The sequence below is a fragment of the Ambystoma mexicanum genome, chromosome 13, assembly GCF_040938575.1.
Source record: "Ambystoma mexicanum isolate Mex_15411 chromosome 13, UKY_AmexF1_1, whole genome shotgun sequence".
NCBI lineage: Eukaryota > Metazoa > Chordata > Amphibia > Caudata > Ambystomatidae > Ambystoma > Ambystoma mexicanum.
The window spans coordinates 671,228,505-671,372,683 of NC_090938.1; the positions used below are offsets into that span (position 1 = coordinate 671,228,505).

General features: G+C 46.9%; 1 protein-coding gene across 1 annotated transcript; it reads left to right on the plus strand.

Moving 5' to 3' along the window:
• Nucleotides 1-7,819: 7,819 nt before the first annotated feature.
• On the plus strand, nucleotides 7,820-119,725 carry CISD3 (CDGSH iron sulfur domain 3). The gene is made up of 3 exons (XM_069634693.1): nucleotides 7,820-7,951; nucleotides 35,118-35,240; nucleotides 119,166-119,725. The coding sequence occupies exons 1-3, from the start codon at nucleotides 7,892-7,894 to the stop codon at nucleotides 119,325-119,327; spliced, it is 345 nt and encodes a 114-aa protein (XP_069490794.1). The 5' UTR covers nucleotides 7,820-7,891; the 3' UTR covers nucleotides 119,328-119,725.
• Nucleotides 119,726-144,179: the final 24,454 nt, after the last annotated feature.

Consider the following 144,179-nt stretch of genomic DNA (forward strand, 5'->3'; position numbering starts at 1 on the left):
GAGTTTAGTAGCATGGAAGGTGAGAGATGAACGGATTTTGCGGTTATTGAAGAGGTGGTAGCGACAGGTGCGGGAAGTGAGGGAAATATGTTGCGAGAAGGAGAGAGAGGAGTCAAATAGAACCCCTAAATTACGAGCTTGAAGAGAGATAGGAAGATTGGAGGGAGGAAAGTGAATGAATGGGGGAGGGGAGGGAGGTGGAAGAGAGTTGGAGGGAAAGAATAAAACTTCGGTTTTGTCAGGGTTAAGAGAGAGAAATCGGGAAGACATCCAGTTTTTAATAGCAGTAAGGCAGGAGGAGAGTTTTTGGTGAAGGTCAGGTGAGAAGGAGGAGAAAGAGAAAGAGTTGAGTGTCGTCAGCATAAAAGTGGTGGGAGAAGCCAAACGAGGAGATAACAGGGGCGATGACGGAGGTGTAGAGAGAGAAGAGGAAAGGACCAAGTACCGACCCTTGGGGTACACTGTATTCAAGAGGATAGGTAGGAGAGGAGCAGCCTCCCCAGGAGACAGTAAAGGAGCTTGAAGAGAAGTAAGAGGATAGCCAGTTGAGGACAGAGTCTTTGAAGCCAAAGGAAGAAAGAGTGTGAATAAGGAGGGGATGATCGACAGTGTCAAAGGCTGCAGAGAGGTCTAGGAGAATAAGTATGGAGGATTGTTTGGCATGGCGAGCAGAGAGAAGGGAATTGAGAATAGAGGTGAGAGCAGTTTCTGTGGAATGTTTGGGACGGAAGCCAGATTGGTAGGGTGGAAAGAGAGAGGAGTTAGTGACAAAGGATGAGAGTTGGGAGTAGGCAAGGCGCTCGAGAAGCTTGGAGAGGAATGGAAGAAGAGAGATGGGTCTAAAGTTAGAGGTTAGAAGAGGGTCAGCAGAAGGTTTCTTCAGAATAGGGATGATTGTAGCATGCTTGAAGGCAGAGGGGAAAGTACCTGAGGAGAGGCAGATGTTGAAGAAGGAGGTGAGGTAGGGGCTATGAAGAGGGTAAATCTTAGGTATGAGAAGGGAAGGGAGAGGGTCAGAGGGGGCAGCAGTGGGGTGGGCTTTGGATAGTAGGGTGGAGACTTCAGAAGGGGAGACAGGAGAGAAGATGGGCATGCAGGATGAGGGAGGGGAGGGCGGAGGAGTAGAAATGAAGTCAGAGGGGGTTTGGATTTTTTGACGAAGGGTAAGAATCTTAGAGGAAAAGAAGTTGGCGAAGTCAGAGGGGCAGAGTGTAGAATTGGAGGAGGGATCAGGAGTGGGGGGAGAGAGAAGTCGAGAAAGAGTTTGGAAGATACGGCGAGGGTGAGTGGCTTGAGATTGGAGTAGGTTAGAGAAGTAAGAGGATTTAGCCGAGGCAAGACAAGAGTCGTAGAGTGCATGGTAAGAGAAGTAAGAGGTTTGGTTAGAAAGCAAGGGAATTTTGAGCGAGAGTCTCTCGAGACGACGGAGAAAGCGTCACATGTAGAGGAGATGAGGAGTAAGCCAAGGTTGAGAGGGTTTCAGGGTAGGGCGGAACAGAGAAAGGGGGTGGAGTCTGTCAAGGGAGGAGGAAATAGAGGAGAGAGAGGCTAGAGCATCATCCGCAGATAATAAGGAGAAGTCTTGGAGAGTTGGAAGGAAAGAAGAGCAGGTGTCAGTAAAGAGGGATGGGTCAAATTTGCGGAAATCGCGCCGAGAGTAGGTTGGAGGGGAGGGGTTAAGAGGGGAGGAGTGTGGAAGAGGAGAAAGGGAGAAAGAGAGTAAGGCATGGTCTGAAAGATAGATAGGAAAAGAGACAGGGGAAGAGGGGTAGGAAGAATTGAAGATGAGGTCCAGGGTGGACCCAGAGGAGTGGGTGTAGGAAGAAGGAAGAGGGGAAAGGAGGTGGGAGTCAAGGATAGAGAAGAGGGGAGAGGATTGAGGGGGAGAAGGGAGATGGAGATTGAAGTCGCCAAGCACGGATAGAGGAGAGGGGGAGGGAGAGATGAGCGAGAGGAGGTGATCCAGGTCTTCATAGAAGGAAGAGAGAGGGCCAGGGGGACGGTATATCATCAGAAAAGAAATAGGGTGGAGTGAGGAGAAAGATTTGTAGAGGAATTCAAAGGTAGGGAAAGAAGGGAGAGATGGTGAGGAGGAGGAGGAGATGTATTTGGGGTGGTAGAGGAGGCCAACGCCTCCACCACGGCCAGTAGTACGTGAGGTGTGAGTAAAGGAAGATGAGGAGGTGGTTAAGGAAGCGGGGACAGAAGTGTTATGGGGGGAATCCAGGTTTCAGTAAGACATATAAAATGGAGGTTAAGGCAGAAGAATAGGTCGAGAACAGCTGCGGTTTTGTTGCAGATGGATCTGGCATTCCAGAGTGCCATGTTCAAGTGGGAAGAGTGATGGACGGTAGGGGGGTAAAGAAGGTTAGGGCGGTCAGAGAGGGAAGGAGAGTAACAGGAGTCTGGGAGAGGGTAGGGGGAAGGGCTGGGCATTAGGAGGGAAAAGGAGAGTAGAAGGGAGAGAAGAAGATGGGAGTAGGGGAAAGGGGGAGGAGGAGGGAAGGAAGGGTGGGGAGAAGAAGATTTGCAGAATTGCATAACAGAGGACTTGATGAATGGGCGAGTGCGTAAGGCTCGATCCTGTCGAGACCTGTGGTGAAGAGAACAGAGATTAGAGTGGCTGTTTCAGGTAAGGGCTGTGGTCAGGGAAATGAGTTAGGAGAGTGATGAGGAGAGGATGGGGGGGCTGCAGGCAGTACCAGGTTCGGGAGAAAGGAGCTAGAGGAGGAACACAGGTGGTGGATGGTTCGAAGCAGGGGTCCACCGTAGCTGCGCTCGCACTTAAATTGGAAGGGCCGATGGCAATGGGATCAGGAGTGGTGTGGGCACAAGAGGAGAATAGAGTCAGGCAAGGAGGGTGGGCAGAAGCAGTGAAGTTCTGTGAGTGGACCCGTGCTAGAGTGGAAAGGGATTGCTGGCGGCAAAGAGAGGTTGGAGACCTGGGCAGCTGCTGGGGGAGAACTTCAGGCTTCAGAGGCAGAAAGGCTGGACAGAATCCCAAGTAGTCAGCCAAGAGGAGCCAGGCTAAAGAGGGCAAACCTAAGTAGCCGGATCGGTGTTGGGCGGGGTAGGCCGGTGGCAGCGGGTCAGGGTTGGCAGGAGGTAACACAGGCAATCATGGTCCTGCCAGGACCCTGAGAGATAGTTTGGCAGGTGTATGGGTCAGGTGCAGAGCAGAGTCGATCCAGGCACAGGCACAGGAGAACACTGTGGCACCGGGCACCACTAGATGTTATGGGTGACTTCAGGCTCCAACGCCTTCCATGCACTAGAAGGGCTGCCGGCAGCAGGGGGGAGTGAATGAAGAGGAACTCTGGGCAGCTTCACCCCCCGGGATCCCAGTAGCCAGAATGGAAGAGTGATGGCACGGGGGGTGCACCGGTAGGACAGGTACCAGGAGGGCACAGTGGTACAGCTGGATCCCAGTAGTCAGAATGGAGACGGATGACAAGGGGATAGCAGCAGCAAGGCAGGCACCTGGAGAGAACAGCTGCAAGGAAGGCTCCAGTGGCAGCGCACCGGTGGCTGCGGCTCAGAGATGGTAGGAGGTAGCCCAGGCAGTCACGGAGTCAAGATGATGGGCTCAAGACGGCCTCACCCAGCCGGGATCCCCGCTGCCGGAAAAGAGGCGGGCTGGCACAGAGAGCACAGGAGGACTCCAAGTCAGGTCTCCGAGAGGGCGAGTGAGGAGAGAAGAGGGGAGCACTTGGTAGGCCCGTCCGTTTCCAGCTGGAGGGATCGCCGCAGGAGCCGGGCTGGAGGCCTTGCCAGGGACGTTCCGGCAGAGAAGACTGATGACTGCTGCAGGCGCTGGACGAGTGCAGGAGGCAGAGTACACCGCAGGCCACGCCGTCCGTCGTGCAGGAGACTCACAGTAGGGACCGAGCTGGAGGAGGAGATGGAGGAGGCCACGCCAGGGAGGAACCAGCAGAGATGATGGAAGATTGGTGACTGCTGCAGGCGCTGGATGAGTGGGGGGGCAGAGCTCACCGTAGGCCAGGCTGTCCGCTGAGCGGGAAGTTTGCCACTGGAGCCGGGCTAAGGGAGGAGCTGGAGGAGGCCCCTCCAGGAACGATCCAGCAGAGAGGATGGAAGGAGGCCTCTCCAGGGACGATCCAGCAAAGAGGATGGTTGACTAAGGACTGCTGTAGGTGTTGGATGAATGCGGGGGCCAGAGCTCCCCGAAGGCCAGGCCGTCCGCCGAGTGGGAAAATCGCCAATGGAGCCGGGCTGGAGGAGGCCCCTCTGGGAACGATCCAGCAGAGAGGATGGAAGGAGGCCTCTCCAGGGACGATCCAGCAGAGAGGATGGAAGACTGGTGACTGCTGCAGGCGTTGTGCGAATAAGGGAGGCAGAGTACACCGCAGGCCAAGCGGTCCGCTGAGTGGGAAATCACCACGGGAGCCGAGCTGGAGGAGGAGCTGAACTAGGGACGATCCCGAAGCAGATGAAAACGGGTCCGATTTTCGTCCGGATTGCAGGTGGAGGGGCCCCAGGAGTAGGGTAGTCGGAACGGAGAGAGGTAAGAGTCCGAAATTGCTTTCTTGATTGTTTATTTACGAGAGATTCAGCCTGTTGAGAGGAGGCGTCGGTTCAGGCTACCGGCTTCTGCCCCCCCTGGTTAAGTCTATATAATACCACATCATTAGGCCTTCAACGTCTGCTTGAATTTACAGTCATTTGGCAATATGGGCCTATACGTGCTGATAATGATACATATGGTGATCCATTCATGTATGAAATATATATCACTTTACAGTGATATCTTAACCATATTTTTCATATTGTACTTAGAAACAATGCTATGTGATGCCACTTCCTGTTTTGTGAAGGGGTGAAAGGTTGTGTTACATAGCTTGCTGTGATGTCACTTCGGGGTGGGGTCAAATGACATCACTTCTTGTGATGTCATCAGAGGTGAAGGGTCATGTGATGTCACTTCTGCCACCCCTAGCATTTTGGTGAAATGACATCCATGACAGAGTGAGAAAGAATGGAGAACTAGAGACTTCAAGAGCAAATGGATAGTGCAAAAGGTAAATTGGGAGCCCGGTTGGGAGTGTATCAGGGATTGGGGAGTGTGGGTTTTGACTGGCAGCATGACAGGAATATGGAGTATACGCGTGACTGGGAGAGCGAGAGGTAAGATAAAGTAAGTTGTGATGGAGAATTGGTGAAACGTGATGGGTGTTCGTGACTGGGGGTGGGAGAACACAGAAGGGAATATTTTCTCCAGTATCGGTGATACTGATCACTAATGCTAACATTATAAAACGAGTATGAACTTCAAGCAAAAGATTGGAAAAAAACAAATATTTTTCTTCCAAGCCTGGGGCATCTGGGACTCTTTGCACCTGTCAAACCATGCCATAGTGTCACGTTTACTATCAATATTTATTAATAGAATGCTTGCCTGACAGAGTACTAGTATTTCAACTACAACAAATATTTTGTAAACTCATAGAACTAAATATCAGTGGCTGTTTTGTAAAGACACAGATATTTCAGAAGGATTTTTAAGTAAAAAAAAGGCATGCACACTAGAAAAATCTTTCAATGTGCACACCTGGCATGTGGAACAATCTATAGTTTGTACACGGTCCCAGTTTACTTTTAAAATTTTTATCAGAACTAAATGTAAAATCTTTCACTGCAAATGCGGCTGGCTGCATAGGAAAGCAAGGGATTTCTTGGTTGTTTTTTCCGAAAGCATGGCTTCCAGGGCTGACACATTTTGTGAAAGAACATTGGCCCCAGAGCAGAGGCACTGCTAGGGAGGGGCTGACGGGGCTATAGCCCCAGGTCTTTTGGCTGTACCCCCGGATAGAAGCTCAGTGGCTACTACCAAAAGGCTAGCTAGCCCCCAGTCCCAACATTAGCATAGCCCTGGATCATTTCCAGACCTAGCAACAGCCCTGCCCCAGAGTGATCCTGAATTTGTCAAAGGACTGGAGCTTTCAATCCACACTGGTGATGGGGAGGTTTAAAATGTTTGACGTGTCATTTTTAATATAAAACACTGATTTACCTTGGCCGAAGAGGAATACATCACAGAAATTGCAGGCAACATTAATTGTCCTATTTGGCAACGCAGCCAGATTGGACAGGTAAGCATTTCTGTGAAGAGTGCTGCAGTACGGCACACACCATTTTTGAAGTTTATATCAAACTTTATTGTCTCACCTTTTTACTTTATGTCAAACTTATTCACTGGAGCTTTCAATACTCAGAAGTGATGGAAAGATTGCCAGTGGTCAATCTGTTTGAAATCGTACATTCTTATGTAACAAAATGATCTTGGCAGAAGAAGTACTCTCAAACAAGTGGGAGTAAACATTGGCCACCCCATGTCAGCACTGCCTCCACAGCATGATTATTTCTGAATGCACTGCAGTACACATGGAGACAGCTATCAGGCAGGCAGTGGCTGTGTGGTGTCTGCTTTAATGCACCAGTGACGACCTGGTCAGTCAGAGTTATTCACAGGACATCAATCAAGATAAATTACTTCACACCCACGCACCCACCAGCGACAGCTCTCGTTCTGAAGTTCTGAGCACTGCAGCCCATGTGTCTTGCAGTTGGGCTCTAAGGCAGCAGCCTGTGGAGCTATAAATAAACTTGGTACTGTAAAAAAAAGCAGTAGGATCAAACACCCAAATCTGTAGGCGGTAGGACTGCCTAAAAACATACCTGCCTAACCTCCGGAATTTTTCCGGAGACTCCGGAATTTTAAGCATTTCTCCGGGTCTCCGGAAAAATCCCTTGAATCTCAGGAATTTTGAGATTCTTTCCGGGTCGCGTCATATTCTCCACCTGATTGGCTGCCGCCGGTAGCTAATCAGGTGGAGAATATGACGGGACCCGGAAACGGCGCGAAATGTTCGTGCCCACTGCCTGCAACACTATAATAATAGTGCTTCCAATCTATGTCATTGGATTGTAAGCAGTATTATTACGGTGGCGGTGCCACGTTCATTTTACTTACCATAGCACTGAAAATCATTCATTCAGTGCTATATTCAGCAAAATGAAGGCGGCGCCGCAGCCGAAATAATGCTGCTTTCAATCCATGTCATTCGATAGAAAGCAGCATTATTTCTGCTACGGCGCCGCATTCATTTTGCTGAATATAGCACTGAATGAATGATTTTCAGTGCTATGGTAAGTAAAATGAACGTGGCACCGCCACCGTAATAATACTGCTTACAATCCAATGACATGGATTGAAAGCACTATTATTGTAGCCTTCATTTTGCTTACTATAGCATTGAAAATAATTCATTCAATGCCATAGTAAGCAAACTGAAGGCGCCGCTGCCGCAATAATAGCGCTTTCAATCCAATGACATGGATTGAAAGCACCATTATTTCGGCGGCTTTGCTTACTATAACATTGAATGAATTATTTTCAATGCTATAGTAAGCAAAATGAAGGCTACAACAATCGGGTTTACCTTTTTGAAAGGTGGGCGGGGCGTGTGGGCGGAGTCTTGTGTGGATGTGGGCGGGGCTTAAATCTCAGGAATTTTGATTTTCAAATGTAGGCAGGTATGCCTAAAAAGCAGTAGCCTACTGCCTAAATCAGCAGGGTTGGCAAGTATGCATTTAAAGCCCTGGTAATTTCTTCTACGAAATGGCAAACACCCGTAAATGTTACCACAACTCCGCCCACTGTGGCTCTGGGCTCTAACCGTTTCGAAATTGTCTACATGCTATAACCTGTAATGCATTTTCGACTAGAGTTAAGTACCGGTTTACAGAAATGGAAGAGGACGTTCCCAGTCCTTCTTTTCTCTCCCTAGCGGACATCATGGTGCTTCTTCTATGTCTATATCGCTCCCATCAGCAGTCCATCTTCTATGTTTGTGCGAGGCTATTTCGCAAGATGTTGCGGGCTCTACACGGATTTTGGCGACCTAAGAATGTCAGACAACAGGGTTGCCCGGTCAGTGCTTCCGTTACAGTGTGCAAAGCAATCGATGTGTGTGTGTCTAAAGTAGAACCTTCGCTCTGGAGCCGTTCACTCAGTGATGTCACGCATTCCTCTGCGTGAATATAGCTCACTTCTCTCTGGCTACGCTGCTTCTCCAGGGTTAATCCAAGTTCCCGATAACAAAGTTAAATCGTCGTCGTAAATTAAATCTGTACCGGTATTTCATCCCTGCAATTTGTTAGTCGGTTAATGTGTGACATTAAAATGCGCTCCGTCAAAGAAGGACTGCGTTTTAGAGTCACAAATTAAATCATGATTCTTATTTGTCCTCTTCTCATCTAAGATTTTGCTGACTCTTACAATAAATTACTCTCGGCCCATTTTTCCAAACTGACGTTAGGAATTACTATCCAATGTCCCAGCTTCCTGCTGATTTTTAGATATCATTGGGAGCTGCGACTCTTTATATAACGAATGTGTATTACAAATATTATTTTTACATATCGTGTGTGATCATGGTATGTTAAATGAATATGCTATTATACTGCGCCAAATCGCCACTAGTACTTTCAGAGTACCTAATTGTGCCCTTGTTTTCTGCTGGAGGAACGAAAATAAGCAAGATGGGTTGGGTAAGCGAGAAGTACATGCTACAGGTAGGAGGGGGGAGGGCGAGGACGTTTTGAGAAAGCATGGGTGCATGCCAGTCCTGTTAGGGGGACCATAGTTATGCATAAGGGAGGCAGTGAATATATGAACTAAAGTGTTGTGATAATTGGTTTGTGTTAGCGAGGCAGATTTGAAGAATTGTAAATTAGTACACAACGTAATGTTGAAATGCCCCATCTGGCCTCCAGAGTGTGTTTGCACAGTCCTGGAAGTTTGGAGGCTTTTTTGCAAAGGTATCTCTATACATTGCATCCAAGGTCTAACTCCAGAATGCTACTACTAAGCGAAGAGTGGCCTAGTCAAAAACAGACTGTATGAAGGCAAAGGTTGTTGGTAATATGAGGTAAGGGAATGTAGTTGTCAACCAGTACAGGAGAATTTAAATAGCATAGCACCTTGATGTCAAAAAGGTTCAGTGTTTGTTCTGTGCCATAATGGAAAAAAGTTAAACCTATATTTGAAAATTGTACACATCGCATCTAGCTTTCTTTTCAAAGACGTTTCCACATTCCATGATTTTTGTTTTAATGAACGTCCATTTTCTGACATCACTTAAAGTAAAAGAGGCGCGTTGCTTAAAAAGATCACTGGTATCCATTTATACCAGTGGTCTTCAAACTTTTTTGGCCGGGGCCCCCCTGAGCAAAATTTGGACAAGTCGCGACCCCCCCAGAAATGCCAAATGGACAGTAAGTATTGCGCGCCGTCACCTGCTCCCATCACATTTGCTGGGCTCCCTCATCCCACTCCTACCCAGTCCCTGGTCTCTCCCCACCCCATCACACATCCTGGGCTCTCCCCACTCTGCTGCCACCACTATCCCATGGTTCCCAGCCATTGTACTCCCACCATAGTCCCTGGATTCCCCCCATCCCGTTCCCAACACAGTCTGAGGGCCAGTGGCGGCTGGTGATTTTTTTTAAGTGGAGGGGCATAACTATTTCCCCTAAAAATGCCATAGCGACCCAGCATAGTGAGGGAGCCTGAACCAATAAAGGAGGTTTCGGGGGGGGGGGGGTTCGCCCTGTGAATTTTTGTTAAATAATGGGTTTAAATGTTGCTTTGTAGAGCATACTTTTAACAAAAAAATGGGTAAATAACCAATCAGTTTGCAAATGGTGCTGGGGGCCCAAGGGGCAGGCATGATATTTTTTACTGGACATCTATGATAGATGTCCAGTAAAAAGATACCATCCCTGTCTCCTGGGCCCCACTGGGCCTAACACAATCAACATGATTATGTGTGTATGCAATCACTCTATCATTCACAGGAGCATCCATCACCATACACTCACTCATAAAATAAGCATGCACGCATCCATACACATGTCTAAATAAAAACAATGAACATAAACATACCTTCTGCATTGGCCTGCGTGTGGGTGCTGAAACGCCCTGCTCCAGGCTGCTCTGTCCGTATGTGCGAGGAGGCGCAGGAGCTCCCCCTCGGACATACAGACATGCAGTGCCCCAGCCAGCATTTCCAATGAGCTATGCAATGCTGGCGAAGCAAAACACCCCAGCACTTGCATGGCTCAGTGAGCATGTCCGGCTGGGGAACTAAACTGAAATGTCAAAGGGAAACAGTGTTTCTCTTTGACAGTTCAGCCAGCCCAGGAGCACTCCATCAGCTGGAAAAAGCAGCGAGGGAGTGCTCACTGTTTCACTGGGCTGGCTCCTTAGCTCCTCCATAATGGGTGAGGGGCCACTGGGAGGGCATCCTCTCGCCATTATGGATGAGCCGCCAGGCTCGGACTGGCCTATAGGGCAATGCCTGTACCAAAAATGTAATATGCTAGTGTGGGCCAGTCAAAATGGGCCACATTTTGGCCAATGTGGACCAGGTTTATGAGTTACTTAGCTATGCAGTTAGTAATTTTGACCATTGTTGCTGAATATATCACAATTTACTTATATTTTAACACAAAGCACCCCATTGGGTACTATTGAAACAGTGGGCCTCATTACAACCCTGGCGGTAGCTGTGCCGGTAAAACCGGCACGGCTGCCGCCGGAGTTGTATCCGGGTCTGCCACCCGCGAATGGGCAATTACCGGGTCTTGCCGAGTTAGGCAGACCTAATAATTGCCATTTCGCGGGTGCCGGTACCGGTAGATCCCCATTCCCATCTGAGCCCCATAGGGCTCAATGGGGATGGGGAGCTCGGATGCACCGGCACCGTTAATAATGGTGCCGGTGCATCCGACGAGCTGTGCTCATGGGTACCGCACGGCCTGCCAGGTCAGACCTGGCGGGCTGTCATGCACCCTCGAGCACAACTCGTACTATGGCGGTACGGTAGCAACGGTGCCGGTAGCTTACCAGCACCGTTGTTACCGTACCGCCATAGTTGTAATGAGGCCCAGTCTGTGACTAAAGGAATGAATATCCATTTACAACTGCGGGCCACTTTTTCAATGTTGCCTGAGACAGTTTCATGCTTCGACCAGGTGAGCCACTGTTGCCCATTTCTTCCAATCTAAAAAAAAAAATAATATTTCTTGCTGAGCTCTCAGGACCCCCCAGGGATGCACCTGCTGACCCCTGGGGGGTCGCGACCCACAGTTTGAATACCGCTGATTTATACAAATAGTAGTGCAACGTTGGAAACTTGACAATCAGGATTCAAGCCTTTCACTTAAAATAAACATCGTTAATACAGCTATGACTGAAAGCATACCATTCTCTACTCTGGATGAGTGCCATCTACCCCCAAACGCTTTGACACACTTGCCCTCAGTCACCGCTCTACTCCCCTCCCACGCCTTCTTTCCACACACTTGACCTCTGTCACTGCTTCTCTAGCAGCCCCATCACCTTTGCATCCGCTTTCGTCTACGAACTCTCCCTCTTCCCTTCCCAAAACGATAAGCAATGGGATAGACACAAAAAGACAACCTCTGATTCTAGATAAAAGGTGCTGTCAAGCTAAAGGCAGAGTGAGTACGAGTTGCAATTGTCTGATCATTTTCTGGATTTGTATGGCACAAAGCCAGCCAGCAAGCCTCCAGTTATGCAGTAGAGGAGCTCGCCAGTCACAATTAAAGAGGTTCATGTTGTGCGGGTGCTGACCCACAGCCAAGTGAACATCCTTATTAACCTTGATGGTGTCTTTGGGCTGAAGAATGACAAACAAGGTGCTTGCGTGGGGCAGGAGCTTCAGAAGTGGAAATTGCAGCCTTTGGGCAAACTGCACCACTTGCTGAGGCCCAGTTCCTGAAGCGCTCATAAATCTACACTGCCTAATGCTGGTGCATTGTAGGATTGCCAGGACCCCAACCACCAATTAAACAATTTAAGTGACTACACATGCTATTCCAGTTAAGGCCTCACATTCTGTGAAGATTGTGTCTCCAAATCAAAGGAAGGGAGCATAGGGTAATTGGCCATCGGATTGTAGAGTTGAGGAGCAGTGCTCCTCACATTAGTCCTCCTTCCAGCTGCTTCGGGACAGTTACTAGCATTTGTTGTTTGTTGAGAGTATTTCATTTAATTTGTTGAATTTGTGGATAGCGCCCAGGTCCTGGAGGTATCGCAGCGCTAGAGGTTACAGAGTAAACGGTACATTGATAGTAAATAAGTTACAGCCAAAGTGTCATGGGTGCATAGGCAAGCATGGAGTCAATCACACTGGTTCAGTCATACTTGTTGACTTGATATGTTTTGATCTTTTTGCTGAAGTACATCTAGGAGGGGTCTTCTTTGATGCTGCGGGAGAGGGGCAGTGTTATGTAAGCAATGTTGGGTGATGGATACGATTTTGAACTCTATGCGAGCCTGGACTGGCAGCCAGTGGGCTTTATTGTCTCACCTTTGGTGGTGGGGTCAGAACGCTTCAACCCCCATACCGCTCTAGGGGTGTTGTTTTGCAATTGCTGTAGTTTGTTTCAGTTTTTTGACGAGGTACCTGCAAGGATGGCTTTACAATAGCTCTAGCTAGTGTGAGGCAGTTGTCGCTGGTGAGGAATTTCCTGGATAAAAAAATTAGTTTTGTTGAGTTGGCCACGGATGAGGTGACAGTCTTTACGTGTTTATGTATGTTGAGTTTGGCGTCAAGGTATACCCCATGAGTTTTGACATGGGAGAAAACGGGTGGTGTTGACATCGATGCAGAAGGAGGAGAAGGCAGGGTCAAGGTGTATCTGGCAATGGGGAGATTAAACAATGAGTAGTTCTGTATTATCGTCATTGAGGCATAGGTGGTGGTTTGCCATCCACATCTGGATGTTGCTGAAGATTTGGTTGATATAGTCAGTCAAGTTTGTAGTTGCCTGTGAGTTTGAGGAGGATCTGCGTGCCATCCGCGATGTTGGAGTAGGGGATGTTTAGCTTATCGAGTTGGTCGAACAGAGGCTTAGGGCCTCATTACACGGTAGGCGGTGAGCCATGGCGCTATTAGCGCCATGGCTCATGCCGGTAAAATACCGGCACCGCCTTGGCGGAAAGGGGATTTACCGCCCCATTCCAAGGTTCGAGGGGCGGTAAATCCCCCTTCCGCCATTGCCCTTCCCCATTCCCATTTCTGCCCCATAGGGCTCTATGGGAATGGGGAAGGCGCTAATTACGGCACCGCAATTTTGCGGTGCCGTAATTAGCTCCGAGGTCCCTTAGCAGGTTGGATTTTAACGCCTGCAAAAAGCAGGTGTTAAATCCCCCAACCCGCAAAGGGACCTCGTAGTAAGGCGGTAGGGATTTACCGGTACCGGTATTTTACCGGTAAATCCCTAACGCCATCCGTGTAATGAGGCCCTTAGTGTACATGTAATAGAGTGTGGGTAACGAGCAGGATCCTTGGGGCGTGGGGGATGCCAAAGGAGACAGGGGTGGGAGCTGCAGATTCGGACCCAGCGAGGACTCTGGAGGTGCGTTGGCTGAGGAAGGACTTTATCCAGTCCGCTGCTTTGACAGAGGTTGGACAGGTCTGTGAGGTGGTGCAGAGGATGTGATCAATGAGGTCGAAAGCAGCTGAAAGGTCGAGTAAGAGGAGGATGGCAAGGTCTCCTGTATCGCAGATGTGATCCAGTTGTATTTTAAGATCAATAATGGCGGACTTGGTGCTGTGTCTGGGCCTAAAGCTGGATTGTCTGGTGCCAAGTAGGTAGGTTGTTTCTAGGTGAGTTGGGAGTAAGCAGTGCAGTGGAGGATTTTCAGGAGATGAGGAACAGTAGTGGTGGGTTGGTAGTTTGCGGGGAAGGTGGGGTCTAGAGTGGATTTTTTCAGGAGTGGTGTAACTAACACTTCTTTGATGGATTTGGGGATTGAGCGGGTGATGAAGGAAGCGTTGATAAATTTAGCGATGGTGGGAGCGAGGGGTTCTGTGCATGATTTGATGAGGTTGGCTGGGCATATGTCACCTACGCAGTTGGAGGCTTTGAGGCGTTGGATGGTGGAGTGTGAGGGGTGAGTGAGGTGTTGGATGGGAGGGTCCTTGGTAGGGGGGAGTGTGGATTTATTGTCAAGGTTTTGTTTAGGAGATTGTGAGTTTTATTCATAAGGGCTGATTGCACCAGGGAGCACCAAGCATTGTCTTTGGGAAAGCTGGTGGAAGGGGGTGCTGGGGTTTCAAGCTCCTTGAGACTCTTGAAGAGTTCTCTGGTGTTGGAGCTGGCTTTGCTGATGCAGGTGTCATAGATGCTGGCTTTGGTGGATATAATGGCTTTTTTATATGAGAAGGCCGAGATGGAAAATGCTTCCTTATTGTGAGGCGAGGTGTTCTTTGGCACGTTTCAATTTGCGTAGAGTACTAGTTTGGTTTTGTGTTTAAGCAGAGGGGCGATGAGTGCAGGTATGTCAATATCAGGGGGAGCTGATGTTGTTAGGTTGTCGGTAGAGGAGTAGGAGGTTAATGGTTGTCTGATGGTGGGGTTCTTTTTGGCTAGGAGAAGTTCGTAGCCTGGAAGGGCAGGGAGAGGGGAAGCTCTGATGGGAAGGGGGTTTTGGTTATAATGGCAACTCCGCCACCTGCTGAGCCAACTCTGTCGGTTCTAAGGATGCCGTAGCCGGGGGGGTAAGACAATGGACAGTGTTGGGCCTGCTGCATCATGCAGCCAGGTTTTCGTGACGGCGAACAGGTCGAGATCCTGTATGAGGTTGTGTACATCGAGTGCGGGAGCACAGATGGAACGCGCATTAATCAGGGCGCAGGCAAAGTGTTTGGGTTCTGTGGTGGGGTGGGGTTGTTTGGAGGTGGTGGTCTTTGGGCGAGTAGTACAGGGGTGGGTGGCGGGGGAGTGGTGGGGTTTGGAGGGTGGGGATGCTATGGGTGTTAGTGTTCGGGTTCGAAGGTGGAGTAGTCTCGGGGGGCCTGTGAGAGTGAGGGAGTTATGCTGGGTGAGGGGAGGTGGAGTAGTGGGGAGTGTGGGGGTTATGGTAAGTCTAGATGCGAGTCTTTGAAGGCGTGTGGTGCCCAGACAGGAGTCTAATTTCTAGCAGTGAGTCGTAATGGGGTGAGATGAAGTCGAGGTGGGCTGGTGAGGGTAGTTGGTGTGAGTGAGTGTTGGTTGGGGGTTTGGGAGGGGCTGGCAGCGTAGTACATTTATTTGTGAGATTGGTGTGCTGTTTTTCCGGGGTGCCAATCCATTGAAGGTTAGGTAGGAGGTGTGAAGGGGTGGCGTGGTAGTGTGACGCAGAGCTTGGGGTAGTGGGGGGGTTTGAGGGGGAAGTAGGGAAGTCAGCGTTAGCACAGGGCAACTTGGGCAGCAAGGGTACAACATATTTTTTACCACAGAGGTCAGCGCTAGCACAGGGCAACATAGGCAGCATATGTACAACATATCTACTACCATAGAGGTCAGTATGGTGGTGATATTTTATATGGGGGCAGATGGGTGTTATCCGAGATCGGGAACGTTTTCAAGGATGTGCAGCTTGTGCTGTTTACTTGATATGGATGGGGAAGCAGCTTGCGTACTATATGATTGATGATTGTATTTGTGCATTCCCCTCAACCACATACAAAAACAGCTAAAGAATGCATGTCCAGCCTGACCTCCCAACGTACTTGTTAATTCAGATACATTTCGTGAGTATGTGTCTATCAATTTTGATTGAGAGTTCAACATGAAGAGAAAGCCCTGAATACATAAGAATACATTATTCAATACAATTGCATAGATATTGGCACACTCACACTGGCACGTGTTCCCACTCACTTCAGCACCATAACTTAACCGTTGGCCGACTGTATACATTGTTTTCCGTAGATTAATTGTTGTCCCAATCCATGGATTTTTCACCCTTGTTATCTGTTGACTGGAGCAACAATTAATCTGCTACACAATATTAATTATGTGTCTACGGTTAATTTGTTGCACTGTATTTTTGCTTCTTACAATCTTAGATTTTCTGCTTATGTTATGAATTATTTGCACCAATACACAAACTATAGGCAGACCAACTATGCTACTCACACACAACTGTTTAAAATCCTTCCCTGCAGACATCAACCAACTCGTATACCACTGCCAGGCCAATGCACCCTAGCACTAGAGGTATATGAGGCTCCCATTTTGGACACAAATGCTTTTATGTCATCGACTCAGACCAGCATAGAGGAACGGGTACTTCCGAACTGCATGAGTCAACACACTAGCAAAGCTATCTTGATTGTCCCATCTTCCTCACAAATCTAACCAACCACTATTTCTTTCAGATCAGCCAGGGCCTGGAGATCAGGCAGATGGCAGTGGTGTGTTGTATAATTCCTAGTAACATAACATAAAAGCAAGCAACTCTAAGGCCTTGTGGCATCTGTTCCTCAATGTCAATGACGTAAAGCTTCTGCCCCCACCTCCCACCAAGGTTTCTTCTAATTAGGTGCACAGACTAGGACCTTGCCCTGTGGTCTGATGCTAATAGCTTATACACCAGGCCCACAGACGATACAAGTGGTTATGCACCTTTAGCCCTCATCGCATGCTCTCTCCTCTAACTCAGGCCCATAAATCCTTCAGTCTGGCACTAATTCTGACCCCGTATATTGCCTGCATGCTCTACCTATACTGTTTAATGGCTAAAACTGACACATTTATTAAAAATAATGCATGAATTGATACATCTACAATACATTTGGGTGTATTTCACAAATGATAATGCCACCAGATTACTCAATCTGGGCATTTCTGGGTACTCTATTCTTTACTGGTGTTTCAGAACTGAGGTTTCTGTTTACCAACTGTGGTGTTTCATATCTGAATTTTGATGTGATGGTGTGTTGCATTGTACTCACTTCTAGGTGTCCTTTAGAGGGAACATTGATGATCCATTTTGTATACTGTTGTGTCTCATAACTATGTGTCCCTTTGCGAGTTCATTGCCCCATACAGTGCTCCTTCTTGCCCACACCTATTTACCCTTAACTTAAGCCTTGCTTTGTTTTACACACTGGCGGACATCTGACTTTTTCTGGGAAGGCAGCATCTTTTCTAGGTAATACTCTGTGTTCAACTATAGTCATCGTTAAAAAGTGCATTGCATTGCTGTGTATTTTTACCCGGACTTCCTTTGAGTAAAATCCTGCTGCAATCTAATTATCTTGCTCCATAAATCTAGGCACCCTCAGGTAAGCGATAGCCCACAACAGTAAAATATTATCAACATCACTATCTTTGTTTGCCAGACTAAGTGTGCAGCACTGCAGTGACAATCGGACACCCACCAGAAAGAAACGGTGTACATAAGAACCAGGACTTTGAAAACCCAACACAGCCAACCTTTCAAGCAACCCAGCTAACCTTTCAAGCAACCAACTCAAGAATACCATTTTAGAACACCAGCTTCGGAACCTTGGCCCACTCACAGATGCCAGAGACCACATGACCTAAAACTCCCCCCCACCTTACCCCCAAAACCTATATACTCCTTTCATCAGAACAGACCACTGAGTAGTTGTATTCCTGCTGGAATCTGACAACATTAAGAACCCAAACATAACCTACTGGACCTGTCTAACAACGAAACAGCAGGATCTATGCAGCTGACCACCCCCACAACCAATCTACCACCTGAAAACTCAGTCCTTGGCTCTCACACAGAACATGGAAGCAACACAGGGCATCAAATGAAACTGATAACGTGATCTGTAGGCAGGAGTCCTGATACACTGCAGTCTGATCACTGCCCACTCCATCTCTACACAGAGCAGAGATACACAGAATTCTTAGCAAAGAAGAAACAACAGTAAACAAATCCATCCCTACCAACTTCAAACTTGTCCAATACTACCTGACCGGCAAAGGAGGAGGAGATAGTGTGGTAGCACACAAAGAATACCGCGAAGTCTAGACTAGACACAACATGGATTTCCTGGAACGTGAAGGACTATTAATCCACCTCGAACTACCAAACCAACCTCTCCTTCATACTTATTACAGACCACCATCATACAACCCAACCCTAGAAAAAAACATTTTAGACATACTTGCTAACCTAGCGAATCAACCTCTAATGGTCCTCTGAGACTTCATTTGATTTGAGGAACAAACGGTCACCACCCAAAAGCTTGAGCTCCTACATGGCCACCTTTCACCTCAAACAAAATGTCAAATTGGACGCACAAGCCGCAGGCCATACTCTTGATGCAGTCGTTTGAGAAGGCCTAATACCCACCCTTTTTAGGTAGTAAGGAGCAATCATCTAAAAATTCCTCTTACTAGCAATTCGCCCCTGCATCAATTCCCCGCTCACAAAGGGGGAGCTGGAAAACTCTAAACCTGGAGGAACTAGGAAATCTTATGGCAACTCAATCAGGCCAGCGGTTTTATTTCCTGAAAAAATTTAAAGACGCTAGAAAACTGGATAACCAATGCACTAGACAGCCTCAACCCACTAAAGCACATCGCCCTCTTGGACACAAGACTTCTGCAAGATGTGTCGCCCCTCCCCCCACGTACACTGAAAAAAGGAATTGAGCACTCGAAAAAACATGGAAGAAACAATATAACCCACAAAACAAGGTCGCCTACCAAAGAGATCCACGACTACAAAGCAGATATCCCTAAAGCAAAGAAACGCTACTATTCTGAACTAATCAATAATGCACCTAAACTAGGGAAATAACTATACAAAACCATTAATGTGATGAGAAACCCTCCTTCCCGCACCAAAGTACCTTTTAATTACTAAACAAACTGTCCACTGCCCCCGAAAATTTACGAAGAGATCTTTAACATGGAAACATCTACTTTAGTAAATTAACTACTTTCTCAAAACAGGAAATGTACTAAAAGCTTTTAAGACTGCCTACGTCAAACCACTTTCAAAGAACACTGCTGAAGACCCAAAAGATTCCCTTCAGATTTTGCATGTCTCACATCTACCATAAACACAAACTGGGGGGGAGGGGTCCCCTGAATGAACCACTTCAATCTTTTGATCCTTTAAGGCTGCACCTATAATTGCGCACAGCAGTTATTCTTTAGTAATAAGCAAATCACTATTAAGGCACACAATTGAATATAAAACATTAAGCTTATTTTATTTATTGTGTAGGACAACCGGTCCTACAATCAAACATCTAAGAGCAACAATACTTATATTCTCCATTTGGTTGAAATTTGTACAACTCAAACAAGAATTATGAAACATGTAATAAATACAAACACCTTTCAATCATCACATCACCCCAAGCCTAACATTAAAGGATGGGCTTGACCTATATGTAAATAGAAAATACAATTATTATTTTTCTTACGTACTTATTATCTAATTACCATGTTATTAGAGAGACAAATCCCATTCTGGTTGTTAGTACATAGGAACATGAGTGGAAAATTATACACACAGGTGCATTCACAGGTTTAAACCGATCGACTTTGTAAGAATAACGGTCCCTATCCTGTATCACTGACCCTATCTAGCTAAGATAAACAGATTCAACATATGCCCATAACCCGTGGTTTAAATGAATAAAAGTAGGCACATCCCACTGTTTAGCTTAGCTAGATGGGGTCAGTGATACAGGATAGGTACGAAGTCGATCGGTTTAAACCTGTGAATGCACCCGTGTTTTTAATTATCCACTCCTATTCCTATGGATTAACAACCAGAAGAACAAGTTACTTACCAACTGTAAAGTTCTTTCGATTGGATGTTCCTCCCATGTATTCCTCATCTTATGATAATCGCATCCCAGCTCTGCTGCTTTGGAATTTTTTTTACACCAGAGGGCGCTGTGTTCGAGGCCACAGAGGAGTAGTCCCTCTAGTGCCGCCGTCGAGCGTCGACGTCATCCGCTGTATAAAGGGCTCGAGCAGCGCCCGTTACCTCAGTTCTGTTTTTACGGTGTTCATGGTCGCATCAGCTGATCAGGCTAAGTCCTCAGGCTCTTAAGGAAGTTCAAGTGCAACTCGCGTAAACTGTACGGAGGGGTAGGTTGGGAGGGTCGATGAGGAATACGTACGAGGAACATCCAATCAAAAGAACGTTACAGTTGGTAAGTAACTTGTTCTTCGAATGGATTGTGTCCTCCCACGTATTCCTCATCTTATGATAGACTCCCATAGCAATGGTCATTTTGGAGGTGGGAGTACTAGACATTTTAATTATGGACTGAATGAAGGACAGCTTTTGCAAATAGTCCTTCTTGATATGAAGTGGAGTCCAAGCAGTAATGCTTTACAAAGGTGTGCATTGACGACTAGGTGGCCGCAGCACAAATATCCTGCACCGGGACACCCCTCTAAAGAGCCGTGGAAGTTGCCATGCCTCTGGTTGAATGAGCCCTTAATCCATCTGGAGGCCCTTTCCCAGCTAATTTATAGCATTCAGAGATTGCTAGAATTATCCATCTCGATAGTTTGTTTAGACACTGCAACACCCAATTTGTGTCCAGTATACCCAACAAATAGTTTGTCACATTGTCGAAGATTTGCCAATCTGGAAATCTAGAAACTGAGAGCCCTTTTTGGGTCCAGACTTTGCAACCTTTCCTCTTCCTTACTAGCGTAAGGCAGAGGATAAAAAGAAGGTAAGGTAATTTTTTGTGACAGATGAAAATCAGAAACTATTTTAGGCAAGAAAGATGGTTTGACTTTTAGAATAACACTGTCCCTATGGAATATGGTGTGAGGAAGCTTACAAGACAGTGCCTGCAACTCGCCCTGCAGGCTGATGTTATAGCCACCAATAGAATTGTTTTAAGAGTGAGAAGTCTTAACGGGCAAGAATGTAAAGGTTCGAAAGGAGCAAACATGAGAAATTTTAAGACTAAATTTAAATCCCAAATAGGCACCTGAAAAGATGTCAGGGTGTGGGGGGTGGCGGGGAGTATACATTTGTTAGCCCTTTCAAGAATTAAATTACTTGGAGCAGGAAGGCTTAAAGATAGATAGCGCTGCCAAATATCCTTTTATAGTCCCAACTTGGAGCTCCACATTGGCCAAGTGTAAGAGAAAAGAAAGTACTGTTGGAGTATTCCAAAGGAATGTATCCACATTCTTATCCCTGCACCAGTTACTGAACTTGTTCCAACGGCACCGGTGCAGGGATTTTGTTGCTGGCCTTCTGGCTGAAAGCAAAGCAAAATCTCCATTACGTCATCCGGGAGGTCCCAATCCTTATATCTCGGCCTCTCAGAAACCATGCGTGAAGTCTGAGTGTCTTGACCTCTGGATGGAGAACCCAACCTTCCCCTTGCGAGAGAAGATCCTCTCTTTGTGAAAGATGTATTGGAGGGCAGATGGACATGTCCAGAAGGTGACCACGTCCTCCTGGCCCAATCCGGGGCAATTAGGATTATTGTTTTTCCTTAACTTTCTCAACCCCCTGATTACTTGAGGAATCGCGGGGACAGGAGGGAACGCATAAAGTAGTGGAAATACCCAGTCCACTATGAACGCGTACCCTAGAGCTTCTCTTGGGGGAAATTCCCTTGAGCAGTACAGCTCGCACTTCCGGTTGGCACCGGTCACAAACAGACCCTGAGCTAGCTCCCATTTGTGGGAGACTGCTCTGCCTGCTCAGAGCGTCCGCAGCTGTGTTCAACTCTCCAGCTAGATGAGCTGCCGATAGATATTGCCCAGAACTAGAGCTGCTTTGCCTCTCTGCACAGTGGGAGTGATCCTACGCCTCCTCTTTTGTTGAGGTAGTACATAGCCACTGCGTTGTCCGTCATTATTGGGACATTCTTTCCCTGTACAGAGGGCAGAAAGGCCTTCAGCGCTAGTCTGATTGCCCTCCGCTCGAAAAGGTTGATGTGTAGTTTGGACGCTGATGGAGACCAACGACCGCTAGTTGTCAGATCGTTGGTGTGGGCTCCCCACCCCGTGAGTGAGGCGTCCGTCTATGGTTGCCAAAAAGATTCCCCCTTGAGGATATTCTCCTTGCAAGCCCACCATACGATATCTTGAGCCACCTTGGTTGAGACTTGCAGAAGGTCTGACATCTCCCCCGAAAATTGGGACCATTGAGCCCCGAGGGCCCATTGAAGGGATCTCATCCTCAATCTGGCCTCTGGCACCAGAAAAAGGCAGGATGCCATGAGGCCTAGCAACCTTAGAAAGTCGAATGCCGGTAGATGTGGGGCATTTTGAAACTTTGTTACCATCTGCAGAATGTGGTGAGCTCTCTCCTCGGGAGGCAAGGCTTTCCCTGAGGAAGTGTCCAGGACTGCTTCGATGAATTGGAGTCTTTGGCTTGGAATCATTTCTGACTTCTTGTAATTGAGGGACAAGCTCAGTCTTTGTAAGAAGTGGCAAGTCGAGGCCAGATGTTCCTGGGCTCGTTCGGATGAACTCGCCCTGATTAGCTAATCGTCTAGATAAGGGTAGACGTGAATCCCCCTTCTTCTGATACTCGCTGCCACCACCGCCATCAGTTCGGTGAAAACCCTTGTGGCGGAGGTCAGCCCAAATGGTAGAACCCGAAACTGATAATGAGAACCACCAATTGCGAACCTCGGATACTTTCTGTGCTTGAGATGGATTGGCACATGAAAGGATGCATTCTGAAGGTCCAATGAAACCAGCCAGTCCTGAAGCTGAAGAGCCTGAAGGATCTGAGAAAGAGTCACCATCTTGAACTTATCCTTCCTGAGGAACTTGTTAAAGTTTCTTAAGTCTATGATGGGTCTCAAACCTCTGTCCTTTTTGTGGATGAGAAAATAAGGGGATTACCAACCCTTGTTCCTCTCCGCTACAGGTACATGTTCTATTGCACCTTTTCTCTAGCAGGGTTAAAATCTCCTGCACAAGGAGTGGGTCTGGAATTTTTACAGAGTTGGATCCCGGTGGATGATCTTGTGGTCTTTTATGAAAAGGAAGGCAGTAACCATGGGTCACTATCTCTAGTGCCCAGGCATCTGACTTAATGCCCCGCCATTTGTCCAGATACTGAGTGATTCTGCATCCCACTGGGGTTTTGTGGGTGAAGACCTCAAAGTGGCTTTGCAGCGGCTGCAGCAGTGGCTGAGGAGGTAGTAGCCGCTGCTGTGGCTGATCTAGCACCTTTCCCTTTTCCACCACGAAAAGGTTTTCTCTGTTGGTCTCTCTGACTGGCCTGCCCCCTCCCATTTCCAAAATAGGAGTAGAAGCGAAAGGAGCGACTCTTCCAGGAAGATGAGCCTGCGTAAGAGTGTTGTTGAGGCTGTTTTATAGCGGCACAAAGTGATTTTGCTGCCACTTTTGAGGTCTGCAGCTTCTCCAAGCTCTCATCCGACTTGCTGCCAAACAACCTCAAGCCATCAAAGGGCATATTAAGTAATCTAGACTGCACATCAGGAGCAAAGTCAGATTTCCTGAGCCATGCAAACCTGCGTAGGACCGTGCTAGTGCCATGGACCTGCTTACACTATCCACAATATCCAGTCCCGACTGAAGACATTCCTCCATAGACTCCTTACCATCTTTTACTATAGCCAAGAAACCATACTGTTCCTCACCTTCCGGGAAGCGTTCAGCCGTTGATATCATGCAGTCCCACAGGGTATATGTAAATCTTGCTAAAGTGCAAGTGACATTAGTCGATTTAAGGGCCATGCTGCCCGAAGTAAAAACTTACCGGGCCCAAGCAGCAACTTTTTTATCATCCCTGTCTGGTGATATTGATGGGTAAACTGATAATGGAGGTTGCAGCTTGAACCACTAGACTTTCAGGGGAGGGATGTTTAGATAGATATTCCGGATCTGATAACGATGGCCTGTATTTTGGTACACATTTCTTGTTTACTGCTGAAATAGAATCAGGAGTATTCCAATTTACCATCACCCTCTTCTGAAGTGCTTTATGGAATGGAAGAACAGGATCTTTTAGAGGACCTTCACTCAAGATGTCTGTTATGTCATCCTGGTCAAAATCTGGGGAAGCTGCCTTCCAACCCATAAAATCAATGACCCTTCCCATAAGATTCCTACAACTAGGATCAGCATGATCTGTGGGGTCTGGTCTTTAAAAATCCACTTCAGGTGAAGTGTCTAGGCCACTGGCATTTTTAAGACAGTCATAAAGATCTGTTATTTTGGAATTCGGGTACACTGGCTCCTCAGGGACCTCCCTGGTTCCAAACTTAACTCCAGCTGAAGTGACATCCTCTTCAGAGGAGTGTTCTTCAAAAATGGATGACATGGATCTGAAAAATTCCTGTCTGGGTTGAGGATGGAAAGCTTTTTCAGGTAAAGAGGGTGGTATCGACTTAGCCATGGGTAATGGCGTCGACTTGAGCATCTGGATTAATGAATGCCTCAATAAAGGTGTCGAAGGCGTCGATAAAGATGATGCTGGCTTCAACGTTTTCGAAGGCGGCTTCGATACTGTCAAAGAAGACTTTGATACAGTTAAAGGCGCCAACCCCATTTTCATCAGCGGTTTCGACACAGTAGTCGACTGTGTCAAGTCGAGCTTCAACTTCACCGCCTATGTCGATTCCGCTACCACCGATTTATGCATCAGAGGTTTTGACTTAGTACGAGGCGTCAGGGGAACTTTCCCTTGATGACACCCTCGACTCTTTTTCGGCTCTCGTGTGTTTAGATTTTGATTTCCCTCTGTCACTTTTAGAGTGGGTAGAGGCATGATCACCATGCAGCAACTTCGAGGGTGTCTGGGCGCTTTCTCGAATATTTTAAGCATTGAAGCCCTAAAGGCCTCCCATTTTTCTGGGGAATCGTGCTTTGATGGATAAGTTACTCCTCTCTCAGAAGAGGATGAGGATGAGGAGGAAGAAGACCTGTAAGGTCGCTGTCTTGACTTATTAGTCGAAGACGAGGAGGATTTCCCCGAGCAACTCTTCCATCTCGACCTCCGCGACTCATGTCGAGATTTTGGACTAGATTCATCCAAATCTTTTGTCGTTTTGAAGACTTATAGGTTTCCTCCCCCGCCGCCAGCTTACCTCTACGTTTCCTAAGAGCCTTATTGGACATGGCCCGGCAGGAACCGCACTCATCAACCCCATGGTCTGGGCTGAGGCACCAGAGGCAATTCCGATGGGGGGCGGTTATTGACATTTTCCTATTACACTTCTGACATTTTTTTAACCCTGTCTTGGGTGTGGTGGGAGTAGATGACGAGGACATCGTTGAGGAAAAATCTGATGCGCCGCTTGTAACACGAAGCACTTGCGTCAGAAAAATAGAACTGAGATAACGGGCGCTGCTCGGGCCCTTTATACAGCGGATGATGTCGACGCTTGGCGGCGGCTCTCGAGGGACTACGACTCTGCGGCCTCGAACACAGCTCCCTCTGGTGAAAATGTTTTTTCCGAAGCAGCAGAGCTGGTATACGATTATCATAAGATGAGGAATACGTGGGAGGACAGAATCCATTCAAATGGTTTTTGTCTCAAATGGAGAATATAAGTATTTTTGCTCTTATGTTTGATTGTAGGACCGGTTGGCCTATGCAATAAATAAAACAACCTTAAAGTTTTATATTCAGTTGTGTGCCTTAATAGTGATTTGTTCATTACTAAAGAATAACTGCTGTGCCCAATTATAGGTGCAGTCTTGAAGGATCAAACATACCATAGCCAGCCAAGATTCTAGAGAGCTATGTATAGAGCGAAAGCTTGGAGCATGTAAAGTCTAATAACTTACTATGGACCACCCTCTCAGACGAAGAAGACATCATCAATGTCATTAAACATCTGAAATCCTCGAGAGACCCGGGTCCCGATGGCCTGAGTAACATCGATCTGAAGCAACACCCGGAAGCCTGGGCCAGATTTATAAGTATCATATTCCTGGCATTGTGAATCAGTCAGAGCCATTCCTTCGTCTTGGACCCATTCAATAATTGTTCCGCTATTCAAACGCGTCAACAGGGAAGATCCTCAGAATTACAGGCCAATAGCCTTGCTAGACATTATCGGCAAAATATTTGCAACGCTTCTGCTACAAAAGTTCCAAACCTGGGCAAAGGCATCTGCAGCACATGACCCCTTTCTGTCATGAACCATCATACTTGCCCCTTCTGGTCCTCCTGGTCCCTGACACGTCGGGCCTTACACTCCATAATACTACCAACATGGCGACAAGCTCAGAACGCTGCTCACCAGTCTTCACGTTCCACGCAGCGTCCTCTATAAAGAAACCACACCCCCGTGGCCCCGCGCGTCTCAACGCTGCTACTAGCTGTGATCGGATGTGTGCTCTGTACCTTCTCTTATGCTACTTGCTATCCCCTGGCCCCTGGATTCCCTTCTCCCGACTTCTTCCTTCTTATCCAATCTTTCCGGAATCCCTGCGTCGCTTCCGCGTGCCCCCCTACTCCTTCTTGAATATTCCCGGAGTTTTCCTTTGATCCTGGACATCGAAGCTGAACGTAATCTGGAAGCCGAGGACGGCCGAGCGGGCTTATTTAAGTCCCGAACCATACGAAAGAAGACTCTGCCTAAAGAGGACATCAGGCAACACAGACAGGTGAGAAGGGGGGAAACCTGTAACAGATTGAGATGCCACCTGACTGAAGTCGATATAGACATGGAGGCGGCCATCCAGGATCTTATGCGTGGCATGCAAGAACTAACGACCGAAGTACGGAACTTGAAAGCGGAAAACGCTGCGCTAAAACAATTGGTACTTTCACGGGACTCTGCCACAAAGGACAGTGTGCTATTGGGCGGCATTGTTGACAAATATGATGGCTGTGCAAAAACCCTCCGGGGATTCCTGGATTCTTGTTTAGTCCACTTTACCTCTAAACCTTATTATTTTTCCACCCCAGGGCTAAAGTTGGCTTTATTATTTCTCACCTTTCCGGGAATGCCTTAGCCTGGGCCACACCATTAGTTAACACCGGAGATCCCCTTTTGGATGATTATGATGGATTCATTCAAGCACTAAAAACCATGTTTGACTGCCCAGAACAGGTCTTTAGTGCTCAAGAACGTTTACTCGATTTCCAGCAAGGCTCTCAGGACATGCTCACCTACGTAACTTGATTCAAGCACTTGGCTAAAGAAGCAGGTTGGCCTTCTGAAGCTTGCTTCACCCTCTTTCGAAGAGGGCTAAATGAAGATATTAAGGATGAACTAGCCAGGGTAGCACGTCCTAGTTCTTACCAGGCACTTGTGGATCTTGCTCTACAGATTGATTTTCGCATCCAGGAAAGAAGGGCAGAGAAAAGGAAGACCAAGTCACCCATCCAAAAAAATCCTCTTGTGGGCCCTTCAAAATCTGAAGAGTCTCCTGTTCCTACAAATGAACCCGAACCCATGCAGCTAGGGGCCTTCCGTGGACCCATATCCCCCCAAGAAAGGTTAAGAAGGATCCATACTGGCTTATGCATGTACTGTGCCTCGGACAAGCATTTAGTCGGAGAATGGCCCTTAGCCCCTCCACGGCGTTCGGAAAACGCCAGCTCCCGATCCTAGATGGAGTTCAGTTTCGGGAGAGAGATGCAGGCTCCACATCTATACCATCCTTGAACTCTCCTGGACAAAACTCCCTGGTAATCATACAGGCCTTCCTATCGTCATCCAAGAAGGAATCCTACCCCATTCTGGCACTAGTGGACTGTGGGGCCATGGGAATATTCATAGATCAGGAATGGGTCCTTAAACATCATATTCCCTACGAATCCCGGAACGTCTTGCAACCTGTAGAAGCAATTGATGGAAGACCTCTTTCTTCTGGACCCATAACCCTTCAGACTAAGGAAATGTAGCTTGCTATAAACCATCACTGAGAAAAGATAAAGTTTGACATCATAAAATCTGCCCATTACCCAATGGTATTGAGAATGCCCTGGCTACAAAAACACAACCCATACATCAATTGGACAGCAGGTTCCCTGTTCCTAGGTTCCGAATTTTGCATGTCCCATTGTCTGCTCCTGGATCCTTCACAGACAACATCAGAAGAACGTTCAACAACTCAGCAAGGCCCTCTTATGGTCTCCAACATCATCCAGGTTCCTAAAGCCTACCAGGAATACGCCGATGTGTTCTCGTCTGCTATTGTCCAAGCCTTACCACCCCATAGGCCTGAGGACTGTGCTATTGAAACCGAACCTTCAGCTGTGATTCCCTTTGGAAGGATGTTCATTCTGTCTGAACCCGGGAAAAAGGCCCTTCGTGAATACCTAGATACTAACCTAGAAAACGGCACCATACGCCCATCCAAGTCTCCGGCTGGAGCCTCATTATTTTTTGTTCCTAAAAAAGACACGAAGGAGCTCAGATCTTTTCTTGATTATCAAGGTCTTAATCAGTGCACCCTTAAGGATCGTTATCCATTACCCTTGATCTCAGATATCCTGGAAGCCGTAAGAGGAGCCGTAATATTTACCAAATTGGATCTCAGGGGTGCTTATCATTTGATTTGTATTAGAGAAGGAGACAAATGGAAGACAGCCTTCAGAACACCCTTTGGTCATTACGAATACTTGGTCATGCCCTTTGGACTCTCTAATGCTCTGGCAATCTTCCAACGCTTTATGGACCGGGTGTTTTCGGATATGCTATTTCTTTTCGTCATTGTCTACTTGGACAATATTTTGATATTCTCTAAGGATCCTCTCAAGCATGAAGAACATGTTAAAGCAGTGTTACAACGGCTACGTGAACACAAGCTTCTAGCAAAACCCGAGAAATGCCTTTTTCATGTTTCCACGGGTCACTATCTAGGTTTTGTCCTTAGCCCAAATGGCATAGGAATGGATCAATCCAAGGTTAAGGCCATACTATCCTGGCCAACTCCGACCACCGTAAAACAGATCCAATCTTTCCTGGGCTTGGCCAATTGGGCTTGGCCAATTTCTATCGGAAGTTTATACCATCCTTCTCCGAGATTGTTCAACCGATCATCTCCTTGTTGAAGAAAGCTACTCCCTATCATTGGACCCCAGCCCAGGAGAAGGCCTTCCAACGCCTGAAAACAGAATTTACACAAGCCCCCATACTGGCTCAACCTGATATAAATCGACCATTCCTAGTGGAAACAGACGCCTCTAACTATGCCATAGGAGCAGTTCTGAAACAGGAAATCAATGACGGGCTGGAACATCCTATTGCCTATCTTTCACGGACATTGACCTCCAGTGAAACTCATTACTCAGTCTTAGAAAAGGAACTTCTAGCCATCCATCAAGCCTTCACCGAGTGGCGTCATTTACTTCTAGGAGCTAACCATCCTGTCCAGGTTCGAACAGACCATTGAAATCTCTAAGTGTTACAGGCCCTGAAATGCAGGAACAGCCGTCAGGCACGTTGGGCATTCTTCTTTGCTCAATACCAGTTCCAGATTCACCATGTTCCGGGAACACAAAACGTAAACGCTGACGCCTTGTCTCGGCGCCCTGACTATGAACCTCCTGAAGACCGAACATTTCCCAAGATGTTTCCCCACACAATATTTGTAGCCCAGGCGACCAGCCTCCTAGGTGAAGTCCGCATTCAGACTCAATCCTCGGAGCTCTGGAAAGATATCTCGGACAAGAACCAGTGGAAATTGAAGACCAAACATGGATACTTGTTCAAAGACAATGCCTTGGTCATCCCAACACAAAAACTACAGCAAAGGATAATAAATCTCTGTCACGATACTCTTTACTCCGGGCATCATGGTATTACCAATACCGTCTGATTAATACAAAGGCAATTTTGGTGGCCTGGAATGAAAGCTGACATACAACTGTATATTCAGGCATGCTCTGTCTGTAATCAAAACAAACATGACAACAAAAGACCGGCGAGTCTATTGCAGCAACCTCCACTTCCAACAAGGCCTTGCGAATTCATAGCGACAGACTTCATTGTGGAATTACCACCTTCCAGGGGATACACAACCATCATGGTCACCGTTGATTTGTTCACTCATGTGGCCCATTTTACACCTCTGTATAAACTGCCATCCTCGTCAGAACTTGCTGGAATTTTCCTGGAACACATATTCCGACTGCATGGATTTCCTTCCAAGATCATATCGGACAGAGGGCCCCAATACGTTTCTCAGTTCTGGAAACATCTTTGCCAAATACTAGGAATCCAACACGCTCTTTCCTCAGGATATCATCCCCAAACCAACAGAGCCACAGAGCGCATAAATCAAACCTTGGAACAATACCTCCGTTGCTTCACTACCAAGGTCCAGGACGATTGGTCCCTTTTAATACCAGTGGCTGAATTCGCCTATAATAATTCGGACCACTCTGCGGTTAAGACCAGTCCTTTTTTCTGTAGCCGAAGATTCCACCCTTCTGTTCTACCCTCCATCCTTCCTCATCCTACACCAGTTCCAACAGTCGACTCCTGGATTGAAACACTCATTAATGTTGAAAGAGAAGCCAAAGACCAATTAGAAAATTAGACCAAGCCCCTCCTACACAATAGGGGACAGGGTTTGGCTATCCTCGAAACTGCTGCCACGGCATCTGCGACCAAATAAATTGGCTCCTCTATATTATGGGCCATTCCTTATAAAGGAGATCATCAACCCAGTAGCCTACCGACTCAAGTTACCAGACACCTGGAAGAAAATCCACCCAGTTTTTCACACGTCCTTAATGAAGCCATATGTCCAGACCTCTCAAACTAACCTTTGGGCCAAACCAGTACTCGTCAATGACCAACTGGAGTATGAGGTCTCCAGGATTTGCAATTCTATATATAGACGCGGCAAACTCCAGTAACTGGTGGAATGGAAAGGATATCCCCCCAGTGAACGCACTTGGGAACCTATCTCAAATCTAAATACCCCCAGGTTACTCAAAAGGTTCCATCTCATACACTCGGGCAAACCCAGTGGAACGAGTTTCCGGAGGAGGCATGCTGTCATGAACCATCATACTGCCCCTTATAGTCCTCCTGGTCCCTGACACGTCGGGCATTACACTCCATAATACTACCAACATGGCGGCAAGCTCAGAACGCTGCTCACCAGTCTTCACGTTCCACGCAGCGTCCTCTATAAAGAAACCACACCCCCGCGGCCCCGCGCGTCTCAACGCTGCTACTAACTGTGATCGGACGTGTGCTCCGTACCTTCTCTTGTGCTACTTGCTATCCCCTGGCCCCTGGATTCCCTTCTCCCGACTTCTTTCTTCTTATCCAATCTTCCCGGAATCCCTGCGTCGCTTCCGCGTGCCCCCCTACTCCTTCTTGAATATTCCCGGAGTTTTCCTTTGATCCTGGACATCGAAGCTGAACGTAATCTGGAAGCCAAGGACGGCCGAGCAGGCTTATTTAAGTCCCGAACCATACGAAAGAAGACTCTGCCTAAAGAGGACATCAGGCAACACAGACAGGTGAGAAAGGGGGAAACCTGTGACACTTTCAGATGGGTTTTCTCAAAAATGGCGGAACCTCGGCAAACCTCTTGATGCTTAATCTAATCAAAGCCAAGGTAAAGCAGGGCTCTCCACCGGTGTTCCTGGCCTTCATAGACCTCTTGCAGGCCTTTGATAGAGTGGACCGGAGTCTCCTTTGGTCCAAATTGCACAAATGGAAATGCCTGAATGAAATACTACAACCAATAAAAGCATTACGCACAGCCAATAAACTTCGTGTCAGACTTGACAAACAAGGAACGCTATCAGAAGAGATTCCAGCAGAGAGGAGGGTAAAACAAGGGTGTCCCCTAGCTCCAGCACTCTTCATAAGCTTCCTCGGCGACTTCAAGGACTCTGAAACCTCTGTTCGAGCTGTTCCACCAAAAATAGGCAACACCAACATATCTCGCCTTCTCTATGCAGATGACCTAATTTTATTAGACCAAACTGAAATCGGACTACAGCGCCAACTGACCAATTTGGCAAATTACATAAAAACAAACAACCTCGAAATTAACAAATCTAAAACAAAAATCTTGATTTTGGCGAAAAACAACTCCATTAAGAACCGTAACAAAGGATGGTTCCTGGAAAATACAAAGATCGAAATTGTTGACTGCTATAAATACCTGGGAATAATGATAGACCGCTCAGTTCGGGAAATATGTATGCAAACTACTATTTGGGGCAAGACTAGGAACTTAGCAGTCCAGATGAGATCCATTGACAAGAGGTATGGTAAATTCTCACTGGAGCCTGTAATCCAATTTTACAGAGGCAAAGTTGTCCCGGCGCTAGTTTACAGAATGGGCGGGACCCTGTCAATGCCAACCTCAATCTAGCCAAAAATTGAAGGCTTGCTATGGCGCTCAGTTTTGGGTCTACCAAACTCAGCGGCTATTGCAAACATCAGGCGTGATTTGGGCCTTCAGTCTTTACTGGCATCGGTGGAACAAAATGCTATGCAAATCTATAGAAAAATCATCCTTCCTGACACGCTCCCAATATTTAAATTAATAGCCGCAGAACTTTCAACCGGCCGTCTAAACAGTCTAACAAAATGGTCTAATACAGACAACAAAATTGAAGGAAATAGCCTGCAATGAAGCTGAACTGGTCGGAAACCCTCAAAAAAGAAAAAGAAAAATGGAGCTCATGGACTGGATTAGCACAGTTGACAAGGCGCAATCAAACAAATTAACCACACACCTTCCTCCAGCTTTCAACTAGCTAAAAATTCCTTTGCCGTACTGCCAAAGATTTCCGGACAAAAAACTAATGAGGACCTTTTTGAGAGCCCGTCTGAATTTAATGCCCACACGCGAAATCCTCTGCATCAGACTCCAGTCGGCCTCCAAAGAATGCAGATTATGTCAATCAGCAGATGAACCTTGCACTGCAAGGTGCTTAAAGAAGCGCCTATCTCTCACCCCTTGGGATGTCAGTTTCAGTTCTAGATGAAGATGTGTGGTGGAATAGATTGATGTCAGGGGAAAAGTCAAAATGGACTATTGCAACAACAAAACTTCTGACAATCATCTTCGACAAAATGAAAGCACATGAAACATAGAGATGTGAAAGCAGTAAATAATAGTAACAGTAACTACTTTCACTAACTCATCTCTACGAAGATTGCGTCCAGAAACTTTTAGAAATCTTCAGAATTCATAGGAAGCAAATTGTCTTTGTAAAAATCATAAGTTGATTATTTACAAAAAAAAACTAAAAAAAAGAAAATAAAAAAAATGTACTAGATCACTCACAAGGTAGTTTCAGACATATGAGAGGCAATGAATCAGCTTCAGTGTTCATTTGGGATGATTTAAAAATTGCAGAGTGTGACCACATCAATTTGGCACGATTACTGCTCGCCATCTTAGCAGTCTTTGACACTGTTAACCACAGTTCATTAATTAAAAGGCTTAAAGAAACCTGATTCCATTACGCAACTCTATAACAGATCAGATCTTTTCTAAAGGACAGAACATAAATTGGCCTGGCTCCCCCCTTTCAGTTCAAACCTGCAACCCATTACCTATGGCATTTCGCAGGGATCAAGTCTCTTGCATCTCCTTTTCAATGTCTATATGACCCCTTTGATGAAAGTTATACACTCTTGTGGGCTCACCTGTTACGACTATGCAGATGACCCACCAATCATACAGAATGACTGATAACGGAAACTCAAGCATCACACTCGGAAATTGCCTTACTCCAATGAGCGAATGGATGACTGCCAACAACTTAAAACTCAACCGGCAAAAAAGAAAAAACAAATAGTCTCACTGCACGCCGGACATGGAAACCCCTCTGCCATGGCCTTTGGAAATGGGTAACTGCACTAAACTATCTAAAATTTACAAGAACCTAAGCATATTAATGTTAATGAAAACCGACTCACGCTGGAACCCCATATGCAATAGTCAAAAAGAGTTTCTTCCACCTGTGCTCGATTTTTGCCATACCTCTCCTTCACACACAGAGTACCGGCCTTCATTGTCCTGATTCTTGCAGTAATCGACCAGGCAAACAGCACTTACCCATGTATGCCAGACTACCTCACAAAAAATGTTCAACTGTTCCAAAGCAAAGCAGCTAGACTACTACTGAGGCTCAAGAGGAGGGAACACATAACACTGCCACTCTGTATCCTCCACTGGCAATCAATCCAAAAAAGGATCCAGTTCAAAGCCCTATAGATTGTCCACAGTGCACTTCAAGGAATTCCTCTGAAGCAAAATCTCTGCCAACCGACCAGCGACTTGAGACCAAGAAACGTCAGGCTATTAGAAACCAGACATTTTGCAGAGAAAGACACAGAGGGGAACCCCATTTCCCATTATGCTGGGCAAAAACTGAAGAAACACTACCAAGGGAAATCTGCACGCTACAGGACCACTTCAATTTATTTATAAAAGTCTGAAAAATGTGACTCTTCAATGCTTAACAAAGTTTAACCTCAACCCATCAAGAGGCGTAAACACTCCTCAATAGTTTGACTGTCATGTGCAGACATAACCTAAGGGAACACTGTACCAGCTTGCAACCCCTGCCTAGAGCACAACGTAAGGACATCACATCAAGGTACCACAAAAACTAGAAGAGAATGCCTTGCCTGTCTCACAGAATACCTATACCTCAGCACAGGACATCTTGACGCATCAACAACTAAAGCCAAATGCCTTTCCCCATAACGCCACTGACAGTAAGACCAATCATTTAAAAGACTACGGAAACCAAGATTATTCCCTACATTTTTTTTTTTTACTAAACATACATTTTTGTCCGTCTTATCAAACACCAACCAGCCACTCGCATACTGTTTTATTTAACTACAATTAGGATACTAAGCCCCTGCCCAACACACCCCCACACTATAACCCAGAGGCAACCACTCTGGACACAAAGCCTTTGGCACCTCCTATGCTTCTCACATAAAAAGCTTACAGGCACGCAGTAATCTGGGTACTAATCTGCAACCTACCACAAAGCACTGCAAACTTGCCTTTCCCTTTCCTCCCAATGAATCAAACTCACCCATTGTCTGCCAGAGCACCTAGAGACCATGCAAACGGCAGTGGTTTGAAGTAAAAATACTAAGAAAAATAACATATCTGGAAAGATTAAGGTCTACAAAGCATCCAATGGAAATTTCAAGGATGAGTAATCTGTGGGAGGAATCGTGCACCCATACAGAAATGTAGGCACTGCACCGCATCCACCCAGCAGCAATGCAGTGTTAGCTTAGGTGATGGTGTGCTGCTGCTCCAAAACAATGCTTTGAAGATCCTCCTTTCATCCCTTGCAGGTTCGTAGGTATGCAGGGGATCCTTCTCCGCCACCAGTAATTGCAGCTAAGCAACCGTTCGAAGTAGAGCTGAACGCTGGGAAGCAGTATGCTTGGTGTGCGTGTGGGCACAGCAAGAAACAGGTAACTAGTAAAATTCTGAGATCTGCCTATAAAAAGACTGACACTTTTAAACTAATATTACCAACTGGCTGTACCCAGTGCATCATATGCCGATCGAATGTGCTCTCTTCCTATATGGGAGATGGTCTTGATGTCATGTATGTATTTGCTAGAGCTACCCCAGACATTGGTGACAGCTGCACAACCAGAGGATAAGAAAACGCTATCTTGTGGATGGAGGATTGGGCATCAGGGGGATAAGGACTGGTGTTTCCCTCTCGAAAAGCAGCTATGAAGAATTAATTACTTAATTGTGCTAACATCGTAAAATTTTAAAATGAGTCAAACTACAAAGATAATTTATGATCACGTTTGTTGCTTATGTTAGTCATAATAAAAACACTACATTGCCTTACCAAGCAATTGTGGTCTACAGACCTTGAAGCGTGATGCATACAAGCTTTGTCAGCAGTCTGGAGAGTGGAATCGTGGATGGGGCCGGGGAGGTAGATGGGAGAGGCAGGGTAACGTAGGGGTTGCGGGTGCTGCAGAGCAGAAGGCTGGTGCAGGTGCAAGGGGGCGGCCTGAAATTGGGAAGGGAAGAACGAAAAAGTGACCTTTTGGGCCTGGCCTTTGGATAGCAACATGCAGTCCTGGATCCAAAAGTACATCAACCAACCCAGAATAACGTTTTCATTCTTTTCTGACCAGAATCATTCCAAGACAGTCTGGTAAACTCCTATTGTACTCTTTCAAAATACCCTATGAAAGAGGTGAGTGAGACAAATAACACCAGTGAGGGTTGCAGCCTTTTTGCATAAAATAAAAGCTCTTTTTGGGAACATATGAATGACCACAGATTACCATATCAGACAAATATGTCTGTGATAAAAGGTTTGTATCCTTGACTCTGTGCCTAAAACACACTGGGCTTGATGCTCATTTAATTTTATACAACGCACCATAACATTCAAATGTTTGTAACATTGAACCACATATTCTGATTGAGATAGGATAATGGGATGTGACATCAGTGACTCCATTGGGGTAAACGGCCTTTGCTTCCCCTTCAGAATTGTAGCTGTTTCTCAGGCTAAGACTGGCATAAATGTATATGCCATGTTTTATGAGGTATCCTACCAAAATACAGAGAAAAAAAGAAGATATGTTTACTGTGCATTCCCAGTAAACGAAAATTACCAGGTTACTCACCCTAGTGACCACCTTATTCCTAGTCCATAGTCCCCTTTCCTCCATACTTGTGGGACATCTCTCCGTCCTGTGGGACGGGACCGGAGCACTTTGTAAAAAGCATCCACATTTTTTTCAAAAATGTGTCCCTCCTCTCTTTCCTGCGCGGGGCCCGGCACGCGACCGTAACCCCGGCCACCTTGGCTCCACCCCGCGCATCGCCCATCAGTCCTTTTCTATCACCGGGTCAAAGACCCATTAGCAATAAAAGAGGAACCTTATTAGAGGGGACGGCGGGCGCGCGTATGGAGGAAAGGGGACTATGGACTAGGAGTAAGGTGGTCACTATGGTGAGTAACCTGGTAATACTCCTATGCCCCGTCCCCTTTCCTCCATACTTGTGGGAGATTCCCAAGCACTCCTTACAGGAACTACGGGTGGATGGAAATACCCCTTACTGAAACAGGTTCTTCAGCACAGCCTGACCAAACTGAGTGTCAGCTCTAGAGCTCATGTCGAGACAGTAATGCTTACAGAAAGCAGATGGGGAGGCCCAAGTAGCTGCCCTAGCGATGGACTCCCAAGGAACATATTTCTGAAAAGCAACCGCGGCTGCCTTGCCCCGCATCAGGTGTGCATGGATACCTTTAGGAGGTTTCAGCCTTTGGACGGTGAAAGGCTCCGTGATGCAGGCGGCATTCCACCTGGAAATAGATGCCTTAGACGCCGGCTTGCCCTGAGTGTTACCGAAGGTCACAAAAAGTTCAGAAGAACTCCTAAGCTCGGAAGTCCTGTCCATGTAGAACTTAAGAGCTGTTCGGACATCAAGACAGTGTAGAACTCTTTCAGCCTCTGAGGCAGGGTTCGGAAAAAAGACCGGAAGGGAGATCGACTGATTCAGATGGAATTCGGTCACTACCTTCGGTAGGAAAGCCGGGTTTGTCCGAAGGACTACCTTGTCCTTGTGAAAGACCAAGAAAGGATGCTCCACCGACAATGCCTGGAGCTCACTCAATCTCCTTGCTGACGTAACGGCGACCAGAAAGGACACTTTCCAAGACAAGTACTTGAGGTCTACCGTAGCCATTGGTTCAAAGGGTTTATGGCACAGCGCCGTCAGGACTACATTTAGGTCCCATGGCGGGTGCGGATTACGAACCGGAGGGTAGAGGCGTGTCAAGCCAGCAAAATGCCTCTTCACCACTGGGTTAGTTAGAGAATAAGAAAACAGGTCTGTAGAAAGGTAAGCGGAAACCGCTGAGAGGTAAGCCCTGCATGACAGAACATGAACCCCTGACACTGCTAGGGAGGACACGAAGGACAGCACCGTGTCAATCGTGGCTACCCTCGGATCCAACTTCTTCTCCAAACACAAATGACAGAACCTGAGCCATTTACTCCTGTATTGAGATCTGGTCGAGGGTTTCCTGGCTGCCTGGATAATGCGCATGTTATCCGCAGACAAACTCAGATGCTCTAAAGACTTGAACTCAGGCACCATGCCGCCAAGCTGAGCGATTGTGGGGAGGGGTGCCACATCTGTTGTTGCCCTTGGTGAAGAAGATCGGGAGTTACTGGTAACCTGATCTGCGGATACACCGACAGGTGTTGACGTTCTGTGAACCAAAACCTGGCCGGCCACCACAGGGCTATCAGTAGAAGGGAACAGTTCACAGAGTTCTTCAACTTCCAAATTGCTTGATGAACTAGAGGCAGAGGCGGGAATGCCTAAGCTCTCATGTTGTGCCATGGAATCTCGAGAGCATCCCCCAGAGAGGAGGCTCCCTGCCCCCCTCTAGAGGCATACTGAGGAAGCTTCTTGTTTACCACTGTGGCGAAGAGGTCCACCTCCGGTGTGCCCCAACGCGAGAAAATCCATGAGAGGACCTCCGCCTTCAACTCCCACTCGTAGCTGACCACTGTCTGCCGGCTGAGGGCATCTGCTGTGACATTCAGCTGGCCCGGGATGTGCACTGCAAGCAGCCAGACACCATGAAGCACGTCCCACTCCCAAATCTGGATGGACAGGTCCACGAGGGGGGGAGACTTCATTCCCCCTTGCTTGATTATGTAATACATTGATACCACATTGTCCGTTCTTATGCGGACCACCTTGTTGACAAAAAGCGGTCTGAACGTCCTGAGCGCGAGGAAGATCGCCAGAAGCTCCAAGTGATTTATGTGCAGGAGCTCATCCTGAGGCGACCAGAGGTCCGAGACCTGAGGAAGATCTAACGTCACACCCCTCCCGAGGAGGAAGGAGTCCTGAAACCCCGCACCCCCAGAGAGATTGCTGAGAGATGACCACCAATCCAGGTCCACTCTCATGGAATCCGAAATCATTATCCGCATGGAATCCGGATCCACTGCCTGACGCCATGAATTCCGAAGGGCCATCTGGGTCCGTCTCATTTTGAGATGAGCAAGAGGAAGAGCCAGTACACACGAGGCCATGAGGCCCAGAAGCCTCTGGAACCACCAGGCCGACATGCTCTCCGACTACGCAACAAAACATTGTGCGGAAGAGGCATCCGGGCGTTCCAATCATAAACCGGCCGGTAAAGATGCGCACAAGGGACCTTAGGTTCACGCAAGAGACCGAGCCCTACACCAGAAGCCGATGGCGTAGTTGAGAGAATGCCGACTTAGAGACAAGGCCCCCTTCTCTACCAGCAGCAAAAGAGACAAAGAATTGGTCTGTTTTCATTAGTGTTTTAATACAGCACTGCCCTCCTAACATCCAGTGTAAAATTGGAAGTTCAATGCATTGGTTCACATGCAACTTAGAAATTAATGTAAGAGCAAAACATGGGTGTGGGCACAAAACCACTTGTTCTTCTGAATATAAATAAATGGCTCTTGATTCGAGAGAGCCTGCAGTTCACTAACTCTCCTAATAGAAGTAATAGCCACCAGAAAATCAGTCCTAAGGCTGAAAGCTTCACCTAAAATGGCCGCCATGGTCGTGGCGGGAACGGGCGCCTTTTTGTCCTCATCTGAGGGGAACTGCGGCACTTGAGGAAGTGAGGCAGGGGTCCCCGTCTATGGATCAGGGGTCTTAATCTTAGCCTCAACATAAAGAACCTCAACCAAGCCGGTACTATGAGGCCTGGAATGTTTTTGTGACATACCAACCGCCAACTGAGCCTTCGAAGGAAGGACCTAGGCACTGCCGGTAAAAGAAGAACTTTGGTTCTTTGCCCCCTCAACAGATCTGGTGTCACCACAAGAGCGGGAACGGTGCACTTTCACTGACAAAGCCTTGACTGGCCTCTCAGAACTGTTGGTAGCTTTAGCCTCTGTATGAGGGACCTCGGACCCAGGCCCGGTAACAGCCTTTTCTGCGCGGGCCTCGAACATCCGTTCGGTTACTACAAGTCCAGCCGAGGCCTCGGGGCGCACGCCAGTTTTGTTTTTGAGGGAAGCCGACAGAGAGGCCTCAGAGCGAAATCCGGTACCCCATGACTCAGTAGAACTGGGTCTACAAACAGCCCCCACAGGAGGGGCCTCGGAGCGTACTCTGGTGTTCACAGGCCCCTTACGGAGACCCTCGGAGAAAACTCTGGTAGAATTATTAGGCCCAACGGGCACCTCAGGGCGAACCCCGGTAACAGAGCGATCAACGCCCCTCCCGGACTGAGTGGAACCCGGGAAGGTATCCCCCGATCGGGGTGCTCTGAAAAGTAAAGAACTTACCGGGTGTTTTTTCTTCTCGTCGATGAACGCCTGAAAATGCGAAGGAGGAGTTCGTCGGAACACCGCTCCAACCCACGTTGAAGTGCCCGGACCGAAAGGGAGTCACAGTAAAAATAGGAGTCCCAACGGTGATCCGGACCCTAACACTTTAAACAAAGAGGATGGGGATCCGCCCTAGCGAAGCGACGGAGACACGATGAACAATCTGGAAAGTCTAATTTGAAAGACATAGATAGACTAGTAAACGAACGCTAGGGAGAGCTACAGAGGAAAAAAGGGATGAAAATCTTCCGAGGATGCAAGTGCGTCCGGCCCCGATCCGAGTGGAGAAAAGGACTGGTGGGCGATGCGCGGGGCAGAGCCAAGGTGGGCGGGGTTACGGCTGCATGCCGGGCCCTGCGCAGGAAAGAGAGGAGGGACACATTTTTGAAAAAAATGTGGATGCTTTTTACAAAGTGCTCCAGTCCCGTCCCACAGGACAGAGATGTCCCACAAGTGTGGAGGAAAGGGGACGGGACTAAGAGTATGATGAATCCCCATTACAACGCACAAAGGGATCAGGGGTTGCGGGTGTGTCCCTGCTCCGCTTACACCGATAAGGGGTTTGGGGGCTACAGGGGTGTCCCCCCGCAGTCGCAAGGACGGGATTGGGCCATTGTGCAATAGATGAGACATCTATGTGAACACTGCGCGCCTGCATTTTTGGAAATTTTTGCAAATTTGGAATTTCTGTATGCAGTTTTTCTGGTACATAGTGATCACATAGACGTGTGTTATGATTATAGATGTAAATCGACTATTAAGAAAAGGAAGATGTTGCTTACACAGTAATAGTCCCCCTGTATGCTTTATCTTTGTAGTCAGAAGCTTTGCATAGCCCTCCATTTAGTGGTTGGTCTGGAATAGTACAAGTTGTTTACGTCCAAAGTAAAAGGACATGGTCAAGGGCATTGTATACTATCCAAACCCATGATCCTTCCTGCATTGGCTTCATTAGTCTGTTTCCTTTTCTGACATGGAATTAACTGCATGAGTTGAGTAATCAAAGGGTGTGTAGTACTTTCATGTGGGGTGCACATGACTAGACAGATAAAAACCAGTGAAGAACAACTTACTTACCAACTGGTAACGTTCTTTCGATTGGATGTTCCTCCAACGTATTCTTCATCTTAGATGTATTCCATCCAGCTTTAGCTGCTTCGGAAACAAATTTCGGCAGAGGACGCCATGCGTCGATGTCGTCGAGTCGATGGTCCATTGAAGGCCTCCATCGAGGGTGATGTCATCGGGTGTATAAGTAGCACGCGCGACACCCGTTGGCCTCTGTTCTGTTTTTCCCCCTTCATTATTGATTTCTCACTGTGTAGACTGTGCCGACAGACAGGTATTTGCCTTGCGAGAGTTGGAGTGGCAATAGCCCGGAAAAATCTACAGAGGGGTAGGATGGGAGGGCGATGAGGAATACGTTGGAGAAACATCCAATTGAAAGAACATTACCAGTTGGTAAGTAACTTGTTCTTCGAGTGGATTGTGTCCTCCAACGTATTCCTCATCTTAGATAGACTCCCAAAGCAGTATGGACAATTCCTCTGGAGGAGGGGTTAGATTTTTCGATACCCTTAGATAGCTGAGTATAGTACTGCTTTACCAAAATGAAGCTCCTTGGACTGGGAAGCATACAGGCTATAGAATTTTGAGAATGTTTGCAGCGAGGACCAAGTTGCTGCTTCACAAATGGACCTTATAGGAACACCTCTTTGTAAGGCTGTTGAAGAGGTGATGCCTGTGGTGGAATGAGCCCTTAGACATTCTGGTGGGTCTTTTTGTGCTAATCTGTATCATTCTGAAATACAAAGCACAATCCAGCGTGATATTGTTTGCTTTGTCATTGACTGACCCGATTTCTTTCCTGTGTAGCCAATAAACAGTTGATTGCCCACTCTAAGCTTAGAAAGCCTAGAGATGTAAAAGCTTAAAGCTGTTTTCGGATCCAACCTGTGTAATCTTTCCTCCTCCTTACTAGGATGAGGTGGAGGATAGAATGCAGGTAAGACAATTCTCTGACTTGAATGAAAATCAGATACCACTTAAGGGTATCTGATTAACCCTCAACACAACTCTGTCCTTATGGAACACAGTATAGGGTGGCCTAGAAGACAGTGCCTGCAATTCGCTCACTATTCTTGCAGATGTTAAAGCAACTAGGAAAGGAGTTTTGCATGTCAGTAATCTTAATGGACAAGTGTGCAAAGGCTCAAAAGGGGCACACGATAAGAATTTTAGGACCAAATTGAGATCCTAAATAGAATTTTAGGACCAAATTGAGATCCCAAATTGGCACTTGAAATGGGTAAGCATGAAACACATTAGTGAGTCCTTTTAAGAATTGTACTATCAAAGGAATTTTGAAGTAAGAGCATTTTTCCAACGAGCGCTTGAAGATGGAAAGTGCCGCAAGATAACCTTTAATGTTTCCAACATTTAGACCTCTATGTGCTAGGGTCAGGAGGAAGAACAGTACTTCTGGAACAGAACATAGAAAAGGATCGACATTCTTTTCTCTGCACCAGTTGCAAAACTTTTTCCAGCGGCAACGGTATAGAGACTTTGTTGCTGGCGTTCTTGCTGAAAGCAACACCTCCATGACGTCATCTGGAAGGTTCCAATACTTGTATCTCAGCCTTTCAGATACCAAGCGTGAAGGTTGAGCGTTTTGACCTCTGGATGGAGAACCTGACCCTCCATTTGAGAGAGAAGGTTCTCTCTCTGAGGAAGACGTACTGGGGGACAGATGGATATGTCTAGAAGGTCCAGATACCACGTTCTCCTGGCCCAATGCGGGGCAATTAGGATCATGCGGCTCCCGAAGCGTCTCAGTCTCCTGATGACCTTAGGAATGACGGGAATCGGAAGGAACGCGTACAATAGTGGGAAATTCCACTCCACTATGAACGCGTCCCCCAGGGCTCCTCTCGGGGGAAATTCCCTTGAGCAATACCTTTCGCACTTCCGGTTGATTCCGGTCGTAAATAGGTCCACTTGAGGGGTTCCCCAAAGGGCGAAGATCTCTTGAATGACTTCCTGAGCCAGTTCCCATTCGTGGGACACCGTGCTCTGCCTGCTCAGAGCATCTGCCGTCATATTCTCTTCCCTGGCTAGGTGAACTGCCGTTAAAGAGATTCCTTCTTGAATTGCCCAATACCAGAGTTGCATTGGCTCTCTGCACAGAGGTAGTGACCCTACACCTCCTCTTTTGTTTAGATAATGCATTGGCCACTGTGTTGTCCGTCATTATCAGGACATTCTTTCCTCTGACAGATGGCAGGAAAGCTTTCAGCGCTAGTCTGATTGCTCTCAGCTCCAGAAGGTTGATGTGTAGTTTGGACTCCGATGGAGAGCGACGACCGCTGATTGTAAGATCGTTGGCATGAGCTCCCCATCCCTTGAGTGAGGCGTCTAGGACCATTGAGTCTTTGAAGCCCACTGAAGGGATCTCGTTCTCAGACGTGCCTCTGGCACCAGAAAGATGCAGGATGCCATGAGGCCGAGTAACCTTAAGAAGTCGTAGGCCTGAAGATTTTGGGCATTTTGGAATTTGGAAACCATCTGAAGAATGTCTTGAGCCCTCGACCTGGGAGGTGAGCTCTTTCCTAGGGATGTCTAATACAGCTCTTATATATTGGAGCCGTTGAGAAGGTGTCATTTGTGACTTCTTGAAATTGAGGGAGAAGCCCAGTCTGTGCAGGAAGTGGCAGGTGACTTTCAGGTGATCCAGTGCCTGTTCGGCAGAACGTGCTCTGATCAGCCAATCGTCCAGGTAGCGGTAGACGTGAATCCCCCCTCTCCTGAGTTGTGCTGCCACCACTACCATCGGTTTAGTGAAGACCCTCAGGGCGGAGGTCAATCCGAATGGCAGGACTCGAAACTGAAAGTGTGAGTCGCCAACTACGAACCTCAGGTATTTTCTGTGCTTGAGATGAATCGGCACATGAAAATAAGCATCCTGGAGGCCCAATGACACCAACCAAACCCGAAGTTGAAGGGCCTGAAGGATCTGAGAAAGGGTTACCATCCTGAGCTTGTCTTTCCTGAGGAACTTGTTCAAGTTTCTTAAGCCCAGGATGGGCCTCAGTCCTCCGTCCTTTTTGGGGATCAAAAAATACGGGGAGTACCATCCCTTGGATCCTCTCCGCTGCAGGTACCAGTTCTATAGCGCCTTTCTCCAGCAGGGTTAAAACTTCCTGCTGTAGGAGCGGCTTTGAAAACTTCAAAGGGTGTCTCCTTGGTGGATTGCTTTGAGGTTGCGTTAGAAAAGGAAGGCAGTAACCTTGGGTTACTATTTCTAGAGCCCAAGCATCTGAAGTAATGGCTCGCCATTCTTGCAGATGCTGTGACAGCCTGCCTCCTACAGGTGTCTTGTGCTGCACATCCTCAAAGTGGTTTTGAGGCGGTTGCTGCAGCCGCTGATGGCAGAGAGGATGTAGCTGGAGCTGGCTTTGCACGTTTTCCTCGTCCACCGTGAGTGGCCTTTCTCTGACCCCTTTGACTGGCCATTCCTCTCGCCTTTCCATATGAGGAGTAGTAACGATAGGATCGTCCCCTCCAATATTGACCTGGTGCACGAAAAGGCTGAGGTTGCCTGATGGCAGCTCCCAAAGACTTGGCAGCTGCCTTTGAGGTATGCAACCTCTCAAGGCTCTCGTCAGCCTTGCTGCCAAAAAGGTGAGACCCGTCAAAGGACATGTTCAGGAGACGGTTCTGTACATCTGGTGCGAAACCCGACTTCCATAACCACGCAAATCTGCACATTACCGTGCTAGTGCCCATGGACCTGCTCGCACTATCTACAGTGTCCAATCCAGATTCAAGGGATTCCTGCATGGCCTCCTTCCCGTCTGTAACGATGGCTAGGAATCCTTCCCTTTTGTCCCCTTCTGGTATGTGCTCCGCCGCCGTTGCAATGCACTCCCACATAGTGAACGAAAACTTTGCCAAGGCACATGTGGTACTGGCTGATTTTAATGCCATACTCCCAGCTGGAAATACCTTCCGTGCCCAGCCATCCACACGCTTATCGTCCCTGTCCAGAGGGGGGGTACGCCAGTTTGTAAGAAGCTGCGGCTGCCTGTATGACCAAACTCTTGGGAGTGGGATGTTTAGACAGATAGCCAGAGTCGCTACTGGCAGGGCGGTATTTTGAAGTAAGGGATTTATTCACTGGCGGAATAGAATCCGGAGTCTCCCAATTTTTGGCCACCCTATTTTGCCAGGCTACGTGAAAAGGTAGTATTGGGTCTTCAGTAGGACCATGATCCAATATGTCTGTTAGATCATCTTGGATGAATTGGGCTGAAGGTCTGGCCCATCCTAAATAATCTATTACCTTTGTCATTAGCTGACGGTATGATGGACTGGCATGTTCTCCTGGTTCTGGTCTACCAAAGTCATTTTCAGGAGATGTATCAATACCACTTGCATTGTTCAGTGATTCAAATCCCTCATCCTGCTTTCTTCTGAAATAAGGCATTCCGGGACATTTGGGGTGCCATATTCTAGCCCAAAAGGTACATTCTTTTCATCAGATTTCTCCTGTCCCTCAAAAATGGAGGTAAGAGACTTGAAGAACTCTTTCCTAGGAAGAGATTTGAAAACCTTTTCTGGGAGAGGTGGAGGAGGAGTATTAATGGGCCCTGAAGGGATTACAGGTTCTTTCCCTTTTTCTGGTTGATTTTGCCGAACTGGTGGTTTCGGCGTCGAGGGCTTTGGGGCGATGTCGACAAAGGCGTTGATGCTGTCGATAGCGCTGGCGCAATACCCGTCTCCGACGGTGAGGCGCTCTTCGAAGACTTGCCCTTCGAGGCGTGTTCGGTCTCGGACGGCGTCAGTGACCTCGAGCGGTTGACTCGACTCGAGCGGCTTTTCTCACTCGGCGTCCTAGAAGGTTCTCTATCCTTCCGATCACCCGGGCGAGGGTGCGCAAGTGTCGGAGCGATGACGCTCCCGGCCGGCTTCCGAGGAAAGCGCGGACCGAGGCTTCGCTTTATCGAACACCTCCATCATTTTGACCCTAAATGCTTCCAATTCTTCGGATGATGAATGTTTAGTGGGACATTTCATCCTTTTTGGGGATTCGTCCGGGGGCTAGGTGGAGGGGGACCTGTGGCGTTGTTTCTTCGATTTTTTTTCGTCGAAGACGACAAGCGATAGGAATCGCTTCGGGACCTGGACCGATGGTTTTCGCGTCAAGGAGATTTCCCCACACGGGACCTTGACTCGACGCTAGAGGCTTTACGGTCGGATTTGCGACCTACCTGTAGTTTTCCCCTCCTTTCTCGCAAGGCCTTCCCCGTCATGGCCTGACACTTCATACAGGCCTCCATGTCGTGGCCTTCTCCGAGGCACCACAAACACTCTCGCTCCGGGTCTGTGAACAGAATTTTTGAACTGCACGAGTTGCACTTTTTGAAACCCGATCTTGGGGTCGTGGTCGGCGTCGATGACGAGGACATATTCAATATTATTTGCTATTCTCACAGGACTCGAGGCGCTCCGAATCTCTGAAGCAATGTATACTGTGGAAAAACGGAACTGAAGCCAACGGGCGCCGCGCGTGCTACTTATACACCCGATGACGTCACCCTCGACGGAGGCCTTCGAGGGACCATCGACTCGACAACACCGACGCACGGCGCCCTCTGCGGGGGAAAAAAATTCTGAAGCAGCTAAAGCTGGATGGAATACATCTAAAATGAGGAATACGTTGGAGGACACATCCACTCGAAAGACTATTACTGGGTAAGTAACGTGTGTCTCAGAGGATTGTGAATCTGTTTAGCCTCACATGATTCGCATAGAGCAGTACCAGAACTAAGTGGTGGGTGAGCTGAAGGAATGGTAGAAAATAGTCTTAAGTAGACCGTGCCCCACATTTGAGTGTGATTGCACTTGTGTGTCTACACAGTAGTGTTGTGTAAATCTACATTCTGAACTCCAAATAACTGCTTTCCAAATTGAATCAAATGGGACACTTGTAATGAAGGTTAAAGTCACCCGAGTACTTTTAGCTGAGTGAAGTTTAGGAGTGAAAGAAAGGGCCTTAGTTCTGTTGTACAACAGAGATGAATACAGCATATAATACATCTTGCAATGGTAGATGTTATTGACCGGATACACTTCCACTTCCTGTCCTGTAGCAACAAGAAACAAAGATCTGGCTGATTTTGTGTAGTGCTTTTGTTTTGTCTAAATATAACAGGACTGCCCTGCGAATGTCAAGTGTATGAAGTGAGCTCTCCACTTGGGTCCTGGAAGAACACTGGTAACTCTATAGACTAATTACTATGAAATTTGGAATTCATTTTAGGGGGGAAAAACCTGGATGAGTTATGTACGGCCTTATTTTCCTGTTTATAGGATACCAAAAAGATGTGTCCCTTCAGAGATATTCCTTCCGGTTCTGCTCGTAGGTGATGTAAGAGAAATCTTTGATGGTGTGGTGGTGGATTGTGTTGTTGATGAAGTATCCTGCTTCGACTGTGCTTAGCTCCACTTGTCTGTTGTGATTCCCTACCATACAATGGTAAATTGCTATTGGTCCTCCTTCAGGAGGTAAACCGTTAATGACCCCAACTGTAGAGTCGCTGTTTTGTGGAGGAGGTACCATATCTTGAGGGTGTGCCTCCTCTGGGTGTTAGGGCCTGTGTGGCGAAAGCAAAGTATAGCAGCCTTTCTGAGCCATTAAAGTGCTTTGTCTCTGTCCTCAAAAGTTGAGAGTAATGAGTGGGGTTCAAAGTGTAACCTTGTCCATACAAAGTATGCTAGTCTAAAGGCGCTCCTCGTCATTGGTGTGTTTTGCCAGAAATGTGGTCTATTGCTTATTCTTAAAGGTATTGTAGTAGTCTTCTCTTTTTTCAAGCTTTTTATGGCTCTTCCTTGCTGAAAAGCACAGCATCTCCTCGAAGGGTAGCTTGTGATTCGGTCTGAAAACTAGTACACTTTAGCCACGCATGCCTCTTGACAACGGAATGCCTAGCCACCTGATGTTCTGCACTGTCCTCTGCATTGTATGTTTTTAATTATAGCATTAACATAACACTGGCTCTCCTGCACTGATTTGTATCCTTTCTTGCATGCTATTAGGTTTGTGTTTGGAGGGCAAGGAGGTCCTCGCATTGGGCCCTGTTATAACTGGCCATTAGCGATGTGCTCAGTTCAGTACTGGTTTACTTCGGTATCCAATACCATAAAAGCACAATAAACAATTTATAAGATCATCACAAAACACAGTATTTCATCATAAAATCAGAATAGTCTAAACCAAGTTTCACTCTGTACAGAAACAAAATGCATACATCCCCATGGTCCTACATTTGTCTGTGTGATCCTATAGATAAATTCTTAATTAAGCAATAAGCCCTGAGCCGCGGGGGCATCGCCGAGTCAGGCAATGCCCCGGGCCCATAAGACCGGGGTACTAAAAGTTATTTTTTTCTGTTCAGAAATGCTGTAGCATTTTTGCAATGTTAAAAAAAGGCCACCAGGGAAGGGAAAACGAAGTCCGTTTTCCCTTTCCATGGTGGCCTTTGAATAAAAATACCAAAAACCGTTTAAAAAAAAAATGGTTGCCAAGGAAACGGGAGAAGGGACTACAGGTAGTCCCTTCATTCTTTCCATGGCGCTCATTAAAAAAGTATACAAAAAATTGTCCGCCATGGAAAGGAGAGTCCCTTCTTCCTTTCCATGTCAGCCTGTCACAGATCTGGAGCGGACGGGCTGGGGACAGTGTTCCAAGTGCACCCGCTCCCGAAATGGACTTCAAACGAAGGTAAGTGGGGCAGGGAGGGATTTCTGTGGATGCGTGGAGGAGCGAGGGGAGAGGGTAAGTAGGACACCACTTACCTCATTCCTCGGCGGGGGAAGATGGCAGCCTCCAGCCGTGAGGCTTCTCGGAGCGGGGGGATTACTGCTTGTAAGGGAATAGTTTCTTACCTGTAACTCCATTTCTCCAGCATTGGTATCTTTCATGGATTCACATGCTTAGAATATTCCCCGTCGTCAGGCTGGGAATCCCCGGTACATTATATAGACCCTTTCCCGTAGGAAAACTTTTTCGACGCTTATGCGTCCTATCCACCTCGTTTTGTATCATGCGTGCCCGCGCCGTCAGGGCGTCATGATATAAATACAGGCCCCGCCCCCGCGCTCCCTCAGATTTCGGCCCCCAAAGTAGTGGGGGAACCGGTTTGCATGTTCAGGGGAGGCAGGTGGGCGCATGTGAATCCATGAAAGATACCAATGCTGGAGAAATGGAGTTACAGGTAAGAAACTATTCCCTTCTCCAGCATTGGATCTTTCATGGATTCACATGCTTAGAATAGATTACACAGCAGTACCACCCCCAAAGAGGAGGCGTGCATGCAAACCCATATACTTTGTTCGCAAAGCCCGTTCCCTATGATCATGTATACATCAGTAATAGTTAACACAGGAAAACAAACCACATACAGTCACAAATTCCATAGGATGCAACCCCTCAGCCGGGGCTTACCTTACTGGAATAGGTGTCGAAGCACCGCCTGTCCCATCCGGGTATCTTCGGCATGTTGCTGCGACAGGCACTAATGGCGGGTAAAGGTGTGTGTAGCCGCCCAGGTAGCCGCCATGCAAATGTCCCCCAGAGGGACTCCGGCCCACAGTGCCGTCGACGATGCCGCTGCTCTAGTTGAGTGAGCTCTTGGCCGTCGTAGAAGAGGCTTCCCTGCCCTAGAATGGCAGTACGAAATGGTAGATGACACCCATCTTGACAGTCCTTGCTTTGAAATGGCTTTTCCTTTAGCACCCAAACCATAGGCCACGAACAGTTGTCTCGTTTCTCTGAACGGTTGCGTACGATGGAGATAAAACTTAAGAGCCCTTTTTACATCCAATGTGTGTAGCATGCGCTCCGCTCCCGAGCATGGCTCCGGAAAAAACGTAGGCAACACAATAGAGGAGTGTTTATGGAACACCGAAGGAGCTTTTGGTATAAACTGCGGGTTAGTGGCTAGGACGACTTTGTTCTTGAAAAATCGTAAGTATGGTGGGTCTACCATTAGAGCCTGAACTTCTGAAATACGTCGTGCTGAAGTGATGGCCACTAGGAAGGCCAGTTTCCACGACAGAAACTTTAGAGAGGATGATGACATTGGCTCAAAAGGAGGCTTCATAAGAGATGTTAAGACCAGATTGAGGCTCCACTCCGGCGGAAATTTCTTCTCTGGAGGGAAACTCCGAAAGAGACCTTTAAGGAAGTGTTTAATCAGGCGGTCGCTGAACAAAGGTGCCGAGTGCCGTCGACGAGTAAACCTGGAAATGGCTGCTAGGTGTACTTTTATTGAAGATACCGACAGGCCCTTTTGAGCTAAGAGCCGCAAGTATGGAAGGAGCTGTTCTGGCTTAATCGATTGTGGGGCCAAGCCTGGTTGATCCTCACACCATTGACAGAAACTTTTCCATTTGTACGCGTATGAGGCGTTTGTGGAAGGTGCTCTTGCCGCTTGTAGGATACGCCGGCAGTCCTCCGGAATCGTTAGCCGACCAAATTCGGCGAAGTCAGGAGCCAGGCCGTCAACTGGTGGCTGTCCGGGTCGTGATGCCAAACAACACCGTCCTGTCGAGACAGAAGGTCGGGGATCTTCTTGAATCTCATCGGTTCCGCCGCCGCTAAGTGTAGCAGGTCTGAAAACCACACCTGTCTGGGCCAGTATGGGGCCACCAGAATTACACGACATGGGTACCTGAGGATCCATTGCAATGTCCTCCGGACCAGGGGAAATGGAGGGAATGCGTACATGAATTTGTTCGTCCATGGGAAGGAGAACGCATCCCCCAGAGAGCCCTTCTGAAGCCATCTGCTTGCGTACTGATGGCATTTTTTGTTGTTCTTCGTTGCAAACAGGTCTATGGACGGGTGTCCCCATTTCTTGAATACTTGTTGTAGTTGCTGGTCGTTCAGTACCCACTCGTGAACTTCATTCATTTCTCTGCTGAGGGCATCTGCTTCCACGTTTCTCACGCCTGGTAGGTGGAACGCTAAGATTTTCATGTTGTGTTGTAGGGCCCAATGCCAGATTTTCTGTGCCTCCGTCGATAGGGATCTGGAACGTGTCCCTCCTTGTTTTCTCAAGTAGAACATCGTAGTGGTGTTGTCCGTCATGACACGCACCACCGAGTCCCTCAGTTGCGGAAGAAAAGATTTTAGAGCCCATCGCACTGCTCTCAGTTCTAGCAGGTTGATATGCAGGGAGGACTCCTGTACGGACCACCGGCCTTGTACCTGTAACGTACCCAGATGAGCTCCCCATCCGCTCAGCGATGCATCCGTCACCACCGTCTTTTGAAACTCTGGTTCCAGTAGAGGCATCCCTTTCGTTAGATGAGTAGACACTCTCCACCAGCCGAGTGCTTGAACTAGTTGTTCGTCGACGACCAGTCTGTCGGACCAGCGACCTCGGCTCTGCGCCCAACGGTCCGCTAGAAATTCCTGGCAAGGCCTCATAAACAGACGGCAGTTGTTTATTAGCGGAATGCAGGACGACATGGTCCCTAGCAGGGACATGTACTTGCGCACCGAGACCTTGGTATCGCCTCTCCATTCCGACGCCTTGTTTTGAAGTTTCTGAATTCTTTCGCTGGATGGTCTCACCAGGCTTGTGTGTGTATGAAACTCCGCTCCTAGGAAGACCAAGGTCCTCGAAGGCTCTACGGAGGACTTGTTGAAGTTTATTGCGAAGCCCAGTTCCTGTAAGAGGGACATTGTGGCTCGTAGACTGTCTCGTGTTTGTTCCTTGGATGAACCTCTGACCAGCCAGTCGTCTAGATATGGATAGACATGATGACCGTCCTTCCTTAAATGGGCCGCTATAGGGGCCAAGCACTTGGTGAACGTCCTGGGGGAGGACTTGAGCCCGAAACGGAGGACCTTGAACTGAAAATGCTTTCTCCCGACGACGAATCTTAAATATCTCCTGTGTCGTGGGCGTATTGGAATGTGAAAATAAGCATCTTGAAGGTCTAGTGATGATAGATAATCCATGGGTTGCACCGACCTGATAACCTCTTGGAGCTTTAGCATTTTGAATTTTAGGCTCTTTAGCCACTTGTTGAGTACCCTCAGGTCGAGAATGGGCCTCCATTTTCCGTTTGGCTTTTTTACAACAAAGAACCTGGAATAAACTCCTTGTCCTTCCTGTGCTACAGGAACTCTCTCTACCGCCCCTTTTTGCAACATAAGCGCCGCCTCTTGTCGTAGGACTCGGAGGTGGGGCTGTGTCGAGAATAAAGGAGGAAGACGCGGAGGCTTGTCTTTGAATTGCAGCGCATGACCCATGCGAATCGTGTCTAGGACCCATCGATCTGTGGTGATGCATTTCCATCGGTCGAAGTGATGAGAGACTCGACCCCCCAGGACGTTCCTAAGGCCGTCATTGGTTGCTGGTTTGCTTGGTCTTCGTTGACGACAGACCTGAGCCTCGCCGTCTGGAGGCTTGATAATCCCTGCTTCTACGTGCCGACTGGGACGCTCTTCTGAAACCTTGTGAAGAGTAAGAGGGCCTGTTGAATCCACGGTCCCTCGAGGCTCCAAAGCGGGAGTTTCCAGAAGCACCCCTGAAGGGGCGAAAAGAACGAAAATTTCTGCCCGTTTGAAGGGCGCCGAGGGACCTAGCAGTATCCGTGTCTTCTTTCATCCCTTTCAGCGCTTCATTAACCTTTTCGCCAAACAGGTGTTCCCCTTCGCATGGCATGTCAAGGACTTTGTACTGTACTTCAGGACGGAAAGTAGAACACTTGAGCCACGTTTGCCGACGAAGAACTACTCCATGGTTGATTTGTTTGAACCCAGATTCTGCTAGGTCAACTGCGATATTGATAGCGTGGTTCGAGGCCTCTTCGCCATCCCGCACCAGTAACATAGCTGCTTTCCGGTGTTCGTCTGGCAGGTGTTCTAGGATAGGGGCTAATTTGTGCCACATTTCCCTATCATATCGTGACACGATCGCTAAGGAATTGGCTGCTCTTACCGTCGTCGCTCCGACCAAGAGCACCTTCTTTCCAAAGGCGTCCTGTCTCCTAGCCTCGCTTTCAGGTGGCGTTGAACATTTTTGCTGGACCCTGGCCTTCCTAGCCGCTGCCGCCGACACCACCGAGTCAGACAGAGGCTGTGATGTTAGACATTTTGGAGTGGACTCCGGAGCTTTAAACTTTTTCTCGATCCGTCCCTTTATGGCGGGCTCCAAGAACGGATGGCGCATCGTTTTGAGACCTTCTTGCCACACGTGGTCTAGGATCGGGATGGCAAAAACCGATTTTCTCTTTTGACCCATATGGTCAAAAAGGAAACAGTCTTTCTTCTGCTCCTCCGGAATCAAGCCGAATTCGGAACAAGCTTTCCCCATCATTGCATGGAAGGCTCCCACATCATCCGGGGGAGACGGCTGTGACTGGCTCCTCGTAGACTCTACATCCGAATTCCATGTTGGGTCCCTCGAAGGTGACAGGGAGATGTCTGACCCTGAGTCACCCAGTACAGAATCGGACTCCGACAACTCACCCTCCTCCTGTGCTCGAGGACGATCTTTTACTGCCTGGGGAGCCGATGGGTGTTTCGTCGTCGATTGAGCCGTACAAGTTTGCTCGTCGACGGAAGGTACAGACAAAAGTGACGATGACGTCCCGGGCTGAGGGAACTGCGTATCCAGCCGCTGCAGGAGCTTCCGAAGAGTATTAAGCACATCCAGAGACAAAACTGTCTGGGGGTTCAATAACGTGGATGATAGCGGTACCACACCCCCGTTTGCACTCGTCGCCGTCGTAGTCGACGTGGAAGGCCGTAAGCCTAAATCCGATGGCTGCAGAACCAGATCACCTTCTCCTTCCGCTGAGCCGGCCGTGTCTGGCTGCAGTTAAGACCTCCGGGGGGATCGGGTCATAGACCTCGGGCAGCCAAGCCATGGACTGAGTCTCCGTCGACGGGGGAATGCCCACCGCTGCCGCCTGAACGGTAATAGGCATCGTCAATGACACCGAGGTCGACGAGCAAGTCGTCGTCGTCGTCGAGCCCTTAGACTTCGTCGTCGATTTGGATGCCGACTTCCCGGCTGAGGCTTCCCGACTCATGGAAGACCTGGGACGGTCCCCTGAGGAGGATTTCGACAGCGCTAGCCTCTCCGTCTTAGATGATGAGGAGGAGGAGGACTTTTTATGTGATGAGGAGGATCCATCCTGTTTCCTCTTATGCTTGTCCTCAGAGCGCATTTCAGCTGGCCGCACCTTCTTCGATGGAGGTTCCGACTTACTCCTGGGGGCCGTGGAGCCAACTTCCGAAGCCGGGTAGGCCCCTGCTCCGTCATTAAACCAGTCGACCAGCCTTCTTTTTCGGTCCTTAAGGGTTTCTTGGGAGAAACCCTGACAAATTTCACATGTATCCGCCGAGTGGTGCGGGTGGAGACAGTAGATACAGTCCATGTGGCCATCACCTTCATAAACCTTTTTGAGGCCACAGGTTGCACACGGGCGAAATAACGCTTTTCCAGACATAATTCTCCAGAATTTGAACTTCGCCGAAGCGAAACAGACAAAAACAACCTAGTTTTCACTAGTAGTAAAACACGAGGATCCCACTACTTTGAAAGACGGTTGAAATCTGAGGGAGCGCGGGGGCGGGGCCTGTATTTATATCATGACGCCCTGACGGCGCGGGCACGCATGATACAAAACGAGGTGGATAGGACGCATAAGCGTCGAAAAAGTTTTCCTACGGGAAAGGGTCTATATAATGTACCGGGGATTCCCAGCCTGACGACGGGGAATATTCTAAGCATGTGAATCCATGAAAGATCCAATGCTGGAGAATGCCCCTGTTCCGAGCTTCCTCATTGCCTGAGAGGCTGCCCTACCCCTGCCGGGTACTAATCAAACATAAATGATTAAAACACGGATACAGGGGGGAAAGGATGCTGTGCTGGGATGTTGTTTTGTAATGTCATTGTATGCTGGCATGGACTGGTAGTTGTTAAAAGCATCTTAAAACTTAATAAAATTGTACCTTTAAAAAAATAAAGCACAGTATTTAGCCATTTATACTTCTCTAAAATGCAAGCACAGCAGCAATGGTCCAAACCAATATACTTGGATCTTAAAGACATTATTTGCACGACTTTATCAGCATCGTGGTAGGCCTCCTTTTCCATGCCCAAACTAAATAATAAGTGCAATATTGAACTGCCAGACTATCAGAGGAAAGACTATATAACGTCATTGCTTTCCCTGTTTTTACCTCTTTCAAAAGGGGCTTCAAGTACTATGGACAAATTAGGACAAAATGGGTGAAACCTTCTATCTGGGTCAAGCTAACTGGACAATTGGAACTAACGTTACAGTTTCATTTATTACATAAGACAGCCACTGGTAGTATACCCAGGCGCAACTTTATATAATGCGCTCTCATGTATTTGGGACCTACATTGTCCAGATAAGCCTCGTATCCAAGTGACTACGTGATGTACCAATATCTAATCAACTGACTGAAACTGCCTAGTTTCCCCAAGGACTTTCGCTTATGCCTTAGTGTCATAAAATGTTCTTTGTGGCCTCTTAATTACTGGCTCACATGCTATTGGGCTTGAGGAAAAATTCACTCAGCCCTATGCTGTGGAGTTCCTTCTTGAGATGCATGGGCCACGGCAAAGACCTTCTGCCTTCCTGTCCCAAAATGTCAACAATGGCCTCCCTGTATTTTCGCAAGTGTTCAGAGAACCAGACTCTTACCCAGTAGTACACCGGTCTTCCTCTGCAGATTGACTCTGTGCATTGCATATTAGTTTCTTAAAAGATTGGAAGGTTGGGCGCACTTGTGGATGGATTAGCCAAGAACGTTCTTTAGGTATTATTTTTGATAGTCGAAAGCTTTGCACAACCGGTGTGTCCCCATAGTTCGGCACCGTAAAGGTCTGCTTGCCTTGCCTGTGCCTTATATGCATTGAGGGATCCCTTAACCCCCCACCCCCCATTCCTTCCCCCTGTTGCACGTTTCCCCATAAATCTTACTAAAGCCCGCTGTATATGGCCAGTGTGACTCCTGCTCTGGATATTTGTCCCTCCCAATTGCAATCTTCTGTCACTTTCATACCTAGATAATTGTAGTTATCAACCCGCTCAATAGGCCCTTCCCTATTTCTAGCCTTATCGTCACTTTCGCCTTCTGTCTGGAATTCCTAAAAAACACAGATTTAGTCTTTGAGACATTGATGATCAGCCCATTTGCTTCACAGAAATCAGAACAAACTTTAAGTTGTGTTTTTAGTCCTACAGGTGTTAGGGAAAAGAGCACAGCACCATCTGCAAACATGAGTATGGCCACTTTGTCCTTGGCGAATACAGGGGCTTCAGCCGAGGCTTTTAGCACGTTTTCGAATACTCCATTGATGAACACCAAGAAACTTTGCTTGCTAACACTCATCCCTGGCGCCCACTCAACTCTATCACCACTGCCCCTGTGGTGCTACCATCCATACCCCACTTATCACTGCCAGTATACAGGCTCTGTATGGCTTTTAGCAGTGACATCAGCATCCCGAGCCTGGATGGAGTATCCCATAGTTTAACTTTGGGAAATGTATCAAATGATGTTCGCAAATCTATGAAAACAGCGTAAATGAGCATCTTCCTAAGGAATGCATATTTATTGCACAGATGGCACAACCTCAAGCACTGATCCACCATTGAGGTGGCGGTATGAAAGCCAGTCTGCAAGTGGCTTAAAATATCCTGCTCCTCTAATCAAATCTCCAAATGACCCAAGACAGCCTTTGCAAATATTTTTCCTTGAGGATCTAATCGAAATGAGCTGATAGTTGTTGGGTGAATTCCTACAGCCCTTTATAAAAATTGGCACTATTTCAGCTTGGATCCAAGAAGGGAGTACGGTATTGTGCCTCAGTGCTACGTTGAAAAACGTGTTTTGATAGTGGATCCATACTTTGGGCTCTGTCGAATAAAAGTCAAACTGAACCTTATCTGGGCCAGAGGGGTTGCCAAGTTTTTGACTGCAAAGAGCTAATCTTAGGTGTCAATGACAGTCGATCATATCCAGTTACAATTGCTCCCTCCTGCCACAGACCGGGGGCCGCAAGTACTACCAGATCCCTGGTTTCATTGTATAGCCATGTGAAGTGCTTCACCCATGCATCTTCTGGGATTCAACCTTGGATTGGGGTGCAATTCATTGAGCGTGAGCGGCCAGATCCCATGACCACCCAGACTTTTCGTGAGTCCCCTTGTTTGATTGCTAGCAAGTTTACAATAGTTTTCTCTAGCTTCACGTAACGCACCCACCCTGTCGACTGATACTCATGTGGCTTGCAGGATCAGGCAACTCTTGGCAATGCGGCAGTCCCCATCATAACAATACATGCCTATGCATGTTGCTTGACTTTCTTATATGGTTTTGTAAAAAGCAGCTGAGGCTTCTGGCGAGGTTCATGTGGGCATCTATTATTTCAGTCTGGTTATCAATGTCGATAGAAAAAAAGCCTTCCAATGCTGGAAGGATGTCATTGTAAACTTGTGGGATGAGATCATCAAGATCAAGTCTCAGTCACTTAATGGTGCGCCTAGCGTGGCCAACTATGGATACTGCCACGTTCAAGCTAGCTCTTGTCCCTGAATTTACTGCAAAGAAGGTGCCATATACTACTGTGCTCAAGGGGTAATGATCACTCCCTGTACGTGGTAATACTACAAAGTCCCTTATTAAGGCCCACATTTTTAGGTTGACCAATATGTAATCTGTCAGGCTTGTGTGGATTCCCTTGTTGAATGTCAGTCATTACAAGCACTCAGGTTTGAGGTCATTATTTCACTGGCCACCTCTCCCATGCTCATGTATTTCCTCTTTGGTTTTGGGGCTTTTAGATTTCCTACCCCCATACCTCATCTTCCTCCGCCATAATCCCCAACGGCTCAAATTGAATGTTAAAATCTCAATATTATGTGGGTCAATATTTCTCAACCGCCATGTATCAACCTTGTTGCAGGAGATGAAATAGTCCAGTCCCTCACTCTACTGTGTGCCTGTTATACATATTCAGAAAAAGGGGCTCTCAAAGGAGGTATTTGGATCCATTCTCAAAACCTTTAATTGAACCGAAGAGAGCAGCATTGAAGCAAATTAGAACTCTGCCACTCTGTCTTCCTCCCTTACCTTCTCTGGCAGGGTTTGCATACGTGGTATAGTCCTGGAGATGGAGAGGGTTCCTATTCATGATCTTGCCCCTCTCAACTATCTGGGTAGTATCTTCGGGTGTGAGATGCGAATTGCATCAGTCTGCTAGTCCCTGCGACTGATTTTGGAGGAGGTCGCCCCCATTTCTCGAAGACCTTCGACAATTGATCGGTGTCTATTTCCCACTCGTGAATCTGGTCCATGTTTCTGCTGAGAGAGTCCGCCTGTTCGCTCCTCACTCCTGGCAGGTGATAAGCTACGATGGATATATCGTGTTTTAGAGCCCAGTGCCACACCTTCTGAGCCTCGATGGAGAGGGTTCTGGATCGCATGCCGCCTTGCTTCCTTAAGTTAAACAGTGGTGTTGTCCGTCAAAACTCTCACTGTGGATCCCCTGATGTGAGGCAGGAACGCCCTCAGGGCCCAGCGGACCGCTCTCAATTCCAGAACGTTGATGTGCAGGAGAGATTCCTTCTGAGACCAACGGCCTTGTGTCTGCAGAGTGCCCATGTGCGCTCCCCAGCCAGTTAGGGATGCGTCTGTCACCACAGTGAACCGGAACTCCGGCTCCTGTAGGGGTACTCCTTTGGAAATATTCTGAACTCTCTTCCACCACCGAAGAGTTGATAGGAGCTCGTTGTCGTCGACGGTCAGCCTGTCTGACCAGAGGCCCTGAGCCTGCGTCCAACGATCCGCCAAAAACTGTTGCGCTGGCTTCATGAAAAGGCAGCAGTTGGGCACCAGAGGAATGCAGGACGCCATAGCTCCCAGGATTGATGTATATTTTCTCACCGACAGTCTGGAATTGATTTTCAACTGACTTGCCAATGGACTGAGCCTGGTGATCCTGTCGAGGGATGGTCTGACTAACCCCAACTGGGTCTCGAACTGTGCACCCAGAAACACCAAGCTTTTGGACGGCGTTAACGAGGATTTTTCGAAGTTTATCGCAAACCAACCGTTGCAAGAGGCTCATGGTGTCCTGTAGACTCCTGTGTCGACGCCGGGGAGGACCCCCTCACCAACCAGTCGCCGAGATACGGGTATACATGGTGGCCTAGCCTTCTCAGCCAGGCTGCCACCGGAGCCAGGCATTTCGTGAACGTTCTGGGGGAAGATTTCAGTCCAAAGGGAAGAACTGTGAACTGGTAGTGAGTCCGCCCTACCACAAACCTTAGGTATTTCTTGTGTCGCAGACACATCAATATGTGGAAGTACGCGTCCTGCAGATCCAGAGACGCCAGAAAATCCCCTTCTTGAACTGACCTGATCACCTCCTGGAGCGTGAGCATCTTGAACTTTATGTTTTTCAACGACTTGTTTAGTTCGCGCAGGTCTAGGATGGGACGCCACTTTCCATTTGGCTTTTTCACCACAAAGTAACGGGAATAAACCCCTTGACCCCTCTGTGACGACGGGACCAGTTCTATAGCCGCTTTTTGTAGCATAAGTGCTACTTCCTGCAGCAACACGCTCAGATGGGATTGAGCTACACACGCCGGTGGTATATGCAGAGGGTTGCTCTTGAATTGCAGGGAATGTCCGTATTTTACAGTGTCCAGCACCCATTGATCTCCCATTTGTTGATGTAACATGATACTTTGCCCCCCAGAACGTTCCGATGCCCGTCATTGCTGGTCCTTGCTCTGTTTATCCCTCGTCGATGACGAGTAACCTGCTCTCTTCTTGGGGGCTTGGTAGTTTCGGCGACGTTTAGCCGCTTGCGAAGCTCGCCTGTATCCCTGAGAGGAATATGCTGGCCTACCGAAGGGTCGGTCCCCTCGATGCTGAAAATCTGGAATTCCCTGATGCTCCTCTGAAGGGACGAAAAGACCGGAAACTCCGACCACTCTGGAGGGCCCCCAAGGAACGCGCTGTGTCCGAGTCCTCCTTCATGCCCTTCAGGGCTTCGTCGACCTTCTCGCCGAAGAGGAGGTCTCCTTCAAAAGGCATATCCAGTACCTTGTACTGCACCTCCGGTCGGAAGTTGGTGCATTTTAGCCATGCTTGTCGTCGGAGAACTACGCCGTTGTTCACCTGCTTAAACCCCGACTCTGCAAGGTCTACTGCGATGTTAATGGCATGATTTGAAGCCTCCTCACCTTCCGTGACCAGCAACATAGCTGCTTTTCGATGTTCATCCAGAAGGTGTTCGAGTATAGGCGTCAACCGATGCCACATCTCCCTGTCGTATCTAGCAACTATGGCGAGAGAATTGGCCGCCTTCGCTGTGGTAGCACCTACCAACAGGACTTTTTTGCCGAACGCATCCTGCCGTCTAGCATCACTTTCCGGGGGGGTCGTACACTTGTGTTGAGCCCTTGCCTTTCTCGCCGCCACCGCCGATACCACAGAGTCAGGTGTTGGTTGTGAGGAAAGGCACTTGGGAGTAGAGTTCGGGGCTTTGAATTTTTTCTCTAGGCGACCCTTCATCGCTGGCTCTGCGAAAGTGTGACGCATAGTTTGAAGACCTTCCTTCCACACATGATCCAGGATGGGCACTGAAAACACGGACCTTCTCCTTTTACCCATGTGGTCGAAAAGAAAACAGTCCTTCTTTTCTTCTTCTTGGGCCAGCCCTGAATTCCGTGCAAGCCCTGGCCATCATGTTGTGAAATGACCCGATATCGTCTGGGGGAGACGGCTGAGCCGGGCTCCTCGGTGTTTCCAATTCTGCATCAGACTCCCAGGTCGGATCCCTGGAGGGGGAAAGGGAGACCACTGACAACGCTCTGCTGCCTGATTCCGAATCCAACAGTTCCCCTTCCTCGCGGCGTGGGGCCGAGAGATTTGCTTCCGGAGACCCTGCCGCAGGGGTTGAAGGTGGTGGGCGGCAAGACGGGCCTGGGTCATCGACGGCCGACCTGGTCGGAGTTGTTCGAGGCAGTCTGTCTTCCAGTGTCCTCAGCAGCGTTTGCAGCGTGGACAAGACCTCCAATGATAAAAATTATTGCGGATTGAGCAGGGGGGCAGAACCCGGAATGCTCCCGGAGAAAGGTGTGGTAACTTGTAACCCCAGGTCTGCAGGGGCAGCTATCCTTTCACCCTCGTCTCCCGAAGACACCGACAAGGCCTCCTGCTGTAGAAGTGTGTCCGGCAAAATTGGGTCATAGACCTCTGGATGCCAGGCCTCTTGCGGGATATCCATCGACGAAGCAATAGTCGGCCCCGTCGTCGTCATCGTCGTCGCCTGCAATCCAGGAGCGGTTACTGTCAACTGTGTCAGTGGCAGAGAAGTAGTTGACCACTGCCCAACCGTCGACGACGGTGGTGGTCGCGCAGGCTTATGCGTTGCTCCCGCCTTTTCTGAACTCGACCTGCGTTTCTCTGTCTCTCGACTCAAGGTCGATCTATGACGATCGCCCGAGGAGGATTTAGATTTTTCTTTGTCTTTCCTCGCTGAAGATAAGGACGAAGAGGCCTTCTTCGAAGAAGAGTCCCTGGAATGGCCTACCGACGATTCCTTGTCCACCGGTCGCGATTTCTTTACCGGGGGTTCCGATGATGATGAACGGCGCGGGGCCCCTGAAGATTTTGACACCGAGGCCGCGCTGCGTGTGGAGCCAACTTCCGAAGGCGGGTATGCCCCTGCTCCGTCGTTCAACCATGCGACAAGTCTGCGACTCGGATCCTTAAGAGTCTTCTGGGAGAAGCCCTTACATATGTCGCACTTGTCAGCCGAGTGATGAGGGTGCAGACAGTAAATGCAGTCCATATGTCTGTCCCCCTCGTAGACCTTCCTTAGTCCACATGTAGCGCACAGGCGGAACAGTGCTTTTGCCGACATTAGGAGAAAAGAAGACACAACAGCAAAACCTAACCAAGTAGAAAATACACAAGGTGTTCCCACTTTGGAGACGGTTGAAATCTGAAGGGAGCCATGGGGGCGGGGCATTTATACCACTACGACATAGTGGGGCGTGCGTGCGCTTCCCAAAACGACATAGATAGGACACAAAAGTGTCGAACATTTTCCTACGGGAAAAGGCTTTATAAGCTTACCGAGGGTTCCCAGTCTGTCGACGGGGAATATTCTAAGCATGTGAATCCATGAAAGATCCAATGCTGGAGAATTACGTTGACCGCTCAACCCGTGATCCGGTGGTAATACCACCGGACGGGTGGGCGGTAACGCAAATACAGTTTGGCGGTATCCTGTCGGGATACCGCCCATCTCGTGATAAGGCCCTTTGTGTTGAAATGAACAGAACTTTGTTGAATCAGAACTTTATCAAGAGTATTCCTGAATTGATCAAGGGCAAGGGAGCCCAACCCAGGGAACAAGGAGTACTTTCTAAAACCTGTAAGATTGAACCTTTACACTGTTTTGTTGAATTGAAGACAGCCAAATATTCCTTATATATTTTTGTCGTATGTATTAGTGTGAGGGTCTGAGACATTTTGGACACTAGGTCATCTTTCTTTAATTTTCGTTTGCTAGGTAGGGACATCCGAGTTAGGATAGGAAAATATAGGTGTTTATCTCACCCCTTTTCATTTTAATAAATAGCAAACATTAAGAAAACTATACCTTTGTGTCCGTCTCGTATTTCAACCCCTCACACTATGCCTTGCGTCTTGCGGTGATGCAACATCACAAATTTTTAAAACTGTGCAAAACTATGCAAATGTAAAAGAAATACTGCTAAAATGTTTGACTAGTTCACATAAACAAGTAGTACAGGAGAACAATATAAATATTAATATGAAAATTAAAAAAATGGTTGGCAAAGAGAGAGCCAAGTGAGTGTTAAGCTGGACACCGGTGCAGCTACAGAAGACACTGCGTGGGCAAGCAAGCCCAGGGTGATCGGTTGCGTGACCTGTAATGGGTGGACCGTGTGGTCCGACAACTGTGCCTAGACAGGTGTACCCTATCTGTGAAAGCCAAAGAAATCTACAGAAAGTAATTACAAGTGCCTGAAAGAGATGGCTAAAGTAAGGCAGAAGAGAACAGTAAGGCAGAAGAAAGCAATCTGTATGATGTGTCAAACTAGGAGTATAAAGTTGACCTGGAACTGGTTTTGAATATTGAGAGACTGATAAAGTTGACATGAAACAGGTTTTAAATATTTAGAGACTGACTTACGTACAAGGTGGCAAGCTGGTGTCTTGGGAGAGGAGAATCCTGAGACTCATTTTGAACTGTGCTGTCTTCTTGGGGAAGGGAATCCCGAGATTCCTTTTTTGAGAGTTTGTGGAACTGTCGTGAACTTGGGGAAGGGGAGCCGTAAAATAAACCCGGAGCTGGAAGAAGCTCAGAACTTTATTTGGAACACTATTTCTTTTGTTGCTGACATCCCTCCACATTGTTTAGCTTTAGTTGTGAGGGCAAGTATAGGTTTTGGACACAGACAGACTTTTAAGTTGAACTTCCTGACTCAAGACTATCCTTAGTTTCTTTAGGTAGGGAAATCCCACCTTAGCATAGAGCAAGTTAGGCCTTCAACCATCCCAACATTTAAGTTAATAAACCATTTTTATTTTAACTTTAAATTTGTTGTCTGTGTCTTGCTTCATATTTGCCTTCACACATGTTAGAGGCAAAGTTGTAACTTAGCAAAGTTAGTTTAGGAGGCCCTAAAGGGGTCTCTCTAGGCAAGCCAGTATCGTCATCCTCCTCTCCCTCATGGAAGAAAGTCTAGCTCCTCCTGCTGCTACTCCTCAGAGAACGGAAACACAGTGGTTCGGAGGCAAGCGATTGGCCTGTTTCGACATTGGTGTTTTGTCCCACTGAGATTTCGGCATCGAAGTTCAGTGTCAAGGAAGTATGTGTGCATGATTTGGCATGGGACGAACTCGACTTAACTGTTATTGTAACTTATATATTTTGAGTTCCGTGGCAAACAGAGGTTTCTGAGGAATTATATTCTCTTTTACTATCTTTGGTCATTTGAGGCAACTTAATTGTTTGTTCCATCTAGAGTGCTCTTTGTGGTCCTTTGAAGGTTTTGAGGACGTCTCGACCCATGCTTGGACAGAGTCTTCGACCGATCGGATTATGATTCTTTTGGAGTCTCAGTGCTTGTCTTGCGAGTCGATGTCTTGGCCTTTGAGTGTTTGGTTGTGTCTCAGGTTTAGCCTGGTGAGCAGTCTTGTGAATGCCAGAAAGTTTCCTTATGCCGGATATCAGCAGTTGGGACAATCTGTGAAGGAATCCTATAGTACGCTGATGTTATGGCTGCTTGGGACATCCCCTTGTTCTCCCCAACTTTGAGGGTGGATGGTCTAGTGTTTGATGGTCTCGGACTGCATAATGTATGCCGCCCATCCTCCAACCCTACAGTCTTTGAAGCCGCCCAATGTTTTACTCTACTTTGTCTTTGTGGGTTTAGGTTTAAATCTTCTGCATGCCAAACACCCGTCCTCAGCATGGTCTCATGGAAGGCAATGGTTACAGACCATGTGCGTGCTGTGTCCTTTCAAGGAAATTTGTTGCAGCCAGGACAGAACTTCAAGAGATTTTCAATTTGGAACAATGGCACCAAGACAGACTTTAGGTATAGGTATTTGGGGGTAAGGCATTCTCTGTATTTAGGAAAGAACTGAGCCCCCACTCTAACTACTGTTACTCTGGGTGGCTGTTGTTGACCTCAGGGTTCTGGATTCATTGGTGGTGTCGGTTTCAGAAGACACTGTACAGCCAGTGAAGTTTTCAGACATGGAGTCAACGCACAGTAAGGATTTTATTGCCAAAAGCGTCCATGTACAGCTCCCCAAAATAACATAGGTCCACCACGGAAGTGTTTGAGAATGATATGCTCCCATGGGGCCAGAGCAGTGAGTTTCCCATGCACAGGAGATAACCAAGCTTGCACATGTTTGCAAAACCGGCCCACACAGTCTATGGGTCCACACAGGAGGGATATAGGAAACCTCCTGTGAATTCGAACACATCGACCCATCAGGACTGCAATATGTACAGCCCACAATCTTCCCAAGACGTTTACACCATCTGATCGCACCATCCAGCAATTAGTCAGTACAGAGCTGTGAGAAAGAACCAGAACGCAGATACTCTGCTGTAAAGAGAATTTGCTGTAGCCCATCGGGAACACATCTGCCTATGATGCATGGATCTTGAGGAATAACAATGTAAAGGGGACTGGCAAACACATTACCAACTGCTAGTTCCTGCACCTCCTTATTTATGAAGAGCAGTCTCCTAGATCTGACATATTGCCATGTTTCAGCAGGACTCCATCAGATTACAAAAACCTAGGACCATGTTCCTAACCTCGTCATTTTAGAAGGTATATAGCGAGACATTCTGAAATTCAGTTCCAAATGTCCCATCTGCAAGAAGACATCCCGGTATGATATTAAGGCCCTGCTCCAATCATTAGCCCTTATTGAAGAACAGTTTTTTCAGTGCAGGTATGGATGTGATGGGTCACTTCCAAGGCAGGGAAATGCTATCAGTTAAGTTGGGCTACACAACCCGATACACTCGGGCACAAATTAATCAATCAATCCCACCTTATTGCAGAAAGGCAACCTGTCTTCCACCTTCCTCTCCCTTTTGTAATATAAATAACTGTTGATGGGTGAGCCACTGTCTTCCTGGCTTCAGGAGACTTCTGTGGGGACAGCTTATACATTGTGCATATGATAATCTCTGACAGACCTTCCCTATCCCTGGGAGAGCAATCCTTAAAATGGGTAGTGCTGCTTATCTGCTCCTGCCCTAGTTTCCTTATTTAGCTGCTGCACAACAATTTAAAAATAGCTTGCCAAAGACCATTACCTAGTAATGGACAAGTGATGCTGTAAATTCAAGATTAGTGTCATTGGACAGATCTTCTTATCCCCACCTCCAAATGCCCTTTCATTCACTGTCGGCATGCTTCTATTCAACCTCCTGCAGCTGCCACACACCCTTTAGGACAAGGAAGGTTGCCCTTCAAGGAATTCACACTTGTCTTTCCTGCCCCTCATTTCATCACGAAGAACTGCATACAGGGTTGCAGCATCATTCTGAAACTTGTGTTATGGAGGTTCTTCAGTAACAGTGGAAGGGTTGCTAATGGGTGTGGGAATTTGGGGTAATCTCATGTTGCCCTTTTGTGAATGCACTGCGTGAGGAGTTTAAAGCTCATGGGAGACAATCTGGTAGACCTCGTGGAGAAATGGGGTTCTGGTCCTTGCAATGATCGCCTCACACCTGACAAACTCTGTTCTGTACACTGACACTGTTGCGCCGATGGGCAAAAATCCCAACCGGTCACTGTGCACAGCACCTTATCCAGTTATTGAGGTTTAAGGCGGCTTTCAGCCTGCCAACCAACATACTAAGGAAGATGAAATTGGTACCTGGGGCGGTCCTATTTGCTTTCTCTGAACAAAGGATTTGTGCCTATCATGATCCTTAGCATGTAGCCTATAGTTATGAGTGGAGTATCCAGACTACCCCCTTCCCTCATTTTCAATTAAAAGATCTTTGTTGCACATGGGGTACAATGTATCTGTTAGAGAGGGGTGGTGGGTGAGAAAGTGAAATAGGACCTGCATGCAAGAGGCCAGTAGTAGAGGTGCACAGACCTCAGATAAGTGTTATACCAAGCCCTTTTATGCATTAAAACCTTGTAAATGCAACACCTTTTAACTTTGTTTGCGTACCATTGACGCACAAGTGCAAAGGGCAAGTGACTTCACATAAACCAGTATGCATCATGTGATTCTTATCTGCCTGGAGCAATCTGACATTTTCTTTCCTGGAAACTGTCAGAGCGGGTAAGAAACTACACAGTGAGATGTGAAATTGTTACTTTCTGCTCAACTTCTGCTGTCATTTGTGTCTGTATATGCTCATAAAGAGCAGCTTTATGCATGCATTATTTATTTTCTTAGCATTTTAGGATTGTGACAGTAATAGCATGGCAAACTAGGTTACAATTGGGAAGTATAATGTTCACAAACACACAATGCGCTTTAATTGAATTCTAGCTTTAATTGCACAAAAGTAATTTTCAGAATTCCTGTGTTGTGTGCATTTATCATAAAGCTGCATCTCTGTGGTGTGTGAATACATAACAAAGGCGCAGCTGAAAGTTTTCCACACAAGTAATATCCTGCTTGAAATAAGATGTTACTAAACAACTGTTTTGGTCAGGTGTTCTATTTAATTTGAAGTTTAGTCATGTTTGGTTGCCTGTCGCATACTTTTTACTCTCTTGCTGGGGTAAATTATTTTTACTCTCCCAATTAAATGTACAATGCAATTATTAAAACTGTGTGAAATACAACCTCAAACTCTTATCTGGGGCGCAGATTAGTATGCAATGTATACTTTTAAATGTCCATTAAATCTTCATTTGGAGACAACATAGTAAATGGTTAGCGGCAGCCGAGCCCTCGCTTAAGAGTGAGTGATTATCATTACACCAACCACACTTTCAAATTTTCAAGACTAAACTCAAAACATACAAAACCTGACTCTCCAGCCAGTGCAATCACTGTTACAAAACAATTAAATGGTTGCATTTGCAAATGAAACAAAAACCCAGCAAAAGATGCCCCTGTTGTGGTAATCCTGATAGGTATTTAAAATGAGTATGTAGCGCTTCATGGCAGGATTCCTCCAACTTCTAAGCACTGTGCTTATTATTAGCTCAGTTAATAGTCAGTTTACTGACCTCTGAAGGATGCAAGGCCTAATCGGGCCAGCCAACATTTGACCATGAGATTAGATATAGATTTTAGCATTGAGCACTTGCCTTTGCGCCATTGTATCACAAAACCGGCATACTGTTAAGTAGTACTAGTTCCAGTAAATAAGGACTTTCCTCAATCATCCACAGAAAAGTCTGCTATCAAACTTAAAAACAGAATACAAGTAATGTCTGCTGTAGACATCTATGGTATCAAGAGAGACAAAGACACAAAGGATAATAGTTTGAAAACCTTTATTATTAAAAGTAGTAGGGTTGGTGGAATGCCTAACTAATGGGGTTGTTCCCTCAACTGATGTTTCTAAGGAGAGTCACGGTCCGTAAGTCCCAAAACGAAGGTCTACCTGTGCCAAACCAATGCTTGCCCTCACTCTTGAAACAAATGCGCAGGTTTTCTCTTAAAGAAATATATTGTTCCAAAAAAGTGTAAAACCGGGCTAGATTCAGGTGGCCTTATTGTCCGGTTTATTTCTGCCAGTTCAAAACAGTTAAACTCAAAAAGATGCCTTTGGAATCCTCCAGGCAAGGCTCTTGCGCAAAACAAAACAGTTCATAAAAGGTTCCCAAGGCAATAAGGCAACTCCAAAAAGGTGCCTTATGCTGTTCCAGGCACCATCCTCGGGTTTGGCAAAAACCAACTCACAAAAGTTCTTAAGTTCTCTTGGGCTTCCCGTCCCCAAGCTTTTCACAACCAACAATTCAACTCTGGCCTCTCAGGGTTCCTTTTCTCAAGCTTCTTGAATTTTACAATCTTTACAGGCCTCTCAGCATTCTCTTCCCCAAGCTTGGGCCTCTCTGGTTTCAATAGTTCTTCACAACTCATAGGGGCTTCCATGGTTCCCTTCCTCAAGCTTAGGCCCCTCTGGTTCAAAAAGATTCACAATTCCTTTCAGGCCTCTCAGGGTTCCCTTCCCCAAGCATAGGCCCCTCTGGTCTCGAAAGGTTCACACCAAGGTTCACAAAACACAAACGTTCGTAAAACACAAAAATTCAACTTGTCGGGATGCGCCTCTCAAAGTACAGTTCCTTCTTTTTGGTTAAGAACAGCTTTTCTTTCACTTTGGGGATTTCGTTCCCACTTCACCCTCAGTGTAGCTCTCCTGTGTTTACCTTGTCTCAAGGAGCGCTGTTTACCCCCTCCTTTTTAAAACTGGGGCAGTATCAGAGACTTTCGAGAACGCAGGGCTTTACTCCGCCCCATGCGCGACCATTCTGATAGATAGCCCCCTCTCCTTATATTCCTTATCTTGCTTTACATGGGATTTATCTTTCCCACATTTCTATGGCACCTTCTGCCTTGCCGTACCTCTTGCTTTCTTCCCGTGCCATTTGCACACTGTTACTTTCTTGTCTCTTACTTTCTTACTGTACTGCCTGCACACTGTCACTTTCTTTCTTTTCTCGTAGAGCTAACATGCTTTCCACTTTTACCCTTTTTCTTACTGTGCTGCTCGCACGTTTAAAACTTTCACACTGGCTTTCTTTTCTGGTGGCTTGTGTCCTCTTCTGCCTTCCTTTTCTTTACAACTTGAAACACTTTCTCCTTCTATCCTTTCTGTTTCTTTTTCTTGCTGTCGTGCTGCTTGCACGCGCTCCAGCACCACACATGCATACCGGGAAGGCTTGTTGGCTTCAGTGCCGAGGTCAGGGTCTCACCACCTGCACTTCGGCACTCCTGGGACCTGGGCACCTCCCAGTGGAACTAGCAATTGCCTGAACACGAGCAACGGATGCAACAAAGCCCAACCCGGCTCCCTCGTCACGCTGCAACCCCTCTGATACACCGGGTCAGCATCTCGGTGTACCACTCTCTTCCGGATCCTTCCGGGTCTTCCAGCTGCAGCGTACTATAGTTCAGCTCCCACGGTCCACTCAGCACCCACAGCTCGCTCTGTATCTCTGGTAAAAACTGGTTTAGGAATGAGAAGGGATCCCCTGCTCAACTCAGCCACACAGCCTCCCTTCTGCTCTCCCAACTGCTGCTCACTGCTCTGCTGAGTGCTCCACCTTTTATACACCTGAGCCCTGCCAAGGGTTTCCAGGTATGAGTCCTTAGCCCTCCCTTGCCTGACTCCAATTAGGCCAATGAATGGACATGCCTGACCCTTAGGTTTCCTTTTCTCCCTTTCAGTACTGGAGTGGTGTTGATTGATTGATTGATATTTTATTTCTATCACGCTCGTACACAAGTGTTTCAGAGTGCGAAAAGGCAAGGGAGGGGAACAGGGGAGAACAAAACAGCGATCTTACTAGACCCAGTGACATTGAGAATGCGCAAGTGCATGGGAGAGGGGGGAGGGGAAAAGTGCATGGAAGGGGGGAGAGTTGGAAAGTGCGAAGCAGAGGAGAAACAGATAAATAACAATACATAAATAATAAAGGCAACAAACAGTGGTAATGCAGCCAGCAATTTGCAAGTGCTAGGTTTAAGGCAGCAGACAGGGTAGGTCTGATAAGTGCAGGAAGAAAAAGGGGGGGCTGTATGGGTACAGATACAGACCCCAGTGCAAGGGGTGGCCCATAGGCAGTGCGGCAGGGTGGCAGGATGAGCAGGTACCTGGGCCCAAAAGACAGAGGGTGGCCAGGTGCACAGTGCCAAGAGAGAACAGATCAGCAGGGGAGAGGGGGAGCGAAGGCATAAGAAAAGAGGAAGGTCTTGAGGTGCTTCCGAAACCGGAGATGGTTCTCCTCAAGTTTTAGAGTGGCAGGGAGGATGTTCAGAGGGAGGTCCCAGCCGAAGACAGAGATCTACCCCCAGCTCGTTTCTTAGAAAAACTGACCCTGAGTGAGTTGGAGGTGGAGGAGCAAAGAGCTCGAGAGGGGAGGTATTTGCGGAGGGATAGCTGAAGGTATTTATGACGCAGGCCCCAGAAAGCCTTGTGGACAATGCAGAGGGTTTTGAATTTAATCCTTGCATCCACTGGGAGCCAATGGAGAGATTTCAGAGCTGGAGAGATACGATCCCAGGGCTTGAGGCCAAGGACAAGTCTCGCAGTCCTGTTTTGGATTAGTTGCAGAGGGCGGAGAGTGAAGGCAGGTAGATTTAGAAAGAGGCTGTTACAATAGTCCAAGCTAGAGAGAACCAGAGCTTGAGATACCATGAGCTTCTGGGGGAAGGAGAGGAAAGGCAGAGTACCTCTGAGGAGGTGCAGTCGGAAATTAGACTTTTTAGAGACCTCAGAGATGTGGGCGCAGAAGGAAAGGGTGGAGTCAAAGATGACCCCGAGGTTCTTAGCCTCGCAGGTGGGGGTAGGATGAGGGCCAAGGGAGGCCGGCCAGAGAGTGAGGGGAAAGGATGGTGAAGGTGTGCCGATGAGGAGGTTCTCCGTCTTGCTGGCATTCAGACAAAGATCATTGGCGGCACACCAATCTTGAATGGCAGTTAGGCAATCAGAGATGAGAGAGGGAGAGGAGGTGGCAGAGGGCAGCCTGAAAATGAGTTGAGTGTCAGCGTAGCACTGGAAATTTGAGCAGAAAATGGCAATGCAGTGGGCGAGAGTTGCCAGGTATTGGTTGAAAAGCCAGGGCGAGAGGTTAGACCCCTGGGGAACACCACAGGTAGAGAGGAAGATAGATGAAAGGAAGGACCCAAGTTGGACCTGGGATGGTCGATCTGAGAGGAAAGAGGTCAGCCAGGCCAGAGCCTGATCAGTGATACCCAGGTTTTCACAGAGACGGTTGAGCAGGATGGTATGGTTGACCGTGTCGAAGGCAGAAGAGAGATCGAGGAGGATGAGGACAGAGGGAATGTTAGAGTCAAGGTTGGAGAGCAGATCTTCACAGATTTTTAGGAGAGCCGTTTCCGTGCTTCTGGCAGCTCTGAAGCCAGACTGGTGGTCATGGAGACAGCCAACAGAATTGGAATGAAGGTTAAGCTGAGAGATGGCCAACTTTTCCAGGAGATTGCCAAGAAAGGGAGTAATGGAAATTGGGCGATAGGTAGCTGGACAAGAAGGATCAGCTGTGGGTTTCTTGAGAAGAGGATGCACAAAGGATTGCTTCAGAGGGGAGGGGAAGGATCTAGAGGCAAAGGAGTGGTTGCAAAAATCAGCAAGGGCCGAGTGAGGGTGTCAATGTGATCCTTGATAGTTTTACAGGAACAGGTATGGACCTGTTTTGAAGAGGCTTTCATAGATCGGACTTGTCTAGCAACCTCGTCAGGGGTGAAAAGAGGAAAGGACGAGAAAGATGGTGGGAGGGTGGTTAAAGGAGGGTCAGCAAGCACAGATGGAGAGAGAAGAAGAGGAGGAGTGTGGGTGGACAGGATGTCCTGGGTTTTTTAAATGAAGTGAGGCAAGGGCATTGCAAAGAGCCTGGGAGGCAACAGGAGGGGTAGAGACTGCAGCAGGGTTGGCCAGCTCCTTGCAGATTTTAAAGAGTTTGGCCGAGTTTTTAGATGCCGCAGAGACACGAGCTTAAATGTGGACTCTCTTCTTCGTGAGGACAGAGAGTCAGTATTGCCTTTGTAGCAGGCGACGGGTCAGTTTGTCAGAGGATGAACAGGAAGTCCTCATTTCCTCTCAGCTGCCCTACACTTACGTTTAAGTGTAGCTGGGTCAGTGTCATACCAGGAATTGCACTTGGCTTTGGACTTCAAACGGATCCTCATGACAGGGGCAAGAGCACAAAGCGTATCAGAAATTGAAGAGTAGAGACGAGACAGGGCTGTATCAGGATGAGACAGCAAAAGGTGGAGGGGGGGGGGAGAAAGTGACGGCAAAAGCCTCAACTGACACACGCTTCATGGGCCGGATGTCCGAGAAGGTAGGTGGCAGTGTTGGGGTAGGCTTGGCTTGGGGGGGAAGAGAGGGAGAGATGAGATGAGAGGAGGGAGTGATCGCTCCAGGAGAGAGGAGTGGTCAGAGGGATGGAGAGGGGGTGGTCAGCGGAGATCAAGACATCGAGTGTGTGCCCTGCAGAGTGAGTCGGGCCAGAAGGGAGGATGGACAGGGAGAGGGAGTCGCAGAGGTCACGGAAGAGTACAGAGGAGGAGCAAGGAGAGTCTAAATGTATATTTAGGTCACCGAGGAGGAGGAGGAGTTGAGTGGTAGAGGCCAGGAGGGAGGAGGAGAGGTCTGCCCACTCAGAGAGAAATTATGTGATTTGACCAGGAAGCCGGTAGATGGTAACCACAGTAAGGGAATGGGTAGGCGAGAGAGAAAGCCTACAGACAAGGCATTCAAAACAGGAGTAGGTCTGAGTGGGAATGATAGAGGCAGGAATCCACTCAGGAAAGATCAGGGCTACCCCCCCCACCGGACCGGGAGGATCTGGGTGCTGAGAGGATCTTGTAGCCATCAGGGAGGAGAGTGTCAAAGCTCGTGACAGAGCTGGCCGTGAACCATGTCTCAGTAAGAGTGCAGGTGTGTATAATTACTGTTGAGTGCCTGACTCGGCCTGACCTCATTAAAGGGACATACTTGTGGTGTGGTGTAGTTTAGTAGGCCTCTCCATTCACCTTCCTCCTCACAGTACTTTTCCCATAGGTTATCCTTCTAACTCTCTGTCGCCTCTTCTTCGTCTCAGGATGTGTTGAAAATGGGGAGGGGGAAACTGGACTGAGTGCAAATATCCCATGAAAGTTGAGGGAGAGTAGGGTGATGGATAAATGGGTAGGGGATGATACCACGTCTTACCCTCAGGCATCCTTTTGCCACTCCACCAGGACCTCTTACTCGGGGGATCCTCCCTCGCTTGTCTACTCCCAGGGCCGGGATCCACAAGCGATGGCCCTTCCCTTGCCAACTGAGCAAGGGATCCAAGAGGAGAAAATGTGAGGACGTCCTCCGGTTAGTCACACTGCCTAACTGTGCAATTGGTCAGGTAGTTTGTGTTTTACACATAAATATACAGAAGAGATCAAAAGGGCAAACCTCTAGACGAAAAATGAAAGGCAGAACCAGCTTTAGCGTGGCTGGGAAATGGTACAAAAGTCATATGTTGTTCTACTGTTGTTCTAAGTACGGTTTACTAAATTCCCACTATGTGAAGTTTCTCTGATTCCGGAAGCATTAAGCTTTCATATTTGAACTAGTCGCTATCAATGCTATATTAGTTTTATCTGTGATGAGGTTGCACTGCAGAGGCTATTAAATATTACTGGTCTATGTGGGTGATTTTCCCACTTACGCTATTCCTATTCTGATGGGAGTTTACATCGCTTAGCCCCTGCTCGGCAAGTTCTTTGCGATGGGAATTTGGACTGCTGATTCTGAGGCCCTTCTTTACCTATTCAGTGTGGGGTTGCCTGCACTGCTCCATCAAATCTGTTTATGAGTGGTACTTCTACTGCTGTGACCGACAACCTATCTGTGGTAATCTTGTACTGTTGAGACCCACAACGTTTCTGTTCCATGACAGAAAGGAATGATCCACTGTGGTAGCTTTTCTATTTTAGGAGGGGAGTGTGCATTTATGTAGCCTTTGTTGCACCCTTTTGTATGTGAGGGGAGCTTCTACTCTGGAGCCCCATTGCGTATCTGTTTTTTGTGTGTGTACCTTCTCCCCTTGATTTACCTTGCACTAATCCACTCCACCTGTTCTACATGTTGAATGCTTGGATTAATGTTGCCCTAATCTGTCCTGTGTGTGAGCGGAGCCTACTCAAGCTGACCTTTTCTCTGTGAGCAAAGCTGCTCATGTACCTATTCTTTGCATTCAAGTGAAGCTCAGTGTGTTAATGTTCATCCGTTCCATTTTTGAGATGTTGTTTGTTCTACTGCACACTGTGCTTTAACTGTTAATTGTGTGAGAAACCTATTTTTATTTGTCCTGTTGTGGGCTGTATGATATTGATTTCCGTACAGTTTTAATTCATTGCAAGCGTTGGCTGGATTTCACATACTTTTTACTCTTTTGTGAAAGAGAAAACTAATTTTTACTTTCTTGAAATTGCATTTACTCAAAATTTAAAAAAATAGGGAGTACCATATTCCCACCTCAAAATCTTAAATGTAGCACTTGGGATACAGGAAGACACCCGTTTGCCTTCTAAATCCCCTTCGACGCTGCCCCGTGACTAACTCACTCTCTTTTCAGATCACCTATCATCTTAGCTAGACGCAAGCAGGTCTCTCATAAGCCTCTTTGTCAGCACATTGACACTAGCTGAACTATGACTATATTCTCCTCTTCAGCCCCAACACTCCATTCTGTCCCCACAACAGTAACTAACCAGACTCGACCCTGTTGTCCAGCACACCTTTGCCTCCCCCAACCAAATAAGACTCCCAAGTGTTTCTGCTATGCCCGTAGATCAGAATTGGCATCCAGTATCTGGGTACTTCTGACCGGCACCCACCAACACCATAGGTTTTTGCCATATCCTTCTCCCTCTATCCCACTAATGATTCATTCACATCCTTTCTTTTCCTGATTCATGTGCAGCAAGGCCAACAAAAGTGGCAGAATGGACACCATAAAAGACCACTTGACGTTACTTTTTACATTTCAATTTCATCAAGCAATAACCCCACTGAAGGCATGATCAAGCATCAGAGCCTCTATTTTTGTCAGATAGGGTTTCCGAAGGAGATCCTTACAGATCAGTCAACACAATTTAAGTCTTCAGTTATGAACTATTTTTTTTTTAAACACGTTAATTTATCACCCTCCGACCAACAATCTAGTGGAGCTGTTAAAGCATATGTTAAAAAAAACTTTTATTTTGAAGCTAGCCTCCAAAGATGCCAGGAACTGAGACCAGCTACTCCTTGGGGCCATGTTTGGTGTCAGAAAACTGACAAGCGTATAACCTTTCAAATTAATCTCAGTTGGAGAACCTCATAATGTCCTTGAAATCCTGAAGAGTAGTGCTGGGAAGGCGGCAAGGAATCAAGACTGGAGAATTCATCTACGTCCCTCAGAATACCTAAAGACCATCAGATGCCTGAACCAACAGGAATTACAAGTCAGCCAAGACAAACCAAAGTACCTATTTGATTGAGTGGCAAAACTAGGCACTTGAACGTGGGAGACCTGGTGCTTGTTCAGAGAACAGATTGAAGTTGAAATGGCAGGGGTGTGATACAAGGTGTCATAGGGTGGGCCAAACTGACAAGTTCGAGTGTAACAAGAATTTTACCGTGGAAAACACAAAAAGATACAGTGTATTGAATAGAAGAGGAAGGTGGGAGTGGTTATAGGGTGGCGATGAAGTGAATGATTAAAGAGTGTTTCCATTCTGGATGGGTTTGGTGTTCTTGGAAGCATTCTCCAGTTCTCTCCTAAGCAGGAAAGGTGACTCAAACATGACATGGTACAGTATCTCTAAAGGATACAAAAAAGGGAGTGTTTAACTTAAGTTGTTTGGGCTCTTTTTGGCATTATAAACAGTCTGGTAAATTACCCTCCTTGTCTTCGGGCTGCAAGTTTACAGGATTCCCGAGCCCTCTTAGGGTGAATGCAGGAATATCAATCCATGACCAGGAGGTCAAAACTAGTTCTCTTGTACTATGTCACTCGAAATACAGAGGCATGTCCTTTGAGATGTAACACCTGTGAGAAACCTGAAGGTGTCTCACTCACTAGTCCCCAGGGATCTGCCATCCAGGTGGCCAGGACACGGCCATCGCTGTTGGATCCAGTTCCTGGGGGTGGACCAGTGATCCTCCCTGGATGAGGGGTGTTTGGGGAGTGTAAGTTGGTGGGACACCGAAGGGTGAGACGCAGTATTCCCTTCCTTACGACACCTTTTCCCCACCCTGCCCAGTTGGATATTTAGAAACTCTACCCCCCTATTTCCAACACAAACACGTTCTCACACCGTGAACGACAACGGACTAATACCAGAGACGTTTACCTGACATTTCCCAACACAAGGGTCAAGCAGAGTCGGGCAATTGCTGACAACTGCACACCCCCAACAGTCCTTTCCCTTCCCCCATAGTGATAAATGGCTGGAGCCCACTCTGAGCAAGGCTGAACGCACGAGGAAGCAGCTATTCCAGGACGGTTATTCAAACAGAGGCGAAAGGCGGCGAGACCTAAAACGGACGTCAAAGAGGGATTTGCCCTAGCCCTTTTCAACCCAGACCCGCAAAGACTCTGACAAAAGAAAATAACAAAGTTACTCACCGTAGTGACTACCTTACTCTTAGTCCATAGTCCTCTTTCCTCCATATTTGTGGAAAATTCTGTCCTTCGGGACCGGACCGGAGCACTTTTTGTTAAAAAGCATAAATAATTGAAAATGTTTGTCCTTCTTCTCTTTTTACGCGGGGTACCGCACGCGGTCGCAACCCTGCCCTCCAGAGCACCGTATCGCCCTTCAGTCCTTTTCTATCGCCAGGTCTGTGACCATTTAAGCAATAATAGAGGATACTTATTAGAGGGGAAGTCACTGCGATCAAAAAGGCAACCTTCCAAGAAAGGTACTTCAGAACCGTCGTAGCCATGGGTTCAAATGGTTTATGACATAAGGCGGTCAAGACCACATTTAAATTCCACTTTGGATGAGGATTGCGCACAGGTGGAAAAAGATTCAATAGATCTGCGAAATGCCTTTTTAATGACTGGGTTTGTCAAAGAAAAGGAATAGGCATCAGTGGACAGGTAGGCGGCAGTAGCCGACAAGTAAATCATATAGGACAAGACATGAATGCCCAAAACAGCCAGGTCAGAAATGAACGAAAGGACAGTGTCAATCGTAGCACGTCTGGGGTCTAATTGCTTAGCTAAATACCAATGACAAAAACTGAGCCCTTTGCTCCTATACTGAGACTTCGTAGAAGGCTTCCTGGCAGCTTTGAATAATGCGCATATTGTCTTCAGACAGGTTAAACTGCGCTAGGGATTTGAATTCAGGCGCCAGGCCTCCAAGCTGAATTATTGTGGGGTGGGGTGCCACATCTGCTGATCGCACTGGTGAAGCAGGTTGGGAATCAATGGCAGTCTGATCGGAGGACAAATCGACAGATGCTGAAGTTCCAAAAACCAGAATCTGGCTGGCTACCAAGGAGCTATGAACAGGAGAGTGCAGTTTGACGCATTCCTGAGCTTGCAGAGTGACCGATGAATCAGAGGTAGAGGCGGGAAGGCATATGCCCTTATGTTGTGCCACGGAATCTTGAGAGCATCCCCTAGAGAGGAGTCCCCGAGACCGTTCCTGGATGCATAAAGAGGAAGTTTCCTGTTTGTAGCGGTCGCAAAAAGGTCCACATCTGGAGTGCCCCACTGGCGAAAGATGTTGGAGAGGAATTCCATGTTCAGTTCCGACTCATAGCTGACCGCTGACGTCGGCTGAGGGAGTCTGCAGTCACATTGAATTGCCCCAGAATGTGAACCGCCAGCAGCCAAATGCCGTGCTGGATGGCCCAATCCCAAATCTGAATGGCAAGTTCCACAAGAGGTAGTGACTTGGTACCACCCTACTTGTTGATATAAAACATTGACACAGAGTTGTCTGTGCGGATGCAGACCACCCTGTTCAAGATGGATGGTTGGAAAGCTTTCAGCACCAGACAAACAGCCAGGAGTTCCAAATAATTTATATGAAACTGCCTGTCCTGCGGCGTCCATAGATCGGAGACCTTGAGATGATCCAGCGTTGCGCCCCACCCCAGAAGGGAGGAGTCCGTAGTAATCGTCACTTGTGGGCAGGGCTCCTGAAAGGGGGTCCACCACTGTAAGATTGTTGGTCGAGGAGCACCATAGAAGGTTTGGAATTTGATGCCCTAGAGTCGATCGTGTTCCAACGGAAACCCATGAAGATCAGGTCTTGGGAGACTGTCAAGGAAGATTTCTGCCAATTCACTGACAGCCGAAGATGGAACAGGAGCTGGAGGAGAGACTGGAGATTGGTCAAAGCCGTCAGAGGATAAGGGCTGCTTAGGAGCCAATCATCCAATTACGGATATACATGAACACCCAGTAGCCGAAGGAAAGCTGCAATGACCGACATCATCTTCGCAAAGACACGCAGCGCCGAGCTGAGACCAAACAGGAGCACGTGGAACTGGAAGTGCTTCCCTCCCAGGGAGAACCGCAGATTTTTCTATGCGGTCTCCATATCAGGATTCGCATATACGTGTCCTGAAGGTCCACTACACTGAGCCAGTCGCCCTTCCGAAGAGAGGACTTTATTTGGCAGGGTGTGATCATCTTGAATTTCTCTTGGGGAAGAGAAAGGTTGAACTGGGAAAAGTCGAGGATGGTGCGCAGACCAGCCTGGTTGGGTTTAGGCACCGTGAACAGTCGAGAGTAGAAGCCCTCCCCTTGCTCCCCAGGCCGAACAGGTTCCACCGCCCTGAGGTCTAGAAGCTTCTGAACCTCGGCTCTGAGGGAGGGTGTCCCGGTCTGTTGGAAGGGAGGACTGAAGGGTGGGGTAGGGGCAAGCGAAAAACCCACCTGAGCGATGGACAAAACCCACCGATCCTCAGTGATGGTCTGCCACGCCTCCAGATGAGACAAGATTGGTCCTCCCACCGGAGTCTCATGCGACTGACATAAAATATCATTTGGCAGACTTGTCAGCAGGGAGATGACCTGCTCCTGGAGAGGAGGCTGATGGGCGAGAGAAAAACCAGCCACGTTTCTGTTTGACAGGTGTCGCCAACCGGGGGTTCAGTCCTGCGCGCCTGGCGGTCCTGGAACTCCTGAAAGCCAGAGAAGGATCGAGACTGAGACCCCGACCTCTGCGTATAAGGGGCCTTAGCTGGGACCTTTGCTAGGACCGACAAAGATTTGGCAGTTTGGATGCTCGCCTTGGTCTTTGTAAGCTCGTCATCCGTACATGAATGGAACATTTCCTTGCCATCGAAGGGAAGGTCCAGAACTTTCTCTTGCACCTCCTTCGAAAACTTCCCTACATGGAGCCACGCTTGGCGGGAAGTGTCAATTCCCACCATCGGGCCTTGTGCTGAGGTATCCACATGATGTGCCGCGGCTTCCTGGAGATCTTCTGCCAACACCCTGGTGTCCGTCAAACCGACCCTGAAGTCGTCTAGCCTATCCCTAGGAATGCACTCCTGGAAATTAGCCAACTCCTTCCACGGTTTCATATTGGCTGCTGCTAGTATCAGCTCGGTATTTGCTGGGCGAAGTTGCAGTACTGAGTTGGTAAAGACTTTCTTGCCCAAGGAGTCTAAAATGTTGTCCTCCTTGGAGAGACTCTGAGCCGCAGCCGTTGAGGTCACAGAGGTTGGCTTGGATTGAAGCGTGGCCGCAGCTACCACTGTCAAGGAAGGGAGCGGACAAGACGATAAGGCTATCTTCTCGGAGGAGTGAACCCTGTAACGGGTGTCGATTCTCTTAATATGCAGCCCGGTGTTGGCTTTCTCCCAGACCTTACCGGCCTCAGCCAAAACGTCCTTGTGGAGGAACAGGCCAGTGCGCTCTTGTGATGACAAGGTTAACACTCCCGAAAGCATCCCTTCCTGCGCAGCGGGGGCCTCAGGTAATGGAATGTCGAGGAGGGCCATCCTAACCAGCACCTATTCATGGAATGCTCTGACAGAGCGGGGCTACTCATCGCTATCCTGATCTGCTTGAGGGTCATCCAGCGGATCGGTGCCAGACGGCTGGGCCGCCACAGGTTTTAAAGTGCTATCCCGCTCTACCGTTGTCTTCTCTATGGGAGACAACGGGGGTAGGGGAGGAAGAGCTGGAGGCGGACTGATAGGAAGAGGTGGTACAACTGCCGGAGCCGCTGGAGTGGAAGGTGGTGCCGTAGGTTCAGGGAAGATTTCCTTGAAAAGACCCGTAAAGTACTCTTTCATAGGGTCAGAATGCATGAGCCTCTGAAATTTCCCGAAAAATACCTCCTCTGATGAAGGTTTAGGCGCTGGGGAAGGCAGAGGTCTCTCATAAGGAGCGTACCCCCACAAGCCCAATGAGGATGGTTGCCAGGAAGGCCCACCACCAATCGGGTCCGCATAGATCAGCGGAGAAGTAGGCGGAAGTGAGACAGTATGTGGCAGAGGCATCCGAGCACGCCAGTCGTAAGAAGGGCGGAACAGATTTTTACCTTCCACCTGAGGTGAAAAAGGCTGCTGTGCCCCAAAACTAAGATTCCCAGCACCTGCCGTCGAGAACGTATGTGTAAGGGAAGAATCAAAAATGGCTGCTGTGGACCATGAGGGGTGGGCGGTCATTTTGTCGATGCCTGAAGAGAACTGCGTCATATGTGCAGATGAGGCAACCGTCTCCTCAGGCTGGTCGGGGGGCTTAAGTAAAACCTTAGCCTTGACACAAGGATCCTTGGCCGAGCTGGTACTCAGGGGGGGGGGGGGGGGGTCTCGGATGTTAACTTGGCATCTTCGACGTGGCCCCCAAAATGGCCTCCAGAGGAGGAACCGCATTAGAGCTGGTGACAGAGGAGTTACTGTGCATGACCACCCTCTTTTCCCCCTCGACAGAACCGGTATCACCACGACCTTGAGCGCGGGAAGGCTGAGGGGTCACCCTTACAGACAAGACCTTAGGAACAGGTCTCTCGGTTTTGTAGGTACAAACCTTAGCCTCATGAAGAGGAACCTCATGCTTCAACCTGTATGTGTGGGGTCTCAAGCCGTGGCTTGGTGCAGAAAGCTCCAGAAAAGGAGGCCTCAGGGCGTACCCCGGTGTCCTCAGGGCGTACCCCGGGGTCTGTGTGGAAAGCTCCAGAAACTGAGACCTCGGAGCATACTCCGGTGTCTAAAGCTACAGATGTACTGGGCTGACGTTAAGCACCTGACCGGTGAACCTCGGACCGTGATCCAGTATTGGCAGGCCCGTCGTGGGAACCCTCATAGAAAACTCCAGTATGCCTATTAAACCAGCGAGGCACCTCAGGAGAAACCCTGGTGGTAGAGCTGCTTGAGCCCCTCCCAGCCCGAGAAGACCCCGGGAAGGAATCCCCCGGCCGGGGTGCCCTAAAAAGTAAGGAATTTACCGGGTGTTTCTTCTTTTCGTCGATAAAAAGCCGAAGATGAGGTGGAGGAACATGCTGAAAGACATCCTCCCACTGAAGAAGACTGTGTTGGAATGCCTGGACGGAAAGGGAATCGCAGTAGAAGCACGAATCGCAGCAATGGTCCGGCCCGAGACACTCCAAGCAGAGAGAATGGGCATCCGCCCTAGGGAAACGACATTCGCATGAAGAACAGGACACAAATCCCAGACGCTCTGGCATAGACGGAGGACTACGCAACCGCAGAACAGGAGCAGGAGAGAAGGACAACGGGAACAAGAAAAAAAAAAATCCCGGTGATGTAAGTGTGTCCAGCCCTGGCCGCGCAGAGAAAAGGACTGAAGGGCGATGCATGGGTGGAGTTTAGGAGGGCGAGGGTACGGCCGCGTGCGGTACCCCGCGTAAAAAGAGGACACGCATTTTCAATTTTTTATGCTTTTTAACAAAAAGTGCTCCGGTCCCGTGCCGATGGACGGAATGCCCCACAAGTATGGAGGAAAGTGGAAGGGGCGTAGGAGTAGTAAGATCGGGAATCGCAGCTGGCGAATGGTGTGACGGATGTCAGCGGTACATGTAACCCTGCCGAAACTGATAGCCAGGGCGGGGAGACGCTGTTGCCATCGTAGTACTGACCTTGACTCCAGTGTCAAAAGAAATGCCAAAGAGTTCAGCACAGCCAGTGAGTCTGAAGAAACTGAAAGTGGGCCGTACTCTGTTAGGCTCAAGGTTGCAGTGGCAACATTAAGAAGATTAATATACAGAGGTCTTTTGTGAACTAACTTGGTACCATAGATAGAATGGTCCGGGGCCACGTGGGCGCTCATTCGTAGGTCTCTGGCTGCTATCCCTGTCCTGAACAAAGAGACTGTGTTAAACTAAGAGTATTGAAACTACAAGTACCAAGAGGCCATAGAGAAGGCAGACGCAAGGCATCAAGGTGAAACGTTGGTAACGTGTTGACGATTGGGAAAGTGTAAACCAGACTGAGGGAATTGTGAAACAGGCGTTTGCACCAGGCTGAGGGGAACACCGTGTGAAGAGTGACCCAGCAAGACGGGATCGCCCTTCGGAAGTCTCTTTAAAATTGGCAAGTGCTTTGGAAGGTCTGAGCCCGGATGAGGGGGGCTAACCACAACTAGCAGGTTGTTTATAAAGTCATTGAGACTTTTGAATATTACAAGTGAGGAGATTGTAATTGAAAGGCAGTAGTGAACCCTGAGGGACGGCGAGAGCAAAACTAAGGGAAATGAATCCCATATGGTGAAGAAGCTAAGTGAACTACATTGTGAGAGGTATGAACCCGACTGAGGGATGTCCACAGTGAGTGGTAGGTCTGAGCACGAAGGAGGTACGCTGATGACTGAGAAGGATTGGAGGCCGGCTGAGGGGCATCCAAGGGTGAAGGGTAATCACCCGCCATGAAGATTAGCAGGTGGAACTTTTATTTTGTTGTTTTTGCATATCAGGCCCTCTGAAGCAAGAGACTTTGCATGAAAAGAGACTTGGGCACAGAAGGCCTTAATATAGAGAAAAGGAAATGTAGACTCATGCCAGAGAATCCCAGGAGTGTGCTGTGTGCGAGAGTCCTGCCTTTTCTCATTGAAAAGACCCCAGCCATAACATCCTGACTTCTCATTTTGTGAACACTTCTTTCTTTTCTTATGAACATTATCCCACACCACTACTTGGTAGCATAGCGGTAAGGATTGACAATCGTTTTTTTTTTGTATAGGCCCTTTTTATTTGACTAGACTCTACTAGGACTTTATTATAATATTTGATGGTCGTAGCTTGCTCCCATCTTAGTTATGTTTAGATTATCTATATATTTCAGCCATTCTAAAGTTTAATAAACACCCTTGAACTGTGATCAATTGTGTCGGTTTTACTTTGATACCATGCCTTCCTTAAACACCATTCAAAGCCTGATCAAACATTTGATTCACTATTATTCTAGGCTTCTTCTCTTGGCCGGGCTGACTTAGTGCTTGTCCAATAAGGTTGCTTACTCTCAGGGTTAGGCTCTGCCAGGGCGGCCTATGTTCCCTTTTCCACCTCCCTTTTCTGCAGTCTTGATCCTCGGGACCCTTCCTTCGTGGCTACTCCTGAAGTAATCTCCATGACCCTTGGTAGGATTGCACTGGCTCGTCCCTCCTCCCTTCTCTCACGTCTGCCTGAACTGACCTGGGCTGCTGGAACATCCCTGGTATCCCTCTGGCATAAGGGTCACATGTTCTCCTCCAGGCTCCTTGGGAATTGCCACTATATCTCCCCTAGTAGCCAATCTCTGTTCTCTACCAGATGAATTAATCAATCGATTCAAACCTTTAAGCAAGAAACACGTCGACAAACTAATAAATACAAAACTCCTCAACCACTGACGCCAGCTTTATACTGCCGATTACTAATGAATCTATCCCTAAATCCCTAAACACAGGAATAGTACATACAATCATTCAAATTGGCATACATCCAACCCCTCCTAAAGATGAAACGGAAAATAAATAAGACCCTACCAACTACAGACCAGTAACAAATCTATTTTACCGAGTGACAATTCTAGAATACCACCTCTACAAAGAACTACTCAATCATTTAGAAAGCAACAGAATACTTGACCAATTCCAAGTCGACTTCAAACCCATGAGAACAACTGAATCAGCCCTCCCATCCATATAGGATGACCTAAAGATAAACGTGGACAATAGTAACCAATCAGCCCTCATGCTACTGGATATCTCAGCCGTCTTCGACACAACCAAACACACAGTGCTAACGAAGAGACCGGAGGAATGCGGCATAAAAAAAACCTGTACAATGGCTGAAATCGATACTCACCAATTGAACTGAAAGAACACACCTACTGCCATTTCCATCAAACACTAAAAACGTCATCTGGGGTGTACCACAAGGATCAAGCCTCTCCCTGCTTCTCTTCAACATCTACATGTCCACCCTAATGAAACTCATCCAAACCCTTGGACTCAATGCCTACAACTATGCAGACAACACCCAACTCATCTTCAACATAACTTCCAACCGAGATCCGGACAACACCCTCAACAAATGCCTCACTGACAAACACCTGGATGACGAACAACAATCTGAAGCTAAATCCGACCAAAACAGAAATAATGATCTCCTCACCGCAAGGCAATACAACACCAGCATTCCTGGTCACTGTGCATGGGAACTTAACCAGAGACATAGTCCGTGATAAGAATTAGCAGTTTCTTTAGAACCACAAGTCAACGCAATAGCAAACACATGTTTCTACCTCCTGCAATTAATAAGAGGGATCCTCCCTTACATCAATTTCCTACACAGGCCCCTTTCAAGCCTCTCCTTGGCATTATCAGGACTAGACTGTGCAAACAGTCGCTACATTGGAATGCCAGAACGCCTCATAAAAAAACGACATCGCTTTCAAAACACTGCAGCAAGACTACTCCTGAGACTAAATAGAAGAGACCACATCACACCAGCCCTGAGAAGTCTTCACTGGCTACCAGTAAAGAAGCATATTAACTCCAGAGCCTCTGCAACGCCCAGAAGTAATTACACAGACAAGGAGCCGAATTGTTCCAAGCCAACATCACCCGTTACCAAGCAGGAAGACACTTAAGATCGAGCAACAACCTCCAAATAGAAACAAGACACTAAAGAAAAGGAAATACAGAGGAACTCCCCTTTCCTATCTGATGACTATGGAGCGCGATACCGAAGGAAATAAGAATGAAAGAAGACCACCTAACATTCAGGAAACAACTAAAAATGTGGCTGTTCAATTCACTGAGACAAACCTTGGTATGACAAACCATACTACGGTACCAAAGCAAACAAGAGACAATACAGAACGAAGAACCAACAATAAAACTACTTCACTCTCAGAAGCCACCAGAAACCAACTAACCACCGCAAATTCCATTTTCACACAGTCATAACGTTAATGTACTACACACACCCAAAGGGCTAGTGAAACATCCCACCAAAACCACACAAACTACACACTCTTTGCTAATTATGCCACACAACTAAATACTCAGACAACTCAAACACTAGACACCACCCTTCTGCACACAACAAGCCCAGTGCACCAAATAAAGCACACCTAAAAAGCTCACATGCACCGATGCCAGTTTCTCCTGGTTCTGCAAGTATCAACAGAAGAGCACTACCTCTATCATATTCCTCTCTCCCTCCCAAACCAACCGCACCCACTTTTCTTAGAGCCACGGGAGCGCCTGGAGACCATTCAAATGGCAGCGGTGCACGGTATGAATCAACATAACATAACGTTTCTCTTTCCAGCCTCCACATCTCTCCGTCAGATGATATCCACTCCCAACATCCAGCTTTCCCCTCCAAATGGTAGCTATTCTAACTTCCTCAATACTCTTCCTTCATCTCTTCTCTCTCAAACACCTGTAGAGGAGGTCCCGAATACAACCTGCACTCCAGTCGCCTATTTTGAAGTTCCAGGAACGTTCACACCAAGATATGTGACGTATGATGAGCAAATAAACCAGCAGAGAGCCATAGTAGAGCTCTGCTCAGTACCTGTTAGAAGAACAGCACCTATTGACGTACCAATACCAAGAAAACCATGGACAGTAAGGTACCCATTGAAAAAAACCTTACCAACAAATGAAACGAAATGAAGATCGTCTGAGTACAGTCCCTGAAGAAACTAAAAAGGCCTTAATGAAAGACGAATGGTGACGTCACGAGGGCCCGGACTGACTTGCAGATAGAAGAAATGACAACCAGAGAATGATGCAAAAAGACGAAACGCCATGAATAAGGATATCATGAATTGCCATTGCACATAACTTAACGCCTAATCCCGCAAAAACAGTTATTTTGAAGTTTGGGGTGAAGCAGAACAGTAAAAGATATTATTGGGAAATTATGCAGACTAAAATTGGTTGTTCTTTAAGTGCAATATACTTGGGTTATGAAATATCTGCACACAATTCACTTATACATTGGTCGGATTTAATTAAAAATAAATCGCGCCCTTTGTTATCACAATTTAAAGTCATTTATCTAAAATACTGCAAATTTTCCTTGGTACCGTTGATAGATTTTCTAACTCTAAAAATTGAATCGATTATACTGTATTCTATTGACAAGTGCCTTAGCGATGTTTCCGGAATTCTAGACTCATGGCAAGGAACTATGATAAAATCAGCTATGCACTTGCCCATGTCTTTACCTAATGCAGTTCTTTGTCATGAATTAGGGTTAATTGCACTATCTACTCGATGGAAATGGCGTCAACTCTCAGGTTACGCAAAGATATGCTTTCCTTCCAATAACTCTCTATATACTGACTTGAATGGGTTATTGGATGCATCCACTCCCTTGTCGTTCAAAAAATACCAATTTAATATGCAAAATCTGATATACATCATAGACATCACAAAAGAGGACTTATGCTACCGTCCTGCATATGTTAAAAAAAAGTTATTTGAACTGGATTGGAAGAACACTATTGAAAGCATATCATTATTTAAACTGTATGTAGAATACAGAACTTTTTTTAAAAAACGTATACCGAGGTATTCACATATAACTATGTTCCCATGTAAATATGTGCGACAGGTCTATATGAGGTACCGGCTGAATCTATTTCACACCAGAGAAAGAACTGCCAACTGGGTTAAACTGGGTGAGATGAAGGTATTGAAATGCAGATTTCCTTTGTGTAATGAACCGGTTGAGTCCTTAAAACATCTTATTCTGGAATGTCCCCATTTTAAGAATATGAGGACCAACCGTCTTATAAAATTTGTGAACAGAGATTTTGAGGACTGTATGCATTCATTATGGGCACGGATGATGCAAGGGACGCACATACCGTTGATATTGGAACTTGTTACCTTGTGTAGACATATAGATAAGGAAATGGAAACATTTTAAACTTTATCACATTTTAACGTTTGTAAAGGTTCTGCGAAAATTGTATTTTTTTTTGTTAAGGAACCAAACACAAATAAAGAAAGAAAAAAAAAGATATCATGAATTTAAAGTAAAAGAACAATGTCAAAATGGAAGAAGTTTAAGCTGTAAGCAAAATGAAGATAGCCGACCAGTTTACACCTGTTAATATGCTTGGAACCGCAAGAAATCTAAGAAAACAGTGAGGATTGCTATGCTTGGTATAAGAGTAGTGCAGCAAGTGCCATTATACATAATCTACCTCAAATTAAGCAGTATTATAAGTATATTTCTACTTTGCACAAGAAGCAGAATCAACCCAGGTTACTAAAGGCCACACGAGAAAGCTTCATATTTAGCAAAAACGAGACAAGACGGCTGAAACGAAACTCAGCATAGGCAACTTGTGCCAGGAAAGCCAAGGTCATACCAATAGAAGAGGCGAAGAGTAGCTACATTTAATTGAAACTAAGAACAGAATATCCTGTCTCTGAAAGGTCAAAATAAGAAGGCGAAGGCAGGTGGCGTGTGAAACGAAAATCAAATCCACAAATTGAGAGAAAAGAATCATGTGACCAGCCGAGCAAGAAGAAGCGAGGGTTCGCACCTACCCAGGCAGAGATATCAGAACCTTTCCAGACAGAAGATGCAGTCTAGAGGCCAACCACAGTAAATGACACATGGCTACTAAAGTGATTGATTTTAAACATAATCGGAGGAAGACCGGGTAACTAAGGGGCACCCCGCACCTGGCCGACCATTCTGCGTGCTGCTAAGCAAGTGGAAAAGTATGCATGGGGTTGGTGCCAACCGAATCACAATGGACCAAATAATCTAGGGTTCTATAGTTAGTAGAACCAATGAGGCGTCGTACTTTTAGTGACGTCTACAGTAGTCATTTTTGAAGGAAGGGCTTAGATGCCCACCTGGCAGTTTTTACCCAATCCCCTCACTCCTTTTCCATATACAGATATCGCACTTATAGTAAAGTTACCTTTTCCTAACCAATTGAATTGCATGTTAACTTTTGAGTGTTACACGTCAATGATGATGAGTTTTGTGTATAAATGTTACAACTTGTATGAAGTTTGTTGGAGTTGAAGCGAGAAGGATGATCGCATCACTGCTGATATCCATAACTCCCCGTTTTTTGTACTTGTCATTAAACGGACTCCCTTTGCCAAACCATTGAGTTGTCCTTATTGATTGGCGTTGGAGTAATACATCTGCACCCCCATCCATCCCATGGTTGCAGCTATCTTGTCTTAAAGTGCTTCTGAGCAAACCTCAGTTCTATGGGCCGGCCGGTGGTCTCGGAGTACACACCACCTCTCTTCCAGATACCATCAATTCCTCCTCCTGCCTCCGATCTCTTCTCCAACATTTTTGCTCTCCCGAGTCCCCTAACTCACAAACCTCCTTCAAACACTTCACTTTACTCTAGATACTTTTTAAACGTCCCACATAGAACTGGCTCCTTTTTCTTTTTCCCATCCTTCCTTTGGGTGGTGCTTGGAGACATTTGTTTGCTCCTGGTCCATATTGGCTACACTATTCTGTGATTTGGCAATGTGCTTAGGTTCATGTGGGCTGAAAAAGGGTGGGCCTAAGCTTATGTTGTGTCCCGACACCATTTAGGACTTTAGAATAGTCTTGGATATGCAAGGTCTCCTTTCCTCTGCTTTGCAGCTCAGCCTCAGTTGTCTGCTTAATACACAGTCCCTCTGCTTTAAAAGTGTGTGATAAAGCATGAAAACACTCGGGGCAAGGGGTGTGGGGGGTTTAGAAGCATGTGAAATACTTGGGATTTCTTTCTCACAGGGAGTTTGCAATGCTATAACTCTCTGACGATCAGTGGAGCGGGAAAACAGGCTTTGTTTATTTTCTTTCTCTCAAGCACTACGCAATTTAGTTTTACAATACCACTATGTGAATTTGTATCCCAGGAACTTTCTCCAGTGGTGTAGGCATGACTCCTAAAATACAATGTTTCCCTCTGCATCTGTGTCAAAGGAACACATGTCCTTCCCCACTCGCTGGTGACTTTGTGATGTGCAAGTTTGTTTTGGTGAAGGGAAAGGCTTTCTTCCTCATGCTGGGAATTTGGGTCTTTCTAGAGAGGTGGAATTTCTTTGTGGGTATTTGCTCCCCCTTCCCCGCACCCTGTTAGCCATGGGTCTTTGTAAGGGAATGCTCCTCTGGCTACCCCCCCCCCCCCTTGGTGGTCATTGATGGCTATACATGTAGTGGAGGTGTGAATGCTCCTGTGACTATCTCTTTGCGTGTTACAGGGATCTGTAGGGGTTAGGGTATGAGTGTCCTCGGATTGCCCCCTGCCTTATTGAAAAGACCCAGTTGGAGATGGTCTAGGCATCCACTATGTACCTCATCTGGGTCCAGCATCCTCTAGGTCAGGGTGATGCCCAGTTTTTTTTTTTTTACCATCCCACTGTCTGTCACCAAGTTACTCAGGAAACTTAATACAGAGGGTGCCCAGGTATTCTGTGATAATAACTGTAGAGTGTATCAAGGGGGACAATGGTAAACCAGCCTATTGGACCACGTGAACTGGTTAAACGCCTCCCCAAAACCCCCATACCTCCCCCACTTCTACCAAAGGCCATTCCTCCCGTATCAGCAGCCATGACGGACTGGTTTCCGGAAGACCTTTCAAAAAAGCAAAAGCGCGTCCTTGGGGCCTAAATGAAGAAATTCTCAAATATTTTCTGCAACCAGCAGGGGCACGTGTATGGGTTTCTTCATTGAATTGATACCCTTCATGGGAAACTGGTCCAAGTCTGACAATGCTGCCTTCAAAAGCTGGCAAAAGAGGAGGAGGTCTAAAAGATGCTTCACTTGGAGGTCCTCGAAAGGTGATCGTCATCTATTATTATTATTATTATTATTCTTGTCTCTAAGCCTGTCTTTCTGCAATGACTCACAGGGTCAACAAAATATCCAAATTTGATACCTACCCGATGCCAACAAATGATTTAGCAGATCAGACCATCAAAATATATTTTGACACTAGACCTCACGAAAGTCTACTGGCAGATCCTGTCAGCCCCAGGAGATCAAGAGAAGACGGCTTTGCCACTCAAATGGGTCTATACCAGTTAAGTGTTACCATTCATGCTTCAAGGCGTACCAGCTACATTTTAATGGGGAAAAGGATGTGGTTCTCCAACACCATCAAGCACACATAGTAGTACCTGGGCCAGTCCTATAAAAGCCACTGCCTGGTTGCTTGGAGTCTTACAAAGGCAGGTCACACCATAAACCCAAGCAAATGTCACCTGGGATTGTCTTCTGTGAAATACATGAGGTTTCCAAGTGGGGAGATGGGGGAGCAGTAAGCCCCAAAGTTAATAGTCTCTAAAGAATTTGAGAACAAAGAATGAGTTGCACGCCTCCCTTGGCATTGTTTGCTGCCACAGGTATTATTATTATGGTATCTATTGAGTGCAGACCTGGCTTCAAGAAGCAACGCAACGCTTTACAGAGGTGTAAAACAATACAGATAAATAACAGAGCACTTTATAGAGGTATTCAACAGTACAGATGCGTAGCAGAGAAATTTTAAAAGGTAACAGAACAAGATATACAGCAGGGTTGGGATATGATATGTTATTTATAACGCACTTAATACCCAGAGGTTTCTAAGCACGGACCTGGGAATCGCACCTGTGTTGCTCCGTGTCGTCTTGCTTCCAAGGCGAGCACATTGCCGCTGAGCTATCCTCCCCAAACAAAGGGTCACAGAGGAGGGTGTGAGAAACCCGACGGTATTTTCACGCCCACTCCCTCAGGATCTTCCATTCAAGTGGCCAAAGAAAGGTCATTGCTTTTTGGATCCCAACCCTGAGGTTGGACAAGCGAGGGAGGAGCAACTGAGTGGAGGGTCACGAGGGATTGGGAGGAGGATACCTGAGGGCTAGACATGGTATTACCCCAGTCCCAAAACCACCCTACCGTACTGTCCCTCAGTCTTTATAGGGTTTATCCAGTCTCATCCCATTTCCCCCCTCCCCATTTCCACATTTCCACCTAAAAGGTGTGGTCTGACACAAAGGTATGAGCGAGTAGAAGAGCCAGCAGGAGAACGAGTTGGGAGGAGAGCCGAGCTGCCAGAATTGCCCAAGGCCAAAGACCGAGACGCTGAGGAACGGCCGTGCAAAAGGGCAGACGTGTGGCGAGGGAGCCGTGTCTGCAGGGAGCCAAGAAGAATCCATATGCGACAGCCAAGAGGCGTGCTGGTGCCCCACAAAACTTGTTTATGTGAATGCTCGTTCCCCATGGCTGGTGAGAAAGGCCAGTAATGTCCGAAGGGCAAGTGGTGAGACCCTGACCTCGGAACAAAGGGCCGCAAAGAATCGGCGGCGCAGAAGTCAGCCCAGTGAGTCGGAAAGCTTTGCAGAGCTGTGTTGTGAAGAGTGCAATACAAGGGAACACCAGAAACATGTAAAAAAGAGGACCGCATTTGAATGGGCGTTCGTTGAAGCTGATGGGAAGTCTTCAATAAAGATGCAAGTAACAGTGAGATGCGCATGTGTGTATTGAACTATAATACGATGTGAATGAAAGAGGGCCGGGAGCCTGTGGAGAAGGTGCAAGAGGCACGAAGGAAAGGACAGTATCAAAGAGGGTGCGAGCGACCCAAAGGGGGCCAGAAAGGCAGTGGAAAAGGTGTAAGAGGCACGAAAGGAAAAGGGTGAAAGGGACCAAAAAAGAAAGAAGCAAGTGCAACAGTGTGAAAAAATATGAAAGCAAAAATATGAAAGAAGCGTGCAAGAGGCACACAAAAGATAAAGAACAAAGGCCAGTGCAAGTGTGCACGGAAAAGCCAAAGGAACATAGGAAAATGGTACAGGAAGCACCTGAAGATAAAAAGTGCAAAAGGAAGTGAAAGTAACAAATCAAGATGGGCAAAGGGCCAGAGTGGTCGCGCTGAGGAAAAGTAAAACCTAGCCTTTTCGAAAGCCTCTGATTCTATCCCCCCCCAAGAGAATGTTGTGCAGGAAAAATTGGACATGAGAAAAGGCAAATCCTGACCAGCTGCTTTTGTTTTGAAAGTTGAGCTTGGGGAAGGGAACCCTGAGAGGCCTATTGAGAAAAGTAGACTGTGTTTTACACTGAAAGCTGAAAGTGAAAAAGTTTAAGCTTGAGGAAGGGACCCCCAAGGAACTCAAGGACATTGGAGGTGTTTGAATTCATTATAAGGGCCCTGTGTAGAAGGTTGTATGAACAAGCCCTGGTGAGTGAACCCCTCTTTGTGACATTGACCAAATTGCACCTTGTGAGAAGACCACCTGAAACTAGCTTTGGTTTTGATATTTTTGTTGAACCACTATTCTTCCTTTCCAAAAGACTTCCCATCACGTTTTTGTACAGCGTAAGGGCAGCAACAGTTTAGACACAGACTAGGGATGTAACGGTATAACGGTATACCGTTAAAGATACCGTGAACCACTTAATTGAACAATAATAACCGTCACATTGTTTATACCGGTATACCGTTTATACCGTTAAGTGTGGTTTTCAATCTGATTTGGAAAGGCTGCCGTAAGCAAGTGCTGCGCAGTCTTGTTCTTGGTCTTGCACTGTTGGATGTACCATCTGCCAAGCAGTATCAGTTCGAGCAGTTTCTAATGCCATTCCATAAACCACACGTGCCGGACACAAAATCAGTATGTTAGCAATAGGAAGAATAAATACAGTGCCAAGAAGGAAAAGGGTTTTCTTTGGGTTGGCGGCTTTGGGGTTTATATATTTATAATGGATAATGTTTGCTAAACATATGACAATGGGGTATTTCCGTGGCTCTATCATTGAATTTACACATAATAAGTCACACTGCGAAATTCACTCATATGTGGGTATTCCCTGCTGCCATACTAAAGGGTAAGATGTCTGTGATTACTGAACACCTTTTGGCCCTCAAGTAAACTAAAGGCTGTAACATGAAGAGAGCGTGCGTGTGCGTGTGTGCACACATGCGTATTGTACCTTCAGCCTCCATTGATCTGCGGCATGCAGGTTATAAAGATGGCAACACGTTCATCTTCACCATTAGCCAGTGGGGGAGCTAAAAGCCTAAATGACCACTTAAGAAAAGCTGTTCAGTTTGCTTTGCCAGTCGCAGCAGGGCTCCCCCGTCCCCTCCTCCTCTCCACACGTGTGTTTGTGTTTGGTGGAAGCAAGTATGCTGAAAAGCCCATTCTGGCTCTGGGTGCCTGGTTGATAAATCCAACAATTTTTAGAAAATATTTGTTAAGATTGGTTAACTCCTGCTATACCGCGATAGCTATGATATACCATCATTTTGCAAGAAGGTTATCGTACCGTCATAAAACTAATACCGTGACACCCCTAACACAGACAGACATTTGTTTTGGACTATTAGACAACGGCGGCCATTAGAACCATCAGTTAAGGGAACCCTGCTTTTAGAGGTAGGGCAAGTCGGGCATTGGTTTTAAAACTAATACCTTTGAGTCTGTGTCTCTCTTGATACCATCCTGTCTTACAAGGATTACAGCTGGACCGGGTGGCAGGGAGGAGAGCAGCAGGCGGCATCTAGCAATTCAGGTGGCACGAGGGGGATTTGATGGCTTAGGTGTTAAGGCAGAATTATTCCTTGTAGAGGTGGGTCTTGAGTTCTTATACCAAATCTTTCAACCATAGGCAAACCCCTAAGGGATCAGCAGAAGGGGAACAAATGTTAACAGAACCCAGTGGGACAAAGCAATCAAAAAGCCTTAAATTAATTATGTTATTTATTTACTGTGATATAGCTTAAAAATAAGCTTTTTTTTTTTAATTTTATTGGTTTAAATTCAACCCTTTAAAATATTACAAATAACAAACAATCCCCAGCACAGCTCCCTCCCAACATCCATCCCTTCCTTGACTCATTTTAATCAATATGTCCTGTTCATTTGGCTATTGCATCAATCTCTTATCCTGCAGTTCTTCGCCAGCCTTTAGCCGTACGTCAATCACTGCTAGGAAGGATATCAGAGGCATTATTAGTTTCATGTCACTGCCATTCCACATACGTCCCCACCATTCTTCCGCGCATAACATATGGTCCTCATTCCAACGTGCCAAGTCAATAGAGCGCTCATCTTTCAATTTTGGACAAAACAATACCAAATGTTTAAGCAATTCGGTCTTGCTCTTACAGAATCTGCACGAGAGATTAACACCAGCATTGCAGGCCCAATGGCTGGACTGCTCTTTGGTTTGTAGAGCATTTAGTCGAAACAGCATAAACAGTCTTCGTGCCTTGGGGTTTGGAAATAGCTGCAGATATTTTTGTTGCACATGGAGCATGCTCCATTGATCTCGCAGCTAATCTCTCTTTACATGTAGCTTCCCAATCTGTTCTCCACTTTTTTATTTTTACTGCTGAGGGATTTGCATGAAGAGTTTCTACGCTGATGTCATATTCCAACAGCAGATCTTCACAGCGTTTTAACCACCGGGCAACAATGTCCTTTCCATCCGATGAGGCATTGTATAGAAAACGGAACTGCAAAATTCCCTCGTTAGCTCTAGTTTTACGATACAATGCCAATAGATTCCAGCTAATCCTAGCGTGCAAAGAAATCAGAGCTAATTCATATCTTATACACGCTGTTGATATGCCTGGTGGCAGACTTAAGGCTTTAGTCCAAAATACATGTTCTAAAGAAGCCCAATGCTTAGGTGAACATCCAAAGGCATTCTCGGCTCCAAAAGTTAGTATTGATGAAACTTTCTGTTCATAGAAGTCTCGCACCGGTCGCATTGAAAATTTTCCAAACTTTCTGTGCAGAAGTAATGACTGACATGCCAGTTGGCCACATTTCCTTTTAGATTCAAGTACCCATGGCGCATTGCAAATGCTGGAATTTAGCGTCATACCCAGGTACTTCACACTTTTTACTGTGCAAAGTGACTCCTGGCCTAACTTCCATGCATAGTTACAACCCTTTGCATTTTGTCTCTTTCTCAAGTTATGCAACAGCAGGATTTCGCTCTTAGCTGCATTAATCTTCAGGTTATTTGCAGTTACATACTTCTGGACTGCCTCAAGTTTTCGTTGTAACCCAATCTGGGTTACGTCCAGAATAACTAAATCGTCAGCATACAAAATCCATCTTATTGTAGATGACTGGAGCTTAGGTGGAAAAGACCTCACCGAGTTTATGGACACACCAATGTCTGAAATAAACAAGCTGAATATTGCTGCAGCCAACGGGCAACCCTGTTTCACCCCCTTGTATGTCCTAATTTGAGATGGCAGGGTGCCTGTGAACTAGACGAATAGAAATAGGCGTTTCTGTATTCAGTTCTTTGATAGCCTCTATTAAACCAACAGGACATCCCCACACGTTCAGCTTTTGCCACAAAAGCTCTCTATCAATCGTATCAAAAGCACACGAGAAATCCACAAAGGCAAGGTAAACGGGGGTATCCGTACGGATAGCTTCCATCTTTAATAGATTCAGGATTAATAGATTCAAGGAACATCCCACATATTTCACAAATCCTGTTTGTCGTTCATCAACTCTATTTGCTGATTGGGCCCAAGCAGTTAGTTTTTTTGGGAGTAGTGCAGCATATATCTTGCCCAAAACATCTAACAAGGCCACAGGACGGTAATTTTTCAGAGACGTTGGATCACCTTTCTTAAATATTGGGACAATTATCCCCGTCTTCCATGAAGCTGGCGAATGTCGGTGCAAAATAATTTTCCCAAATAAATTAAAGCACAAGTCTGTCCAGACATCTGGTAGTTGTTTTATAGTGAAGTTTGTTAACCCGTCGGGACCAGGAGCCCTCGAGTTTTTCGCATTCATAATAACTTCAGGAATGTCCTCTCTCGGGAACTGCAAATCCCATGAGATTATCTCGTTCACCTTTGGGGGGTTAAATCTCTGCCTTTTGTTATAAAGTGTCGTAAAGTGCCTTACCCACTCTACCTCTGCCACCAGGCAACTTTGTAAGGCTTCTTGTGATGTTTCCATTTGATTAATGATGCGCTAGAATTCCCCACTGTTCTTATTTGAAAGAGTTTTCAGCATCACTTCTGCGTCTTGTTGTTGTAGGTGGTATTTATGGCTCTTTAGCCAGTTCTTATAGGCTTGCTTACTGACTCTATTTTTCGATCTTCTTTCGCTCGCTGGGCCTTGGTTGTTTCGTCTAATCTCGGCACGCATCAATCTTTTCCGTTGCATAACCATTAGATCGAAATTGTGAGTTTTCCGAAACGACAATCGTTTTAAGCCGATATTTTTAGCTTTGGGCCAGCAGGAGCCTCCACAAGCCAGAGATGGATGGGCACAGTGGCTGAATGGGGAAGATTCCAGATGCACTATACCACTGTCTGGGCCCCTTGGCATGGGACAGTCAGCAGCAGTGCCAGTAAAACCTAAGTGTTTGGCGGATACTAAAGGACCCCATCTACCTGCAGCTCCCTAATAATCCCAGACTCCAACTGGGCAGTATATCCAAGCTCAGCTCAGCACAGCCTCATTTGCACAAGAGCCACAGAGCTTGCACATATTTGTGAACCTACCTGGGACTACCTACCACAGATCGGCCCACACAGCCTGCTGGTCCATGACTGGGGGAGAGAAATGCAGAACATCACAAGAAATTGTGAGTACACAGAGGGACAAACCTGACCCCTATGGACCGCAGTTACTTGCAGCCCATACTCGAACAACCAGTTAACACCCTCTCCCTGCACCTGCTGGACACAAGGCAAAACCTAAAATGGCCACCATACCAACTGTAGCTATGGGTCGGCCCCTTCAAGCTCCTCTTGTCATGCAAGGAGGTAACAAGTTCGACTACTTACAGCCTTCCAAGTTAAGGAACCCACAGCTGCATACCCTCAATGCAAGTCTCTCCCAGGAGAAGAGATCGCCACGTTATAAAAGTATGTTAGCCCATAGCCACCTTGTGGGTTGTTGGGGCAAGTTGTGATCGGCAGTGAGACATTTTTAAGGTGAGGCAAGGACTGTGGAGAGAAGGTTTGTTCTGGAGGTTAGAGGTGAATGAGCCACAGGTGGAAAAGGTGGTAGCAAGAGGTGGCGGAATAAAGGTAGCAGAGGGGGTACATCTGGAGGAGGTGTCGGTAGCAGAAGGTGGTAGAGGCTGACAGTGGGGAAGGAGCCACAGAGCAGGAGCAGGAGGAGGCGGAAGTAGCAAAAAGTGCCACATGAAAAGTTGGAGGAGACAAATACTAGATGAGAAAGAAAGGGGGTTGTGGAAAGACAGGGAGGAAGGAGGGAAAAGTGGGGGCAATGGAGGTATAGACCAGAGCACAAAGGAGCAAAAGGCCTAGCGTGGGTAGGAAGGAACAAGGCAGGTTAAAGAGGCGGGAGGAGGCATAAGACCCAGGCAGGGAGGTCAGAGTAGTCAGTGGGGATCTGACATTGAGAGCCGAAGAGTGACCTGAGAAGTGGAAGGCAGATTAGATAACTGCAGGCTCAACATCTCCAATGGTACCTCTATAACCAAGAGTATCCTCTCTGATGGACCCATTAGCCGATTTGCCTTGGACATGGAGGAGAGACCACCTGTAGATGGCTAAAGAAACAGGCCCTTGGGAAGCCTGCATCTAGGTAGTTGACCGGAAGGACAGAGCACCCAGAGGACACTGGCGAAGACCTGGTCATTCCGGACTGGCCAGACATTGAATGGTGCTTTCATTGGTCCTTGAGGAACCAGTTGTTATTGCCTGCACATTGCATGTTCCAATAAAAGGCAAACTACAACCTCTTTGTAGAAATGTGTTGCAGAAAGGTTTGTGGGGTCTGCTACTTTTACATGAAATGGATGTAACGATAGCACACTTGAAAATTCGGCCAAATATCCTGTGGTTAACTGACGCGATACTACAAGTATGTACACCCCCTTTCTTTTTTGGATAGGTCCCTCATTTTCCCACAAACCATGGATCACTGTGATATTTCCACTTTAAGAACAAGCAAACTCAGCATTTCAAGTACATTTTTCTCAAGTGCTTTGGGAAAGAAGGCCTGAATCACTGCCGGAGGATTGTGTCGGAGGATTAGAAAGCAAGAATACTGGACAGTACTAGGAATAAAGGTCAACTAGCAAAATTGGCAATATTGACCAGTAGGCAAGTGATGAGCAACAATAACAGCAGGCAAAGAGTACAAATATTGACATTTGCTGTATTACCAATAATGACCACCAGGCTGGCTGGCTGCACATGTAGGAGAGTTGCTATAATCCGATTAGCAATAATGAGGAAAGGGAGTGGAATACCAATATTGAATGTATGCAGTATTATCACTAAAGGCGATCAGATTAGCCATAATGATCTAATCCAGGAATACCAATCAGTACACATCAGACAGCTTGAACATGGTATAACCTGGGCATTAAGAGTTCCAAATCGCTGACAGCTCAGTGCTATATTGTTCCTGGTTACAGCCTAGTAGAGAATAGTTAAATTAGCAACAACAGCTACCAGGAGCAACCTTTTAATTCCCAGGCCAACTGGTGCCATGCAAACATACCCAATGGCCACAGTGTGCTTGAGAAGGTGCATTAATGGGGATTTCCCAATCGCATAGCGCAGGAAGTTTTAATTCTATAGAGGTGAGCATTATGCTTTAAACTCCTTTATTACTGCTCCAACAGCTTTTTCAATCTTTCACTTTTTTCATTTAACCCTTTTGAAATGCAAAACTGAATAAAAATAAAGTAACAAAAAAGACATGATAAGAGGATGTGTTCAATTTACAGTGCCCAAGAAACCTAGCAGCTTAGTAGTCCAGAGCCTCAGTTCTGTTGTCCAGTCAGGGCTCCCTTATGAGTACAAATCCATGCTCTAGGTCCTTTCCTCTTCTTTCTCTGAGCTGCTTTAACTCTTGGAAACAGTCTAAGGAACAGTCTCAGATAACTTTTCTGCTTTTACTATCTTGCTCTGTCTTGCACCACTCCGCTTTACTTGAACTTCTTCTTTATATTCTCCCTGATGATCTGCGGTTAATCACTCACAAGAATTTATTTTGCTCTTCTCATATGTGGGAAGAGATTGATTTTGTTAGGGAGGGGAATTCGCTAATAGTCACATTATTACATAGCACATTGTGCAGATCTTATTCAGCGTATTCCCAGAGGGAGGGATAATGATTGCCCTCGTGTCTTTAATAGAATGAAAACTTCCTGCGCCATGCGCTGGGGCAATCCTAATTCTATTACAAGACCAGAGGCGAGCATTATGCTTGTTCAAAGCTTTGTACCACTGCTGTGGCAATATTGGAGACTGGCTTGAAATAGAAGGTTCTGAAAACTGAGTCGCTGGACCAATCCGCAGCCTTCATGATCTCCTGCAGCGGAACTCCTGCTGCAAAAGCTCAGGAAGCCATAGCTCCTCTGGTCGAGTGAGCTCCAAAAACAGAAGTATCAATACCTGCCAATTCCATCACTTCTCTTACCCATCTCGCTATGGTGGCCGGAGCTACTGCTTTATATGGCTTTATGCACACTATCAGTAACTGACTTATACCTTGCAGTCTTATCGCTGCTGTTGCTGCCTCCTAGCATTTTATGCACTGCGCTACGCAGAGTTTGTCGTTATCTGGGAAATATGGGTATGAAATAACTTTCGAGTTAGTCTTAGCATGCTGCGCGATATTAAACGTTACGCCCTCTGGATAAAGCACTCTACTTTCTATTTCTAGAGCTTTCACATCAGAAACTCTTCTGCATGATACTAAACAGAGTAATGTGGCTAGCTTTCCAGATAGTTGCCTTTTCGAAAGAAGGTCGTTCCTTGGCCACTGTTCGAACAGCTGCAAGATTTTGTTAAAATCCCAAAGGGATGAATATTTTGGCTGAGGGGGCTTGCTTACTTTTAAGCCTTTAAGGAGCCTTGTTACCGCTGGGTGCTCTCCCAGAGGGACTCCATCTACTAGCTTGTGTCCAGCTGAGATAGCTGATCCTGTACACTCCAACCGTTCTAAAAGTTCTGCCTCTATTCGGTACAGATGCAAGGACATTTATTACTTGCACTATAGGTGTTGAAATGGGAGGAATACTCCTCCTCCTGCACCATAGTTCCCAGGTTTTCCAAGCGGAATTATAGCTCCTAACTGTGGAAGGGGCCCATGAGACTTTGATAAGCTCTGTAGCCTCCTCTGAAAGTCCCGGCAAACATAATCTGCGCCTGAAATTCTGCAGGCTATCAGGGTCAGCGTTTTGGTCTTGTATTAGTGGATGTGGAGCTCCCGCTGGATCGGATAGACGATCCATTCTGTGAGAAATGCTCTGGGGGAAATCCGTAGAAAGTTCCATCAGAACTGGAAACCACGCTTGCGATTTCCATTCTGGTGTCACTATCACGAGCTCCGCTTTGTCTCTGCGCACCTTTGCTAGTGCCCTTGCCAGCATCGCAAAGGGGGGAAAGGCATAGTGAGTGTGGCCTTCCCAGTTGTGCAGGAACGCATCCGTCCCTACTGCCTCTGGATCCAGTTTCTAGCTGAAATATCTCGGCAGATGGGCGTTCAGTCTCGAGGCAACTAGGTCTGTATGTTGAGGTCCCCACCTTCGCTGTAACTTGTCGAAGACTGAATTGTGTAGTCTCCAGTCGCTCAAATCTATTAAGTAAAGGGAGTTCCAGTCTGCTAATGTATTCATTGCTCCCGGAAGATATTCCGCTTTGATCGCAATGTTCTTCTCTAGACAAAAGTGCCAGAAATCCTTTGCTAGCTCCGCTAACATCTTGTATTTCGTGCTTCCTAGCTTGTTTATATACCTTACTGCTGATATATTGTCCATGCGTAAGAGGATACAGCATTGTTGGAAAATGCTTTGACTGCAAGTGAGCTGGCGAGAAACTCCAGACAGTTGATGTGGAGCGCTAGCTCTTCTTGAGACCATTTTCCCCCTGCCTGCAAGTATCCGCACCTGGCTCCCCAGCCTGATCTGCTGGCGTCTGACTCTATAATGAGCTCTGGTACGTCTCCGAAAATGGCTCGGCCGTTCCATGCTTCCATATTGTGAAGCCACCAGCGAATCTCTGTCTTGCTGTCCTCGTCTAGTGGTACCTGGTGATGGTATTTCCATCCTTTCTATAGATACTTGATTTTGAGCCTCTGAAGAGCTTGATAATGGTAAAGGCCCTGGATAAATCGCTTGGATAGAGGCTGCTAGCAGACAGACTATCCTGGCTAGATTCCGAAGCGATATATCCGGCTTCTTGAGAGCTGTCCTCAGATCTTTCTTTATGGATCTCATCTTGGGCGCTGGGAGCTCTAGTGTGGCTTTTCTTGGATCTATTGTAAAGCCTAGAAACTCTATCCTTTTGGTGGGCGTCAGAGCTGATTTCTCTTTGCTCACTAAGAATCCAAGTCCTGAGATCAAGGCTATTGCCCACTGCACTTGCTTCTGCAATCTCTCCTTGTCTTCCGCCATAAATAGGATATCGTCCAGATAGATGATCATCCGAACTCCCTGATCTCGCAATACGGTCGCTAGGAGTCTCATGAGCTTGGTGAAGGCCCACAGCGCTGAGGCTAGACCGAATGGTAAAATCTTGAAATTACATACTTCGTCTTTCCAGAGAAATCTCAGGAAGGGGTGGTACTGTACTGCTATAGGCACTGTTAGATATGCGTTTTTCAGATCCAGACACGCTAGCCAGTCGTTCTTTCTGAGTAGGTCTTCTAGCAGATGGATTCCTTCCATCTTGAAGTGTCTGTACACTAACAGCTGTTTAGCTCTTTTAAATTGATGACTGGTCTCACCTTGTCTTTGCGGTGAACTAAAAACATGTTGCTGAGGAACCCTGCTGTGTGTTGGTGTGCTCTCCCTATGGCATCTTTGTGCGCTAGTGCTTGAATCTCTGTATCCAATAACTCGCTCTCTGCTTGCGAAATGTGCATGTGTGGTGGAGGGTTTTGCTGTACTGGGTTATCTATAAACTCTAGCTCGAAACCCTGGACAGTTTGTAACACCCACGCGTCTGATGAAAGCTTGCCCCAATTTGGTATGCAAAGTAAAGTCCTCCATCCAACTGGGGGTATATATCGCTTTGCGCACTCTCACCTGTGGTATTGTTCTGGTGTCTGTAGTACCCTCTGCCTCTGCGACCTCTGTAGCCTCTACCTATGTTGGGAAAGAAGGCATCTTGTTGGCGAGTTTCCCAGTACTGGGTTCTCGGGCCCTGGGGCCTTCTGTTTGCGTTATAGAGGCCAGTCGAGCGGCCTCTATAACGACTGGCCCCTGCAAAAACCCTTCCAGGGAATACTTTTCTTATTGAAGCTTGCGCCTTTTCTAAGGCTGTAAATGTTCCCACAAACGTGTTCATTTCCTTTACGAACGCGTCTCCAAAGACCAATCCCTGTGCTCCCTCACCTGCTTCGTAGGAGGCTAGGTCTCCAAGCTTAGTGTCAATTTTCAGGAGCATTGTCCTACGCCTCTCAGAAGAAATCGCTGTGTTTGCGTTTCCGAGCATGCACACTGCCCTTTGCGCCCATCCAGCCAAAATGAAAGGGTCTACTGGCTCTCCCGTATCTTTAGACCTCTCTGCCAGGTCCATAGTTTTTGCAATATTTTGTCCTGACATGCTCTCCAGGTGCGGTCCATACCTTTCCTGGCATCCTTCCCTGCTTTTGTGACAAAGGTAAGCATTCTGGGATCTAGCTCTGGTGTATCTGCTACTTTCCCCGTAAGTTCAGGTCTTGGGCATTCAGCTCTGAGGCGGAAACCTGGTCTCTTTCTCCAGTGGTTTCCGTATTTTCTGTGCCATGTATAAAGCTACCCTCGAAGACGGGGTCCACTCAGTGAACCTAGGGTGCCTGATGGTATCTGGCTCGAACATATCGGATATGTCCTCTTCATCATGGGGACTCTCCACACTGCTGGCTTTATTCTCGCTGGTTTGTTTTCTCTGTGACCTTGTGTTCTCTTTCCCAAGACTCTTGTCGTCTTCCTATTGTTCCTCCTTCTCATGGTCAACCTCCTCTGAGGATGAGAGAGCTTCCCCTGTGATTTTCGCCCCTAGGATAGAAGGTACGAGGCCAGGCACTGCTGACTTAGATAGAAAGGCATTCTTTAGCCTGTTAAAGGTGCCAGATTCCTCCTGGGGCTTTTCTTTCTTCCCCATAGTTGAGCCCGGGGGAGTAGAAGAGTGTTTCCTCTTGCGGGCAGCTTTTCTCCCCTTTGTGTTGTCTTCCAGGGGCTTATTAGTGGAGGTCCCCTCACCTGGCTCATCTTGTAAGCTAGCTTTGGTGCCCAATAAATTCTCATGCACCTGTAACCTGTCCTGAAGTGGCTGGACTCTGTGAGCAACTGCTCGTACAAGAGAGTCTCCCAAAACCTTCTTAAAACTTTGGGAGAAGTCTATCTCCTCCTCTCCCAGGTCTTGCTCCTGGTCACTGTACTCGCTCCAAACCTCTTCTCCCCTGTCATAGGCCATGGTAGTGGGTATATGCAGTGGGGAAGAATGCTGCTGTTACTAGCAGTATGTCAAATCTACCTGGTTACAGTTTGAATAGCTATATAGATAGCTCTCTTCAACTTTAGTTTTTAATTTTTTATATTCAGTTATATTTTTCAAAATCTGTCTCTGTATTGGAGCTGAAACGCAGTAAAAGCACTTTTATCTGCAGCGCGTATGCTCCGGAGAGTGTAAATCTTCTCCCGTTCGTTGTCGGTATGTTGGGGTAAGAAGATGTAACCGTGCATGCGTGAACTGCCTCAGAAGTGCTTCACTGGCTCTGTTGAGTGAGCGAGCCGATGTGCTGAGGAAAAACTTCAATGAGCTGGTAAATGCTGAACATATGTAATCACAGACCGGAGCCCTACGCGAGAGAGATCGCTCGCGGGCCCGGTCTGTTTTAATGGTAAAAGATTAATTGTTAATGTAGTGAAGCACTCAATGTCATAAGCAATTATGACGCACGCTACAAAGATACTGTGTTGACATAATGATTTACAACATAATCGGCATTATTGTACGCGCGCACGCCGTATCTTAGATAAATAAGGCTGAATACATTATAATGAGAATTGAAACCAAAAGGGTACTTAGCTGTCGGTAAGCAGCAAAAAAGAAGAGGAAAGGACCTAGAGCAGCAGGGATTTGTACTCCTAAGGGAGCCCTGATTGGACAACAGAACTGAGGCTCAGGACTACTAAGCTGCTAGGTTTCATGGGGACCGTAGTTTGAACACATCCTCTTATCATGTCTTTTTTGTTAGTTTGTTTTTATTCTCAGTTTTGCATTTCAAACTGTTTAACAAAAAAAAAAAGAAATGAAGTGAAATATTTAAAAAGCTGTTGGAGCAGTAATAAAGGAGTTTAAAGCATAATGCTCGCCTCCGGTCTTGTAATAGAATGAGCATTAGGGCACATCTAGAAAACATTTAAAATATAATTAATTAGATATACTAGACAAAGTGTTATAGCTTGTATCTCACAAGGGAGTTAAATTCGCAGCATGCTGTATAATAGTTTGTTTCCCAGAGGTAACTTGTTTATTGGGTGATTCCAGATTGCCAGGATCTGCTTTCAGCTCCTCCTGATCAAATCCTTATTTTGATCATTGTGTATCCAGCGCCCAGTCACCTACAAACAGCCACCTGCCTAGCCTCAAAGGTATATTTTCAAACACTCTTAATGCCCTTTAAGTATGTCTTTATACTACATCAACCTAAACACCACAGGGACCCACATACAACGCTTCATCCTCTTTATGCCCTCACAGTTGCACCGTACTTTCAAACTACAGCCCCACATGCACCATCTCATTCTAACCAAACAACCAATCCCACAGATTCCTACACTGCACTGATGTCCCTGCAGGAAGTGTTTCAATGAATCCACCCCAAAACCCCACAAAAGCATTAGCACCACTCTCTAGCCATACCCCGCTGCCACACACCCCTACTGCACACATATATGCCCAGTCCACCAATTACAGGCAGTGCCCTAAAGTCCACCTACACGCTCAGACCCAGTGCCACCGTTGAAACAATTTGTATTATGAACTTTCCACTACCCCTCCATTCTGCCTCACCAACCGCAAAGGAGTATGGATGAAAGTCTGGAAAAAGGAGGAAAGTCTGGGAAAAGAGAAAGTATAATGCAGAATTTGACAAAACACTTAACAAGAGAGGACAGATTTATTTTAGCTCTGTATGCCAATCCCGAGTTCCCCACTTGCCCAAATTGTGATCTTGGCCAATCAGTTTAGCTTCTTGCACTCTACTTTCCTTGTCTCATAAATCTGGGGGGGCACTTGGAAATAAACGGAGCAGTCATATAACATGCTACATTATAGCAAAAAGATTGGAGAGAAAATTAAGCAAATGCAGAATACCAGCCAAGTTTCTGACTTTACAAGCAGAAAATCAAGTTTCTAATGCAGGCTTTGCCGTTTGGCCAAAATAACTTGAGCTTGGGCAAACTAATGATCACAATATAACGTGCAACACTGCACCAGAGAGATTGGTGAGGCGTGGCATGGTCTAGTGGCAGAATTTTAAACTTTGGAACCAGACAGCCTTGATTATAATCGTGGGATTATTTTCAGTATACACCATACGTAATTTCTATGTTGCTGCTTGCAACCATGTTGGACTTTGCAGTGCAACCCAGCAATTACAACCAATCAGATTAATGATCTGTTAAATCAGTATGTCTTTAGCTTAATGTCATTGTTTAGTAGCTGCTGTTTGTGCCCATAAGCACATAATAAAATACTGCAGTCTTCTTTTTAAACAATACTCAATCGGGAAAAAAACAGTAGCCCATCATACGGGTCCTTTGATGTCCCCTCCCATGATGGGGGTCAATGACTCTGTGGGCTCTAATTTTGTGAAATAATGCCACTGATTATAATCCCACATTCTGTATTTTGTACCAAATTGTGTGATCTGCCTTAGCTTTTTATAATAAAACTAACAAATGTGAGAACACACAGAAATTAACTGGACACCAGTGTGACGTGGTATTTCAATTAAATAAAGTCAAGAAGAAACGGAGGAGATTAGTTCAGTTCAAGTTATAGAACTCTGAGAAATTGATAACCTTGTTTTACATTCTTAATCAAAGGTGTTTTATCGTGGGCAAATTAATCTCCCTGTGCTTCTTTCCCTTATCTGCATCTTTTTTTTGTTTTCCAATGTAAAAATTAAATGTCCTTGGTGTGCATTTCTGGGCACCTGAACGAACTTCATGTTTTTAATTTGCTACAGCAGTGGGGCTTGGGGGTGGGGATGCTTGTAGGATGACATTCATTGAAATTAAGCTGCCTACCCTTGCTCATTTGATTACATTCCCTTGAAATTTGATTTTATTCATGCCAATGCACAGTGTTCGATGGAAGCCTGTAATTCAAGGGTTGACCAGCAAGATATCTCTGGTTAGACCATATATTTCCACACCAGTTTGAATAATTAAAACATTTAATTTGGTACATTCATTTTCTTCTGTGTGTTTGTCCAAGCATATGGATTATGCCAGCCAGATTGTGGGGAGACTTTGAGCTAATCAGCACTGTTAGTGAATACCGCAATCATGATAAGAATGGGCTTGTAGTTATTAGGTCCAATGTGATTCAAAGGCGATTACATTAGTATTGGGGGGTTACCACTCTTCAAACCCTTTTGGGGCATTTTCAGAAATTTGGTAGAGAACAAGTTACTCTGCTGCTTGTCTGTGGTCATCTTTGTTCGTGCTTTTGGAGTATCCTATCCCTGAGGAATGAGAGAGCCAACATTTCAAGAGGAAAGGCGGATACGCAGAAGGAATACAATTGTTTCTTGGGAAAATAAAGCCTGACAAATGATTGGTCTTGATCAACACTAGAGTGTCTTCTAAAGAGATTGGCGTGAATACAAAATGGCACCCCCTGGAGCTGTGGTTAATAAGAACTTGCCCACTTTCTGTGTTTAAAAAAAAAAAAAAAAAAAAAAAACAAACAAGAATGGGACACTGATTGTTAGTAAGGGAACGGGAAATGTATCCTTGAGCTTCAGGTTTTTGTAATGCAAAGCATTGTTCTAGCTTGTCGCAACTGTTGCAAAGGTGCAACTGCCAGTGAAATGAAGAACTAGAAAGATGTTTGAAAATCCGAAAAATGTCCTACACTGTGATTGATGCAGGCAAGGCATTTTAGCTTAAAAGACAGGCTATTTCTATTGCAACAGGCACACATTGAGATTTTCCGATATATAATATCTCCAGAGACTTTCTAAATTTCAAGGCGCCTTTCTTTGACCTTGATCCCAGAGGGACCTGATTACACAACTTTGGACTTTATTCGCTGTAATCATGTAACGCTGCTTGTACTCAACCACTGCAAGCAGAGCAAACTCCTTCTGGGTTGTTTTCTATACAATAGTATTGAGATGCAGTTAGGAGGATTGAGGCTAACTGAGTCAGAAAAATCTAGTGTGGAATACTGGACTCCTAAAGAAACAGGAGTAGTCTGTTCATAGAAGAGAGGATGGACTAGGGAATGATTTCTTATCAAAGCAGAAAGATAGAAGATAAAAATATGGAAGCCATGGTGTTGAGTAAGAACTTGGCAATCTGTGCAGGTCTGATCTTCCATTCAGATATTAAACATTGAACAGTTGAAAGCAGATGAGAATATTGGATGCTAAAAGGGTTGGAAAAGTCGTTTTTTCTACGAATTCTATGTGTGTGTATATATAGAACACATACTGTGGAAAGGCCGACATCTAGTGGAAGCTGCAGAGTATTACAGTTGTTGTTTTCAAAATTCGAAAAGGGACGTCGACGGGGCGTGCCAGTAATACTATCCCTAGTGTGATGTCCATTGTACCCATGGTCCTTTATTCGTCAAGGTCCGTCCGATTTTTTTTTTTCCACCATTGTAGACAGGCGCTATTTCGCAGTTCTCCTTTTAGCTCATCGCCATTTATTATTACCAATTAACGATAGATCTTCTTACTTTCCTTTATATTCACCGACTATCAAAACTATCCGACCGCAGTGAAGAAAAGAAACGACCGTTGAAGACTCCTGTCGATGGATCCGTTCCGGCCTTGGAAGGTCGCTTCAGGCTTTGGCCCTCACAGTAGGGAGAGAGGGGGGGATGACATTTTAGGCTGTATATACCCCTTTTCGTACCCTGCAATCACCTAACTGCAGTGTCTTTCCGTTATGGATAGGACCCCTTTTAAATTGTGCCCCAAGTGCAATAAAAAGTTCCTTTGGGTTGACAAACACCTTGTGTGTAACCTTTGTCTCCCTCTGGACCACGTTGAGGGTACCTGTCGTAGACTCTTCAAACCCAAGACATTGAAGAACCATTTAACTAAACGCTGGGCCCAACACGTCAGGCAGCTCGAGGCCATGGAAGTTGAGGGGACCTTCAGCGACGGCAGCAACGCTGCAGTATCCGAAGGCGAAGGCAACAGGGCTACTCCGGTTTCCCAAGCGCATGCCCCTACCCCAACAGATAGCCAGCTGCCTTGTTATGCGGACGGCACCCGGCGCCAGAAGCGCTCTCACTACCCCCTCCACCAAACACTCGGCGAGACTCGTCTCATGTGTCGAGCAAACAGCAACGCACAACGTCTAGGGACAGGTCCGTTAAATCGCTGTCCTCTGGGCACTCCAGATCGCAACATGACTGGCCCCGACTGTAGAAAGACAGAACTGATATCGTGGATAAAAACATTCCCAAAGGTCGTGAGCCAGCTGACGAGACTTCGAATCTGACTGTAGCCGAGATTCGACATTCTGCGTCGATATCGGTAAAAAAAAATACATACAGGCGGGACTAGCCCATTTAGTTAAAAAGCACATCCCAGAAGGCCTTGTTAAATCAAGAGTTCCTCTAAGACCCCTAGAGATAAATCACTGAAAGATAGGTTGCCTCACAAGAGTAAGGTACCCCAGGTGCAGGATTCCCTGTCTTTAGCTTTTAAAGAAAAAGGCTATGCCTTCTACTGTAGTTCCACTTACTCCAGAAGATTTAGGTCTCACACCTCAACCAAGGGTCATTCCTTGTTCTGCCCAATGGTCAGCTGAAGATATAGATAGGGTCATGAGAAGAATGTCCTTCATGGCAACTTTAATCTATAAATATATGTGTCACGCCCTCTCACGCAACCCATCTCTCACTTCCCCCCTCACACCTGTCTCCTTCATCAGGCGCTTCTCGCCGTCGTATTTCCCATTCACACCGGCGGGGGAAACACGGCAGGCAGAATACCATGTTGGGCGGACCTGCCTCTTTTCGCCCTTTTCCGCGTTGGCGGTTGCCATGGCGCCTCCAGCACAGCCGGCAACGCCAGGATACCAGGACGTATCGACAGCCCCAATCGCTGGCCACGTTGCGCTCCACGCGACGTGCGCGAGCAGTCACGTGATGCGTCACGTGATACCGCTCGCCTCTTCAAAAGAAGCCGGCAAACAAGACTCTTTGCTTCAAAGCTACTTCTACGGAGGACTGCCAGGCGTTACCCTTGCTTCTTGTTTTCTCTCCTTCCTTCGACCTCGGAACGCTTCTTGGAACTGCTCTTGGATTACCCTTGGACTCTGGCGCGCTCTCGGATTTCCCGGACATCTGACACCTATTTGTACTCTGGACTTGCTATTGGATTGCCCCCTCTGTTTTTGCAACCCTCGGATTGCTTCACGCTTTTCCACGGATCCAGTATTGTTCCACCAGGTGCTTTCAGGAGTGTCAACTACACCATTCCAGCCTGCTGTGGGTTCCCCTGCATAGGTTCCTTACCTACACTTCACCCCTTTTAGGTAAGCTGGTGTCACTGCATCTTGTTTACTCCGTCTGTCCATTGCCAATTGCCTTTTTGAGTGTTTCCTTGATTATAACCCTTTGCCTTACAGTACTCAGGGGTCCTTCCGGCGTTCCCGATACCAGGCTGACGACAACACTCCCACCTGTGGCCTCAAAGATTGCTTGAGCAGTAATTACTCTCTGCTCGAGCGGTACTTGGGGACGGAGGCATTACATAACTGCACGACCATCAAGTCGGACCCATCAAGTTAGAACAGACTGTGAAGCCTTATGGTCGTCCAGTTATGGATGTTTCAGCCGGGGACCCTGTGACCGCTTTAATGCAAGCAGTGACATCGCTTAGGACAGATATGGCAGCTGCTACCACTGCCCTCCGCACTGACCTGGCCTCTGCCACCACCGCACTGAACCACCGTCTTGACGCCATGCAAAGCACACGACATCCCTTACCTGTTGATGCCGAGTTCGGCGATGCTGCCCCATCCCAAAACTCGATTCCCGTCACACCACCCACTCTGCCAACCCCACCTGTGGTGGTCCCATTTCCTCTAACAGCCCCTGAGAGGTATCAGGGGGATCCCTTGAAATATCGCACCTTCATAAATCAGTGCAAACTGCATTTCTTATGCCGACCCCAGGCCTTCTCTGATCCTGTCTCTAAGGCGGCTTTTCTTTTATCCCATTTGTCGGGTGTGGCAGCCACATGGGCTAATCCATTGTTGGAGGGCAACCATCCTGCTCTGTATGATTTTGAGTTATTGACCCAGGAAATGGCCTAGGTTTTTGACACTAGACATAAAGCCCAATCCAGAGACATGGAAATCTTAGATCTTACTCAAGGCCGATCCACTCTCATTGAATATATCGCCAAGTTCAACCAACTCGCTACTGAGACTTCATGGCCAGAGAGCAAGAAAGCAGTGGTCTATTATAGGGGATTGTGTGGTTCCATGAAGGATGCTTTATCTGTGGTGCCTTCTCTTCCCTCACTCTATATCGATCTAGTCGATTTGACCTTGCAAATTGACGCTAGGCGGGCAGAACGTAAGGGGGTAGCAGGGTTATCCCAGACCACGCCTTCTACCTCATCTGGCACCCTACCTGAACCCATGCAGATCGGCGGGATACGCAGTCCTATTACTCATGCCGAACGAGAACGCAGAAGGGCGGACAACGCTTGCTTCTACTGCGGTCTCAACGGACACTTTGTGAAGGAGTGTTCCCGCCGGCCAAAGAACAGAGCTCCGGGTTTTCCGAAGACTCGCCCTTGAGATCAGGGGTTGGGGCGAGTCCTATACAAAATACCTCTGATCCAGCTTTTGGTCCCGTCCGACCTGTGGTGGTACAAGCTACCTTAAACCCAGCCACAGATGTCTCCCATGCAGTACAAATAGTGATCGACTCTGGAGCCACAGGCTGCTTTATAGATATAGCGCTAGCCAGTTCGCTAAACTTACCTCTGATCAAAAAGAAACACCCCGAACCGGTTCATGCAGTAGACGGGACGTCCCTAGCCTCTGGACCTATCTTACAACAGACAGCCCCTATGGAATTGATCATACAGGACGTTCATAGAGAGACCATGTCATTTGATCTCATAGCCACACCTCAGTTTGGTATTATTCTGGGCATTCCTTGGCTAAAGAGGCACAATCCTCTGATAAACTGGGGCACGGGTCAGGTCTCCTTTGAATCAGAAACGTGCCAATATTACTGTCTGCTCGAGACACCTCAGGTTTCGAGTCCCGCAGACATTCTCGGGGTAGTCGCTTCTTTAACCATAGAAGAAGGATCCGACGCCCAGGACACTCACATGATAGGGGCGGTCACGTACAATATACCTCCTGAGTATTCTGAATTCCGGGCTGTGTTTGACCAAGGCTCTGCGGAAGGTCTTCCTCCGCATCGATCCTACGACTGCCCCATTGATTTAGTCCCGGACGCCCCCATCCCAAAGGGGCGGATCTACTCACTAACCCAGACAGAAGAGCGAGTCCTGCAAGAATACATACAGCAGGCCCTGCGTCTGGGTCACATTCGCCCATCAACATCCCCAGCTGCAAGTCCTATCTTCTTTGTGCCAAAGAAGGAAGGGGATCTCCGTCCTTGCATTGATTACAGGCGTTTGAACGCCATCACGGTAAAAAACCGCTATCCTATACCTCTCATTACCCCATTGTTAGACAAACTCACTCATGCCACAATCTACACTAAACTGGATCTGCGGGGAGCATACAATCTCATAAGCATGCGGGAGGGAGATGAATGGAAGACGGCCTTCTGCTCACGTCAGGGGTTGTTTGAGTATACAGTTATGCCGTTTGGCCTCTGTAATGCTCCTGCTACGTTCCAGCGCTTCATGGATGACGTATTTTGCGATATTCTGAACGCTTACGTGGTAGTGTACTTGGATGACATATTGGTTTTCTCTTCCTCCCTCGACGAACACATCACGCATGTCAAGGAAGTGTTGTTGCGTCTTCAAACCAACACACTATTTGCTAAACCGAGAAGTGCATTTTCCACACCAGTCAGGTTGAGTTCTTGGGGTTCCATATCTCTCCTGGGGGTCTCTCTATGAATCAGTCCAAAGTCCGGGCAATTAACGAATGGCCAATTCCGACCACGCTCAAGCAACTGCAATCATTTTTGGGTTTCGCCAACTTTTACCGACGATTCATAGCTGGGTTCTCCTCTATTGTAGCACCACTCACTGTGCTCACTAGCCCTTCAGTCCCCTATGTCTGGTCCGAGAGACAACAAAACGCCTTTGACTCCCTGAAAAATATGTTCACCACTGCTCCGGTGTTACAACACCCTGACCCTGAACTCCCGTTTGTCCTCGAGGCAGACGCATCCTCTTATGCACTAGGAGCTGTTCTGTCCCAACCATGTCCTGCCACTGGTCGTTTGCATCCGGTTGCATTTCACTCTCGTAAGTTCACGGCAAGCGAATTGCACTACACAGTCACAGAAAAAGAACTATTGGCCATTAAGGACGCCCTACAGACCTGGAGACACCACCTCCTGGGCGCAAAACACCAGACGGTGGTGTTCTCCGATCATAAAAATCTCCAAGACCTTGCCTCCCTGAAATGCACAAACAGCCGACAAGTTCGTTGGCATCTCTTCTTTGCCGCGTTCGACTTCGTGGTCAAACATAGACCCGGTGTCGGGCATGGGAAAGCAGACGCTCTGTCTCGTTCCCCTGGGGGGGAGGTCCTCCCATCCTTCCCTGAAACCTTGTTGAGTGAGACTCATGTAGTTTGTGTCTGCACACCATCACCTTCATTACAGTCCACCATACGACAGTGGGTCTCCCGCTATCCACAGTCACTAACAGAATGGGATCCGGTCATGCAGGATGGGCTACCCTTTGTACACGGGAAGCTCTTCCTTCCCACAAGCGAAACCAGGAACCTGGCGTTGGAGTGGTCTCATGATGCTGCCATTAATGGTCACCCCGGGCAACATCGTACTCTGGAATTACTCAAACGCTGGTGTTGGTGGCCGACTATGAAACGCGACGTACAAAATTACGTCAATACCTGCGCAGTCTGTGCCCAGGGCAAGTCACGCAGGGGCCGTCCTTTGGGTCTTCTTCTTCCTCTCCCGGTTCCTCCACGTCCCTGGCATACGGTCTCAATGGACCTGATTACCGACCTGCCACGTACACAGGGTTTCGATACTATTTGGGTCGTTGTCGACTCCTATACCAAACTGGCCCGTTTCGTACCATGCAAGGGGTTACCCTCAGCCCCGGTCTTAGCCAAGCTTTTCTTTAAGTCTGTCTTCTGTCTCTTTGGCCTGCCCCATGTTTTGGTGTCCGATCGAGGTACACAGTTCACCTCTCGATTCTGGCGGGCCCTCACCTCTCTGTTGGGTATTGATGCTCATTTTTCCTCTGCTTACCATCCAGAGAGCGACGGGCAAACCGAGAGGGTCAATCAGTCATTGGAGCAGTACCTACGCTGCCTAACGTTGCAGTATCAGGACACTTGGCTTAACCTCTTGCATCTCGCCGAGTTTGCTTATAACAATACATTGCACTCTGCTACTGGGTTCTCTCCTTTCTTTGCCCTCTATGACCAACATCCCCGTACTCTTCCCATTCCGGACTTCTCCTCTTCTGATACCCCCGCCACTTCGGCCTGCGCTCGGGATTTGGTCTCGGTCCATGCCCAAACATTGGTCCACCTGCGTGAGGCCCAATCCTCTATGAAAACCGCTGCTGACAGGAGGAGGGCGGTTGCGCCTGCATACAAGGTGGGGGACCGGGTTTGGCTCTCTACCCGCCATTTACACATCCCTGGCTGTCGCAAACTTCTCCCTCGCTTTTTGGGTCCATATGAGGTGGTCAAAGTCCTGAACCCGGTGGCTATGCGCCTGGCGGTGCCCCCCGCCTGGCGGATCCACCCGGTTTTTCACGTCTCCCTGCTTAAACCGTGCCTTGGCCCTACCAGATTGGCTGCCCCTCCTGCCCCGGTCTCTGTCTCGTCCCCCGATGTATTTGAGGTGCGGGCTATTCTGGGTTCCCGTATGCACAGGGGCGGATTACAGTATCTAGTGGACTGGAGGGGGTACGGCCCTGAGGACCGCTCCTGGGTTGCTTCCCGGGATGTTCACGCTCCTCGCCTGGTGGCCCGGTTTCACCGGGAGCATCCTTCCAGCCCACGCGGTCGTGGGCCTTTGAGGGGGGGCTCTGTCACGCCCTCTCACGCAACCCATCTCTCACTTCCCCCCTCGCACCTGTCTCCTTCATCAGGCGCTTCTCGCCGTCGTATTTCCCATTCACACCAGCGGGGGAAACACGGCAGGCGGAATACCATGTTGGGCGGACCTGCCTCTTTTCGCCCTTTTCCGCGTTGGCGGTTGCCATGGCGCCTCCAGCACAGCCGGCAACGCCAGGATACCAGGACGTATCGACAGCCCCAATCGCTGGCCACGTTGCGCTCCACGCGACGTGCGCGAGCAGTCACGTGATGCGTCACGTGATACCGCTCGCCTCTTCAAAAGAAGCCGGCAAACAAGACTCTTTGCTTCACAGCTACTTCTACGGAGGACTGCCAGGCGTTACCCTTGCTTCTTGTTTTCTCTCCTTGCTTCGACCTCGGAACGCTTCTTGGAACTGCTCTCGGATTTCCCGGACATCTGACACCTATTTGTACTCTGGACTTGCTATTGGATTGCCCCCTCTGTTTTTGCAACCCTCGGATTGCTTCACGCTTTTCCACGGATCCAGTCTTGTTCCACCAGGTGCTTTCAGGAGTGTCAACTACACCATTCCAGCCTGCTGTGGGTTCCCCTGCATAGGTTCCTTACCTACACTTCACCCCTTTTAGGTAAGCTGGTGTCACTGCATCTTGTTTACTCCGTCTGTCCATTGCCAATTGCCTTTTTGAGTGTTTCCTTGATTATAACCCTTTGCCTTACAGTACTCAGGGGTCCTTCCGGCGTTCCCGATACCAGGCTGACGACAACACTCCCACCTGTGGCCTCAAAGATTGCTTGAGCAGTAATTACTCTCTGCTCGAGCGGTACTTGGGGACGGAGGCATTACATAACTGCACGACCATCAAGTCGGACCCATCAAGTTAGAACAATATGCCATACCCGAGTTGGGGTTTGTTGACTAGAGGTCCATACATTTTCTGGCATTTGTATAGTGCCTTTTACCATAATTATGGTCCCAAAGTGCTGTTTGGTTGAACGTCCTCAGGGGGACGGTAGTCCAAATTTGGGAGAATCGGGAGGAGGTTTTATGCGTCTGTGCATTTCAGCTATTAAAGTTATGTGGGGGGGGGGGGGCAAGACTCTGCTAGCCACCCATGTTTGAATGGAGTGTGTATGGGTGCAGCGGTGGTATACTGTGAACTAAAGGGGAAGGATTGTGTTTAAGGAGATAGCTGTGTGGGAAGCTACAGTTCGAATGTTTGTTGTCAAAAGTAGCTTCATTCTTATGGCAGAGTTGTTGCGTAATAGTGTTTATTATATGTGAATGCAGAGTGTGTGGAGTGAGCACGTGCCTTCTGCTAAGTTGCGAAAGGGCAGTGTGCGAGAGGAGAAATAGGTTAGCTGTACAAACAACAATGTCTACATCCTGGGTTCCATGTATTTACTTCGAGAAGTGCTACAATTCACACACACAATCTAAGTGCTAGATGGATGCATAATACCCTATGAGAGGATTTTAGAGGGAGATTCTACCAGTCCTAGTCCCTTCTAGTGCAAAACAGCTCCCAATTGCATGTTCACCACATTATTAAAGCCACATCTGATTCATAGTATACCAGTATCAACCCTGCAAGCTCACAGTTCTGTGAGGCTGTGTGGATTCCAGGCTCCTGTCCGTCTGCATTTTACTGAATGTGACAATCCGTCAGGATTCCTGCCTCGCTTGACTCTCAAAGGGGTGGGGGGGGGTGGCTTGGGATCTCTCAGCTAGAGACAAAGGACAGTCTGGCAGCAAAGAGCTAGGTACATGACAAAGTTGTATAACGGAGAGCCTTTCAAGTTGCAAGCTGAGGGGACGGCGTTAGGGCAGTCAGTAAACCCAGGTCACTTGGGAGAAGAGTTTCCCCATTTTACTTTGTGGGCTTTTTCTTTTTCCTGTCCCTTTCACCCCCCACTTCCTATGGAACAAGGCGCTCTGGGTATAACCTCAGAAGTCAAGAGGCGCTTTAATCAAGGATGGTGAATAGACTCCTTAAAGCAGACATGCTTTCCAACCAACCCATTGTGCCCTTTGCCTTTAAAAGAGGAGTCGCCCACACTTTATTTGATTCACTTTTGGACAATCCAGGATATAAGGTAGAATTCATTTGTACCTCCTTTTGGGAGGGTTTGAGCTTTTGAAAGCCCTTGGCCATTGAGGTGGAGTGTTCCAAAGCAGAGGCAAGCTCGGCTCCTTGCCCACTCCAAGGGCACTATGGGGATGATTCCTGCTGAGGACTAGGACCTGCCACTCTGCTCCAAACATTCCTAGGGAGGGAGAAAAGAACCTTAGAGGACTCCCTCTGTCCTAGAGCCCCTGTAGTGAGTCTTGCAGCATCAGGGGAGCCAGGATCTCTGTTCTAACCCCATCAAACTGTGTACACAGCTTTCGAACCAAGAGGAACCGCAGCTCTATTTTGCATTTGGCAAAACGGGTCATCACTGCATCGGGCCAAGTAGAGGATTTCACTCAAACAAGCAGCTACTCGCTACATACAAACTTAAACCCCTGCCTCTTTGAACCCTGCATCAGATCACCAAGGTCACTGCATCGAACCAACAGATGTGGACTCGAACCACTGGAGCAGCAGGTCTCTCATCAACTTGAACTAGCAGTTACCATCGTCTCAAACCAATGGGAAACTCAAACTGACCTTGGTGAGCGATACGAACTGCACAACCCTAACGTCTCACTCGAACCACACTCCGCTCCTGCTTTGAACCAACTAGATCGCTGCTTGGACCAGCACGACTCGCCTCATCCGAACATGGTTTGACCGGCAGTTCAGTACAGCCCGAAGCCCGGTTCGATGCTGTCGAACTGCTGAACGTTGGCATAAGTAATTATGAGAGGCCTTGTCACTTTCGGGAACCTTCTGGAACAACCTATGTCCTTATTGAACCATTATTGTATTTCTTCTCTTCTCTCTCCTAAACAAAGTACACAGAGTAAATCTACAGTCTTGTTCTCCATTTCTCTGTCTTCTTTTGCAGGTGTGGGTTTTATGGTGCTTTAATAGTGTACAGTTGATTAGTTTACTAAAATATTTATATTTGTATTGAACTTTTGAATCAGCATTCTTTTATTTTGGAACTATGTTACTTTGCCGCTTGGTTTGCGACTGGATCATGTCCATGCACCTTCTGAGAGTGTAACCTTCCCTCTGCCCACGTTACCACAAAAGGTGAAGGAGGTATGCTGTTCCTATTTTATGTTTGATTGGATGACTGTGTGTTTGTAAACGTGTGGGCCTGAGTAATTGGTTTAGCCACCACTCACCCTTGTACTCCTATATAGCAGAAATAATTTTGTCAAACCTATTCTCAAATCAGGTTTCAAAATGTGCACTTGCCAACAGTCATTGGCTAGTGATTGATTCTTGCCAAGTAAGAAACATTGTGCTGTGTGTATGTGAAAAATGTAGGGGGCGAGTAACTTTTATGTTTGATTAGTATTGGGTTTACACGTTGTTAATGGTTAACAATAATGTACTCGTTCAACATGTCGAGCTACCAGTAATTTCAAGCAGAGAGCGAATACCAGCTATTTACAAGGTTTTTGTTATGCCCTGAGTCTCAAGATTGTTTTTACACGATTCCCTACTGTATATATATTGCCATAAAATCCTTCAAAAGTGATACCTTTAAAAATCTTTGGCAAATCACTAAGCATTTTTCAATATGTGGTTGTTGTTTAAAACTGAAAAATGAACTGGACAAAATGCCCCTAATTTTTGATGAGCTATAACTTTTGCTTCTAAAGCCAGTACATATGTCTCCAACAATGCTAATCATTTTTTGTCTTTCACAGCCTTTCTGTGATGGATCGCATAAGAAAGCCAGCCCTGGAATCTCTCCTCTGAGGTTCACATTGGAAGAGTCAATAACAGCCTGGTTATGTGGGTGCAAACAAAGTAAGAACCCACCATACTGTGATGGGAGTCACAAAGATGAGTGTGTACAGAAGGCATAGCTCAACACTGAAAACACTTCAACGATGCCCTGTACATCCAGTACTAGGTGTACACATTCCTCTTTACTCTGCCAATGTGTGGGCACAATTTCTTCAATAATAAGAGCAATGTTTGTCTGAAATGGGGGTTTTAATTTCAGGTGCTCTATGGTTTTTCTGACAGAGTTGGGAGGAGTGTGGATGATTCTGCAAAGGAATTCTTGCTTTGGACAGCACTATGGTCACACAGCATAAAGTTAGTGTCCCTTGTACTGTTCTGTGTGACAATGGAGACCCAATGTGATTAATACCAAGATAGTATATGGCAAGCATATATCTTGCATAGTTTCTCATCACTACAATAATCACTTTTGTCTGATTTCCTGGTGATGGCAAGATAATAAAAAGACTGAAGTTGACATCAGAAGAGTGTGCATGTTACTGTCCTGAGTATCAACAGACCTTGGTGCTTGTTGATTCTATTCCAATTGCTCATACCATTGTGCATCCAATCACTGTGTCTTGGCTGTATTTTCTGGTTATATATCTGTGGGCAGTTGTGAGGGTGCAAAGATTGGATGGTTCAAAAGATGTCACTAACTAGCATCTCCAACTTCAATAGGCGAAGTAGCTGACCACTCACTTAAAATGAATAAACTATAACATCTATTCTCAAACAAATTATCACAAACAAAATGACATGTTAGCAAAATAAATGTGTTATTTGTAGAAATGATGGATCTCTAGAGCATGGGTAATTTCAACAGGCAACTCTCTTTATTATGTTGGGTACTTCAAGTAAGAGCAAAGAACACGTAGGACCCACTGGTGCCCATCAGCCATGTAACTGTTCCCAACAGTCCTTGCTGGAACTCCAGAGGTAAGGACCTTCCACATAAGCCTTCATTCCATACATGACCTCACACACTCTTGACATCACGCACACAGGCATCCACACATCCAGACCACGACCAGGGAAACCAGATACCTACATACTTTACCAAAACAAACACCCATGCACCAAACACAATATTCTCAGAGCACCTTGCCAGCCCACTTGCTTAGACAGCACACGCCTGAACCATCCCCTTCAGAAAAAAAAACAGTCCGTGAATAGGAGAAAAGCAAACAAAACAAACCATGTAGGACAAAAAGGGGCTTGTAGAAGCCAAATGCCCTCAACCAACTGCACACATGGAGACCCCACCTTAACATCTAAACCTATCCTCTGCGTTCAACCGTAAATTAACTGACCACAGAACTACAGCTTGCACTCACCATCCACTTACATATGAACAGGTGCAACCACCCCAGTTGCTGGATGATCACTAGGATCTTTAATACTACCATTACCACTACCTACCTCTATTAACAACTTGGCTTGCAACATCGATGTTGGTAGAAAATCAATTGGCACTTGCTTTAAGGCCTTTCAAGTGTTGCTTGTCAACTGCTCATCGTGTTTACTATATCCTCATCTATCTTTTCATATACTTCTATGCAACGCTCCCTGTTACTGGTAAAGCACAGGAGCATTTTGCTAATAGAGCTACACAACACCTGTTGCCAGAAATTCACACCCACACTTACATGTACACTTAGTACAGCAATCACATTTTATCCAGCTTCACAACCAGCACACACAACACTTATTGTTGCAGGAAGACCATCCCAGCTTTTTTTGTGTGGAGACAACCTACCAGTTTGTTGCACCATTGAACCATGCCCGTTTCTTAATTTACCAGCCTTCCACTCAGATTTCCAATTATCTATAACGAGTCTCCATGGTCCTATGTGGAATTACTTTTTTTTTTAAAGATCTCAAGAGAAAAAGACTGATTTACTTTGACAGATTATTAAGGTCATTTTCTCCTGAGACCTTTAAAATGCGGTTTCCCTCCCTTTTTTTAATATTCAGGGCTTTCATCCCCAAGCACCCCGTTGTTGTCCGGTGCCCTCAAAACCCCCGTCTCCTGCGGGATTTCAGCCCCAGCCCCCTCACCCCACCTTCGGGATTACAGTCCCAACTCCCCCCGGTCTTTCTAAAGCAACCTTTCAGTGAAAAGATCTTTACAAAAAGATCTTATCACTGGGAGCGGACTCCATGTGACATTAATGTTTTGTGCTACTACTGCTACAGAAGAACCACTTACCTCACCAATGACAAGCAACTGTCATTTCATTTGATAAAGCGCAGCCCGACCATGACATTGTACTTGTAGACTTTGGGCTTTTCTCCAAGTCCTTGTTGCATTTTACAACACTAAACCCATGCAGACTGTTATATAAGTTAATGTAGACTTTGTAGTTATGAAAGTAAAAAACTTTGCTTAGAACATTTTACATAGGATTACCCACATATTGCCATAGAGGCCCGCTTTGCGTTTGCCCTTCTAATTTCAGAGTTTGCTATTTCCATACAAATCTCGTTTTGAATGTCCTGCATGTCCAACTTGTTCACATAACCACCATTCAACACGCAACAAATTGATCACCATTAACCATACGTCGCTGAGTATAGTACCAATCCTCCTACTCCCGTGGACCCAAGTCAGTCTCCAACCTTTCCCTCAACCTTGTAAGTGGTTTAGCTGAATTGCTAGCTATCCATCTGTAGGCTGTGGAAATCAGCATGGTCTCACAGTTGTCAGTTGCAACTAGCCTTAGCAGGGGTGAATCCCTGGGGAGCACCAGCCGTTCTGTAAACCTGGGGCCAACAGCATGATGCAGCTTCAAATTGTGAAACTCTATTATCAAAGGTATTCAGCTTCTAAAATGACACCAAGTCTACCGCTTCAGCAACCTGCTGTGTAGCCCAAACGTACTTCTACAAGTTAGGCAAATTCAACTCACCCTCCCAAATAGTTTACCAACGTGTCCAGGGCAATTCTTGGGGTGGCCGAGCCCCATCGCATTTTCCTGAGTGCAGGCATCTTGTATCGGGCTGGCTTGCATAATGTATACAAACTTGGGAAAGGCTTTCATTTTGAAGAGTACCAGGAGTAACAACGGAAGATCCATCACCTTTCTAAATCTGAGGCATTTGGCAACTACCGGACTGCAATTCATCCTGAAAATCCCTTTTCTTGTGCCCGCAATCTTAAGTCCCAGGTATTGGAAAGATTCCCTACTGGGAACCAAGCCGCTCTCTTTCACCACGGAACATGGTCTTCTCGCTCCCCCATAAGTACATAATAAAAAGATTTTCTGCAACTGACCTGTAGGCCACTGGATGCGCCAAATTCGCAGAGCAGCTCACCCACCCTGAGTACTGAGGTTGCAGAGTTGCTCACGTATAAAAGAATGTCATCCATGAACAAGGATATGTTATCCGCATCGCCGCCTGGCCACTCTAACCCCGTGAACAACCCATCCACCTTTACCACTTCTGCCAATGGCTCAATGAGGAAAGTGAATAAGCTAGGAAAAAGGGCACCCAGATGTGTAGCTTTAGCCATGCTTAGGGCATGATGATGGAGCGATATCTCAAGCCATGTAGCCTTTAGGCAAGTACATAGTGAAATGCATTGAAATATATACAGGCAATGTGCATATATCAACAATTATGGACAGAGTTTCTCGTTCAGTTTCAATGTCTGGGCTTTGCGCCAGAGGTATCTATTGTTTTGGAACACACAGGTACACATTACAATAGCAATACTTCTCCATCATGGGGTCTGGCATGGATTCGCATACTCATGAATATTCCCTGTTGCCAGGCTGGGCACCCTCGGTAGAAGAAAAACAGTTTCTCTTTAGCCTGAAAACTGTATTTTACTCAATTACCAATCACTGTCCTTTGGGCCATACTGCCCCCATCCAATAACAATCATCTTCCTTAGCGCCACACCCGGTCGCCATCTTCAGATTTTTACTGCACATTTCAGTGTTGTGCAACCTCTCCTGTAGCTCTTTGAGCTTTTTTTGATGTTTAGAGTTTTTGAGTTTAAATGAATGCCTTTTGACCGTTGTTCCATCTTCAACCGTTGCTCGACTACAGGCAACTTGGCCCCTTTGTCGGCGAAAATTACCTTTCATTGCAGATCTTATCTTCAAAGTTTTTTTGGGCCTAGTTTGCACCGCGATGATGTCAGAGGAGACTCTTCAAGTACTGCGTTAAGTGTGGTCTGCGGAACATCTACATTGAGGATCGGCACCTCAAGTGCCTTTATTGCCTGTATCCGGACCATGAAGAGGAGGGATGCGAGATTTACTGCGGTTTTCCGTCAAAGACCAGGAAGGACCGTTACCACAGGTTAGTAGCGTGGCTCAAGGGGGAAGGCCTCTGACTCTGCTTCTGGACACAGCCATGCCTCATTCTGGATCGGCCGCCCCACAAGCGTACTCCCTCTGAAAAGAGGTTGAGGTCCTTTGAGGATGGCTCTGGTCAGAGAATGCAAAAGAAGGCGAAACTCAATGCTGATGATCCCACAAGGGTCGCCACGGCCGCAGGACCCAGTTTGGGAAGGACACATTCCCTGTCTCCATTGCCATCCACGGTGGGCCTGCTGGTGGGAGGGGGGCTACTTTCCGTGAGGAAGACCCTGACCCATCAAATCTATGTTCCTCTTCTAAGGTCAAGGGTCTGAAGGCGAGGCCCAAGACTTTGTCGATGACAGCTCCATCTGTCAAGACCACGTCTTCGTCGACGACCGTTTCGTCATCCAGGGTATCTGTTTCGTCATCGGTGACCCCATCGACAACCACCCCATAGATGACCACTCTGTCACCGACCAGGGCTGCTGTCATCCTGTTGACCGCCCCGTCATCGGACCAGTCGACTTTATTACTTCTGCAATGGGAGGGGCCATTACGAACGTGGTGTCCACTGTGAAAACGACCGATATGCCACAAATGTCTTTACCACCACGCCTACAGACGGCTTCGCCCATGACTCCGGAGGATGTGCCTGTGTGTGAACAGGCTCCTGTCATGGCTTCCTTCCTAAAAGATTCAGGGAGAGTGAGGGAGCAACTGCCGCCTATGGAGTTTCTCCCTAGGGTGAGGAAGGTGTCCCAGGCAAGCCTGCAGGAGATCTCAAGAAATTTACACCAGCTCCAATGATTAACACCAGCCAAGAGGTTACTATTGGGATCAGGGAGGCCTCTGCCCCATATCCCAGGCGGGATCAACAACAGACAACCCAGAGCTATCATCTGAACCACGTTTCAGTCCAGTGTTGAGGTCTGCGATCCCATTCCCGCCTCAGCCAGCTCCCAGGGACATGTCACTGGACATCTTGACGACCCTCCAAACTTTGGTCTCAGAGATGCAGCAGAGGCTACCAGCTGTCCCGGTTCCTGGACCGGTAAGTAGCCCCACCAGACCTCATTTGAGGAGGATTCCTAGGACGTGCCTGACAAGATCAAGGCACTCATCAAGCACTGCCAGGCCGCGACAACCTAGCCCATCAAGGCTGAAATGCCGGCCGGTGACTATGCTGCCTGCACCACCCTGGAAACCACCGACTCTGGTGGGAGAAGTGCCTACGCATAGCAGAATGGACACGGCACCAACCCATACGGATAAGTATGATGATTATGTGCCAGATGATGGTGAGCCTCTAGGCACGGATGAGCCCGCCAGGGCCTCACCCCTGGACGAGTTGGGCTCCTTTCATAGCATGCTGTCTAGGGCCTTCGCACTGTTCAACTTGGTTCTGGAAGAAAAAAAGATGCAAGGGTTCCTTTTTCAGTGCTGGGAGTCTTCACGGAAGACGGTCAGGTCAATTCATCAGCTGGGTCATGTTTGGAAGGAAGCGTTGAAGCTGCTGAAGATGCTGAATACACTCCTCCCAAAAGATATACACTTGAGAAGAAATATAGGGTTCCTGACTCGACCCCCAGGTGCCTGAGATCGCAGCTTTCTTCCGGACTCTGTGGTGACTGCCGCTGCCAGGAAGCGCTCGCTAACCAATTATCCTCGTCCATGGTGCCTCAGGACCAGGAGGGGACGAAGCTGGATGCAGTGGTGAAGCGCATCATTTACACCACAGCTTCCATCATCAAAGCCGCCTGCACCCTAGCCATTCTATCCCGGTATGATCATGAGCTCTGGTACAAGCTTAGCCAGACCCTGGACTTCCTGCCAGAGGAATTCTGGACAACTCCAGACTGTCCAGAATAGCGCCCTTCGAGCAGCCACTGGCATCTCCAAAAGAGAACACACATCTGAAACCAGGAAGCAGGTTCACTGGCTTCCCATTAAAGAGAGGATAGTCTTCAAAGCTCTTGCCCTAACACACGTGTCCACAACCGGGCTCCTCGGTACTTCGCTCAAAGAGTTGTCAAGCCGGTTCCTACTAGACCCACAAGAGTGGCCTAATCAATAGGATATCCGTTCCTAAAACTAGGAGAGTGTGTGCAGGAGGATCTAGTTTCCCAGTGTTGGCAGCGACACATTAGAATGCCTTGCCCCCCCAGGTCAGAAATGTCAAATCACACTTAGCCTTCAGGAAGTTAATTAAAACCCTGCTGTTCACCTAAATGATGCTGTTCACCTAACCACCTTTGTCCTACGAGTACTGCATTCTCCATTCTTGTACCTCTCACTGGAGCTGTACCTTGCTCACTGTTAAGAGCTAAGTATCCCTTTGTAACGGTTTATAGTGAAAATGTCGACTGCAAAAATGTTGAAAAAAAGAATGTAGACTTTTTTTTCCGAATGTTTTTATTTTTAAAAAAATGTAATGGGGAGTTCTCCCTCCAACCCCCCGTTTATTTTTACTACCTAAACCCAAAAAAAATACAAATTAAAAAAAACACATTCGGATTTTTTTTTTTCCCGACATTCTTTTTTTCAACATTTTTGCATTTGACTTTTTTTTTTCTTTTTTAGATATTATAACTGGATACCCTTTGTAACTAAGACACTCTCCTGTATCTAAGACAATCTCATATCACGATCACTATAACCATGAGTAAGGTATCCTGATGTAACTAACACAATTTGTGTAACTAAGTCAATCTCATGTAACAGCGCCTCGATGCCCGTGGACTGCTAGTGCACTTTATAGATATAAATAAAGGTTGAGGCCCTAGCCCTATTCCAGGAAGGTGAGGTTGCCTTGGACCATGCCATCACGGTGGCACTGGATATTGCGGACTCTGGCTTCCGCCAGATAGGCAACCGAGAAACCCTGCGACGCCAAGGGTGGATATATACTTCAGGGCGGATGTGCAGTCCAAGGTGATGGATATGCCTTTCGACAGGAACAATTTGTTCAGAAAGGCAGTGGACGAGACGCTGACCGATTAAAACCGAAGAGACTGCAAGGTCCCTGGGAACACTGAAGCAGAGAAGACCATTGTTCTTTTGTTCCTTAAGAGGAAAATCGGTCATCCCCTAAAGTATAATCTGCACCCTATTGCCAGCTCCCCCACTCTACCACCCAGGAGGCCTACAGAGGCCGCTCACAAGCCTTCGGTAGCAGAGGGCAGCGTCGTCGTCATACACAGGCCAGGATGCAGGTGCAGAAGCAGGCCTGAACCAGCCACAGATCCAAATCCCCGCTTTTACTCCCTAGTGGGCAGCCGGCTAGTGAACTTCGTCAAAAAGTGGAAGATCATCACCACAGACGACTGGGTGCTGGAAGTTCATCAGGGCTCATTTTGGAATTCCAACACATGTGTCCTTGCATACATCCTGTGACGCGTCGAGAACTACACATGGCCCAGCTGCTGCAGGAGGTCTAGGCCATGTTAAGAAAGAGGGTGATAGAGCCCGTCCCCAAGCACCTTTGGGGCTTCGGAGTGTACTCCAGATACTTTCTGGTGCAGAAAAAGTCAGGAGGGTGGCAGCTAAATCCTAGAAGATGCCTAAACAAGTACTTGAAATCCCAGAAGTTCAGGATGGTCACATTGCGGCATGTGTTCGTCCAGATGGATGAAGAGAATTTCCTGACAACCTTGGACATAGAGGACGCCTACTTTCATGTCCCCATTCACACAAAACATCGGAAGTTCCCATGGTTTGTGGTCCAGCAATGGCACTATCAGTTCAAGGCTCACCCTTGGGCCTGAAGTCAGCGCTGAGAGTGTTCACAAAATGTTTGACTCCGGTGGCAGCGCATCTGCATCTCAAGGGGATCCACATCTACCCTTATCTAGACAAATGGCTGATCTGCTCCCGTTCCCACATGCTGGCAGTCCAGCAAATCACAGAGGCCACTCGCCTCCTGACGAATCTCGGATTCTCCATCAACTAACCGAAGTTCTATGTGGAGCCATCGCAAAATGCTCTGTTCCACCCACCTCAACACGGTCACATACTTGACGACCCCCGCGGAGGAGAGGGTGACAGCCCTCGTGGGGAAAGTGCAGCACCTGTCAGCACAGACCACAACAGTGCAATTCATCATTGGGCATGATGTCCTCCTGCATCCACCTCGTCTGCTGTGCAGGCTTCAGATTTGACCATTTCAAGAGTTTCTGGATGCACAGTGGCTGCAGACTAAGGGAACTTGGACGGACAAGGTAGTTCTCAACAAGGAGTTCCGACAAGCTCTACGATGGTGGGAGCACATCCACATCTCACGAAAGAGGCGCCTTTGCAGACACCTCCAATTCGAGGCCACGGTTACCATAGACTCCTCCCTGGAGGGCTGGAGAGTCCACACCAGACAGTCCAACACCAGAGGCCTTGAGGAAAAGGACCTCCACATCAACATCTTTGAACTCTGGCCGGTCTTCTGCGCCCTCAAGTTGTTCCTTCCTCAGTTGAAGGGGAAGATGGTGCACATCTTCACAGACAGCACCACCACCATTTTCTCCATCCGGAAGCTCCCCTGCGCTATCCTGGGAGGCCAAGGCCCTGTGGCACTGAGCCATACTTCAGGGCATGTTCCTCATACCATTTTTCACCTTGCATGCATCAAGAACACCAGTGCAGGGAATTGCGATCCTGCCACAAATGGGAACTTCAGAAAGTGCAAATAACTTGTCACTTCAGCAAGTGGGATTGGTCCCAGATCGACGACATTGCGACAGCGACCAAATCCAAGTGATGTATGTTCACCAGCAGGTTCCCTCATCCCTAGGGGGGGTCCTATCCGTTCCGATGGGAAGGGCTCTCCCTGTACGCCTTCTCTCCAATTCCGCTACTGCTACGTGTGATAAACACACTCAAAATGTTGTCATTCCAGGATGATGTTCAATGCCCCGGCGTGGCCGTGGCAGGTCTGGTACCCGGACCTGCTGCATCTGTCGGTGGCTCCGTCCATCCAGCTACCTCCACTCCCCGACCTCCCTGCCAGAGAAGCCAGAACAGTTCTGCACCACAACCCAGCGTCGCACAGCCTCACGGCCTGGCTCTGCAGCCCTAGAGTTTGGACATTACCCTCTTGCAGCGATCGCCACTTTCCATCTGGGCGTATCAAGGTGAGTGTTGCATTTGCAAGACCCTCCTGGGCCTTGAATTCTGATCCAAATAGCCCCTGTTGAGCTCCCCAGCAACCATGTGCACTGTTGTTTTCCCCCCGACCCTCTTCGTTTTTTCTTCGGTATTTAACTGCATTGTGAAACCTAGGCATTTCTCCCACTATACAGAACTCTCAGACCTAGGTGTGTTTTTCTCCGGTAATTAAATTGCACTGTGAAACCTAGGCATTTCTCCCACTATGCAGGACTCTCAGATCAAGGTGTGTTTTTTCTCCAGTATTTAAATTGGATTGTGAAACCTAGGCCTTTCTCCCACTATACAGGACTCTCAGTCCTAGGTGTGCTGTCTCCGTTGTTTCAACTACATTGTGAAAGTAGTGCTATCTTTGGTTTTGCCTTCTTAGAAAAGCGTTAATCTAGCAAACTGTTCTACTGTTGTCTGAGCCCTTGTCGTTTTGTTCAATTGTCTACTATTGTCTCGTCTTTGTCTCGTCTTATTGCGCCCCTCCCTGTGTCCTTCCCTAGTGTTCTCCCCACCCCCACATCCACCACCCCCCTTCCTCTTCTCTCCTCTCGCCTCCCTACCTACTTTATGGTGCTCTCTGTCTCTATCTTTTCTAACTGCTTCTCGATGTATTATCCGGCTCTCCTCACTAAATCTGGTAGGAAGAAGTTTAAAAAGGACATCCTGGTCTCTAACCCAGGCCTCCCTATCGCTAACACCTATACCAGTGCTTCCTACAGGCCAACTATCACTGACATCCTCTTTGTCGTTCCCTCGCCAGACCTATCGACTCTTCATATGGTTTCTGTGCTCTTTGTCTTCTGCTCCCATTAATAGTGGCATCCGGTGGGAGGCCCTCCTGGCCTCCTTTCACTCCTCTAAGGTCATCATAAATGTTTAAACATCAAACAACAAGAGTAACAGGGGATACCAGGGATATCTCAATACTGTGACCTACCCCGGATAGAACAAAAAAATACTTAACAAAGAAGGTCAGAGTACTCTCTGTGTTTATATAGTGAGCATCAATGCAACCCATCCGTCTCTGAGCGCCCATTAAATCATGGCAAAGAAGATACAATATACAGCAACATGTCTTATTACAAACATTATATAGGATAGAAACAAATTGAATTCAATCCAGTCGACACACCAACACTATTAAATATAATTTATTAACATTTCTTTGAAGAAAAAGATTATTATCGTAAAAAAACACACATCGTCAAAAGTGTTAATATTACTCAAAAGTGTAAACCAGTCCCCTCAATTCATCCATGGGCTGGTACAATATAACATTCCCATCTTAAAAACCACAAGACAACACACATCAACCATATCACATTCACTCACAAACCATTCATAAGTTCATACACATTTTACAAATAATTTTCATTATAAAAATGATTGTGCTAAAAAACAAGTTTAGCAATATAAATCCAATATTCAATATGGATCATACACACTCACTAATGAGTCAGACTTAAATATTACAATCTGGTCCGACTCTAACTAGTTACACTTGAAACTGTTTATAATTAACAGTATATTCCCCAACCCGACATGTTTCTTTCTGTGTAGATTTAAATAAACAGAAATTCTTCAGGGGTATTATGGTCCCATATGGTCAGGTGGATAGTAGATGGAGAACAATGGAACGGATAGACTGCACTGGAACTACTCACAGCAAGTTTCATGTAGTAGTCTCTATCCGTGCCGCCGATGAAAAACACATAGGCCCAGTACTAGAATGCCCACAATCGCTGCTTTAGATCAAAACCTCAGCTTCTAGGGGGGTGAGATACAGAACCAAATCTCTGGACAGATTGGACCCCATTTCGTTTCAATCAAACACCACCTCAATACGAAGGGTATGGAGCTCTCCGTTGTATGTATCAAATACATGCATACTAGTGGTGATCACCCCGGCAGCCAATGGCCGTCATCTGGTCAATCGAGACCCACGACTCTTGTATGTAACTGAATTACTCTCGAGTGTGCTTAGAAAGAATCTGGGATCTTCCTATGAGCCCTCACGTCCAGACATTGTGAAAGTAGTGCTATCTTTGGTTTTGCCTTCTTAGAAAAGCGTTAATCTAGCAAACTGTTCTACTGTTGTCTGAGCCCTTGTCGTTTTGTTCAATTGTCTACTATTGTCTCGTCTTTGTCTCGTCTTATTGCGCCCCTCCCTGTGTCCTTCCCTAGTGTTCTCCCCACCCCCACATCCACCACCCCCCTTCCTCTTCTCTCCTCTCGCCTCCCTACCTACTTTATGGTGCTCTCTGTCTCTATCTTTTCTAACTGCTTCTCGATGTATTATCCGGCTCTCCTCACTAAATCTGGTAGGAAGAAGTTTAAAAAGGACATCCTGGTCTCTAACCCAGGCCTCCCTATCGCTAACACCTATACCAGTGCTTCCTACAGGCCAACTATCACTGACATCCTCTTTGTCGTTCCCTCGCCAGACCTATCGACTCTTCATATGGTTTCTGTGCTCTTTGTCTTCTGCTCCCATTAATAGTGGCATCCGGTGGGAGGCCCTCCTGGCCTCCTTTCACTCCTCTAAGGTCATCATAAATGTTTACCTGAATGGTACTGTCTTGGTCTAAGGCCCTCAGGCCAACCTTCTCCTCTTTGACAGATGCTTCCTGCGCCTCATCAATGGCCTTTCTTCTCCTGCTTTCCCCTCTTCCCTCCACGGCTTCCTTGCCTCCCCCTGCTGTCTCCTCCTTGGCTACCTTGCCCTCTCCTCGTTCCTCTTCTGCCCCCTCTCGGGCTTCTTCTACACCTCTGCAGGGCATACCTCTGATTTGTACCCCTCCCCGGAAGTCTTTCAAGGACGGCACCCTTCTCCATATTGCCACTCTAAACTCTTGCGCAGCTGTCAAACACTCCTCTGACATCTGCTGCCTCATTGAAGAACTTGACGTCGATGTCCTCGTTCTAACTGAGACATGGTTCTCGGCCAGATCTGTCACAAGCTTTGACACTCTCCTGCCTCACGGTTACAAGATCCTCTCTGCGCCCAGGTCCAAACATTCCGGAGGGGGTGTAGCCCTGATCTTCCCTTAATGGATTCCTGCCTCTGTCATTCCTACGCAGGCCTACTCCTCTTTCAAATGTCTCTTCTGCAAGCGCTCTCTCTCTCTCTCTCTCTCTCTCTCTCTCTCTCCCTCTCTCTCTCTCTCTCTCTCTCCTATCCATTCCCTTACTGTGGCTACCATCTATCGGCCACCTGGTCAGATCTCCTCCTTCCTCTCTGGGCGGACCTCTCCTCTTCCCTCCTGTTCTTGACCACTCCACCTTTCCTTCTTGGAGACTTTAACATTCACCTGGATGCTGCCTTTACTTCCTCTGGATGCTTTCGCGATCTCTGCAACTCTCTCTATCCTCCCCTCGGGCCTGACTCAATCTGCAGGGCACACTCTGGATGTTCTGATCTCTACAGACCTTCCCCTTGTGTCCGAGACCCCCAACCGGCCCATAGAGTCAGGGTTTGCTCAGAAGCACTTTAAGACAAGATAGCAGCACCCGTGAGATGGAAGGGGGTGCAGATATATACTTCAACACCAATCAATAAGGACAACTCAACGGTTTGGCAAAGGGAGTCTGTTTAATGACAAGTACAAAAAATGGGGAGACTCATGAATATCAGCAGATGCGTGATCTTCCTTCTCGCTTCACAACTCCAATGATCTTCACAAAAATCATAACATTTATACTAAAAACTCATCATCATTGACGTTTAACACTCAAAATTTGACATGTAATTCTATTGGTTCGGGAAAGGTAACTTTAATATAGGTACTATATCTGCATATGTTAACGGAGTGAGGGGATTGGGTAAACACTGTCAGGTGGGCATCTAAGACCTTCCTTCAAAAATGGCTACTGCAGACGTCACTAAAAGTACGACGTCCCATTGGTTCAACTAACTATAGGAACCTAGATTATTTGGTCCATTGTGGTTGGGTTGGCACCAACCCCATGCATACTTTTCCACTTTGCTTAGCATGCAGAATGGTCGGCCTTCCTCCAATTATTGCTACAATCAATCATCACCTTAGTAACCATGTGTCAATTATTTCACTGTGGTTGGCCTTGAGACTGCATCTTCTGTCTAGAAAAGTTCTGATATCTTCGCCTGGCCTGGTGCCATGCGTAGGTGTGAGCTCTCGCTTCTTCTTACTCGGCTGGTTACGTGATTCAGACACTGTGAATTTGCTTCTTTTCCACATAATTTGTTTATTTGATTTTCGTTTCACCCACCACCTGTCTTCTTATCTTAACCTTTCAGAAGAAGAATATTCTGTTCTTCTTTTCAATTAAATGTAGCTACTGTTCGTCTCTTCTACTGATACGACCTTGGCTTTCCTGGTGCCTCTACTGAGTTTAGTTTCAACCATCTCGTCTTGATTTTGTTAAATATGAAGCTTTTTCTCGTGTGGCCTTTAGTAACCTCGGTTGATTCTGCTTCTTGTGCAAAGTGGAATTACACCGATAAAAAACTGCTTCTTCTGAGGTATATTATGTATAGTGGCGCTTGCTGCACTATCCTTCTACTAAGCATAGCAAGCCGTACGGTTGTCTTAGCTTTCTTGCGGTTACAAGCATACGTACATGTGTAAACTGGTCGACTATCTTCATCATGCTCGTGGCTTAAGCTTCTGCATTTGACATCGTCCTTTCACTTTAGGTTCACGATATCCTTGTTCATGGCATTTTTGTCTCTTTACGTCATTCTCTGGTCGTCATTTCTTCTATATATGAGTCAGTCCAGGTTCTCGTGACGTCACCATTCGTCTTCCATTAAGACCTTTTTGGTCTCTTCAGGGACTGTACTTAAACAATCTTCATTTCGTTTCATTTGTTGATAGGGTTTCCTCAATGGATACCTTACTGTCCATGGTTTCCTTGGTACTGGCACTTCAATAGGCATTGTTTTTCTGATAGGTACTGGACAGAGCCCTACTGCGGCTCTCTGCTGGTTTATTTGCTCATCATACGTCACATATTTCGGTGTGAACGTTCCTGGTACTTCGAAATGGGAAGTTGGAGTGCAGGCTTTATTTGGGAACTCCTCTACACTCCCCCCTCTGGGCGATTCATCAACCACTTTCACCTCTTTCTTTGGATGTCTTCTTTTGTTCCTCTGTATTCACCTTCACTTCATTGCCTGGGTCCATTCTTTCTTCATCTTCTGGGTCTATACATGATGGTCTGAAGAAATGTCTCTTTGGGGTCCATATCTTTATTACTCCTTTTAAACTTCCTGCTGTTCTCATGTGTTCGTCCTTCTTCCATGTCATCAGTTGACACTGTCCATTTGGGCTGCAGTAAACCCATCTTCCCACATAATTTCTATGCTTCCTGGGATATAGAAACTTTGTTCCCTCAGGTGCATGAATGCTAGATTTCACAAAGTCTCTTATCTCTTCATCAGTCAGGTCTTTGGGTTTCCATCCTGGCTTGACATCAATCATGATCTTCATCCCTATGGCTTTCTTCGCAGTTTTCTGGCACAGAGAGATCATTATCTTGATAACACAGAATCCTAGCAATATCATCACTAACGGCTCCCAGGGACTTGAATGCATCTACCATCCATTGTGGAACCCATGAGAATAGTGATCCAAACCAACTATCATCATCAACTTCATCAGTTTCATCAATCATCTGATTCTGTAGTTTTGTCAGCATACCTATGGCTGAGAAGATATAAATGAGCAACATGATTCTCCGATCCATAGCTGTGATCATGTCAAGTACATATCTGTTCTGGAGAGTCATCAATCGGATTGCCCTCAACTCCTCCTTGATTGCGTTGAATCCCTTTTGGTTGTGTTGATGGTCTGCAGTAACTCCCATCTGGTTATCTGCAACCATTTAGTATTTGCTCCAACTTGGAATCTTGGCATGAAGATTGTTGCGAACACTGATGAGGTGAGGCTAAACAGCCTATGCTCATAGGGTTTTGCATGAAAAGCTTCTTCAGATTTAGCAGAAAAGTAATTCACCCTCTTCATTCGATTCAGTAGTTCCACGGATCTCTTCTTTCTCAGGTGCACATCTGCTTTTGGGAAACTGTCAATATTCAAGTCACTTTTCGGGATCACCAACGCTGGAACGTAGGCATTCACTATTGTGCATATACCTCCTCAGTTTCTCGGCAGTCTGATGTATGCTTTGGATGCACATGCCCAATAATGATCCATAATTACTGCAGTTCCGTGCACCATTCCTGGAGCATCAAAAACTTGTCCACAGTTCTGATTCTCTCCCATTTTTCTTGTGCCATTATTCCTGAAGCAGAACTTTGGGCTTTCTAGTGGCACTATCTGCAAGGGTCCTCCTCTGTCTTCGACCCATGTTAGCAGTTTTGCAAGCTTTGGCCACAATAGTTTGCATCCATCTTGCACTATGTTGATATTAGGCTCGTAATGACCTATGACCAACCATGCCCTGCATATCACTACTCCTTTCTCCCATCCGTCTGGTGAAAGCAATGTTCCCCAAATCTGCATTTGGCCTCTATTCTTCCAACTTCAAGCCTCTTCTGGGGTTTTTCCTTGGACATTTAGCTTCTGATTCGCTGATTTCTGCTCCTTTGATTCCAGGCTTCTCATATCTGATCACAATGTGTTTTGTTTTTCCATTGTTTCTTGTCTTTATGTCCTGGACATAATAGTTTTCATTTGGATCAGTTGCTTCAGTTGCCCATTTCAGTGAGGCATCGCTACCCATGAACTGGCCTCTAGTTTTGCACATGGCTATGTGTGAACGCCAGTGTGCTGTCTGGACATCAATTTCTACAGTTACGAAGATCTTGGACTTCCCTGTGCTGTACGGTAGGAGTGCACAAACAAAGCATTCCCCTTCTGAACTTCGTCTTCCAACTTCGTTCATATGCTGGTACCAGATGTTTTTTCCCAAATGTGCTGTGCTGTCCGAGTAATCGTTTAGTTCGTTGTCGTCTCCATGCATGCTTCTTTTGATTCTTAAGGTTTTCATGTAGTTCGCTATAACTACATCCCTGAATGCATTTGTATGGCTCCTTCTTGCTGGAGGCTTCTCAGGTATCCCGGTCCATGATGCAGGCCTCTGCATCTGTGCAATTTGAGTAGACAAAGGTCTGGCAGTTCTTTCCTTGTCCTCATATATCTTTTTCTTTCTGGTTAGAAATGTCTGTATCCACTCTGGCATTGGTCCAGTATATGGCTGTGTTGTAGAACTTGTACTTGTCCCGTTCACTGGAACATATATGCTCAGCAATGTTGTTTCTGTGGTTTTATTCTCCAACTCCTCTTCTCTCTTCATGACATTCGCTTTCTTCATTTGGCTCTTTACTTTACTTATAATGGGACCTCTCACAGTTGCCAGTCTCCTTTTCTTCCACACTTCATATTGTGGTTCTGCAGTCATTGACAGTAGGCCTGGTGTGTGTGCGCATTCAATGTTTGCATGCGTGTGGTTGTCAGTAACCTTTTTACATTCATACTCTGAGGACCCTGTCTCCGGCTTTTCGATTCGCTTGTTACCACAAGTGTGTGTGTGTGTGTGTGTGTCATTGCTAATCACATCCATCTCAAGTTCATTCATTCCACCATCAGATCTTCTAGGGACTGGAATGACTATGTAAGGTCTGGGTGCTTTCGTAGGTTTCATGCGTGCATCATTAGGTGGGTGCACTGGAATTGAAATGCTTTGTGCACCAATAAAAAATGCAGTGCTGATTGTTAATGACTGTAAAACAATGATGAATATAATACATAAATACATTATGCCTCTGTAAGTTAAGTGGCAGCATTTACTTCCAGAGAAATATGAACGTCTTTCCTCCCGCGGGAGGACGAGATTGCTGCTTTGGATCCCCATCTCGATCATCCGTTAAATATGCTAACTTTTAATACAGTTCTAAACAATATTATCTCTGGATTCTGTTTGTTCTGTTTGCGAGCTGCTGGTACTTAAACAATTGCCCCCCTTTGTCTGAACACTAGATTGTCTATTATTTCTGGACACAGTTTTTTTGTTAGGCTATGGGGAGTGTCAAAATCACGCAATAATCCAGCAGGTCGCGTTACTCTGCATGTTCAAAATATACTAACTGATCTGCTTCATTCCCGAAGACATGATGTGTCCTTGTCCAAATGAAAAGTAAGAAATGAGATCTCTGGCACTGTTCTCTCGATCTGTCCCTCGGTGGAAAGTTTAAAATCTTCTCAAATAGTTCTGTTGATGTTAGAAAGGGTCATTTGCATGACAATACCATGCAAGAGCGTGCCATCTGTGTAGAATTAGCTGGGTCTCTGATGAATGTGAGGATGTCAACATCTACAGGTCTTCCAACAAGTTCTCGGAAATCTGTGATTAGGCGAAAGAAAATGTTACTTGCCAGCCTGCTGTCTTCTGGTGACAGGGACATTTGTCCTCTCTTGCTGAAGTTCGGGACTGTAGACTTTCACTTTACTGTGAACAGTGTCTGCACTTTCCGTTTTTACTTGGATAGCAACTTGGATCACAATGCTGTTTAGTATTATGCTCAGATGTTCTGTATTTGCTGGATCTCGAAGAAAAGTTAATACATCTGTCGTTCTCCCGACACGATCTGGACAGTCTTCAATTAGATGAAAGAACAGTACGTTGATAAGCTCATTCGCTTCCTTCTGCGCTTGGGACATTTGGTTTTTCCTCGCTGTACTCAGGAAGTAGGAGGAACTGCTCGGCAATCACAGTAAGCAATCTCCTTATAGTCTTTTCGTTTTCAGGATCTTGAAGAAAGTCAGTGACATTGGTGAGCCTCCCCACTAGTGACGGGTACGATCTTAGCACTAGATCGAAGTATGTCGCCACATCTTTGGTGATGTTGCTACTGTGGGACACCATAAGTGATTCCGAACAAGGTCTCTGTGTGGAAGGAATCTGGATACTGTATTTTCTTCCAATTTATGTGTCCTCGATCACAATTTGGCATATTCTTTTACAATCAAGGCTTCAGTGTGCCTTAGTCCAAAGTTCAAAGTCGACAGACTATGTTGTGGTTTATAAATGCAATTTTCTTCTTCACCCTGCAACTAGGATGCACAGAGTGTCCATTTTTATGTCCGTGTGCTCTTTTGCTCAGAGGAATGTCCAAAGTGAAACCACAACTATTGCACAAAAGTTCTGTCTTTACTTTGCTGCCGATCATACGTCCTTCTTCCTCATCATGGATCTCATCTGCATGTGCTGTGGTTCTTCCCCATCGCCTCTAGTCTCTTCGCGCTGGGGTGCAGGTAGGAGGCCTTCTCCGATGTATGGTTTGATGTCACCCAAAAAGATCCAAGCTCTTTTTCCTTGTAGCTTCACTGCAGAAGGAGTGTAGTCTTCCACTGTAAAGGGACCGTTAAACCTTGGTTTGTCCCACCTTTTCCTCGTATGGTCCTTTACCAGGACGGTGTCTCCAGGGAAAATGGATGGAACACAAAGTCCTTGAGCTGTGCCTGTAGTAGTATCTCCTATGTTCTGTGCTGCCCTGCACCCTTTTCGTCGTCGCTGCAGCTGGCCTGAAATTACAGTAAGGCAAGATGTCATGCAATTCAAGTAATTTTGCATTTCAGAACCCTAAGAATTCTCCTGTTGCCTGGGCATCACATCTAGCTCTGTCTCAGGGTGTCAGGGGAGTGTGCATTCTTCTTCCTGTGGCTGTTTCGTACACGGTAAGATGGTGGTCAGAACCAGGTTGGTTTCTGAGTGCATACAGTGCCAAAGGAAGGCAGTGTAACATCCCTTTCTTAGAGTAAGCTTCAACTTGGCTATCCTCTCCTTTAATAAGACGTTGCGTTTCTCACATATCCCGTTACCTTGTGGGCGATACAACGACGAGAACTTGTGCTTTATACCAAGCAACAAGCTAATCTGTTCAAAAACCTCATTCACAAAATGGGTCCCGTTATCTGATCTCATTACCTCACATACCCCCCACCTGGGAAATACCTCCCTCACTACAAATGTGGCCGCACAGGTAGAGTCTGCGTGTGTACATGGGCCTGCCTCTATCCATCTAGAGAATGGACACACCACAACAATTAGGTATCTGTACCCGTTACATACTTGGATCATGTCGACGTAATCGACATGCAAGTGCTGAAAAGGTCCATTTGGCCTTGGGATGACTCCTCTCATTACTTTGAATGTGTGCCCAGCTGTGAACTGTTGGCAGATTATACAGTTCACTATAAAAAATGCAACGTGCTTGGTTAAGTTCGGTATAAACCAGTCTTCCGCGACTGTTGCCGCTAGATTCTCTGGGCTATAGGCATTACTGGTTTACCAGTGCTATCTTGTCACCACAAGCTTTCGGAGGGGTTTAAAGAACACCCTTGCCGTTTCCATAAGTTTTTTTTTCCTCCTGTGGTGCCTCCCCTTGGAGTTCCATCAACTGTGTTTGTCCCGGGTTATTGTAGCTTTCAGGTGCACGCCGTGCAATGATCATTTTCCTCATTTATGTGAGCGACTTCCACCTCCATGATCGTCTCACTCTTGGATGCCATACGCTTGGCTTCCGTGTCTACTGCTTGATTTCCTCGTGAGATAAAAATCTGTCCCCTTCGTGTGGGCGGCGCATTTCACGAGCGCTATGCCCACTGGGAGCTGTAGTGCCTCAATCAGCCTGTCCAACAAGGCTGCGTGCTGTACTGGCGTGCCGTCTGCTCAGTGGTAGCCCCTCCTTTTCCAGCACGCTAAGCCTGCGTGGTCTGTAGACGTCACATAGGCAGAGTCACTGTACACCGTTACTTCCTGGTCTGCGTGATTCTCAATTGCGAGTATCAACGCCAATAATTCTGCAGCCTGTGCTGAATAATAAGATGGTATTCGTGCACTAAGTAGTACTCGAAATTCTCCATTTGCTGTGTGCTTCATCACAGCAACGCCTGTATATCTTTGCCCATCATTTTGGTCGATTCTCGAAGGACCGTCAATGAAGACAATTTCTCCTTCTGCCAATGCATTTTCTTTCACTCTGGGGATTTCATCATAGAATTCTTAATAATTCGCACAGTCATGTATTGGCTCTCCTTCAGTGACTGGCTCGGCTTTGAACATAGCTGTGTTCGCTATCTTGCATCAAACTATTTTAATCGAAGGATTCGATATTATCACTTGTATTTGTATTTTATTTATTTGTATTGCGCACCAGGCCCGAGGGCAACCGGGCGCATATCTTAGAGCAACAGGTACATACATGGCAAAGGATTACAGTTACAATCAATCAGTTACAGTCATAGGAGCAGCAACAAAGTACATAGTAGTGCAGATAGGCCGGGCTATAGTTGTCAAAATAAAGAAAGGCGGAAAGAATCAGAAGGCCTATGAAGGCAGTTAGTTGAGTGTAGCGGATAGAAACAGCTTGGCTTTGTGTTTGATTATGGTAGTTGATGGCAAGGATCTCATGGTGAGTGGCAGTGTGTTCCAGAGTTTGGCGGCTAGAATTGGGAAGCTTGCACCTCCGGCTGTCTGAAGTTTATGTCTGGGGGTCGTGAGGCAGTGTGCTTGGGTGGATCTAAGTGACCGCGGAGGTATATACTGAGAGAACCGAGAGGCTAAGTAAATGGGGGCCTGGTTGTTTACACATTTGTGTGTGAGGGTCAAGAAATTCAGTGATATCCTTTGGGCAACTGAGAGCCAGTGTAGACTCTTCCTGGTTTCAGACATGTGTGCAGATCTGGGAATGTTGAGGGCTGCTCTAATAGCATTATTTTGGGTGATCTGGAGTTTGTTGAGGTTACGTTGATTGGTGCCTTGATAAAGTGCATTGCAATAATCGAGTTTGGACATAACCAATGTCCTAGCTAGAATAATGCAATTCTGTGTGGAGCGGAATGGGCGACAGGCTGTGATATGCTTACATGTGTAAGCAGAGGCAGCAGCGAATGCATTAGTTTGTCTGTTGAGGGAGAGTGTAGCATCGAGATAGATTCCCAAAGTTTTGGTGTCTTTGGATACTTTGATGGAGTTGCCATCGATATTGAAAGTGTTAAACGAAGGGTCAAGCTTGTTGAGCCTTTATTGGTTCCCTAAAATGAGGAGCTCTGTCTTGTCATCGTTGAGACAGAGCTCGTGTTGGGCCATCCAAGCTTGTATAACTTGTTAGATGTCATTCAAAGGTTTGGAATCGGCAATGTAGTCACCCGTGATAGGAATGAGTATCTGGGTGTCATCCGCGTAGTTGGTGTAGGTAACACCCAGATAGTCAAGCACATCAAACAAAGGTTTGGTAAATACATTGTAGAGTGTGGGGGATACACAAGACCCTTGTGGCACGCCGCAGGGTACCAGCGTTGGATCTGCGGATGAGGTAGGTGAGAAAACTCTCATATGTCTATTGTCCAGGAAGGAACTAATCCAATGAATGGCTTTTTCAGAGAAGTGGGCAGCTGATTTTAAATGATGGCAGAGGATTTGGTGATAGACCAAATCGAAAGCTGCTGAGAGGTCGAGGAGTAGAAGGAGGCCCAGTTTGCCATTGCCTTTTAAATCCTCAATTTGGGTTTTGAGGTCTAATAGGGCTGTTTCTGTCCCGTGCCTAGGTCTAAAGCCAGATTGTCATGTGCCAAGTAAATTGTTGGTTTCCAAGTACTTCTGGATCTGTAAATAGGCTGCTCTGTCTAGTATTTTTAGAAGGAACGGGACCGTGGTGAAAGGTCTGTAGTTGGTCGGTATCGAGGGGTCCAAAGTAGGTTTTTTCAGCAAGGGGATGACCCATGCGTCCTTTAGATTATTGGGGACAATTCCAGAGTGAAATGAAGAGTTGATGAAGGAGGTGATGAAGGGGGCAAGGTCGTATGCGGATTCCTTGATGATGGGGGCAGGGCAGGAGCCGCCTTGGCAGTTGGAAGGTTTTAGATTGCTAATGATTTTTTCAACCTCTGGGATGGTGAAAGGTACAAAACTGAAGACAGAAAATTGGTAAATAGCTCTCTGCTAAGAAGCTCTCTAAGATGTTAGTGTGCCCTTCGGTTTCTAAAGAATAGCAAATAGCGAGTGCTCAACGTACAATGTAATCGAACATCCCATTACAATGGTAGTAGCCTTCTCGATGGCGAACACTGCGGCAGCTAAACTTTGTTCGCACTGGAAATGGCCCCTCATCACTGGGTCCAAATTTCTACTATAGTATGCCAGGGGCTTGTACCCAAATGTGGGTCTCTGTGTGAGCACTACTGTCATAATGCTGCCATTCGTGTGTAAGAACAGGTAAAATTCCTCTGCATAATTTGGGATTCCTAAAACTGGTGCTGTGCAAATTGCTATTTTTGAGTTCAGCAAATCCTTCCTCCATGGTCTCAGACCTTTCAATATTTTCTTTCGTCACTTGTGCCTTCTTTAGGGCCTGAAGCAAAGGCTTGCTGTAAGAGCTGTAGTCGAAGACCCATGCCCTGACATAATTATACAGGCCTAAGAAACTCTGCATCTGCTTTAACGTGTGTGGCTTGGCTGTGGTTAATATGGCTTCAGCTCTTTCAGGGGTAACTCTTTTCCCCTCGTGAGATCAGCTGACCTATGTGTAGCACTTCTTGTTAACAATATTGTAACTTCTCTTTATCAACCTGATATCCTTTCTCAGCCAATATAGTCAATAGCTGAACAGAATCGTGTCTGCATTGCTCCTCTGTCGTTCTGCAAATTAAGATGTCATCCACATATTGCAAGACAACACTTTCTAATGCAATATTGCTTAGGTCCATCTGCAGGACTCTGTTAAAGATAGGAGACTCACAGTTCCCCTGGGGTAGACTCGTGCTTTTCAGACGCATCTGTCTGAACGTAAATGACGTCAGATCTTGAGTGTCACGGTGCAACGGGATTGAAAAAAATGCATTTTTCAAGTCAATCACCGTAAAATATTTCGCCTCAGTTGGTTTATTACATAGGATTGTAGCCGGGTTAGGGACTAAAGGGAACTTAGCCTCCACAATATAACTTATCGCCCTCAGATCTTGAAGTAGCCTCCAAGACCCCCCCTTTACATTTTTTCACTGGGTACACTACGTATTACGTGGTGACTCGGACGTCACTAAGATACCTTGCTCCATCATAGCCGAAATTGTCTTAAAAATTCCTTTATCGGCCTCCCTGGACATGGGGTATTGCCGGGCTTTCGGTAGAATTGCTCCTGGCTTCAGTTAGATTTTCACTTCTCTGACTTCTTTCAATAAGCCTACGTCATAGGGGCCTGTAGTCCATACTGAGACAGGCACCTGGGCCATGTCGTCATCAAAATATTCAGGACGGTTCTGTGCCAACATCATTCTCTGAGGCACTTCTCTTTTGGTCATTTTCACCCAGAAAGTGAGGTTCACCTCGACTGTTTCTCCCCCATCTGCTTGCTCATTAAACAGATCATCATCAGTGACGTCTGTGAATTGGTACCCCTCTTCAATGGCGATTACTGTGCACCATTGTCAGCCTTCATCATCGTAACCATCGATCAAAACCACTTTTCCTCGCATCGTGGCTGTGTGCATTATTAAGGCAAATACTTGTCCCCTTTCCTTCGTCATGATCTTGTCTACAAGGCCTGGCAGCCCTGCCATTAGCACACGTATTCCATACGCGAATATTTCGGGCTCCAATGGTACAGCCTCCAAAGCTGTGTGTCCTGCGTATGCTCTAATCATTTTGCATGTTTTAATAGTGCATTCCTAGAGCTAAACATACTATGCCCTCCTCCCTGAACGAGATTGTCATATTTAACTTCGTCATTAGATCTCGACCCAAAATGTTTACTGGGGTTTGTCATGAATATAATAGAGGCACATTCATTTCACATTCTGCTATAGAGACTGGAAGTGCATTTGTAAAGGGAACACGACTTGTAGCTCCTGTGAAACTCGGAGTATTTATAGCATCGCCGGACAAGGAAAACTTGCCTTCACGTATACACAAACGTGTTGCACCCGTGTCAACGAAGGAGTATTCCTTATCCCCTAAAACGACATCCACCCTTGGTTCCCGGTGAGGGTCTGGTGTCAATGATAGGATAGAACACATCAGGGTTCCCAGTGAGCTGTCCTAGTCCACATATAATTTTGTCCCACCTTGTGCGAATGGACTTCCCCCATCACCAGTGTTACTCTTCATTCCAGGGTTCGCAGTTTGTCCTGAACTTACTGTCTGTGACATTTGCATAGGCGACTGTTGAGACTGTCCTTGTAGAAAACTCATCAAATTCTGAGGTTGCGAGCTTTGCTCTGCTCCTGGCGTTTGCTGTTGCACTGTCACTGTGTGATTTTGTGCAATTCCCTGCTGTAAAAACACAAGTGGATTCACTGTACCTGCTCCTATTCCTTGGCCGTTCTGCATCATGCCTTGATATTTGTGCATGTGCGCGCTAAATGCCCTGTCATACCACACAACCAGGATACTGGCAGTGGTCTGATCACTTGCCCATTTGACATTTCTTGGTTGCCATTTTGCATGTTTTGAAAACCTCCTTAATTATTCTGGAAA

Excerpts from the sequence above, each read along its gene's own strand:
- CISD3 (XM_069634693.1), top strand. The coding sequence starts at position 7,892 with ATGTTGCGGGCTCTACACGGATTTTGGCGACCTAAGAATGTCAGACAA. Across the intron at positions 7,952-35,117 it reads TCAGACAACAGGGTTGCCCG|GTTCGTAGGTATGCAGGGGA; the intron begins GTCAGTGCTTCC and ends CATCCCTTGCAG. Across the intron at positions 35,241-119,165 it reads GTGGGCACAGCAAGAAACAG|CCTTTCTGTGATGGATCGCA; the intron begins GTAACTAGTAAA and ends TGTCTTTCACAG.